The 121,896-nt window shown below is 45.0% G+C and overlaps 19 protein-coding genes across 26 annotated transcripts; 8 read left to right on the forward strand and 11 right to left on the reverse strand.

The window, feature by feature from the left end:
* Window positions 721–4,625, forward strand: LOC8084566 (pyruvate kinase, cytosolic isozyme). Its single transcript, XM_002465291.2, has 3 exons — window positions 721–1,075; window positions 3,003–3,464; window positions 3,550–4,625. Exons 1-3 carry the CDS (start codon window positions 797–799, stop codon window positions 4,363–4,365), a joined length of 1,557 nt encoding a protein of 518 aa, XP_002465336.1. The 5' UTR covers window positions 721–796; the 3' UTR covers window positions 4,366–4,625.
* Window positions 4,959–6,867, reverse strand: LOC110433201 (E3 ubiquitin-protein ligase RING1-like). 3 transcript variants are annotated; one of them, XM_021455008.1, is made up of 2 exons: window positions 6,442–6,867; window positions 4,959–6,233 (listed from the first exon to the last, which is right to left on the reverse strand). In XM_021455008.1, exon 2 carries the CDS (start codon window positions 6,210–6,212, stop codon window positions 5,247–5,249), a length of 966 nt encoding a protein of 321 aa, XP_021310683.1. In that variant the 5' UTR covers window positions 6,213–6,233; window positions 6,442–6,867; the 3' UTR covers window positions 4,959–5,246. The 3 variants fall into 3 exon arrangements, with proteins under 3 accessions (XP_021310683.1, XP_021310685.1, XP_021310681.1); XM_021455010.1 differs by having other exon boundaries at window positions 4,959–6,237; XM_021455006.1 differs by having other exon boundaries at window positions 4,959–6,253.
* Window positions 10,698–16,195, forward strand: LOC8083689. Its single transcript, XM_002465292.2, has 8 exons — window positions 10,698–10,873; window positions 11,258–11,324; window positions 11,412–11,501; window positions 14,737–14,789; window positions 14,959–15,095; window positions 15,209–15,273; window positions 15,692–15,750; window positions 15,861–16,195. Exons 1-8 carry the CDS (start codon window positions 10,790–10,792, stop codon window positions 15,948–15,950), a joined length of 645 nt encoding a protein of 214 aa, XP_002465337.1. The 5' UTR covers window positions 10,698–10,789; the 3' UTR covers window positions 15,951–16,195.
* Window positions 16,938–20,005, reverse strand: LOC8083690 (probable arabinosyltransferase ARAD1). Its single transcript, XM_002467889.2, has 2 exons — window positions 18,827–20,005; window positions 16,938–18,147 (listed from the first exon to the last, which is right to left on the reverse strand). The coding sequence occupies exons 1-2, from the start codon at window positions 19,649–19,651 to the stop codon at window positions 17,584–17,586; spliced, it is 1,389 nt and encodes a 462-aa protein (XP_002467934.1). The 5' UTR covers window positions 19,652–20,005; the 3' UTR covers window positions 16,938–17,583.
* On the forward strand, window positions 23,295–26,012 carry LOC8085602 (putative disease resistance protein RGA4). The gene has a single exon (XM_021452869.1). It carries the CDS (start codon window positions 23,295–23,297, stop codon window positions 26,010–26,012), a length of 2,718 nt encoding a protein of 905 aa, XP_021308544.1.
* On the reverse strand, window positions 32,859–36,984 carry LOC8083691 (ETHYLENE INSENSITIVE 3-like 1 protein). Of its 2 annotated transcripts, XM_021461852.1 has the most exons (3): window positions 36,704–36,984; window positions 35,719–35,838; window positions 32,859–35,218 (listed from the first exon to the last, which is right to left on the reverse strand). In XM_021461852.1, exon 3 carries the CDS (start codon window positions 35,125–35,127, stop codon window positions 33,196–33,198), a length of 1,932 nt encoding a protein of 643 aa, XP_021317527.1. In that variant the 5' UTR covers window positions 35,128–35,218; window positions 35,719–35,838; window positions 36,704–36,984; the 3' UTR covers window positions 32,859–33,195. The 2 variants fall into 2 exon arrangements, with proteins under 2 accessions (XP_021317527.1, XP_002467935.1); XM_002467890.2 differs by lacking the exon at window positions 35,719–35,838 and having other exon boundaries at window positions 36,704–36,983.
* Window positions 56,090–57,692, reverse strand: LOC8055900 (non-specific lipid transfer protein GPI-anchored 2). The gene is made up of 2 exons (XM_002467891.2): window positions 56,901–57,692; window positions 56,090–56,366 (listed from the first exon to the last, which is right to left on the reverse strand). Exons 1-2 carry the CDS (start codon window positions 57,343–57,345, stop codon window positions 56,221–56,223), a joined length of 591 nt encoding a protein of 196 aa, XP_002467936.1. The 5' UTR covers window positions 57,346–57,692; the 3' UTR covers window positions 56,090–56,220.
* On the reverse strand, window positions 60,636–67,007 carry LOC8055901 (mitochondrial import receptor subunit TOM40-1). The gene is made up of 11 exons (XM_002467892.2): window positions 66,630–67,007; window positions 64,886–64,967; window positions 64,708–64,807; window positions 64,520–64,615; window positions 64,375–64,425; window positions 64,148–64,213; window positions 63,105–63,206; window positions 62,064–62,132; window positions 61,903–61,986; window positions 61,677–61,772; window positions 60,636–61,214 (listed from the first exon to the last, which is right to left on the reverse strand). The coding sequence occupies exons 1-11, from the start codon at window positions 66,826–66,828 to the stop codon at window positions 61,158–61,160; spliced, it is 1,002 nt and encodes a 333-aa protein (XP_002467937.1). The 5' UTR covers window positions 66,829–67,007; the 3' UTR covers window positions 60,636–61,157.
* LOC8083692 (probable ADP-ribosylation factor GTPase-activating protein AGD14) lies at window positions 74,264–80,240 on the reverse strand. Of its 4 annotated transcripts, none has more exons than XM_021453996.1 (14): window positions 79,863–80,240; window positions 79,663–79,724; window positions 79,355–79,442; window positions 79,206–79,267; window positions 78,998–79,094; window positions 78,363–78,752; window positions 77,756–78,283; window positions 77,434–77,553; window positions 77,264–77,335; window positions 77,009–77,095; window positions 76,818–76,895; window positions 75,974–76,097; window positions 75,839–75,884; window positions 74,264–74,682 (listed from the first exon to the last, which is right to left on the reverse strand). In XM_021453996.1, the coding sequence occupies exons 1-14, from the start codon at window positions 79,962–79,964 to the stop codon at window positions 74,538–74,540; spliced, it is 2,001 nt and encodes a 666-aa protein (XP_021309671.1). In that variant the 5' UTR covers window positions 79,965–80,240; the 3' UTR covers window positions 74,264–74,537. The 4 variants fall into 4 exon arrangements, with proteins under 4 accessions (XP_021309671.1, XP_021309664.1, XP_002467938.1 ...); XM_021453989.1 differs by having other exon boundaries at window positions 74,265–74,682; window positions 77,210–77,335; XM_002467893.2 differs by lacking the exon at window positions 74,264–74,682 and adding an exon at window positions 75,407–75,761.
* Window positions 81,655–83,225, forward strand: LOC8055903 (late embryogenesis abundant protein 1). Its single transcript, XM_002465295.2, has 2 exons — window positions 81,655–82,567; window positions 82,648–83,225. Exons 1-2 carry the CDS (start codon window positions 81,780–81,782, stop codon window positions 82,916–82,918), a joined length of 1,059 nt encoding a protein of 352 aa, XP_002465340.1. The 5' UTR covers window positions 81,655–81,779; the 3' UTR covers window positions 82,919–83,225.
* On the reverse strand, window positions 84,577–89,587 carry LOC110431880 (ELMO domain-containing protein C). Its single transcript, XM_021451608.1, has 10 exons — window positions 89,385–89,587; window positions 87,323–87,491; window positions 87,099–87,207; window positions 85,976–86,070; window positions 85,833–85,901; window positions 85,626–85,741; window positions 85,477–85,531; window positions 85,263–85,383; window positions 85,037–85,179; window positions 84,577–84,948 (listed from the first exon to the last, which is right to left on the reverse strand). Exons 2-10 carry the CDS (start codon window positions 87,461–87,463, stop codon window positions 84,847–84,849), a joined length of 951 nt encoding a protein of 316 aa, XP_021307283.1. The 5' UTR covers window positions 87,464–87,491; window positions 89,385–89,587; the 3' UTR covers window positions 84,577–84,846.
* Window positions 89,942–95,130, forward strand: LOC8083694 (serine/arginine repetitive matrix protein 1). The gene is made up of 8 exons (XM_002465297.2): window positions 89,942–90,407; window positions 92,003–92,459; window positions 93,289–93,436; window positions 93,829–94,005; window positions 94,098–94,244; window positions 94,503–94,558; window positions 94,642–94,681; window positions 94,811–95,130. Exons 1-7 carry the CDS (start codon window positions 89,942–89,944, stop codon window positions 94,643–94,645), a joined length of 1,455 nt encoding a protein of 484 aa, XP_002465342.2. The 3' UTR covers window positions 94,646–94,681; window positions 94,811–95,130.
* Window positions 97,039–100,679, forward strand: LOC8083695 (ABSCISIC ACID-INSENSITIVE 5-like protein 2). The gene is made up of 4 exons (XM_002465298.2): window positions 97,039–97,509; window positions 97,630–98,229; window positions 98,346–98,417; window positions 100,326–100,679. Exons 2-4 carry the CDS (start codon window positions 97,648–97,650, stop codon window positions 100,404–100,406), a joined length of 735 nt encoding a protein of 244 aa, XP_002465343.2. The 5' UTR covers window positions 97,039–97,509; window positions 97,630–97,647; the 3' UTR covers window positions 100,407–100,679.
* LOC8083696 lies at window positions 100,765–103,262 on the reverse strand. Its single transcript, XM_002467894.2, has 9 exons — window positions 102,990–103,262; window positions 102,650–102,825; window positions 102,471–102,575; window positions 102,291–102,347; window positions 102,122–102,202; window positions 101,565–101,599; window positions 101,370–101,459; window positions 101,123–101,276; window positions 100,765–101,004 (listed from the first exon to the last, which is right to left on the reverse strand). Exons 1-9 carry the CDS (start codon window positions 103,123–103,125, stop codon window positions 100,879–100,881), a joined length of 960 nt encoding a protein of 319 aa, XP_002467939.1. The 5' UTR covers window positions 103,126–103,262; the 3' UTR covers window positions 100,765–100,878.
* Window positions 103,585–106,064, reverse strand: LOC8055904 (14 kDa zinc-binding protein). Its single transcript, XM_002467895.2, has 5 exons — window positions 105,856–106,064; window positions 105,180–105,237; window positions 104,211–104,300; window positions 103,984–104,101; window positions 103,585–103,883 (listed from the first exon to the last, which is right to left on the reverse strand). Exons 1-5 carry the CDS (start codon window positions 105,909–105,911, stop codon window positions 103,816–103,818), a joined length of 390 nt encoding a protein of 129 aa, XP_002467940.1. The 5' UTR covers window positions 105,912–106,064; the 3' UTR covers window positions 103,585–103,815.
* On the forward strand, window positions 107,185–111,664 carry LOC8055905 (chromosome partition protein Smc). Of its 2 annotated transcripts, none has more exons than XM_021445905.1 (5): window positions 107,185–107,347; window positions 107,561–107,918; window positions 108,476–110,429; window positions 110,686–110,892; window positions 111,121–111,664. In XM_021445905.1, the coding sequence occupies exons 2-5, from the start codon at window positions 107,587–107,589 to the stop codon at window positions 111,454–111,456; spliced, it is 2,829 nt and encodes a 942-aa protein (XP_021301580.1). In that variant the 5' UTR covers window positions 107,185–107,347; window positions 107,561–107,586; the 3' UTR covers window positions 111,457–111,664. The 2 variants fall into 2 exon arrangements, with proteins under 2 accessions (XP_021301580.1, XP_021301583.1); XM_021445908.1 differs by having other exon boundaries at window positions 107,558–107,918; window positions 111,121–111,523.
* On the reverse strand, window positions 111,930–114,259 carry LOC8083697 (tRNA-specific adenosine deaminase 2). Its single transcript, XM_002467896.2, has 7 exons — window positions 114,120–114,259; window positions 114,008–114,045; window positions 113,855–113,921; window positions 113,572–113,731; window positions 113,375–113,480; window positions 113,076–113,179; window positions 111,930–112,342 (listed from the first exon to the last, which is right to left on the reverse strand). Exons 1-7 carry the CDS (start codon window positions 114,153–114,155, stop codon window positions 112,302–112,304), a joined length of 552 nt encoding a protein of 183 aa, XP_002467941.1. The 5' UTR covers window positions 114,156–114,259; the 3' UTR covers window positions 111,930–112,301.
* LOC8055906 (octanoyltransferase) lies at window positions 114,543–115,579 on the forward strand. Its single transcript, XM_002465300.2, has one exon. It carries the CDS (start codon window positions 114,579–114,581, stop codon window positions 115,311–115,313), a length of 735 nt encoding a protein of 244 aa, XP_002465345.1. The 5' UTR covers window positions 114,543–114,578; the 3' UTR covers window positions 115,314–115,579.
* LOC8083698 (probable WRKY transcription factor 47) lies at window positions 119,783–121,565 on the reverse strand. The gene is made up of 3 exons (XM_002467897.2): window positions 121,050–121,565; window positions 120,842–120,946; window positions 119,783–120,502 (listed from the first exon to the last, which is right to left on the reverse strand). Exons 1-3 carry the CDS (start codon window positions 121,091–121,093, stop codon window positions 119,974–119,976), a joined length of 678 nt encoding a protein of 225 aa, XP_002467942.1. The 5' UTR covers window positions 121,094–121,565; the 3' UTR covers window positions 119,783–119,973.

Consider the following 121,896-nt stretch of genomic DNA (forward strand, 5'->3'; position numbering starts at 1 on the left):
TATTTCATGTTTCTTTTTCACCATCATATTAGGTCACATGGGTAAAATGGTCTTCCACGTGTTACTCGACCATTCTCATGGCAACTTTAACTTTTGGTGCAAGGACAACTTCAGGAGTTTCTTTATATTCTTCTTATCAATAAAAATAGAGATTTTAGTAAAAAAACGACAGCAATTTCTTTAAGGCCTTGTTTAGTTTCGAATTTTTTTTGGTTTCAGGACTGTAGCAATTTCGTTTTTATTTTACAAACATTGTCCAATCAAGAAGTAACTACGCTTAAAAGATTCATGTCGCGATTTATAGGTAAACTGTGTAATTAGTTTTTATTTCCGTCTATATTTAATGCTCTATGCATGTGCCGCAAGATTCGATGTAACGGGGAATTTTAAAAAAATTTTAGTTTTTAGGTGAACTAAACAAGCCTAATTAGATCTTCAAATATCGGCTAAAAAGACGCGAATCTTGAATTTGCAAATCGACGTAGGAGTACTGTCCAATATTTGATGTAATCTATCTATCTACTCATAATTAATTGTCTTCGTGCTCAATAAGGGAAGAAAAGCAAACCCTTTCTTCAAGACAAGAAAAACGATACTACTCCGTAGAATACTTGTATGGCATTTTAATACTACTAGCCAATTTCCGAAGGGCCCACGACGTGGCCCACTTCCATCATCCTTCATATAATGGCTTCCTCTCCCCCCCTCCGAACCATCCGCCTTGCCTCTACTGTTCCCCCTCCCTCTCCTCGCCGCGCCGCCTGAGCCTGATCAGCACCCCAACCCTAGCGCGGCAATGTCCCTCCGGGCGGCATTGGCGGACGTGGACATGGAATGCGTCGCGACGGGGCCTGAGGAGATATGGCGTCGCCGGCCCAAGACCAAGATCGTCTGCACCCTAGGTCCGGCCTCGCGCTCCGTCGAGATGTGCGCGCGCCTGCTGCGCGCCGGCATGTGCGTCGCGCGCTTCAACTTCTCGCACGGCTCCCACGAGTACCACCAGGAGACCCTGGACAACCTCCGAAAGGCCATGGACCTCACCGGCCTCATCTGCGCCGTCATGCTCGACACTAAGGTCCACCCTTGAACTCGCCGTTGTAGGCTGTTGATCCGATCTTATACGTTGTTTCCCTCTGTTGATTTGCGATTATGTTTTGATTTTCAAACGTGAACGAGTAGAACTTTAGATGAACGGCAAAATTGCCACTTGTTGGTAATGATCAACCCCGTAATAAAGTACTATTTTGGAAGTTAGCTGTCGGATGTCATGTGTTTTTGTTCTTTATTGTTTGACATGTGCCTTGGCCGTACTGGTTGAGGCAAGGGTAAGATTGCGTCTTCTTCTGTCGTGCCGTTATTTATTAACCATCAAGTTTTAGTTTGGTACCTGACATTTTTCCAAGGTATATATTGTTTCAATGGCATTTATAATCAGCATTAGGATTTCTTGCTGATTGTTTGCATCTGATTTGTTTATGTAAATCACGGTGGTATCTGGTTAGTGGGTTGGTTAGATGTGTGTATGTGGTTGACATTTGTGGAGTGGCCAATTGGAATTTGTATGTCTGACCCAGACATAGTTTTTGCTGCGTGCAACTTGCATTGTCCATGCGCTTATCAATGTAGTCATGGTATGATGGCTTGAAGGCCTACAGAATTTGGATATCATATTAAACTTAGTCATGCTATGATGGCTTGAAAGCCTACAGAATTTGGATGGCATATTAAACTTTTTTTATTATACTAGGTGATAGCTCTGAGGTACCTATTGGGCTATTGGCCCTCCCCAGTCCGTGTTGACATCTGGTTCTCTTGTATGATCTACTCATTTTTTTTTTGGATTGCTGTCAAATTAATTAGCCACGTGATGCTAATTTCTTTGTGAAGTTTTGAGTGGTTGATTTATGATATGACGGGCATTGACATATCATTACTCTTTGTTTGAAAAAAACATCCACATCATTTTTTATAAATGATATATGATCAGTTCATTCACCCATAGACTACTGCTTTCAACATAAATGATTAAGCTTGGAAACTGACTTTTCAGATATACAATGGGCTAGATGGTTCCATTCACTTATCCATGAATGACATTCTCATGTAGTCATGTGCCTTATTAATATTATTGTTTTTATTATTCTCTTAGAAAGACAGCAGTGTAGCACGGGAAGAGGATAAATAATACTTAGAATCAATGCTGTTGTAGTAAATAATGAATCTTTTTTATATATATCTGGAGGGATCGATGCATTGTTTCTTATCATATATGATATGATATATGATTATTTCAGGAATGTACTGTTCTTTGGTGCCATAAGGATGACATATTCTCATGAGCCCTATTATTGTTGTTGTTTTTATTCTCTTATTAGATAGAAAATAGATAGCAGTGGAGCGTGAAAGGGGATAAACAATATTTAAAATCAATGCTGACATACTAATTAACGAATCATTGTTTACAAAGAGGGATAGATGCATTGGTTATTTTTATATGATGTATATAATATGATTATTTTAGGAACACATTGTTCTGTGGTTCCATAAGACACTATTTTTATTCAGGAGATAGATGGCCTTGCTGCTCGTCAGGAAGAACCTTGAAAATGAACCTTCTATGCTGCATTAGATGTATTGTATTGTGATTTGGTTCATGCTGTTAATCGTTTTCATGATAGATAGATAAGATTGTAATGTTGTAGCACAAATCTCAGCATGGACTTGTTCTTGGCGAAATATACTGCATGGTTGATATCTGGTATCATGAAGATGCAATTACTTTTGATGATTATTAGAGGTTCATCAATTATTTATTTTGCTTGTGATGGACTTGACTAGCTCTGCATACTGTTAGCCACAAATTTATTTAATGCTAATAATATTTTTTATGCATCTTTTCTTGTAAAACTGTTTGAATATCTTATGGAATTTAATGCATGAAAAGAAGAATGCGCCAACTTATTAAGTTTGCTGAAACCTTGTAATTTGCTATTTTTGTACAGGGACCAGAGATCCGCACAGGTTTTTTGAAAGATGGCAAGCCTGTAAAGCTGACACGGGGGCACGAAATCACCATCACCACTGATTATTCCATCAAGGGTGATGAGAATATGATTTCCATGAGCTACAACAAGATTGCTGTAGACCTGGAGCCTGGGAGCACAATACTATGCGCTGATGGCACCATCACATTCACTGTGCTTTCCTGTGATCCTGTGCAAGGCCTGGTTCGTTGCCGTTGTGAGAACTCAGCTCTCCTTGGGGAGAGAAAGAATGTCAATCTTCCTGGGGTGATCGTGGATCTCCCAACCTTAACAGAAAAGGACAAAGTGGATATCCTTCAGTGGGGTGTCCCAAACAACATTGACATGATTGCGCTATCCTTCGTACGCAAAGGATCAGATCTTAAGATGGTCAGAGGTGTGCTCGGTGAGCATGCCAAGTCAATACTACTTATGTCCAAGGTATACTCATCTCCTGTGTCTATATGTCTGTATGAATTTGTGTAATGCTGCCATGCTTACTTTGTGCCATCAAACTCTTATGCAGGTTGAGAATCAAGAAGGTGTTGCCAATTTTGATGAGATACTTGCAAACTCAGATGCTTTCATGGTTGCCAGAGGGGATTTGGGAATGGAGATACCCATCGAGAAGATATTCTATGCTCAGAAGGTGATGATCTTCAAATGTAATGTGCAAGGCAAGCCTGTTGTTACTGCAACCCAGATGCTGGAGTCAATGATTAAATCTCCCCGCCCTACAAGAGCAGAAGCAACTGATGTCGCCAATGCTGTCCTGGATGGCACTGATTGTGTGATGCTTAGCGGTGAGACTGCAGCTGGGGCATATCCAGAGCTAGCAGTGCAAACAATGTCAAGGATTTGCCTACAAGCAGAGTCACATACAGATTATGGAGCAGTTTTCAAGTTAATCAGTAGTGCTGCCCCAATCCCTATGAGTCCACTGGAGAGCTTGGCGTCATCAGCAGTTCGAACCGCCAACATCTCTAATGCATCACTCATCTTGGTCCTCACAAGGGGAGGCACAACCGCGAGGCTTGTGGCAAAGTACAGGCCAGCAATTCCAGTGATAACCTCTGTGGTCCCAGAAATGAAGACGGACGATAATTTTAACTGGACTTGCAGTGATGAGCGCCCTGCCAGGCACAGCATGATTGTGAGGGGCCTGATCCCGATGCTTAGCGCTGCTACAGCGAAGGCATCTGATACTGAGTCGACTGAGGAAGCCATTAGCTTTGCCATAGATCATGCGAAGAAGCTCAAGATCTGCAAGTCAGGGGATTCAGTCGTCGCCTTGCATCGTATTGGTGCATCATCTGTCATCAAGATCTTGACAGTCGATTAGTGTTGCTGACGTGGGTGGGTCTTCACTTGGGCAAATTTTGTTAGGCTATGAATGGACCCTTGCTAGTTTCATTTTGTTGGCTCATTTGCATGTCTTAGAGTGAGCTTCGGAGGTAAATTTTGGCTTTTTAGGAATTATAAAAAAAGCCTTTTGCTTAGGGAACTACGCAATGCTTTTGAGCATTTTTATATGTTTGGGAACTTAAAATAACACATTATATACAATTATGCCTATGCTATAATGTGTTTTGTGTGTTTTTACATGGAGTCCAGATACAACACACAAACCGTGTGGACCATATCTTTCAGGTAGACTATGAGCACATACTAACTCCCGTAAATGTAAATTTCGTTTGAGGTAGTTAATGAATCTCACATTTAATTATGTTTATACAAAGTAGTATCCACATTTGCATCTTCACATAGTTATAAAATACGTTCTATGACTAACCTAATAATACTGATTACACATAAGTATTAATATTATATATATATATATATATATATATATATATATATTTGATCAAACTAGGAGAAATACTTACACACAGCCTAGCATGATCATCATCTCACCTACTTGCAGAGTTACTGTAGTTTGCAATAAAGCTTGTAGAATTACTGTAGTTTGCAACAAAACAGATTTGAGAGAATGAAATTCCAACAGAAACCAAACCATAGGAGCATCAGTCAGAAGATGCAATCTCCAATCTCCATCCACCTGAGCTTTAGCAAAACTACAGCCAAAGAACACAAATGCAGCTTTACACTGGCCAAAAAAAAAGAACCCCTCCCATCTCCAATCGTAAAGTACAAGACAAGCCCCTACCTACACCAACATAAGTATATATATCATCTGTGTTTAAGTGTTCATTAGCATCACGATCACGACGACGACGAGGAGGAGTTGCCGTTGGATCTTTGCGAGAACAGCCCGCCAAAGGGCCACGAGAACCAATGCCTCCTCCCGCCGCCATTTCCCCCGTCGCCGCCGCGCGCGTTGCCACTGGACTCATCACCGGCGCCTCTGCCGCTGCCAATTGCCTCCGCCGCAGGCTCCTCCGTGGGCAGCTGGTGCCTGCACACTGGGCAGGAGCTGTGCATCTCCAGCCACGGCAGGATGCACTGGTCGTGGAACCGGTGGCTGCACGGCATCTCGCGCGCCTCGCCACCGCCCGCGACCTCGTCCAGGCACACGGGGCAGGTGAAGGCCTCGCGCACCCGGACCATCGGCAGCGCGGCCACGTCCTCCTTCCTGGCCGGCGGCGTGCCCTGCCGGCTCGGGTCGGTCTCGGCCAGGTACTCCAGCAGCAGGTCCAGCCCCGGGCCGAGGAACAGGTCCCCGAGCGTCAGGCCGCCGGGGCCCAGGGCGGCGCGCGCGTCGCCGTCCCTTCGCTCTTGTCCCATGAGCATGGCGCGCGCGTCCGCGGGGCTCATGAGCACGACCCGCTCGCGCCCGCCGTCGGCGTCTCCTTCCTGGAGCGCGTTGAGCAGCTGCAGGAGGGCGATGTTGCGGTACTGCCTTCGCGCCAGAGCCGCGAGGTCCCCTCCGCCGCCGCCGTCGAGGCCGTGGCGGCCGGACGAGGCGGCGATGAAGTCCATGAGCACAGGCGCCCAGAGCGAAACCTCGCGCTCCAGCGCCGCGTCCGAGGTGTTAAAGCTCGCCTCATCCGCGGGAGCACGGCCTCGGATGGCCGCGCCGTCGCTGCCTCGCCGGTCGCCCGCCATCTCCTCCACGAAGCCGGTGTGGCAGTGGGGACACTTCAGCTCCTCGATGCCCAGCTCGGGCCGTATGATCAGCGAGCACATGTGGCAGTAGTACCTTGAAGCTGCGCCGGATTCCTCTTCCATGTCTTCCCTTTCCTCGTCCTCCTTGCTCAAGAAGACAAGAACGGCACCCAAGAGACGAGAATTCGATCAGAGCTATATTCTGAACAGATGATTCGCGCCAGAAACTACTATCACTCTTGGCGATTTCTAACAGTAAGCACAAGAACGCCGAACATGTCGCAGAACATCACAACAAGATCAATTTTGAAACGAGAACAAGTACAACTAGATCAGTGGATAGAACATTTACCTGCCAATAGAGACACAGGCTGTCCTTCTCCCAGAGCCCAGAAGCGCCACTTGTAGGCTCTCCACACGATCTCCAAATCTGATTCGTCTTCCTCGGTCAGGGAGAGAGAACGAGAACGAGAACGAAAGCAAGCAACAAGAGGGAAAACAAGCGAGAAGAAGAATCCAGAACAGCAAGAAAGACGATTTATCCACGCCAGGACCGGGCGATCGAGGCGACCGAGCAAGAGAGGATGGCGACGCACGCAACTAGGATATTTTAAAACCGATGGGCGCCTCGGGATAATTAGCGACTTCTTGTTTCGTAGTATATCATCAGCCGATTGGCGATTGCTTGGTGATTATGACGTTGAGCTTTGTTGGTTGCGCAACGCCAGCGGAGAGCTCCTTCTGCGGAAACTCTGAAGACTGAAATCTTTTGTATGGGTTCTCGATTGCTGTCACAAGGAAGTCGTGCGATGCGATACGGCCAAACCTAAGAACGAGACTAGGGATAGTGCCAACGTGAGGATTGTGTTTTGTGGTAAAAAATTTCTTTGACGTATCCGAGGCGTTAGCTTAGAGCATCTTCAACCGCAAAATTCGGTTTTTTTTTTCAGATCTCGTTGCTTGCCATCTCCCAAAATAATATAGGAAAAAAATCTCATTTTCAATAGTTTAGCAAATTTTGTTTCTAAAAATTTAAAAACCCGCTAATGAAACTAAGAGCCCCACTAGGCGAACGATGAGCTCCGCTAAGTATGAGAAGAAAAACCGATGTCAAGCACGGTGCCCACGTGCATATTTGCGCGCTAGACAAGGAGATATGTTAAATTAGAAAAGATGGGTAATTGAGATGACAAACTGTTGGAGATGGTATTTTCTTATTTTGCTAAAAAATTATGGATAGCAAGTCATTTGCCAAGCTGTTGGAGATGCTCTAAAGTCTTGTTTAGTTGCAAAATATTTTGCAAAATGGACACTATAGCACTTTCGTTTATATTTAACAAACATTATCTAATTATGGACTAACTAGGATCAAAAAATTCGTCTCGTAAATTATAGACAAACTGTGTATTTAGTTATTTTTAATCTATATTTAATATACTCCATGCATGTGCCGCATGATTCCATGTGCTGAAAAATCTGAAAAATTTTGCAAAATTTCTTAGAAACTAAACAAGGCCTTATTTAATCAGTTTTGACTGGATCAACCAGAGAGTGCCGTGACAGAATGACAGCTACAGTTCACAGCAAATCCAGCAACAGGTTTCCACATAACAAATTTCAAAGTATTCGTACGTAATAGCTTTTACGAAACATATAAAAGATTTTGACACTTACATATACATAAGAACATTCCTCAAAAAACATATACATAAGGACCTTACGTCTTTATGAATATACGCACAAACTTTACATCTATGAACACCTCTAAAGATTGGCCTGGCACATCTTGATATTGAGGAAATTATCATTGGTGTCTAATTGTCGACAACCGGCACACCTCATCGACCTTCGAAATAATAATAATCAGCCTAAAATATTAGCACCTATGAAGTGTGAAGACACTCAAATGTGTATTTCCCATCAAGATACATTGTAATAGCACTACAGATGGCAACGGGCAATATCCACGCGGATACTAGGTTCACACGCCCGCACCCGCGAGAAAAATCTTATGCCCGCATCCGCGCCCGCCACCCGTGACGGGCAGCAACTTGTGCCCATGCCCGCTAACCGCGGGCAAGGCTCGCCCGCGGACATGCCCGTGTGCCCGCCTGCAAGTCAACGAGGACGACAGCCAACCAGGGCGAGCAACGAGGGTGACGGCCGGCCGGTGCGAGCGACGAGGATGACTGGCAGCGACAAGGAAGGCAATCACCAGTTGGCCGGTGCAGTTGATGAGGACGGCGAGCGAAGCGACGAGGGTGGCTGGTGGAGCAATGAGGGCGAGCGAAGAGGACAGCTCACCGTCGTCCGGTGGCCGCGCCGCCATGGTCTCCGCTTCAGGAAGCACAAGCTGGGTGTGCCCAGCGCTGGTGACCCAGACGGTGTGGAAGCAGCTGAGGCGACCATGGAGGGCGACCCTCTTCGATCTCCTTCAATACTCCACGTTAACGAGAGCCTTGTAGGAGAATTGAAAGCTCTTGAGATGGAGAACGCGATGCTGTGACATGCATAGCCTGATTTTAGGATTTTAAGGTGGGATTTGAGAGAGGAAGAAGAAGATTTGTTTCTCTGTTCTTTGTGTTCTTGGCAAAGGACGTGAGGAGAGAGAGAGAGCAGTGAGTGAGGGTGTGCGGGTAGGAGAGTGGATTTACCGTGTCTGGTAGAAGAGTTGTTGAGTGGTGGTCCACTTTGTCACTTATCGGAGCGGGTCTATCGGGTTTACGGGTACGGATAGGTTATTTTTTTGCCCGTCATCAAATATCCATCGGGTTGATAGTTGTGCCCGCGTCCGTGCCCACGGGCGCAGTTTGGCACCCGTATCCGCACCTGTCGGGTTTGTTGCCCGCGGGTTTGCGGATATTCTTTACCCGTTGCCATCTTTAAATAGCACTGTGAATGTTCCAAATCAATTTTCTCTAATTTTGAACAACATTTTGGAGAAATGTATTAATAACAAATATAAATTCAATTAAATGCATTGTCAATAAACTTTATGGAGAATTTTAAATACAACTAATTTAACATTATAGACGTTGGTACGTCTTCTATACAAGTGTAGCTGTTTGGTCAACTTTATGGAGAATTTTAGATACAACTAATTTGACATCGACGAATGCCACCTTGAACCAAGATGATGCTAGAAAAAAAAATACAAGTGTACCTGTTTGGTCGACTCGCCCTGTTTGGATCATTGGAATTGAAGTTATTTTAATAATTACAATTTAGATATATATTAATTAAGTTAATATAGTTGTATATGGATTATATTTATATATTATTGTTGACATACGAGAGAGCTAGCACTTCTACCGTGGGGGAGCATGTTGAAAAATGTGTTATAAGTTGCAAAGTAAAAGCATAACATGGTGATATATAGAAATCAATTTTCACCCCTCACCCTAAGAATTTGAGATATGCTTATTACTCCCTCCATCCACAAATAAATACACATCTTGTTTTCTAAGGAGTCAAACATTATTAAGTTTGACCAAATATATATAAAAATAGCGCGGGGAGCGAGTTCAAAAGTGTATTATAAGTTGCAAAGTAAAAGCATAACATGGTGATCTATAGAAATCAATTTTCACTCCTCATCCTATGAATTTGAGATATGCTTATTACTCCCTCCTTCCACAAATAAATATACATCTCGTTTTCTAAGGAGTCAAACATTATTAAGTTTGACCAAATATATATAAAAATAAACTAATATTTATCATATGTAATATATATTATTAGATTGAGCATTAAATATACTTTAAATATACTTATTTTCGGATACAAATATTGATATTATTTAATATATTTTTATTCAAACTTAAAAAGTTTGACTCCTCAAAAAGTGAAACATGTATTTATTTGTGGACGGAGGGAGTATATGTGAACTTTGAAAAGTGGTAGAATGTCAAATTCTAAGTCAAACAGCTTAATTTATTAAGTAGATTTATTTTTTTTCAGTTGAAAGGATCCAAACGGCCCTAAAAGAAATACGAGCGCGTTGATTTTTATATCGCTATATTTTTCAGTAAGTCAACTCTTTTCCTTAAAAGAAATGCGAGGAGTCGATTTTTATATCGCTATATATTTCAGTAAGTATCAGCTGGCACATCTCTCCCTTTTATATCTTTTTCTCCGCTTGGAGCTTTTCCTTCTTTATATGTAGAATAGTAGAAGAAGAGAGGGGTTCGGATAGAAATGATCATGGTTGCCAGTTGCCAAGAGCATTGTTCTGGTAACAACATTTCTTGTACGTTTCTGTTTTTTTTTTTTGCAGGACAATATTTCTTGTTGGCAACATGGATACTTAGAAAGAGTTTTTTATGTATGCATCCTTCAAAAGTCCATAACATTTTTCCCTAAGTTAAGATTTTTTTCTACTGAAAATAATTGAGTTCGCAACTGATTTCCGCTGGTATATTCTACAGAACATTATTTTTCTAGCACAAATAAATTAATGGAATCCCTAAATTAAGCAACAGACTGGTTGGTATTCAGTCCATCGTGGGCTACCACTACCAATAGGGCCATCTCTTTGGCCCATCTCAATATGGGCCAAGAGCCTAAGAATCCTCTCATCTGTCAGGGAAAAAGAAGGCAGGACGGGCCACGATGCGAAGAACGCAACAGAGGTCCGCGAGCAAACGCCTCCAAAGTCCAAACCCATCTCGGTCGCCGGAGAACGAGCAGCGGCGGAGGCGATGTCGTCCCCGGATCCCGGCCGCACGCCGGCGCAAGGCGAGGAATCTGCCTCCACCTCCCCGTGGCCTCTCCGCAAGCTCCAGGTCTCGTTCCTCTCCTGATTAGTCCCCCATAGGAAAATTTCCTATTGGATTCGTGTTCATGGCCATAGGCCATCCTTCTTCATCTCAGATTTAGTATTTGGTATCCTTTATTTCGGTTGAGCCGATCTGTCTTTAGCATTACTTACGGGCTTATTTCATAGGCGTTGGAACACAGTTATGTTTTTCGCATTTACTTCTCTCTGACTAAGTTAATCCTATTCCATTTGTAGTGAGAAAATTGTAGAACCTATCCATTGATGTCTCATTTATCTGTCCCACAAATATTCGTATTGCATGTTGGATTAGCCAAGAAGAAATTTGCATTTCCCCAAAGATCCATCATTTTTGTTCTTTTGTTGTCACATTCTTCCTGCTACCTTGTAGAGTTTCACACCAGGGCTGTGGTCACAATACAAAGCTTATGAGGATGCAGTTGTCGAGGGCACTAAAGGTGAGATTTTTTTATATGTACCCCAGGATGCATTTGTCTCCTAGTATGGTCCTGAAATTTCTATCCGGTCTTATTTCCATATACAAGGAACTATTGCGGATGCTCTGGTTCTTGTGAGAGAGCATCAGACGGAGGCAATTGGATGTGCCACTGTTGCAGGATTCATTCTGTTCAGAGGTATACTTTCCTTTTTTTTAAACCTTACTGATATTTGTTTGTTGAACTTGTGGGAAATGATCAGGAGAAGCTATGGTTCATGAATTGTATTTTCTTAAACATGTCATGAGGGAAATGCTACAATTATTTTTCATTTTGTATTTTCAGTATGAAGGTGAATGAAAACATGGGGATTGAATTGATTCTGTTAGATATCGGATGAGAGTAACACGATCTGGCAAATCCTAAAACCAGAGTACAAAGTGCGACATTTGGCATCCTAGTTTGACACAACCACACTACTACATCTATGCTAACATGTGATAGCTAGCATGAGATGGTTAAGACCAATTAACACAAGTCAATATTTATATAAAACTTTCCATATTCCTAGAAAATATATAATAAGTGGATCAAAACTTCCAATATCATTTCATGACTAAAAGAGTAATTATTAATCTTAATTCCAAGTTTTAACTTACTCTGTATTTTGGATAAAACGATGACTCATGGCAATGTTTTTTGCAAACTCATGGAAGTTATTCCCACATCCTTTTCACATGCCTGTTCTTTTCCATTTTTTTGCAGCTTTTAGAGAGAGAAATGGTGGGATATAAATCTTAGCAAGAAACAATCTTGAAAAAAACTGGCTTCTCATGAAGTTGATTATCAGTTTCATTATATGAAGTAGCGTAGTAAAGTAACTCAAACAAATCTGATACAAATTGCAAGTATGCATTTATGCCATGAACAATAGAGCACTTCAGGCAGGTCCGTAAGACTCCACACCAGCCATTGTCCAGGCTCAAGTGCACTCAGTGGCACCAATACATAGTTTCAGCCAATATATAACCTGACCTTCTATTTCTTGTGAAATGTGGTTTTACACGACCTTTTCCTGTTGAGGTTTATCTCTCCACCTCTTTCCTCTTTCCAGGTGTGATTGGTGTGATGTATGAAACAATTAAACAGGATGCATGATGGGATGTGATAGTAGTTGCCATGAGTTCACAGCTCATGTCACCTTTAGTCGTCTTTTTGTTTGATTTGCACTCAGTCGAGAACATGGACTATAGACTATCAATTTCTACATTTTATTTTAATGTCATTTTGAGATTTGCATTTTGGTTTGTTCTCAAATAGGTGACTTGCTCAGTTTTCTTGCCACTCTTCTCAAATGGACCTTATTGAAAGGTAGTGGGTATAAATGCCTCAGCACTAAATTAGTCTCATGTTCCAACCAATGTTATCAAACCGTCTGATTAATTGTGATTAGACGTCCTAGTCGGTATGCTGGACTTCACTAGGAGCCATGACTCAATTAGGCTGATTAGTTTTCTGGTCGTCCAATTAGTCATCGGCTAATCACGATTGGTCGGACTACTAGGGGTTCCACGACCAGAAACATAATGGAATCCTGGGCAGCTTATGACATGGGCTGCATCTGGGATGGCTTAGGCCACTTGGGCTCATGTTTTTCAGCTCAATTTGCAACCCTACATGCAGCCAGCACCCTAGAGTTAGTTCATGCTTGGTTGTACTCTAGAACATATAGTATTTTCATATATTACTACTGATATATATGGGATAATTAGGAGCCACTCAGGGGCCGTCAACATTTTTTTGCCTTTTGAGGAGAAAAAAAATCCCAAAGGTTCGTGATGGCAGTACATGCGCATTTATTCCAAGCACACTGACTCCAAACAAGCTGCCTGTCGTGTCCATGGCAGTGCTGCTTGCTTGAGTTGAATCAAAGTTAGTTAAACTGATGAGGGGGTAAAGATGTGAACTTTTGGAACATTAAACTGGTGCATTGTTCTGTGAACCTAACTCCAGAGAATGGTGGGAGTATTTGTTTTAGTTGCAATTTGATTGGAACTATGGTATTCCTTTTGTTGCAGATTATGATATTTTTAAATAACTTATTTGAAAAGTTTTTTTTTACCTTTTGATGCTGGAATCTTGTTTCAATTGATATAAAACGTCTCCTTTTAGCTGTATTTTATGCTAACGAATAGTCATAGATCTTGTTTTTGTAAACACTGGACAAATATTTGAGATTTGGAAATGTAGTTGTGCTATAGCAATAGCCGTCATAACCCCAACCCACAGTGTAGTTGTACCTGTAGTGTCCCAAACTCCCAACTGCTTGTCAAGGGCTTGATATTTTAAAGCACACATGAGTAAATAAAACCATAAAGCTTTATGCTTTATAATTCTTGAGTGAAAAAGGAAATATACATGTTTCTTTGTTTCGTACATTGATACTGTCTCTAACTTTTCTGAGTGCAATCTAGAACTCCACTTTTTAATGAAGGGAGTAGTTTCCTCAAGCTAATAATGCAAAGCCTTGTGGGTCAGATGCATTATCAAGTTGCTGTGAGAAGATTGGTTTTAATTGCAGTTGTGATATGTAACTGCTTGTTAGCTTGTGCTTGTAACAGCATATGATACTATGTTTTATGGTTACGCTATCAAATGGTTCTGCATATTATCCCTCTTGGGAAGCTTTAAGTCCTATTATTTTGATATTTCTATTGCTATGTCTCGTTGATTCAAGTGTCTACCGTGCTCATGCTGTATGGGCCTCCTTGATTGATTATCAGTTTGAATTGTAGATATACTCGAGTACTTGGGTTATTTTGTATGCATTTATCATTCCAGTTGAGTTCTTACATATAATCTGGACATAATTATTCAAACATGAGATGGAATCCCAGACCAACCAGGTGTACCTGGCAACTGCATAATCTTATTTGCTCATCTGTCATCTCAAACTAAGTTGGATGGTTCAGACCTTGGCAACTGGTGACTTTAGAGTTTAACTTCGTTTGGACAAAAGTTTTGTGAAATTAAGTGGAGATAGCACATAAAACACATCAGTACATCACAACCGTGAGCATTTGACAAAATTACCAGCCAGAACGTACTTAAGAACAACAATTACTAATAGAAAGTGCACTTATCAAGAATTAACTTTTGTAAAGCTATATATGCCTTGCCAAGAATTAACTTCTGTAAGAAACACTCTATGCCTAATATGTATAGCGTCCCCTGTGAATAGTTACTCTAGTAATTACACAAAGGTGACATGAATTTCGCAATGGTGTGCATACTTGATTTGTTGCATCTCAAATTTTGATATAGTTACTCTAGTAATTACACAAAGGTGACATGAGTTTCGCAATGGTGTGCATACTTGATTTGTTGCATCTCAAATTTTTGATACTGATTTAGTGATGAATTGTGCCATCAGGTCCTCGAAGATTTTTATACCGCAATACCTTTGGCCGTTTCAAGACTGAGAAGGTATAAGTCTTATAAACATGGTTATGTTCATGTTGAAACTTTTCTTCACTCATGTAAGATTCATTACAATGATGTACATGACATAAATGGAACTTCTGTCAGTCCAATGAGATCATAACTGTGTGATCATGTATGAGTTCATCTGACTTTTTTTCCAAAATCTTGCCAGGATTTACTGAATGATGCTGAGCAAAGTATGATGGAGTACAAAACATCTATTCAGAACTTGAAGAAAGAATCGAAATACACTCTTGACAAAGTAGCTGTTGGTGAAAGTGATCTGCAGCGTGGACGAACTGATTTGAGGTATTTTACATTTAGTCTCAGTCCAAAAGTCTGTTCTTCCATGTCTGTTGCTGTTTCATTTAATAATGGTTTGTCACCAACATACTGTAAAATTATTGCCTGTGCCTCTCCAGATCTACTGGGAAGCAGATCCAATCTCTTATAGGTTCCATTTACAAAGCAGAATCTACAGCTGCAGGTATTAATTATATTTCTTCTGGTTATTTGGTTCATTGCTTTTAGTTATTTGCAACTTAATTTCTAACATCGTCTACACAAAATCGACTAATACTCCCTCTATCCCTGAGAGCTTCAACTCCTAGAATCCGTGTCAGTCAAACTTTTTTAAGTTTGACCAACTTTATAGAAAAGAGCATCAATATCTATGACATAAAATGAGTATCTTATGAAAATATATTCTATGATAAATCTAATGGTATCAATTTGATACTATAAATTTTAGCGTTTTTTTTCTAGAAATTCGGTCAATGTTTTAAAAGTTTGACTTTTTTGAGAGCAACTCTAGAAGTTGAAGCTTTCAGAGACAGAGGGAGTAAACACTAAGATTGCTCACTTTACATCTCATAGAGGCATATGTATTATTTATTTGACTGTAGGTCTGATGGATAGACTAAGAACCATTCCAACCAGGCAATCTCTCGAGCTGCGAGCAGAGGCGAGTACATGATTTGTACATAGAATGTCTTTGTCCTTGCGTCAAGTGCTGATTAAATAAAACCTTATAAAAAAGTGCTGATTGAAATACTGTTCCTTTTTATCCATTAGGTGGCTTCCATGGCTTCCGATTTGAAGAACCAGAGATGTGCCTTGCAGGAAAGGATCAACAAAATTTCTGAATATGGTGTCCGTGTCTGAACTGCACCGTCTGTACATTTCCCCTGATAGAGCCTCTTTTGGTCCTTCCGTACAATAAATTTTGAATCCACCCTGAGAGATGCGCATTTTGATACGACCAAAGTTCCGTTTTGGATTCTAACCTTTTTTTTTGTCAGCATTTTTCAAATGCTAGGACAAACATTGTAACTCATCACAACCATAAATTGTTCCTGTCACTAATGTTGAGCATTGCTCGATTGCAAGGAAAACTTTGTTCCACCTTTGGGTGCTGTGCTTCCTGCAAACAATTCTGCCATTCCGTTTCGGAAAAAACAAATAGCTACAAAATGCTGCTAAATGCAGGTCGCTGCTCCAGGAGGCGATAGGAGTATTGTGGTCCTGTTTGATTTTAGTTTTGCAGGTTTTTCGCATCTCGCTTTCTCTTCGAACAGGATCACAAATTTGAACAAAAAGTGCCATCCATTGACAGTCCTTGAGGGTTTGTGGGAAAACACCTGATTAGCATCGCGTTTCTCGCCAGGACGACGTGTTTACCTTCCCATCAGGCAATCTCAAATAGGTCAGTGCTAACAAAGCTACAGCTTTGGGATCTGAGGGCTTACCAAGATACAAATTCAGCTTGGCCACACTTCCATTTGCTGATAATAGTGATACAAAATTTGGCAAGGTGCAAAATTCTAGTTCTATATGTTCAGTTATACCTACTTATACGTCGACCAAGAAGAGCACAGTCACTCCAAAGCAAAGCAATCGAACTCAACCTTCTTTTTTTTTTTTTTGCGACAAATCGAATTCTTCCTTTCTTTCTACTAGTCTCCATCGAGGATAAGAGGTTTACGTGATTTCTGCACTTCCTCCGCTTGCCCTCTGAGAGCCATTTCTTCTTCGGCTAGATTGAAAAATTGAAAGCCATTTCTTTGGCCAAATTGAAAAATTGGTAGGGACTGCGTACCATCAAAGGTACCCAGTGGGCGCCGTAAGTAATCGACAACATAAAAACCAGTATGTGAAACTATAAAAACAAGTGGAAGACACAATTGAACATACTGAGTATGTGAAACCGTAAAACAAGTGGAAAAGGCTATTATCAAGCTTTCCCTATCTGGTACGCCCGTTCACAGTCTTTCTATGCTTTCGGTGGCATATGAGTATATGACTATCCGAATGCCACATACCGATCTCAATCCTGCAGCTAATAACCTACCACACACAGCATTCAGCGGTGTTTTTCTCACAAAACAAATCAGCGAATAGTACTTTCAGCCATGACTTATCAGCCAAGCACTGCAGAACCTTCCCATTAGACTTCAGTGGACGTTGGCCGAAAGTGCTCAGCACCTGTAACTGATCAGTAATTATATCGCCGCCTAGAATATACAGCTTCTCGTACAAAATTCATTGTCCTTAGTCTGCAGCCGAGGACATTTTGGATGAATAGTAAGTAAAAGAAAAAAGAATTGAAGAAAAAAGATATGGCATTGGATATGTAATTCTGTTATGCTAAAGTGTTTCAACTTTACTCTCCGTTAATGTCTGCAGCTGTAACATAACATCTGCCCCCAGTCATGCGATTAAGGTTTGGTCTTCAGTATCAACTCTTGTTTCAACAGGATTGCAAACATGGCAAAAGCCTGAGCTTGGTAGTCCAAAATCAAGGAGCCTGATTCTGTAGCCAAGAAGAAGACTGGGGTAGAGTCTCATCTGTCCTGTTAGTATCAAACCGAGAAAATCTTTGTAGTCTGTTAATCTTCAGCCGGATAGAGGGCACCTTCCGAGCAATAGCCTTCCATATCATCTGCACGGCATCATCAGTCTGAGATGGGTATTGGTACACAAAGTGCTTTTCTACTTCCTTTAGCTTGTTCCACATGTGTGCCCACTCTTCTTGGCTGATCCCTGTGATCAGGCTCATTAGAAACCCCTTCTTGACCGCGTCTGCGCCACGTACTATGACACTGAACTTTGAGTAGTCAAGGACATCCTCAAACGGGAGCTCAATCTCATCGCTGATGATGACAGGAACACAGTGACTGACTATGGAGTCGAAGAGGCGGTTGGACGATGGAGTGTCACCTGCAATGTTGAGGCAGAACTTGGATGACCGCATCCCATGTGTTGATTGCTCGATCCCATTACCAGCTACACTTCCAAATGAGAAATGCACATCTTTCTCGTCTTTCAGAAGGTAATACAGTTCCTGCCGGATGGAACCACCCTACAAAATTGTGCAGTGAAAGTGTGAGTAGAATAGCAAATATCTTCATATATTTTTCCATAGTTCATCTACTCACAGAGCCTAATCTCTTAGACCAACCAATATAACCCACGTCTAATCCATGTTTGACTGTCAATTGTATAACTACTAAAGTATACTGAACTTGTTTACAGATACATAGATCACTTGTCAGATTGTATAACTACTAAAGTATACTGAACTTGTTTACAGATACATAGATCACTTGTCAGATTGTATAACTACTAAAGTATACTGAACTTGTTGCAAAAATACAGCGAAGTGTGCTGATCGTGGTCATATAGCACTGGGAGAAGTGATCGCCTATGCATGAGATAGACTAATTACTGATAGACAGGGCAAACCGTTCCAATTCCTAAAGAAGCATAGATCGATGCATCTTTAGTGGCCAGAACTAGTGCAAGTTTATAGTGGCACACAGAAGGAAAGGGCCATGTTAGCCATTACTAGGCTACGGAATGAAAAGGAGTGCACGTGCCACATGGGCATGGGCGCATGGCAAACATGCTCAATTCTTTTTAGGGAAGAACACATGGACAAGCAAAAGAGGCATGCTGACATTATTATTATTAAATTAGATGTGACTAATCCAACAAAGATTCAATTTAGACGAGATGAGTATAGTTAGCAAGGTACTCACATCTTTCCTGTAGATGGCACCTTGGAAGTAGAGCAGCGTCGGCCGGTCATCGTATCCGGCGGTGTCATTAGCGAAATTGGCGACGAGGTGCCGGTAGGGCGCGATGACGTCCTTGTCAAGGTTGGCGACGCTGGGCGGGTACCTCCCGAAGTCACAGAGCACGAAGACGCAGGGCCAGAACCTGTAGCGCGCGTCGAGCATCCCGTTGGGGTGGTGCGCGAGCACGACGTGGTCCCGCCCTCCGGTCCTCCGCCACTCGGGCCGCGCGGCGAGGAACTCGAGGAGCCTCCGCTGCAGGGCGCGGTCCTCGCTGTCCCGCGCGGGCGGCACGACCCGGGAGTGGCGGTTGAAGCTGAGCGAGGCGAAGAAGGGCACGAAGACGACGTCGGCGTCCGCCGCGCGGCGCACCCGCACCGCCGCGCAGGGCGTGGGCGCGCCCTGCTCGGAGGCCAGGAGGTCGAGGGTGAGCCAGTACTCGATGCTGTGCTGTAGGTTGAGCCCCCCCGGGTATTCCGGCACGCCGTCCCTGACGTCGGGCCACACGCCGCCGCCGAACCCGGGGGGCTTCCAGTCGAGCAGGCCGAAGTGGAACTCGGGGGGCAGGTCGTACATGAACACTCGCAGCAGCGCCTCGGCGGGGTCGCATTTCCTACCGGGCCCGGCGCCGCCGAGGCGGAGCCACTGGTTGGGGCGGCGGGCGGCGGCTGGGCCCGCGGCGGAGTCGAGGAGGAGGTACCAGGAGAAGAAGAAGAGCGCGGCGGCGAGCGCGAAGAGCCAGACGAGCGGGCTCCGGCAGGAGGAGGAGGAGGAGGAGGAGGCGGCCATGGCGCGCGCTAGCAGTGGCAGTGCGGGCGGAGGCCGGAGCGGGGCGCGGCCATGGCTGGGTGGGAAGGGGGATCTGGGGATCTGGCGGGGGGAAGGGCGGGTGGGTTGGTCACCCGCGGCGGCCGGTTGATCGCTGTGCGGTGACTGACGCTCGAGTCCCGATCGAGGCGGTCGGATCTGGAGCTTGGTGGCAACTGTAGGCGGCGGAAAGGCACGGGCGGGGATCTCCAAATCCACGCAAGCGCTGCACGCATTACCCCACGGCTGCTCTTGTGGTTTCTGGTTTGGGAAGTGTGAGTGACCGTCGACCGTGGGTTAGAGCGACCACAATGTTGCAGACAAGTAGTCTATAGCCATTAGAATATTATCTATCAGTTACCTGAAACATTGTACAAGTAGTCTATAGAGTAGTTCATAGCTAAAGGTATCCATAGTGCTATTGCTATGGACTGCCCATAAGAAATAAAAAATTAATTATCCTCTCTATCGGCTCTCTCTCTTGCCTCTCGCACCGATGGCGAAGGGCGTCCTTGGCGACCACAGTGCCAGCGACGCAGATCTAGTGCGGTCCTGGTCGACGGCCAGTCGGAGGCCATGGTCGCGAGCTTCTGTGTGCGTCGAGGCTGCGGAACCGCCCATCCGCGGGTGCGGTGATGCCTCCAATGTTCGATCTGCTTCGCTAGAAAGAGAGAGGGGAAGGATGGAGAGGTAGCCGGTTGGGCTTTTGATGATTTTTTTTATGTGTCAATGGGCCCACACTTTTAGTCCATTCAGCCTTTAACATTGTAACACAAAAAATAGTTATGGACTGCTGACACAAAAGCTGTCTATATGGACTACTCAACCATATACATTGAGGTTGCCCTTACATGGGGGCGAGACCGCTGAGAGGATGGGCAAAGCCGGGTTACCGGGTGTCGGGGTTTCTACATGTGTTCTTTGGTATGCTACAAGGATTGTCTGCACGTTGCTACAGATATGAAAAAGAAATATAAATTTTTTAAATAAAAAATAGTTTATATCTAGCTTCATCTATTAATAAGTAGAATCATATCAATTATTATAGAGTCCGAACACACATTCAACACACAAATTTCAAAGTTTACACTGTTTACTTTGGAAAAAAACAAAACAGAAAGTAAAGATCTGACTTAAAGAGACCAATAAACCTATTTGACAACCAACCATTTGAGCTAGAGAAATGCAAGGACGACTCAAGATGATGCCCAACAAGAATGAGCTGGTCCCATTGATCATCACGCAGTTGCAGTCTTGCCTATTGACGTAGCTAATGTGTTCCCCGCAATAATACCTGCAAAAAAAAGTTTTCGGTCTACTTTTACAAAAAAAAAACCACTTCTTTTCATGTTACCAAATTGTGCAACATAAAGCCGATGATGTTGTTAATAACAAAGAATTGTACAAATTATCACCCAACTTAAACCAATGAACAAATAAATCTTTTATGCTAAGAGGGGGTGATATCCCAAACATTAAATGTATAGTACACCACATAAATTTGGTATAAAAACAATAAAAAAAAGATGATGAATAGTTTTTGTAGAATGGCAAAAGCTACATCTCGTATCACCATTCCAATTACGGCAAGGTTATCTTTTGTTAAAATTACACTTTTTAAAATACCACAAAAATACCTTTATTTTTATAGAACTTTGATCTGCCATATATTTTTGTAGGAACTTTGATCTGTCATATATCTTGTGGCACTCTGACAAGGTTATCTTGATATAGTAGTACTCTGCTCAGCTCTAGTTAAGTCTACGTCTCAAAAAGAGGATGCAGTTGTAACTGAGTCAAAGTCGAACTATCTTAAATTTAATTACATTTATAGAAAACAACATCAACACAACAAATTATGATACATATTTAGTATGATGGTTATTTTTATTTTTTATACAAAATTGGTTAAATTCCAAATTACATGACTTACACTATTGTAAAATTACATCGTGTCTGGAAACATAGGAACTAGCTGCCATTGTCACTAGAGATAAAATGAGATGCCAACAATTCACGAAACTGAATTTCCATAAATACAATTAGCTAGTCGAAATTACTTCAGACCGTTCACTACATGTCCCTCAACAAAAAAGGAATAATTCATGGGCGCAGGCATATGCGGTCACAACTCACAAACGGCAGTGTCCTTCAACTGCGTGCCTGCCTCTGCCAAAGGCTCATGCTGGGTTGCTGGCATGTTACGACATACGAGCGAATCGTCTAGCAAACGCAAATCCAATCTCGAGAGGTACCCTAGAACGTAACCAAGCTCTTCATCCTACCACGGTACCCAACCTTTGTACCTCTCCTCCACCACCGGCTTAGGCCGCCGATCTCCGACGACGCCGACAGGCTTCTTTCCCGGTACAGGCACGTCGCTCTCTAGTTCTTCCATGCAGCAAGGTTTGGCGCTCGTGACGACGAAGCTCTTCGGCGCACAGGCAACAACAGCCTTCATCGGCTTGGGAGGCAGAGGGACCGGGAGGCGGCGGAACACCACGGGGCACGCGAAGGTATCGATCAGAACAAGGACATGGGCGCCGCACCGGGCGATGCGCGGGTCGGCGCAGGCCGCGGCCACGTGCGCGCATATCTGCTTCCGGGACGCGGCCACGGCGCCGCGGTCGAACGGGTGCGCGACCAGCGGGAGCACCTCCTGCGCCAGAGCTCGCTCCACGCTCTCGGCGCCGCGCAGCTTGCGCGAGGGCCGCCTGCGGAGGGCGATGTCCTCGGCCACTTCCACGGCGATGCGGGTGCCGCCGCCGACGACGACGACGGGGAAGTGCCTCCGGATGACGACCCTCACGTCCGCCGTTAGTGCGGGGGCCTGCCGTCGTCGTGAACCTGCTTGTTGTCGACGGCAGCGGTTGGATGGTGATGTTGAGTCTGTGGCGAAGAAGGTGGCGAGCTGCAAGCGGCTGGCGAGACGAACCGCTGGGACGCCGCCGGGAAGACGACGATCCATCTTGCTTGAACGGATCGAATGGGCGAATGATGGATCGATGAAGCGGACGAGATCGATGGCACTGTTTTTATACACCATAGGCGTAGCGTGAAATTGCTGCTTCCCTGGTTCGACTCGGATACTGTTGCCGATTCGTAATCACCGAATCAGGTGTTCGTTTCGGAATAGGAATAGGCTGCTTGTGTACCCGGTTTCCCATCACGTGTCAACGGTTATTCATGAGTTCCGGTGCGATTTCGGACATGGATGAGGTGTGCGGTGTGCCACACCCACACTGCCAGTACGCTGCAGTGCTGCCAAAGTCGCCGTTGACCGACTGTGTTAAAAGAGTTCAGGAGGTTATTGCCCGACCTCACAACACTCCGGCCGCAAGGCGTTCGTTCATTTGCCCGAGAGAAGCTGGCTGCTACTGCTCTGCTTTCCTCACCACCTCCCCATCGTCGCCATTGCTAGGAGCCTTCCTGGAAGCGGCCACTGAATTTCCCATCCAATCCCGAGCAAAGAACTCGCTGCCACTCTACAAGAAGCTGAGCTTTCCATTCGCCGGCTCTCTTCACAGCTCAAGATCTCTGCTTTCGTTTCGCCCCGTTCCCAGAACAAGTCAACTCCCTCCCCCCCTCACCCTCTTGGCTCACGGCACTCGGCACCTCGCCGTCCATGGATCGGCTGAGTAACATGCTGGGAGACCGACCGCTGAAGAGCATCTTCGCGGCGCTCGGTCTCCCGGATAAGATCGGCGGCGCGGTGATCGACGCTCTCTGCTCTCGGGGAGCCCGCCTGTGGAACGTCGAGGAGGAGGCCGACAAGCTGCGGCGCACCAAGGAGCGCATCCGCGCCGTGCTCGAGGACGCCGAGCAGCGCCGCTTCGTGGACCACGACTCCGTCAGGCTCTGGCTCCGGGAGCTCAGGGCCGCCGCCTTCGACGTCGACGCCCTGCTCGACCGTCTGGGCACCGTCACGGCCGTGTCCAGGCTAGCGGCCGCCGAGCAGTCGCGGAAGCGGAAGCGGCTCTGGCCCAGCGTCGAGCTCGGCCCGCGGCAGCGGTGGGAGCTGGATGACAAGATCGCCCAGATCAACGAACGCCTCGACGAGATCAACAGGGGCAGGAAAAGGTACAGGTTGCAGGCCGGGGACGGGAGGAGGACGACGGCTCAACCGATGCAGCGCCCACGGTTCCTTGAATCTGCCGCGCATCGCGACGAGAGGCCCATTGGCCGCAACGAAGAGATGGAGAAGATTGTCCGTGCTCTGTTTTCTGACAGTACAGAAATGGGGGTGATTTCCATCTGGGGAACGGCAGGCATTGGGAAGACAGCACTGGCACAGTCGGTTTGCAAAGATCCTCAGGTACAAAACTTCTTCACTGATAAGATCTGGGTTTGGTTACCAGATAGGTGTGATGTCAGGAAGGCCACCAAAATGATCATCGAAGCTGTGACCAGTAAAAAATGTGAGCTTCTAAGCTTGGACATATTGCAGCAACGGCTGCACGACCACCTACATAAAAAGCACTTTTTACTGGTGATTGATAACCTTTGGGCAGAGGGCTTTCAGTTCTGGGAATTTATGAGGCCCTCATTGACTGGTGGAGCGGACGGAAGCAAGGTTCTGATCACTACTCAACACGAAAGGGTGTCTAGGATGAGTTCCACCATTCTAAACATCCATTTAGAGCGTATGGAAGATGAAGAATGCTGGCAAATCCTCAAACTCTATGCGTTCTTGGGGTGGAGCAGCAGAGATCAGCATGATCTGGAATCCATTGGGCGGAGGATTGCCACCAACTGCCAAGGCTCCCCGTTGGCTGCTAAATCTCTTGGTGTGCTATTGTCCGACACTCATGGAGACAGAGAACAGTGGGAAAGCATACTAGGTGAAATGCAGATTCTTGAAGATGACAAAAACACAAACAACATATTACCAAGTTTGCAGATAAGTTATCAGCACTTGTCATATCATCTCAAACAATGTTTTGCCTTCTGTTCAATACTTCCTCCTGGTGTTGAGTTTGAGAAGGATGAGCTGGTTAGACTCTGGATAGCTGACGGTCTTGTTAAGAGTAATGGAAGGAAAAGGGTTGAGATGGAAGCAGGAAGATGCTTTAATGAGCTTCTATGGAGGTCATTCTTTGAAATTTCACACAACTTCCCTAATCAAAAGTTTAGAGTGCCAAGTTTGATGCTTGAACTAGCACAACTTGTCTCTAAACATGAATCTCTGACTCTCAGCCCTGACAGTTCACCGGTAGCTGAAGCTGACCATCCTGAGTGGATTCGTTATACAACTATATTGTGCCCAAAAGATGAGCCTCTTGCATTTGACAAGATTTATCATTATGAAAATTCGAGGCTCTTGAAACTATGTCCCACAATGAAACTACCCTTGAATCAGGTACCATCGGCACTTTTCTCGAAGTTAACTTGTCTGCGTGCACTAGACCTGAGTTACACTGAGCTAGACTTCCTGCCAGATTCTGTTGGGTTCTGTCTACACCTCAGATACCTCAATCTTCGGAATACTCTGATAAAGACTCTTCCAAAAACTGTCTGCAACCTATTCAATTTGCAGACACTTGACCTCAGGGACTGTTATTGGCTCATGGATTTGCCTGCAGACATGAGCCGCTTAGTTAACTTGCGGCACCTTAGTTTACATATTGATTGGGATAGAGTTACTGCTTTTAGATCAATGCCAAGTGGCATTGACCGGTTACAGTCACTTCAAACTCTTTCCAGATTTATTGTGGTCTCCAAGGATGGAGGCAAGTGCAACATTAATGAGTTGAAGAATTTGAAGATCCGTGGAGAGCTTTGTCTTCTTAATTTGGAAGCTGCCACCAATGACGGTGTCATGGAAGCTAATTTGCGCGGGAAGGAGTATTTGCGCGAACTGATGCTGAAATGGAGTGAGGACACCTGCAAGGATGAGCAGCAGCAGGGCATAGAGAACAGTGAGACTGTCATTGAGGCACTCTGTCCACATACCAGCCTCAAGCATCTTCGGATAGAAAATTACCCTGGAAGGCGATTTCCTTCTTGCTTCGAGAACCTCTCATCTCTGGAATCCCTGGAGATAATTTCTTGCCCCAGGCTCACTCAATTTTCCGTGAAGATGATGCAGTCTCTCAGGAACTTAAAGATACGTCAATGTGCTGATCTTGCAGTTCTCCCCAGAGGCCTGTGCAACCTAGAATCCCTTCATTGTCTGGAAGCCGATGGCGCTCCAAATCTGAGAATAAGTGCAGTGGACATATTGCCAAGAAACATCTCACAATTGGTTGTTAGTGGTTGCGATGCACTAGAGAGATGGTGCGTGGAAGAAGGCGCAGAGAGAGTGCAGCAAATTCCTGATGTTAGGATTCAATTTAATAATTGATGCAGTGTAATTTTAAAGTTGGATATTTATGGCGATTTTCTCCTAGGCTCTTTGATGTGTCTGTCTAGACCGTGGTGTCAGTTCTTTTACCAGCTGAGCTAGGTTCCTGATTTAACATTAACTGTTCCTTATTTAACATCAACCGTTGTGGCTTCTGATCTGTTGATGTGTGAGGTATATCTAAACATTTGATTGGCTATATTGGAATAACATTTATATTCCCAATTGAGATTCATTTCCTCGATCAAATATGTGGAGTCTTACTTGCATGATTTGGTCATCAAGTATATGATGTGCCTGACAAAACGTTGAATGCTGGAAAGTGGCATGTTCAGCCCTCTGGGTTTTCCATCTCGTGAATTGGTAGCCTGGACAAGGTATTCAAACCACTAGGACTCATCAGAAGCTTTGCCAGATTTATATGCATGCTTAACCATGTATTTGCGTTGTCATCAACCACTAGGACTCATCAGAAGCTTTGCTAGATTTACATGCACGCTCAATGAGCACTTATCCGATGAGTTCTGCTGTTTGCAGTCCAGGTTTATTACTGGCAGTCACTCAAGGGCATCAGAGCTTGCTGAATACTTATGTCAAACCCTGAACAACAATTCAAACGGTTCGGCCATCTAGAATCAGATACACGATCATAAGGAGATTGACTCCAGGCAGCTACTGTCGATTGTTTGAATTCTACACGACTATGTTGTCCTCTCTTCATGGATCCATCTCCATCCATTCCAACCTCCTTGATCTGATTCCTAGGGAAGTCTGGAACTCCTTATTCAGTCTGGCGCATCCGTTTTTGCCAGAAGCATATATCCGTAGTTCCATACAAACCAGCCTCACGAAGATATCGAAAACACCTCCGGTTCAAAGCAACAGAAAGCAGAAGCACACACACACACACACACACACACACACACACACAAGGCTTTTTTTTCAAAAATAACGAATGCAGGCGACCTCAAAGGTAGAGGTGCAGGCCGAATGCTGTCCGGTTACGCTCTACCCACTTGGGCGAAAGAGCCCAACAACGCCGTGAGGCGGGCCGCGGGGTCGACAGCAACTCGCACGGAAAACAACGAAAACGCACGCAGGTTCGGCGCATGCTCCATTTACGCCCGTGTTTTGTTCGTTTCCTTGTGACCTTTGTGAGAAGAGGCACATGAGCCATCAGTTATGAGCACATGTCCTGGAGCTGCAAGTCGCAGATGTGGCGGAGGAAACTGTCAACTTTGCACGGCGACGCCTTGTCCCTTCCCTGCGCGGTACGGAGGACGGCTCCAATGCCTCGTAGAATCGGCACGTCCTAAACGAAGATACAACTTTAAAGCTGATTTTTTTAGAAAATAGCTTTATGAGTGACTTTTTAGATGAAGTTGAACTGTTTTCAAAAAAGTGTTTGACAAAATAGCTTCACCAACTACTTCATGCATAGTTGAGAGAGAGAAATGAGGGAGAGATCTGCAATAGCTACTTTTTTCAGTTTCATCCCAACTTATATCTTTGTGAGAGAAGAGAAAAAATAGCTTCATCTATGAAGCTGTTTTGGAAATAAGTGTTTGACAAAAAAACAGCTCACAATAGCTTATGAAGCTATTGTGAGCTGTACCAAACAGGCTCAAAAATAATCCAATGAAAGAGAGAGCTGAGATGGAAATGCACGTCTGTGTAGTCTATATAGATGGACCACCAATTATTGTTCATCTGCCCGTACATATATACCGCCGTGCGGAGCCACCGGACAGAATTCTTGTTCCAAGTGGATTGAGATTTTTTTAAGAATAGGATAGTATCACAACAACTGCAACTGGGCGTCAGTGATCTTTTTCAGCGAATTTTACGTGGAAAATTTGTTCGCCAAGAGATGGTACGATAAGAGCAAGTATTATAATAAATATTATAATACACCCAGCTGCTGGCCGTAAGATTTCTCTATAGCCTTTTTATAGCGTACTTATAGCCCACTCATACAATGATTAGCTCATCATTATTAATACATGGCCCACTTGTCTGTCTCACAGATTTTCTTGGTTTTTGTGTCTAAACCGACGGTAAGCTTAGGCTACTCTCAATGGAGAGTTTCGTTACACTCTTTCCAATATGCCACATCATACAAAGCAAGATGAAACGATGAATGAAACAAGGCTTCACGGTGGATCATTTCATTTACACGGTTTCCAAAACGAATTGAAGCAATTAATTCCATGCGGTTGCACATCAATAGCCGGATCATATGCACCTACTAAGGCCTTGTTTAGATGCAAAAAGTTTTTGGATTTTGACACTGTAGTATTTTCGTTTTTATCTATATTTAATACTTCATGCATGTGCCGCAAGATTTGATGTGACGGGAAATCTTGTAAAGTTTTGGGTTTTTGGGTGTATCTAAACAAGCCCTAATTCTGGAACTGAAACTGGAACACGCACAAGAACACACACAGCTTGCGGAGCTGCCAGCCTGCACACAGGATCTGCAGGTGAAACGAAATCGCTCTCAGCAGGGGTTTCACCGTGTTATCGAGACCTAGGTAACGGCGCTGAGTCGTTTCACCATGGTGAAACGATTCTACTCTCTCTCCTATCCATTTCATGCATAGAGTCTCTTTTTCTGATGTGTCATGCTATTTAATGTGCATGACACTCTTTTGAAACTCTCATTGAGACTGGCCTTACAGCTCGTTTTTACTCTCTCTCTTCTTCTCTCTCCTCCACCTCAGCATTTAGCTAGCTTACAGCCTGCTATAATACTTGCTCTAATAGCACGAAGTCGTATGAACGGATCGGATCGGATCGGAGGCAGCGTGGCAGCGCTGCCGCTGAGGCCTTCTAGTCTATGGCCTTGTTTAGTTCTGAAAAGTGAAAAGTTTTCGGTACTGTAGCACTTTCGTTTGTTTGTGACAAATATTATCCAATCATAGACTAACTAGGGTCAAAAGATTCGTCTCGTGATTTACAGCTAAACTGTGTAATTAGTTTTTGTTTTCGTCTATATTTAGTATTTCATGCATGTGCCACAAGATTCGATGTGACGAGGAATTTTAAAATGAACTAAACAAGACCTAGGCTATCAAGAATTCAAGACTCACAAAGAGACCCTTCACGGTGCCACGACCACGAATCGGTGCACCACAAAACGACCAATAGAGCGGAGCCGAGGGCCGGGCCCCACGGAGCTCCGGGACCTTGTTTTTTTTTCTCTCTGGTGGGGCGGTGGCAGCGAGACGCGTACCAGTTGTAGATAGGAGAGCTGCCGTGGAAACAAGGGCCTTGTGATATTTTTTTTTATTTCACTACTGTACCACTTTTGTTTGTTTATAATAAATATTATTTAATTATGGACTAACTAAGGTTAAAAAATTCGTCTCATGATTTACAGACAAATTGTGTAATTAGTTTTTAGTTTCGTTTACATTTAATGCTTTATGCATGTGACTAAGATTTGATGTGATGTGAAATCTTGAAAACTTTTTGGTTTTAGAGTAAGGCCTTGTTTAGTTCCTCAAAAATTTTGCAAAATTTTTCAGATTCCCCGTCACATCGAATCTCTAAACGTATTAAATATGGATAAAAATAAAAACTAATTACACAGTTTAGTCGGAATTGACGATACGAATCTTTTGAGCCTAGTTAGTGCATGATTAGATAATATTTGTCAAATACAAACGAAAGTGCTACGGTGTCTGTTTTGCAAAAAAAAATTTTGGAACTAAACAAGACCTAAACAACGCCAAGGTTTGTAGTAGGACCGGCGACTGACGCCAGGCCAGGGCCAAGGGAATCCTGACGTTAGCTCGGCGCATCGCCGCGGAATATGCCCTGCCAGGAAGGCCAGAGGTTGATGCGTCCGTCGGTCGCCGTCCCCTCGTCGGTCTCGCTATCCGGCCGCCGGGGGCCTCGGCGAGAGCCGGGAACAGCCGTCCTCCTCACTGAAACCTCGGATCGCCCGGCCCGGCGGCATCGTCAGCGACGGCGCTCGAAGTCGCACGCACGCTAGTGACGCTACGCGCCTACAGTCTCGATCCCAAGGGCCAAGGGCAATTGCGTCTCGCTGGTTCGCAGTGGGAGGCCGCCACCCGGCCACCGCGTTCCGCGACGCGTGTGTGCATTGGGCTTGGCCGCTTGGGCTAGGGCAGACCGAGGCCGACTCCTCCGGTTCCGGTCCTCCCTGCCCTGCCTCGCGGATCGCCCGTTCAGGACTGGCGACTTTGTGGTCGGCCGTCTGATGAGGAGGCCCATGCCCAATATACAGTATGTCGCGTGTACAGGAACCAACCGATGAGGCAATCTCCAGGTCCTCTTTACCAGAAAAAACAGATGGCGCCGAGGCCAGCACCGGCGCCGTCGAATCGAACCAGGCTGGATGCCGCGGTGCGGACGCTCAAGTGAAGTCGCGTCGGTCACTCGTCGCACCGCCCCCACTCTCCCACCTCCTACCATCGCATCCGTCTGTTGCTTTCACGCAGCCTGGTAGGCAACCAGCTGGAGCCGGGCAGCCGGCCAACCCAGCCACGCCACCATCCCACTTCTTGGTCCCCATGGAAACGCTGCTGCTTTCCTGTACTAAACCGGGTTTTCGCATTCGTATTCAAAACCCGCAGAATTCAGCACGGATTCGACCCAAACATCCCCCACGACGACAAATTCTACCATCAACATCTGATGGCCACGCCACGTCCCATCCTCTCGCTGTCCCCCGTGGTCGGCACTGTACGCTCAACAGCCCCAGCAGATGCTGTGGCCTCGCCATCGTACGCCGCACCTAGCCGGGAAAAACATCGGCGTGGCCAGTGACGACGACGGTCTCGCTTTCAATTCGCCAGTCACCACTCACTCACCAGCGAGCTCCCGGCCGGCCCCGTCCAGCGTGGCAGTGGCAGGCAGGCCCCGCCGGCCGTGCCATCACGCACTGCACGTCGAGATCGACCGGGGCAAAGCAAAGCATGGACTGGGTTCAGTTGATCGTGCCTCGTGCGATTTGTGCGCTTTGTTAGGCGTGTCCATGACCCCAAGCGGAGACCGTTCCTCCCGGCAGCCAGTCCATGGACCGATCGATATGGCATCCCACGCACACACGTTTTTGATGAACCGATGCTCTGCTTCTTTTGAACTGGCGAGTTTGTTAGTGCCACTTGAGAGTTGAGTCCAAACAAATCATTGGGGGCCGGGGTTGCTTCCTCCTCTATTTTAATCTATCTAAGCTGCTCTTTCGCTTGCCTGGTCCATGAAGCTGGAAAAAAAGAAGTCGTACTTCAATAAAGAATCAAGGCGCCGCTTAAGCATGTGTTTTAAGCACCTAATTTGGCTTCAGAATATTGGTTAGTTAAAGAGCAGTGCTGGTTTATTCCTCTGCTTGATCCCCCACACATATGACCTATCACCATCATCGATAAGCTCAGCGATGGACGGAAAACACATAAAAGAAGCTGTAGGATGTAGAGTCGGGAGCACTATAACCATTGTTTTAGGTTAGCAAAAGTAGTGTAATTGGCTGCTTGGGTGGCTAGCGAATATCAAAGCGGCAATTTGACCATCCCAAGTCACATCAGCCACCTGTTTCGTTTAATAATTATATCATGCTGCAAATTTTAGCTTACTAATAAAAATCTAAGCGTTTTCTTTAGGGGCGGATTAGGTAGATCTCAAGAAGGATTTGGAGCCGGCAGGGCCCAGATTTGGTGGTGGCCTCATTACTCGTAATCACCTTAGCTTACATCAGACTCAACTCTTAACTCTTTCTTTCCCCCTGGATCTGGATGGATTAGTTTCTTTCACCGCAGACCATCCCAAGAACCTGCAATGCTTCTTCAGAAATGGACATGATCTGATTCCAATGAACAGAGAAGAGCTCTGGGCGGCGAAATGATCAGGAAACTATTCAGGTAGAGTCGAAACGACTTCTCTGAATACAGTATCTGCAGAAAATCTGGCAGCGGGCCCAAACGCTTGGATCCGCCGCCACGGAAACAAGAACCCGCAATTGCTGTCCAGCGAGCGAGCCGTCCCCATCCTGATCCCCGGCCCATCCCCATCCCCCTCCTCCATCTCCATGATCCAGCCAGTACGGGAGCTCCCGCCCCACAGCAGCAGCGAGCATGAGCATGTGAGGAGGGCTCACAGGTCACGCCAGCATCACAAGCGCAAGGATAAGATGGGTCATGGTGGTCTCATGGATGATGACAGGTGCCACCACCACCACACCAAGCAAGCAATAAAGGGAGGAGGGCTCTTGCGATCAAAGAAAGGACCATCCTGTTTCTTGAGCATCAAAATACTTGAGGAACGGTTTGGACGGCCTAACTTTCCTTAGGGCTGCCACTTTGCGTTGACCAGGCTTTGGGGAAAGCAAGGATGATGAACACCAAAGCATGTCTTTTCAAAGCATCTTGATGTGAAAGGCACTAATGGTAATCTCTCTCTGACAAAACGGTAACTGAAGCAACAGAAGATGGTGGATATATTTGTCGTGGAAGTTCTTCGTTTGGTCCAATGAGACGAGGAAAAGGATCTAACGGACCGGTGTGATTTGGGTGTATATCAATATCAAGCTCAGTGGAATTCATGCGGAATTTCCACCTAACATGACACAGGTACCTGTCCATGTTTACCGTCTTGACAGAATTTCAAGGCGCGACAGATACAGGACTAGGGAAATTTCAAACACGTTAGGTTGGAAATTTTTTCACAATTTGACACCGACGGAGGAAAAAGAGCCGGAGAATTTGCATCAATCAAACATGTGAACGCCGAAACCTTCAACAGAATATCTGAATCGGCCAGGTCATCTTGTTTTTTGTGAAGAGAAGCAGTGAGGATGCACCTCGGCAACAAAGAGCAGAGATCTCGAGCAGAATTTACTCAAGACAACACTTCATTCAGACACCAAATAACAGGTAGTACAACATCACATACAGAAACAAGCACAAGCATTTTGACAGCCATATATATGAACAGCATTGGAACTAACAATTAAAACTAGGAATAACATTAAGTTTCCATAAGAGGTTTATGGCTGGACGGACATACAAGTATAAACCAGTTCCAAGTTCCAGCCGTCTTGCAGCTACTGCAAAACCTATATGACAAAGACCTATAGACTTGACAACTTAGGAGAACCATGGAGCACCATGGAGAAATCCAAAGCTTATAACGAGGTTTTTCAGACCTACAAGCTTATTCTTCAGTAGAACCAATTGGTCCCATCGTTCTTCTGCGCCGCGCCTGGGTAATCAACGGTGCTAGACATGTTGAAACCAGAACCGAACCTGAACTCCGATGTGCTGGTGATGTCGCCCATCTGGCTCACAAATGGCGTGTCATCACGGATGAAGAACTGCTGCTGCTGCTGCTGCTGCTGCTGCTGCACTGGTGCCTGCTGTTGTTGCTGCATCATGCTATTGACATCGTCGAAGACTCCATTGCCCTGTCCAAAGAAACCCTCATCCATCTGGATCCTCTGGGGCATCGCATTAGGCCTCTCCATGATGGTGACGCTGTCACTGCTCATGTTCTTGTTTGTCATGAAGTTGTTGTCGTACATGTTCATCAGCTCAGCGATGGACCTCTGCCCGTCCATGGGCAGGCTGAAATCCAGATTGTTCAGTGACTGATTGGGTTGGTTGAAGGCCGGCTGGAAGGCTTGTGACTGTGGCGGTGCTGGCGGCGGCTTGTTCTCAGTGCTCTGAGGGATTGGTTCATTGTACTTACAGGTGTACTGGTGGCTGTTGCGGGTATTCCGGTCAAGGAATCCATAGCTGTAGTCACTGTGTGGGCACTGGACGTTGTTGCAGGTGTACACTCGGTTGTTTAGCATTAGCTCTGGCTCAGCAGCAGCGGGGGCGTTCCTCTTCTGGATGAACTCGACGTCCGCAGTCTCCTCCTTCATGGGCGTCTGCACAAGGAACTTGTCACTTAGGATAGCAGCACCAAGGTTGAACGCGGTTGGGTCAGTGACTCCTGTCTTCTGGTTGCCGGCCTCATCCCCCTTACACTCATCAATGATGTCCACATCATACTCGCTTGAGCTGGTGTTGAAGGATATGGCACTGGCGATGCCACCAGTAGATGCTGGTGGGAGTGCGCCGGGGTGCAGCTTCAGGTACAGCTCCTCTTCCTGCTTGACGACCGCCAGCCAGGTTGAGATCTCCTTGGCAGTCATCTTGTCCTGGAGGCACTTGGACTGGCGAACAAGGCGACGGATCTTCTCTATGTCTGGTGACATGTGCTTGATGACAGCGGTGAGCACGCTCACCTTCCAGGCCTTCTTAAGGTCATGAGGCTTCTTGTATGGGGGTGGGCCCTGGTCCTTGGGGATGCCAAGTTCCGGCCACCACTCTTCGTCGCCAGTAGGCCACCATGGTGGAGGAACGCCCTTCTCCAGCGGGTAGCGCCGCTGTGGGGGGTCGCAGTGCTGCATGAGTGCTGAGAGCAATGAGCCCAGCGTAGTGTCCTGCAGCTCCTGCAAGGAATGAGGGCTGGCAGCGCCCGAGGTGAGCTCGTTCTCGGCACCAGGGACTGCGTTGTCGGCCTGATACTTGGCGATGGCGGCCGGGCCGTTGCGGTCGAAGCGGACCTTCTCCTTCCACCACGCACGGAGGTTGTCGGAGGCGCCGCTCACCGGCTTGCCCTTCTCCGGAATGATCCCATACACAAACCCCTGTGCGCGGCACACTTCCATCATCTTGAGCATGTACTTGAGGATGCCGTCCTGCGCGCGAGACATCTTCTTGCGTCGGGCCTGCTCCTGCGACTGCCTTGGCTTGGACGAGCCGTCAGCCAGGCCCCCACCGCCAGCTATCGAATCCTTGCCGCGGCTCTGCTGCAGCTCCCTGAGCCGCTTCAGCTTCATGCGGTCGCGCCACATGCGGCGCTCCAGCTCCTCGATGTCCTCAACATCATCATCGCTGTCGTCCTCCCCAGCGTCCGGGAAGCTCTCCGGCGGCGGGTCCACAAGATCACCCTCCCCCATCACGCACTGGTCGCCGGAGGACGTCTGCGGCATCAGCGACCCGAAGCCAAGGTTCTTGTCACCGTTTTGCTGAAGGAGATCCACGAAGTTGTGGACGCCAGGGAACACCACGCTCTGATCCATCATCAGCCCGCCTCCCATCATCGTGACCTCAACAAACTCCACACCCAACTAATTCACTCGAGGTCACGGGCAGATTGACTCTCTTCCTTGTACTGCTACTTGTAGTAATCACCTGCGCGGAAGCAACAAGGAAGATGAACACGTCAGCTGCTGTGTTTTACTGTCAGTAATTAAGTGCAAAGACAATAAGTGTAAGGTAAAGGTAAACATGTGCAACACGATTGCGTGTTACTAGTAAAAAAAGTAATTAAGATGGCACAGTGAAGCTTATTGTGGCATCTTAATTTGGTGATTACACGATTTGCAAGGGCTTTTTGCCTTGGCATCATAGATCTATACAGCTATAGGAGACAATCATGTGGCAGCGAAAGGCAAGCTTTGCCTATTGAAGCAACAACCGGGAAGGCCAAAGTTAGCAGCCTAGCATGTGTTTGGTGAAACAGAAACAGGGCCCAAATCTGATCAAACTACACATGGACACTTCCCCCATAATCCTTCTTCTGAAATTGATACTTCTAAGACTAACAGGGACCAAATATGCACAATCCTTATTGTTTCGACATACAGGAACAGATTACACAGCATGGAAGAGAAATATGTATCATAACATACTTGTGGACGAAGGAATTCAAGCATGAAAACGGATGCCCATAAATACTTCCACCAAATAACCGCTTCTCATATGCCGGTTCACTGGAACAAGCACGTAAAGTCGCATCTTTTTTCCCCTTTCTACGAGACCATGCGCAAACATATGAACGTAAGCTCTGATTGAATCACGAGGAGGAAAGATTAAAAAAAGGTCAAAAAGGCAGGGAAGGAAGGCTTTTCAGTAAATCATTTTTTTATGGATCTATTTGTTTTTACCCAGCCAAACACGAATGGACAGTTGGTAGCAAGAACATGTACCCATGTGCTTCACAAAGGGAATCAAGGTCATCTATGAAAAAGAATAACAGGGGACGAAATGGACTAGACACATATCGAACCTAAAGAAACCTGATCAAATTTTCCACCTCCAAAGATGATGCAGGGAGGGGGGGAAAAATCTTTTCCCTGATTATACAGGAACAAAATGTTCCCATCATACCCGGCTGCTATAGACTTCCTAGAACGAGCTCCGCCTTTGACTGGAGAAGTATTGAGATCCAAGCGGAAGCTTAAAAGAAAAAAAATAATAGAAAAGAGATGTCAGAAACTCAGGTTTTTGGATGGGAGCTGCAGCATCATCCAGGCATCAACCTTGGAACTCTGCCATGGATTTAGCCGCAGCTATTACGCAGAAGGACAAAACATCAGCAACGGAAGGAAGGATCAGACAAGAACTCAAACGGGAATTGGCCACTGCAAGAAGCTACAGTATCCTGAAAAAAAATCTAGAGGAAAAAAAAAGATCTCCCGAAAAATTATCGCTCTACATATCCATCAGATAATCAGCCGACCACCCTCCAACAGCACAAACAGAGATATCAAAGGGAGCAAGAGAAGAAGACGAAGATCAACGAAGACGAGAAGGAGCAGCCACGCAAGAACGGGAAAGGATTGGAGGCGCAGGCAGGCAGGTAGGTAGGTAGGTAGGTAGGTAGGAAGAACTCACCTAGCTCGGTCTTCCTGTTTATCTCCCACTTGCTATTTCCCCCCGTGTTCCAGCTTTGCCATGACCTTGGAGACGAGACGGAGGGGCGAGGCGAGTCGAGAGCGAAGCGGGCACGAGGGAGGGAGGAGGAGGAGAAAGGGGAAGGGGGGAGGAGGGGAGGCACGAGGTGGGGATAAGAACGGGGGCAGGGCCAAGACCGCCTCTCTCCCCTCTCTGGCTCTGGCAGCAAAGTAATCACAGGCAAGTGGGCGTGCTGGTGGTGCTCTGCTGCTCTCGGCCTCTACAGTCTACAGCGACAGCCCGGCTTTTATAATCTCCCCTCTTAAACTAATGATCCCCGCCTCCACTCACGAGCCGCCACTGCGAGTCTGCGATGCTGCGCGGCGGTAAAAAAAAAAGATCTTGCTGCTCTGTTAATCACTAACCACCCGCGTGATGGCGCGCTTTTACCGTCCCCAGCGGCAGCGGCACTAGTAGACCCTTGTTTAGTTCAATTTTTTTTTATAAAGTGACTATTGTAGTAGTTTTGTTTATATTTGATAAATATTGTTTAACTATAATTTAAAATTTAAAAGATTTGTATATCAAATTACAGAAAAACTGTAAACTAGTTATTTCTTTTATGAAGAGTTTTGCTGGTGGCGTCCGCCTGTGACACGCGGGGCCCGTCACCGGTCGGTGGCCGGTCCGCCGGTGTGGCTGGCGGGGTCCGAGGAGGATCGGGCCGCGCGCAGAGCTAGGACAAAAGCGCTAAAACGAAGGAGAGTGGATGCTACCGGTGGGTGGGTGCTAAGTTACGTCTCTACCCTCGCAGAAGATGGGATCCCTCCCCCGCGTTCTTCGGCTCGAGGTGGCGCACGCTCCTCTATCATCGAACCATCATTTTTTTCGAGTGAAACATGGAACCACCATTCGTTCGTGGGGCAAATAATTTTATCATCGGTTATTTTTTTTTCACGGTACTCGAGGTATGTTTACCTTAGATATATAATATTGTAAATGAATTTAGATATAGATTTAGAAGACTACTTTTAAAAGATTTTAACAATGAGTGTAAATATAGGAGGTCACTTCAATGTGATAATGGAGGAGAATATACGGGAACACCTGAATAATAGGCTAAAGGATAGGGTAAGAAAGAGGTGGGAAGAGGTTGCCATCTTATATATGTAATGCCATGTGCTTCTTTTCTATGCATTTTAGCAGCCTGTCATTGGCATTGGAGAATTAAGTGTGTTCTTGAAAAAAAACATCAGAGAATTAAGTATATAGTCCATTAATATGTATACCTTGACTTCAACTATCTTCCCTCTGTGTTTTTATTAAGTGTCATATTTAGTTTGTCCTAAGTCAAATATTTTAATCTTTGACTAACCATTTTTAAAAAAAACATTATAGTTTCATAATATATAAATTATATATTATGATAGTATTTCTCATAATAAATTGAAAAACATAAATCTAATGATATGAAGCTATATAAGTTTTTAAAAATCAATGGTCAAAGATACACATGTTTTACTTAGGACAAACCAAATATGATACTTAATAAAAAACACAGGGATTTTGTAACATTTAAATTGATTCAAGGGAATACACTTTTTCTTAACATTTCTTCAAAATCAACAAAGAAAACACACACACACATGGATCTCAAACTTTTCAAAAATGAACGTCATCAATGTAATAGTGAGAAGAACACAGAGAAATGTGTCAAACAGGTAAAAAAAGGAAGGAAAAGAAAGAGAGCGTGAGGGGCTAGGTTTTCTAAAAAAAGTATATCTCAATCATTTCAAATATAAAATTAGTGTGTGTTATCTTCTACTTTTGTCTAGCACGATGCCTCATTGTCTTAGTAGGGTGTATTTAGTTTCTATGTGTACTTTTCTTTAAGTTGCTGACCATTTACACCTAAGAATTCAGTGTATATATATATAGCCCTTCAACATACTAAGCTTTGACATGAAAGCAAGTTGGGGAGAGATAAGAGAAAAGGATGATTGTTTCCCCAAGATGCAAATGCAAAATTGGTGTGAACAAGGATCAAACCTTGTAGATTTGTTCCTAGCTAGTGTTATTATCTGTGAGAGACCGCAAAAGAAAGCTCCCATTGACATCCCACATATCATCTAACCAGAATAGATGGATAAGGGTCCCAAACTCCAAACTGACGCTATATTCTACTTCGAGGAGAGGCAGCGGCGACGCCACTAGAGCCGTGCGAGTCACAAGGGACCAAGGTAGATGCGTGCGACTAGGGATGAAATCTCCTCAAAGCTGATTGTGCGGGGGGAGTTTTCTTTTTTGCCGGATGAAGCCTTAGTGTGGGGAGTTACACAATGTCGGGCTAAATGAAGGTGTGAGGATGGTTTCGCTTTGTTGTGTGGACAATTGTTATTGAAATATCTTAGTCGTGGATAGAATAAAAAACGGAAAGCAAAACATCGACCTGTTGTCACTATCTCTAGAAGGATCGTTTGTGTCCATCAGCCAACATTTTTTGGGTAGTTACGCAATGCTGGACGAGAGGAAGATGTGAGGAAGGTTTCGCTTTACCATGTGGATAGTTGCTCTGGAAATATCTTATCTGTGGATAGATTAAAGACGAAAAGCGAAATATTGACTCATCACCATGGTCCCTAGAAGGATCGATTGCGTCCATCAATTAGCAATTTTTTTGAGAATTACATAGTACAACATAGACATGTATAACACACACACACAAACTTGTCTCTATGAATACACGTATGCAACCCTACCCTTACGAGCACCTCTGAAGGACTAAGCTAACAAATCTCGAGATTCACGAAGTCGCCATAGGCATCGACAGAGATATCGTCTACGATTGTAAATATAGCGTCATTTAATCCTTGTATAAATCTGAAAATTACAAGTATCCGTACTAAATCGAGAATTAGAACCAGGTAAACATGATTTAGGACCATTTGCGTCCACCAACCAGCATTTAGGGCGTCTCTAATAGCTAGTTATTTGGATAGCTATTCTAACATGTACATTAAAAAGGTAGAAGAGTGAATACTGTAAATAATCTATCTATTTTACGTAATATAAGAATCTGATGTGGATCTAATTGTACATATAAAAATAAAATTATATAAAATAGATTTTGTTTTTTATCTCTCGCCTTCATGTAAGGGCACTCCCAATGCTAGAAACTACAATTAGTTTCTATACATATCAATTTTTATAAACACTATGTATAGAAACTATGACTCTAATAGATAGTTTCTATACAACAATTTTTTATCCAATCACATTCATTCTCTCTTCATTCTCAACCAATCATATCACTTTATGTCTTGAATCTTGTGTAGACATGGTTTCTAACTTAGACTTAGTTTCTATGATTTTTACTCTATCTCTCTTCAATAATTACCTTACCACATCAGCAAAAAATTTAGGTGGCACCATAATTAATGTCTAGAAAGCGAACTACGCAACTAACGTCATTGCGGTCTTGCGGACGCCCTTAGGCCAGTCTCAATGCATATTTCATAAAAGTGTCATGCACATTAAATAGAGTGCCACATAAGCAAAATTGCTGACTTGGCAGGGTCATTAAATGAAGAAGTTTCATCAAATGAGAGAGGAGTTTCATCCCCATGAAACTCATATGGCTCGGTTATCTAGTTTATAGTCTAGGTAACTGTGTCATGAAACAATGCATGCATTGAGACTGGGCTTAGCAGCGAGCGACCGGGGGCAAAACGGTCTGGCAAGAGTCATCAAAACCAGGCACATGCAGCAGGCTAGCGCCATTGCGGCAAATCCGTCGTCGCCGCCGCCGCCGCCGCAGCGATCCCTGCAGCACGACCACGTGGTGCCTTATGGGCTGGGGCCACGTGTGCCGCACGGAGGGCCCCACGCACCTTGTCCCCGTGTGGCTTTACACGCACGCCCACCTCTCAGCACGCGCTGGACGCTACTCCATGGGGCTCCTGGACGCGTTTCAGCGGTGACAACCGAAAGCAAAGCACGAATCACGCCCTTTTTACAGTAAAAAACCGGTCAATGGTCGCTGAATTCAAGTAGGTTCTACTAATACTTTTCTGTCTTCACAGTTTCTCAATGATTACCGTAGTTAGGTCACTTTCGAAACTCAGGATTTTTCTTCAAATCCTACTAGCAGGAGTACATATATTCGAGCTGATTTTGTGATGTTTCTTCCTTGTTCCAAAGCCTTACTAGTTACTAATGCGATTTAGTAGTTACTAATGCTGATTTAGTAGTTACTAATGCTCCATGGAAATGTGGTACTACATAGTGGTTGTACAGGATGGATAACCTGTGCGTTAAATGCGATTAGACAGCAGTGTAAGGCCTTATTTAGTTCCTAAAAAATTCTCTATCATATAGAATTTGACGGCACATGCATAAAATATTAAATATAAATTTAAAAATAACTAGTTACATAATTTGTTTTTAATTCGTAAGACGAATTTTTTAAACCTAGTTAATCTATAATTAAACAATATTTATCAAATATAAACAAAAATACTACTATACCTATTTTACAAAAAAATTTAGAACTAAACAGGGCCATACAATCTTCTCTCACAGCCACAGTTTCTGCCTGCTGCTGCTCCGGTGTCGAGTCGATCGGACTTCTTCTTGGAAGCGTACGACGGGATGCCCAAAAATGCTCACGCTACGTGCCACTGCGTAACAGCAAACTCATTGGATTCCGAATTGCAAGCGATGGAGTGGTGCTAGTAGTTATCTAAAATCTTTATTCTGATGCCCGAACTGAGGCTTGTTTAGAACTAAATCAAAAAAAAATTCTTTTTGATTTTAACATTATACCATTTTTGTTTATATTTGACAAATTATTATCTAAATATAGATTAACTAGACTCAAAAGATTCATCTTGCAAATTACAGATAAATTATATAATTAGTTATTTTTATCTATATTTAATACTCCATGCGTGTGCCACAAGATTCAATGTGATAAGAAATTTTGAAAAAGTTTTTAAATTTTGGGTGTAACTAAACAAAGTCTCAAATCTACTACTTGGCGTCACCACTCCCCACCACATCCCCTACCCTCGCTGCAGCCGGAGCCCGAGGGTGTGGTCGGGAGGCCCACGTGGCTCCCAAGGACAGCGACGGTGAGGCTCTTGCCTAGCAAGGTCGTGACCACCTCTGTGTAGGGACGATGCTCGATGACCAGGACGGTGTTGTGGTGGGGCGCAGCGTGTCTGGAATGCGGAGGTGCTGTGAGCTTTCCGGAGGGGACGACAACGGTAGAAACAACTAGTTATGTGCTCATGTGGTTAGATCCAAAGCCCGAGAGGCTAGATCTAGCTCGCCCTGACCAGAGGCGTAGCGCTCGAATGACAGCGGCGACCCCGCTATTCGGTGGTGCCCAGCGGCCACAGGGGCGTGGGTGGCCGGTTTGCTCGGATCCCACTTCTGCGGCTGGAGTAGGTGGCCTCGTGCCTGAATCCATGATCTTTTGCTCCTGTTCTGGCGTGGGGAGTTATCGGCATATGATGGTGTGCAGAGCTCCTGGCCTGTGAGTTCGAAGACAACAGGTGGCTCGATCAGACAGGGTAGTGCCTAGCACAACGGACAAGCTGTGGCCAATGTTGTGCATAGGGTTGAGGTGCCAGGCGAAAGTTTTGCCCCTCTTGGGTCGATGACAGCGACGTCTTTAGTCATCGCTTTCTTCCTTGGAAGCGTCAATCGATTGGTCCTCTTCCCTTGGTGAAAACTTGAACCTTCTAGTGAGGCGACGATGTCGCACTCCTCCTTGGAGACGTCATTTTGGAAGATTATGCTCGATCAGTCTATTGCAGTTGCCAGCGTCGTGGCGAGGAATGTGGAGGCCTAGTTGAGGATTCAAGTTTTGTGGTGTCAACGACGGAGGAAGGCGTTTAGGAGGAGGACATTGGCGTGACAAATTGGAGGACCTCACATCTGTTGGCATTGGACCATGAATTTGGCGAGGAGGCCGGTATGGGAGGCACCACGAAGTTGGCATTTGGCATGGAGGCTAGCATGTGGGAGGTGGTGGCCAGCAGTTTTGAGTTGGCAAGATGACGTGCGTAATATGGCAGTGGACGGTCTCGCATTGTGGTGGCTATTTTCGGTACGCTAACATGTTCTGACTAGCATCAAGAGGACATGTGGGGTACTTTTATCTTTGATGAGGCAACTAGATTCAGAAAATATGGTGTATGTGCCTTATGTTTGGGTTTCTATGATGTAATAAAAAATAGCTATATGCATCTGTAGACACCAAAACTATGGTATTAATATATTTCTTTTTTTTTAAAAAAAATAACAACATGTACCTTGCATTGCATTTGCGCCTTTTAGGCCCTGTTTAGTTCCCCACCCAAAAATTTTTCATCCATCCCATCGAATCTTTGGACACATGCATAGAACATTAAATGTAGATAAAAAAATAAACTAATTATACAGTTTAGTTGAGAATCGCGAGATGAATCTTTTAAGTCTAGTTACTTCATGATTAGCCTTAAGTGCTACAGTAACCCACATATGCTAATGACAGATTAATTATGCTTAATAAATTTGTCTTGCAGTTTCCTGACGAGCTATGTAATTTGTTTTTTTATTAGTTTCTAAAAAGACACATCCGATGTGACACCCAGAAAATTTTCAACCCCAATCTAAACAGGCCCTTAGCAGCGGTCCCACTCCCACCTTTTGTTGCGTGCCTGCTCGGGTGACTCCGGTCATCACCCGTGAGGGTCAACGCCACCGTGAGGGTCACAGACCTGCATTGCTGGAGCCTGGAGACAGGTTATTTTTGACCGATCAATGCAGGCCGTCCACGCAGGTGTTGTGATCCAAGCAGTGACTAGCCTTTCTGTGCACCTGCGATCTTCATTCTTCTCTTTGGACACGTGGTGCTCTACTACATGTTGCTCTGACAAAAGCACGGTAGTATGCAACATGCGAGCAATGTACTGAAATGGATTTCTTAGCCCGCTAATGCCAAGATTAATTAAGCATTTTCAGATACTAAAGGTCGTGCATGCTGCGGATGGGCTTTGCGCCTTGCGGCGAACGAGCGCTCTCCATCTGGCCTCCTCGTGAAAGCATGGAGCCATGGATCCCGTGCGGCCGTGCCAGCCTTTGGTTGCCCACGCTGAATTGCGGGGGACACCGACCGGCGACTGTGCCGGCCGTGCAGCGACGGACACCGATCCCGGCCGTACACGTATTGCGGGGAGCCAAAGGGCCGGGGAGCGCGACCACCCGCCGCCCGCCGTGGCCTCCACTCCACTGTCCTGTCCACTTCCGCGGAGCCGCCGCACGTGCTCATCGTGCTCCCCTGCCGCCGCGCATGTGCGCCTGTCTCGGTCGTCGCAACCGGTCCCAGCCGCAACCACCACGGCACCACCCACGGGCCACGGGGCACGCCACGGCCACGCCAGTGTGGTCCGCGGTGAAAAGCTGGAGTACCAGGAGGAACTGTGGATGCCATCGCGGGCCTTGTTTGTCCTTGTTGAGTTCGTAAATTTTGTTGGAAAACGACACTGTAATATTTTTGTTTTTATTTGATAAATATTGTTCAATCATAGAGTAATTAGACTTAAAAAATTTATCTTACGATTTACAGATGAACTGTGCAATTAGTTTTTATTTTTATGTATATTTAATGTACCATGTATGTGTCGCAAGATTCGATGTGACGAAAAATCTTGAAAATTTTTAAAAACTAAACAAGGCTTCCTTTCCGAAATTTTTTTTCACGGCACTGTAGCATTTTCGTTTGTTTGTGGTAATTATTGTCCAATCATGGACTAACTAGGGTCAAAAGATTCGTCTCGTAAATTTCAACCAAATCGTACAATTAGTTTTTATTTATATTTATATTTAATACTTTATTCATATGTCTAAAGATTTGATGTGATGGAAAATCTTGAAAAATTTTTGGATTTTGAGTGAAAGTAAACAAGGCCGCGGTAAGAAATGGTTTCAACTTCCAAGAGAAGACCCTGAAGAACACACAGGGGCAGATGTTCGGTTGACGAACGCAGACGAAAAATGTTTTCCTCTGAGAAGCCTCGACAGTGCATTTTTTTGACGTGCTTTTCGTAATTTTATATTTAATAGGAGTACTACGAGCACTAATAAACCCGTTGACATTTGGACATAAACATTTGCCGCGGTCAACTTGGCGCGGCAGCAGTGCCATCATTAGCAAGAGCCAGTGCTCAGCTAGCCAACCAACAAGCAGGCAAATGCAAAGAAATCAGAGTCAACTTGCACGACGGGACACCGACGGCAAAAACAGCAAAGTTCCCATAGACGTGCAGCAAAGCTTGGGTCTTTAGTTGCAATTTTTTTTTTTTGTAAAATAGACGTTGTAATATTTTTGTTTTTATTTGATAAATATTTTTTAATCATATAATACTAACTAGATTTAAAAAATTCATCATACAAATTATAGATAAACTATATAATTAGTTAATTTTTTATTTATGTTTAATGCTCTATATATGTGCCGCAAAATTTGAAGTAACGAAGAATCTTAAAAGAAAATTTACAAAATTGTTGGAAAGTAAACAAAGCCGCGGCCTCTCGGTCTATAAATTCCGCGCAATATTTGCGTCCAGCTTTAATGAAATGGGCTGAAGTAGACCCGCGCCCGTGCCGTGCGCGAGCGGATGCGTCGACGCCTCGCTCACTGGTGAGACCGAGGCGAGAGATGATTTTGATAGGTGTTTGAGCCTGTGCAGTTCATGAAACAACTTGATTATGCTAGCACAGCATCTCTGTATCCGTTTGGCCGACTCTGTGTGGTACTGGTTCGTACGTACTATACCTCTACGTGCGAGGATGAGCTCGAAACAAGCCTTTGAAACCAGAAATTTTCTGGAAAAACGAAACAGCTGCCGTGAACCCGGTTTTGGCTGGCCTGATTGACGCGCCGTGCCGAGGGGGACCAAGATTGCAGGACTGGCTAGGGTCCGGGAGCACACGTCTGCCGTCTGCGCCTTGCTAATCTGTGCCGGCCTTCCGCTGCTTCATGACAGGACCGTACCCTCCTCACTTGAGGTGTCTTATTATGTGCTAAACGAACAAGAAGATAGTAGAAGGTAATAATCCTTCAATTGAAACAGATTCTCAGAAAGATAAAGCTAAAAGACTTTAGAGTAAGTATAATAAAGAACTGTAAGTGAGCATAAGAAGAAGAAAGGAAAGAAGAGAGAAGAAAAACGGACTATAAACTTATAGCTAGCTTATGCATAAAAATCAAAAAAATATTGTGAGATATACAAGTGAGTGGTTAGATTAGTTGTAAGTTTTTCATAGAGCCAACAAGCGAGGATATATTTTATTTTTTTTAAAGAATTATATAGTACAACACTCACAAGACACACACTCATATAAACACACGTACGCAAATCGTATCTCTATAAACACCTCCGAAGAACTGGTCGAGGACTTGAACCCGAATGGACATAAACACACGTACGCAAATCGTACCTCTATAAACACCTCCGAAGAACTGGTCGAGGACTTGAACCCGAATGGACATATTCTACCACAAGAAACCTAACCAACTGATCTATGATCAGTTTGCACATATTATTAGTCTCATCCATATACATCTGATTAGATCATAACTATTGTTTTGTTTTCATAATGTTTTAGTCAACAAGTAATCTATAAGGTGTATCTCATCTGAGATAAGAAGTTCACCATATCTAATCCTGTGCAGACCAAGAAATTAAAGAGAGAGAGGGAGAGATAGATGAGCAAGGACCAAGAAATTAGAGAGAGAGAGATAGATGAGCAAGAAAGAGTATCATGAGTAGTCCATAAATTTATAGGTATCTTTTATGACTAAAAAAAGATAATATTTTTTTATTTTCTATGGTTAGTCTGTTTATAATATTTTTTATTATGGACTAGTCTCATAATATTTTAGTTATTAGTGAGTATTATTTTAATCGCTATGGATTGCTTTTAATAATACTGCTGGTATTATCTTACTAGTACCCTGTTGTGGAGCTATGCAGGGGAAGGTTCTGCTATATCGTAGGAGGAGTAGACGAAAGATGGATATCCTAAAAAAATCTGCCGAGATTTCAATTCCCGTCAACTTGCACGGTCACTACTCACTAGGTCATGGACAAGAACGCCGCAACTGGGAATATCTGAACCTGGCTTGAGGATCAGCTTCTTCAAGTGTTACTAGGAGCCTAGGGTACACAGTGCCACGGTATGTTTTGTAATAATAAGCATTTTGCTTGAGCTTGTTTACCGAATCTGTATTTAATAGTATTTTTTTTACAATAACTCAACGATCAATACTTTTAGTCATGACTTATCAGCCACACGAACATAACTCATATATACTAGTATGTACATGGTGGAGTACGATATTTAAGTGGATTATAGATATTTGAGGTTTCCCAAAGTTCTCTGTCGATGGAAAAAATGTCAAAGCTGATCAAGTCAATCTTACCTTCGCGTCTGCAGCTTGCTATCACCTTGTTTTTTTCTCTCTTAATTTTACTTTAGATAGATTAATTATTCGGCACAACTAGGGTCTGGACCGATGGTAGTGTCCGGACGTCATTTTTCTCCCTGCCCACCGCCACCTTAGACTCTACCCTAACCACCGGCTAACTCGCCATTGACCTCACCGCTAGCCGTCCATCGCTGCTCCTTCCCCGTCTTTCCCTAATCCTATCCGTCAGCATCTTACCTCATTCTCCCCGTCTGTCACCACCTTAGATGCTGCCCTGGCTACCTCGCCGCCGATCACCCACTCCCACCGCTCCTTTCCTGTCCTTCCCTAATCACAATCCATCGGCATCCTAAGCTTCTTGTGGCACCCGCACCGCCCACCGGTTATCTAGACCCGCCCTGCCGAGCTCACTGTCGATCAAATTGTCGCCACCGCCGCCTGTCCGGCCGCTGCCCTCGGGTATTGATGGTGGCGGCGCGCTTGCGGTCGCGTCCAAAGAAACGGATGTCCAGGTTGTATCATTATTATTAGTTAGTATTTGGACCCTTTCTCGCTAACAAAACTAGCATGAAACCATTTTCATGTATACAACGCATCCGCATGTGTGGCCCACCGGTGTTCCTTCTGATGCGTGCTCCCAAATCTGCAGCTTCACTCGGTCGGTCCCCAACGGACCGTGCAACTTGACCCAACCCAAATGTAGTGGCTGCAAATCTAAGCAGCGTCAGTTAGGTAAAGGCTCCTGGACAATTCGAATAATCCTTTGATTCCAACTCACTCGTTTTTGTCTGGGTATAAGCAGCGAGTAAACAAGTGGCTACAGCAAGGGGAAGTAAAGGCGATAGGCAAATGTTGTGTCGAATCGTCTGCTTGCTTCTATTTCAGGCAGAACCTTCAGAAGCTCGGAACCATTTGCCGCAAAATGATAAGAGTGAAACTACTGCCGCAACAATTCAGTCTCAACAGTACAATGCTCGAGGGATTCTCCTTCGGTGGTTTGAACGAACTGTAATTAACTTTTGGCTGTATAAACGCTTAGATAGTCAAAAGTAAATTTATTTTATAACGCGGGGTGTAACATGGGCTGGCTAAAAGGGTTTTGGCACTTCTCCAGGGTCCTGAAACTTATGACGTGCCAACTTGACTCCTTGTAAGATACTCTTCCGATCTTTTGCATAATATACAAAGGGATAATGTAGTTTTATCAGGTGATCGCGACAAGAAGCTCTGTCAAATCTCAAGCGCACACCTTTGTTGCTACTACTAGTAGAGTTTTCAATGGCTCATCAACAGATGACGCCAGACGCACAATGGCACAAAAAGCACGATTCCATTGGCCGGGTCGCCGGTAAAAAGTTTTTCCGCGAGGTAAGACGGTGCCACCGACGAATGACGGTCAGTCTAAGTTGCTTCTGCGCTTGGGCTCCCTAGTGTTTACTGCTAGTACCTTTTAGTCATTGTCATTAGCAGTTAACACCACGTGCGAAATACTCATACCCTTGTCAATTCTTGGTCTACAGAGTGGACGATGTTGCCAGTGAGTGCTACGGGACTGACTGACTGTGGTCTCACGCACCGATGCAGAACTGATTTAACCCAGAGGTGAAATTGAAGTCGTTGAGGTCGATCGTAACCACACCATCACGCGTATGCAACTTCCTTTTCCTTTGGATATACGTTCTACACGCATAGATATAAGTACTTATGAATGGTTGATCGCGCGTGGGACGCACGCAGCACGCTAATACTCGCGGGATGTAACAATAATAGCTTGGTCTGAATTCAGCTCCAGCCCAAGGTTTGGTGCAGGAAGGACACGCTGCAGCCCCAACCCCACGCACTCGCGTGGTGGACCAGGCCTCGTCGCTATCCCGCCCGTCTCCGGCGGTATCTGGCCCCTTCCACTGCCCGCGATGCCGAGTTCTCGAACTCCTTTCTCCGTGTCGGCAGGCGGCGGCGGCAGTTCATCCCGCGTCACTTTCCCTTCCATTTTCCGGTTTCCCACACCTTGCAACCTTTTCTATTGAAACCAAACTTTTTCTTACTAGGCTAAACAAAAACATACTTCCCCCATCCACAAAAGAGTTAATTTCTAGAATTTTTTTAAATCAAATTTTTTAAATTTTAACTAAATTTCTAGAAAAAAAAATACTAAGATTTATGGTATCGAATTAGTATAATTAGATTCATTATAGAATATATTTTCATATGATGATTAGATTCATCATAGAATATATTTTCATATTATGCACATTTTATGTCATAGATTTGTTACTTTTTTCTATAAAGTTAGTCAAACTTAAAAAAGTTTGACTGACACGGATTCTAAGAATTGATTCTTTCGTGGACGGAGGGAGTATTTAGAGCAATTATATCTTGGCCCCTTTAAAGATACATCCACCTAAGGGAGAGATAAGAGCACTCCCAATACAGAAACCATCATAGTTTCTATAGACACTAACTAAGTGCCACGCTGCCACCTAAACATTTTGCTGATGTGACAATGTACTTATTGAAGAGAGAGAACAAAAATCATATAAACTGAGTGTAAGTTAGAAATTATATCTACACGAGATCCAAGACATGAAGTGATATGATTTGTTAAAAATAGAGAGAGAATGAATGTGATTGGATAAAAAATTATTGTATAGAAATATCCATTGTGACCATAGTTTTTATACATAGTATCTATAGAAATTAATAGATATAAAAACTATATGTAGTTTCTATCATTGGAAGTGCGCTAACAACGCACAGTTTCTCATTGTAATCTATCATCTTCATTCTCTCTCCTTCTATATCCATCTTCATCCTCTGTCCGTCACCTCGACCACCGTCTGGTCTGCCAATGATCTCACCAGCGACCTTCCCACTTGTTCCTCACCCCGGCCCATCTAGCTATCCTGCCCTTTCCTAATCTAAATTGGGAAGTTCGTCGGTGACTTCTCGCTTCCATCGTCGGCTCTGCCCAACCAGACTTCTCTTATTGTTCACTTGGCAGCACTCTGCCGCCTTGCTCGCTGACCACAGCTTGTCACTAGCACCGGGCTAGCCGCCAGCCTCAGACTCTCTTTCATTCTATGCCTACCAGCCATGAATTTTCTAAAAAAAAACTAAAAGCCCAACTGTTGTCACCACCGCCTCCATTGCTCCAACATGCGGTGAGCCGGTGACCTTGATGCTGGCTGTCCCGCCCATCGTCAACCCCTCTCTCTTTGGTTTCGGCATTGAGGGACAAAGTTTTTCCCCCTATTTTTTCTCTTGCTCGCTAACAGACTAATAGTACATTTCTGTTTATTACTCTATATTCTTCGTTTGTTCAGCTCCTCTCGCCCAAGCTGCTGGTCTCCTCCACTAGGATCGTGCCACCACACCCCATCTCTCTTCCTCCACCATTGCTACTCTCTTTTCTCTTCTCTTCTCATCTACTAGTGATGTGCCACTTCCCTTCTTCTTCTTCTTCTTCTTCTTCTTCTTCTTCTTCTTCTTCTTCGCGACAACTCAACTTCAGCATACCGAATGCTACCTCGACAGTCGGCTTCCGCGACGATCATACTCATAATTGATTTAAATTCTCCTTTTGTGCAATATTATACTTAAATTGACCAATTTGCTAGACTATAAATATCCCCTCCGTCCCATAAAATACAACTCATGTTGGTCAAACTTTCTTAAATTTAACTAAATTTATAGAAAACATCAGTAACATTTGTATCTTTCAATAAATTTATTAGAAAATATTTTAAGTGATGTATCTAATTATGTACTATAATTGTTAGTATTAATAAACACGGAGTGAGTATGACCTGAGGCCCGAGGGAGTACATGCTTCCATAGAAGACTGTCATCAACCTCACGGGCGACATGCTCAACCGTATATATAGAGTCCTATTTATATTTTTTTATCGTCTTTCCCCTAAAATCTTTAACTTGCTGATTCACAATTTCTCTCAAATTATAATTGTTATAGTTTCCTTTTTAATCGTGAACATTAGAGTTCAAAACACGTGCTTTCAGATCTCATAGTCCGTACTTGATTGCCTCACAAAATAAAAATTATATATAGGAAGTCAACTACAAACTTTGCCAGCCGATCGGTATTGACTAAGGACAGTGATGATTGAGACATCGTATTAGTATTACTATTATCATTATATTTACGAGTATACTGCTCGTGTTTGTTCTTTTTTTAGTAGTATCGTTTCTTAAAAAAAAAATCCTTTTTGCTGCCAGTTTAGCCTACTCCTCTTGCCAGCAACGCTATGGTTGGGCTCTTTGGTACGTAGCTTCCTGATTCGCCTAAAGGAGCACCTTGCCCTTTTCACAAACATCAATGGAAGTTTGTTTTTTTAATTTATTGATGTGAACCGTTGGGGTTCTTGAAGGGGCATGCCCATGCATATACAATTCTGCCGGCTTGCTCGTGGTCGCGGATCAATATCCCTTGGTTTACAAGAAGGCTGCCGGAACTCTACAAGAAACAGTGCTAAAGCCTTTCGTGGTATGATCCATTGGCATACGCTGATGAAGGCTCTTACCACGGTCACGTGATATGTTTTCAACACTTATTTACCCCAAAAAATAATTTACCGTGCGTCGGCGCCTTCCTTGAGGCGAGAGTTACCCGGCAATTTCTTTGGGGGCACCTAGCTTCCATGGGGCAGCGCCCCAAAGAAACTCTCTTGAATTGCTATCCAGTGCTTTGAGATAAAAATTCACATGCCGCTTGCCACAATCCTGCCCAAAGGGAGCAGGCCAAGTGTGCGGGCTCTCTGAGCAACTGCCAGGCGGAGGCGGTTGCACGTTGCACGCACGCAGCGGCAAAGTGCGCCGGCCGGCGATTGTCAATGGCCGCTTTGGCGTTGGCAGCCGTGCTGCCCCCCCCGCGGATCAGGCAGGCAGGCGCCGCATCGTTGGGCCGTTCCGCGACGTGGATTCCGAGTGGATTTCACTCGTTTTTACTACTCCGTCCTACCACGAGACTTGGGGGTCGTGTGGTGATATTCGGGGGTCATGGGGATTCCAGTTTGCTGTCTGGATCGTGTTCCGTTCCGCGGCTCTCGTCTACATTCAGAGCTTCGTTTAATCGTTTTGCGAGGTGTTGCGTTGCGGTTGCGGATGGATGATCTAGATCTTGTTTAGATGCGAAAAGATTTTAGATTTTACTATTGTAGCATTTTTTTGGTTGTGACAAATATTGTCCAAGCATGGACTAACTAGGATCAAAAAGATTCGTCTCGTGATTTACAGTTAAACTGTGCAATTAGTTTTTGTTTTCGTCTATATTTAATGTTATATGCAAGTGCCGAAAAATTCGATGTGACAAGAAATTTTGAAAACTTTTTGGTTTTTTTGGGTGAACAAGGCCCTAGTGCACACCCGTGTCCCCCGCCGTGCGACTTTGTAAAAAAGATTGAAATGATAATTTTAAAAGTAGACTATATTGCTCGTTCGTCACGTCTTTGGCCACAGGTCAGATTCTACATGGTGAGTATAGAATAGAACCCTTTCATTCTGCATTGGTTATCTTGATTAGCGCTGTAAATCTCTTTCTCGTAATAAATATACATATTGCTCAGGCAAGTCTGCAAAAAAGAAAATACGTACTTCTTATGTTTCAGTGTGTAACACGAATTATGTCACTAGAAAAGCCAGAACGACTTCTAATTTTGGAATTAGAACAGAGGGTGTAGTTTCTTTTGTGAAGAGTCTGAAGGTGTCAGCCCGGTTAAATTTTTGCTTGCTGTAAAATCCAAGGTGAGTTTATTTGCCGGCACTGGGCCGAGCCCACATAACAACTCGCGTCCTGTACACAACATTGTTTGTTTGGGATAGGAATTCACATGCCGCTTGCCGTTATATATATTTATAAAAGCGCGCGGAGTGCAGGGCCAAGTGTGTGCAGGTTCTCCGAACTACTGCCAGCGTACGCGGCGGTGGCACGTTGCACGGAGCAGCGGCAAACCGCGAGCCAGCCAGCCATTTGTCAATGCCAACTTGGCCGCCGTGTTCCCCGGCGATCAGGCTGTTTCCTGTGTGGATTAGAGCTCGTGTCGTTTAAACAAAACTCGTGGTCGTGGTTCAGTTTGCGTATCCGGAGTGGAGCTTGATTTGGCCTCTCGATCGTGCGTGGGGATTCCTATTCGCTGCCTGGATCGTGTCTCCTTGCTTGGCTACGTTCAAGGTTCAGATGAGCTTGGGTCGTCCGGGGGTGTCGCGGATGATGATCTTGTGGAGATCCCGTGTTCCCCGCTGCGCGTCTTTGCTGATTAGGACCTGCCTGCTTCAAGATCGGATTCATTGGGGACTGCGAAGCGTTCCGTGGTGGTGCTAGTAAGCTTGCTTCCGGAGCAACTCATTTGGAGTTCAGTCTTACAGTTTACAGTATCGAAGTAGTATCGCCATTGACCCGTCATATGTCCACGTGCAAGAGATCTCATCACCGAGTTTGAAGCAAAAATATATTCCGTTTCAGCAGATTCAGTATAAGCACTATGGGCTTAATAAGAGAACTCATGTGCGATGTCACATTGTCATCTATCCTTGGTGCTGAGTCTTACGTCCTCTTTGGAATAGGGCATTTTGTACTAACTTTGTTTAGTGTTGGGGTCTAGTTCGACCTTCAACAATATACCATATTTGAAACCTTTTTATCTAGAAGAATTAGAATATACGGCCATCATGACATGCTTGAATGTACAAGTACAGACGTGAGACTACATTTTTTTGTCTTAAAAATGGAATCTCGCTGTTTTTTTTTTTTTTTTGAGACACGCTGAAGTTCTTTACTGCCACGGGCTATTCGAACTCGCCGAAGTGCATCTAAATCTTTTCGGTTGCTGATGACAATTGACAACATCACGTGAAGCCAAGTAGCCCAGCAGCCCATGTGACGGGAAGGCCAGTAGTTCGTAGCCGGGCCCCAACTAGCTTTCTTCGCTTTTCTTTAGCTGGGCCAGCCGCACAACTCGGACGCTGCGCAACGGTTGCCTAGGCCTTAGAATGCCGGGCCTGCATGCTGTAGCACAACACCCTCACTGCAGATTCGGACTGAATAGGTCGTGGCCTGCAAATACTGTTCGAGTTTGTGGCCCGTGAGGGCAAGGGCTTCGCGACTGGATTGACTGATTACAGTGTCTTAAGCGACACTACTTTTTGTTTTTTTTAAAGCGACACTACTTTTTTGTGAAAAGAATATCAGAGATACTACCATGTACTCCCTCTATATCTATAAAAAAGTTATTTTGAACAAAGTTTGGGTCAAACTTTAAGAATATAAATCGTGAATAACTTTTAAGTTGTTAAGTTTGAAAATGTAAAAATTATATGAATAGATTTGTCTTAAAAATACTTTTGTAAAAATATACATATACTCCCTCCGTCCACGAAAGAATCAATTTCTAGAGTTGTCCTAAGTCAAAATTTTTAAACTTTGACCAAATTTCTAGAAAAAATGCTAAGATTTGTGGTATCAAATTAGTATCATTAGATTCATCATAGAATGTATTTTAATATGATGCGTATTTTATGTCATAGATGTTGTTACTCTTTTCTATAAAGTTAGTTAAATTTTAAAAAGTTAACTGATATGGATTCTAGGAATTGATTCTTTCGTGGACGGAGGGAGTACCAGTTTTCGATAAATATTTTTAAAAAACAAGAAGTCAAATTTAGGCTTTGAAGACTATATCGTTGTCCTAAACAACTTTTTTTATGAGTATGGAGGGAGTACTCCCTGTCCCATAAAAACAGACATTGTAGCACCTGGCAGGAGTACCAAGGAGAGAAAAAAATGACCTGGACACCCCTACGATTGCAAGTGGAGCAACTGCATTAATTGATGTACAAACAAGAACACTCATATCTGGTTGGGTCCGGTGGTGGGAAGGAGGTTATGGTAACAAGTCTGGCGTATGCATAGCAGATGTGACACATGTGCACATAGTACGGCACGACACTCTTTGCGGAACACAATTTGAACGCTAAAACAATGTTTTTTCTGGGATGGAGGGAGTATATATATAGCATCCATGCACCCGACAGTGCGAATAATGAAGGGGTTGTTTGGTTCACGGCCACAATGATGGCAGCCGCAGCATGGCATGACGGTGGTGGAGAAAACACCCGCCACACTCGCCACGGCCTCGCCATAATCAGAATGCGCTACACGACAACTACAAACAGCAAAAGGACAAGAAAGAAAGGCTTGCGGCCGCCACAGCTAAAAATAGAACCAAACAGCAGCCTCCACTCCGTGGCTTACCGTAGCTTAGGAAGGCAAAGTGTGGACGTGAACCAAACAACCCCAAATCTCGCGCGGACGCATGTGTGTGCATGAACAACAGGGTAATCAATCAATTGGAGCAGACCGACGAATTTAGCCAGCTCATTAGCCTCCACCTCGACAGCGATAATCCACCCGCCGGCGAGCCCCACCGTGGTCACACGACGGTGCCACCAGCGGACCAGCCAAACTCGTGCGGGCCGTGCTGCCATATGACACAGCACGCAGTCTTTGCTTTGGCATGGCATGACACGCACGCCACCAGAAAAAGGGTAAAAGGAAAGCTTGTCACACGTCTCGCGCGGCGAGCCGCCGGGAGGGAGGGCTTCCAGCTCGCGTGCCGTAGAAACCGAAACGGGGCGCCGTGCCGCGACGCGAGGCATTAACCGCCCGCGACACGCGTACGCCCAGCGCCGTGGCGCCTTTCAACGATTTTCACGCGTCTGGGCACGTCCGCTTTTGCGGCCTGCCTGCGGGTCGGACGGGACGTTCACGTCCATCGCCCGCTAGCGTGCTGATTTGATGTTTGCCTGGGGCCTACGAGCCCCGGCTGGGCGAGATCAGCCAAAGGCGTTTCTTCACAAGAATTCGATGCGGACGTTGAATGGCATGGAGCCACCGATGGATGGACGACGGGGCGCCCGAATTGATTCCTTCACCGCCCCGCGGAATGGAACGCGTGTGTACATTTACACCTGTACAGATGCGATGCGCGGCAGCTCTACGGTGAGTGCCGGTGCCGGCCTGCAAGAGTTACAGCAGCAGTGTGGAGAGGAGGATGGCACCACAGCCGTGCGAGAGAGCAGCCACCAGGTACGGCCGTGTCGAAGCTCGCCAGCGCGTCGCCGGGCCGCCGTTCGCGGCCGCCGTTGCCGGTGTGGTCGACGGCGCGTCGGACCCTGCGGTGAGAGATCATCATGTCAGTGCCGACATTTTTGTCAGGACTCGCGCGGGGTTGATCAGATGGTTTTCGTTACTGGGACATATAGCAGTATAATACTACTCTGTACTCACACGTATTGCAAGATCTCAAGATGTACAACAACAACAACAAATGTAGTTTTTATTAGCTAAGCCTACACTTTGTACAATTGTGTGTACAGGCTAATACTCAAGGGATACACTGTTCTGAATTCCGGTCTAGTACGCATGGATGGTCTACCAAATGAAAAGTTTGCAAGAGGTACCGTACCCGAGAGAATCTAGGTAGATTAAGAACAAAAAAATACACGGCGTTGACATGATGATTTCCCAGAGTACCTACGACGCCTTTAAAGTTGTTTTTTAATCGGTTGCTAAATCCCACCAGGCGGCGCGCCATCAGGGCAGCCACATTGCAGAACGCGAGCGGTATCGATTCCGGTGTACTAGTAGCGTTTACCGCACGCGGGCAGGACAGGACGCAGACGCAGAGCACGCCGTACGTAACGTACCTGAGTCCATCGGCGCGGCGGCGGCTCCGCCCGGCGGCTCGGCGACGGGCATGCCGAGCGCGGCGCAGAGCCTGGGCGGCGGCGCGTCGACGCGGCAGATGGTGGGCAGCGCGAGCGCGCGCACGGTGTCGACGCGGACGCCGCGCGCGCCGTACCCGGCGAGGAGCGCGCACAGGCAGGCGGCGTCGTCGCCGCCCACGACGGCCGCGAGCGCCCCGCAGCAGCCCTTGTCCGGCCGCGTCAGCGCGCTGCGGCGCTCCACGTACGTCAGGCACGGCGTCAGGTTCCGCAGCGCGCCCGCGCAGTCCAGCGACGGCGACGACGGCGCGGCCGCGGGGGCGCCCGAGGGCGGGGCTGATATCTGCGCGCTCGCTCGCGGCTGCAGGGCCAGCGTGGCCGCGACGGCGAGGACGACCAGCGCCGCGGTTGGCACCGTCAGAGCCATGGCGTCGCCGTCGCCGTCGCTGCCGCGGCTGGTTCTTGGGATTCCTGGTTTCCGGAGGAGGGTGTGAGCGTGAGCGGCGGTGCTCTGTTTGACATGTGGGGATGGGGGAGCTCACTGCACAGCGTGCGCCTGTGTGTCCGTTTGTGCGTCTGTGCTCGTGTGTAGGGTACCTTGTGGCTGGCCGAGCGAGAGTGATGGGGACGTGTACCTTGTGGGCAACGCTAAGCTGGGGGTGTCGTGATCGTGACAATGGCGTTCTTGCCTAACGGCTAACGGTTGGGAAATGGTAGGGCCATCAAGCCGCTCCCTCCAATAAACCTTGCCGCCGTAACTGTCCTAAGGCCTTGTTTATTTGGGGAAAATTTTGTCTTTGACTACTGTGGCATTTTCGTTTGTATTTGGTAATTATTGTCTAACTATAGACTAATTAGACTCAAAAAAAATTGTCTCGTAAATTACAAGTAAACTATACAATTAGTTATTTTTTATCTATATTTAATACTCTATACATATGTCAAAAAAGCAAGGTGACGACTTGAAAAAAAATTAGGAACTAAATAAGGCCTAAACAAACATTGCCTTACCGTTTTGCAAACCAAAGTTAATGATTTCTGCCGCAATCTTGATACTATTTGCTAGTAGGAAACCAACAAGGGCAAGTCCTCTTTGAGTCCAGCCATCGGGGGGCAAAAAAAAACACCATTAAGCATAAGGATCGTTCTTTCCTACTAGTATAAGTGATTAGCACGTACTACTGTAACCAAGAATGAATGATTGGAACGGGTGACAGTGTTAATCCGTGATACACCGAATAGACCATCCAAATTGATCCTATAAACTTGGCTGGGCCCATGAGGCCTAATAGCCTCGCATCTCTACACATGAAGGTACTCTTATCATACAACATGTTTCGTGATGATTAGCAATACGGTAATCAGGCGTCCGTGCCGTCCGGACGGATCCGCACACAGTACAACTACTCGTTTTCATCTGCTTCACTCGATGCTCCCTCATTCTTAACCCTACTCTACGTCTCCGCCTCCGTGCACCCACTCCGCCGCTCGCTCGGCTCACTACGACTGCGACACCTTCAACGGATGCCACGCCCGCGCTAGCTCGCTGCCACCCTGCGCTGCTCGCCGGTGCTCCCTCCCTCTCTCCCTTCCTCCTCTGCTGCCTCCATTGCTACCCCATGTTCTCCAATGAGCCAATCCCCTGCTTCCCCCCACCAGAGATGAGGACGGCGACGACGACTACGACGGCTACGACGAGGTAGGTCGATTCTTCTCTAGATTTGAGTTCTCCTCCTCTTCTTTTTCCAGATCTGAGCCCTTCTCTCCTCCGCCTTCTCCTCCTCCCGCTCTTCTAGATCTGAGCTCTTCTCCTCTTCTAGATTTGAGGGATGCGACAGTGGCTAAGTTCCAACGAGCTCAAGGGTCATATTCCCTCCTCCCTTCGACTCCTCCCTCAGGTGAGCTCGAAGGTGATGGGGCTAGGGGGGCGGAGCAGGCTGCACCTCGGACTCATACCCTTGCTGTTTGTACGTTTTTTTTGTGCTATTTCTTCTTGTTGCAATGTGTTTGTTGGGTTGTTGCAATAGATAATATACTGAATGTTGTAATAGGATTTTTGAGTTGTTGCAACTAATGATTTTCGAGAGTTTCCATTACCCTGTTTTATGGTTGATTTTGTGTTGTTGCAGTATTACTATTTAAGATATTGCAGTACACATTTTCCAATAGTGCAACAAATAATTTTCGATGTTGCAGACCATATTTTTTGATGTAGATGATATCTGAATGTTGTAATAGGATTTTTGAGTTGTTGCAACTGATGATTTTTTAGAGTTTCCATTACCCTGTTTTATGGTTGATTTTGTGTTGTTACAGTACTACTATTTAAGATATTGCAGTACATATTTTCCAATAGTGCAACAAATAATTTTCGATGTTGCAGACCATATTTTTCGATGTTGCAGTACATATTATTTTTAATATTGTAGTATATGTTTCCTGATGTTGTATTACATATTTTTACGTTATTGCAGCGTTTATATTCAGATGTTTACACTATATAGTTTTTCCATAGGTTTGCGAGATTCCACTTGAAGTGTTTTTTTGCCTTGGGACGGTGGGGAAATGAGGTGCGTTAGGGACGGGGTCAGGAGCACAGTGCGAACGAAGGATAGGGGCACAGTGGACATAATTTCATTCAGTTCTATTTTGTTTTTCGCAAGTGTTTCATTAGCATGTTTTGAGTGTTTCGGCTGTTTCACACTTAATGTTGCAAGTGTTTTATCTAGATGTTTCAGAAGTATATCTGGTGTTGCAAATAGTGTGTTTCAGATGTAAGTTTCATATGTTTCATCTGCTTTCAGAAGTATGTTGAAAATGTTGCATCTGGATGTTTCAAAAGTAGATCGAGTGTTGCATCCTTGTCTTTGTTTTTCTGCTTCCTCACCTTCACCTCGTTGTCTCTCCCTCCTTTTGGCACCGACTAAGCATATGTCGTCTCTCCCTCTCTTCTAGATGTTGGTCTAGCCACCTGTTGCAGACTTATAGTCACCCGTCGCAGTCGCAAGCCGCATGTATGCGCGTGAGCAGCGGAAGGGTGCGAGCGGGTCAGGGCAGCATGAGGTAGGTCCAAGTGGTGGCAGCCCACATGGGTGGGCGCGGGGTGTAGGTGCGCACAGGAGACGAAGTGCAGGCCCGAGCGTCTAGGCACACGTATCCGTCCGAACGTCCAGATGCTAGCAGTGCCAAAACACATAACATCACATGTTTTAGTGTAATTTTATTACTATAAATGTGGATGTAGATTTCTCTAGAGTTTTTTTATAAATAATTACTAGAGTTAGTTTCTTTATTCAAATTGCTATGAAATTTTTATGGTAACTTACCCATACCAAGCATAAAATAAAATGATTGAGTAATTTTACTGGCTTTATGATCCTAAAAGAAAATACGTTCGCCTACACATAAAAATTACACCACGTAACAGTCCATCAAGTATAGTAACGCACCCCCGGTGCAACAAGTTCACCGACACCAAACCTAATCACGTGCGCGTAGCTCAGTTTATAAAATGAAATAATGCTTGCTCTGCTTACCTGCTTTACGATCCTAAAAATAAATGTATATATATGTTCGCCTACACATAAATATTACCCCACCAGTGATTTTACCCCCATTACGATCCTAAAAAAAAAAATGAATACTAGAAACAGCTGCATTGGAACGACCATTTCCTAACATTGGCCTTTTCCGAAAATACAGCAAGCAAATCCATACTTGTACCTAAGTTGTACTCAAATAAATCACCAATAAACAAAATCTATTACAATAAAATGGTCCCACACTAGCCCTGTGAAGCAAGGCCGCATGTCTTTTCTAGTTGAGCTGAAAGATTTCTGACTTGCCATGGATGAACAAAAGCACCAGACAACATCAAACATGTCAAGTGCCAAACGGTGAGAAGCTTTGAACCATAAAATCTTGTGGCTCGTGTGGTGGGTTGGTGGTGATTTAAAAGGTAAAAATTGTTCCGCCAATACATTATTGGAACACCAATCAGCTAGTTACATCCAAGATGAACAAAGAATCATGGCCCCCATGCTCAAGTAGCTGAAAATACACAACCACCGACACACTGAAAGACAAAACCCTGTAAAGCAGCAACAGCCTTGTATTTTTTCCACGGTGCAAAGGGCAGAACCTGGTCAATCAAAACTGAGGCCTGAAGTATCTTAACATACATGCAAAGCCGACTGCACAAGTATCTCATGTGCGCTCACAGCAATTGTTTTAGCAGAATTACTCTCCTACGGTCATTCCAAAACCAAACTTGTAGTTCTTCTTACAATGGTCAATCTGCAACGCGAAATTGCAATGTTGTTAAAATATTCCAAATTTCCAATAAACCTTATGGGCCATTTGGATCCTTTCATTTCAGAGGAATTGGAATCTACTTAATAAACTAGGCTATTTGGTTTAGAATTTGACATTCCACCACTTTCCAAGTTTAGACATATGCCTATCTATCCTAAATTAGGGTGGGAGATGGAAATTGATTCTATACACCACCAAGCTATGTTTCTACGCTGTAACTTATAGCATGCTCTTTGGCTCACTCCTCTATAGTAGAAATGTAGCCCATAAGCATCTCCTTCGTATGGCCAACAAATATTATACAAATATATTTTGTATACAACTAAATGGAATTCAATTCCAAGGATCCAAACGGGGCCTTATGGTATTTAACTCTTGCTCATTCAAAGAGTGCAATGGGGAGAGAAACCATGTCTCCTGGAACTGATTATAACCCATGCTTACCTCAGCAGATAGAAGGAAGTTGACACCCATGTTCAACCTCTCCTCCAAGTATGCGGCAACAACACCATTTGAGTCAATTTTGCCTCTTAGACGGCACTGCAACAGAATTTATTTCCACAAGAATATTCATTTATACAAATAAAAATGGTGAAAAGATACACTACTTGGAGGAGTTCAATAGCTAATGCAATGCTATCTGAAATGTAAAATGTCTATAAACACTGACCTGCCTAAGCAAGTAATCATAACCAAAGCTGGCAGTTACATCTCTTGACATATGGTTATACATGAAATCAGACGCGAGGGAAACCTGCAATTAAGGGTAACCATAGAATAAGCAGCCAACACAGCATGTGAAAGCATACTTCTGTCATGGTGAAAGTCAACCTTCTCGGAAATCTTCTGGACATAACTTAAGGCAACTATTCCAGTGCTTGCGACTTGCAGAGTGCCCACCTGAAATGTTTATAACAGAAAATAGTGATTGTGTTGCATTCTTAGTTAGAACAAAAGTGTGCACTTAAGGAAGCCATTCAAGTAAAGCTCTGTGAGCTGAACAATGATGAAATGATGCTCTTATGCTCATTCCTTGATGATGTTGAGTTCCATTTTCCAACCAGTTCAGTGCCAAGTTAATGGGGAAAGGTGGGCATTAAGGCAATCTACTCACCCTTTGTCGCTAAGCCTGTGATACTACGACATAAGCTAGCCCATGTTTGTAACTCTTTGGGTCAACTGGTCAAGCCATCAAACCGACCATCAAACTCAGGTCCTTTAGATCTGACAATGCTGGCATGAAGGCCGCAGGACATGGGGCAGCAGCATCTACACAGGTGGCCCAGGTGCCGTGCGATCACCTCAGGCCACAAACTTTGATGGTTTGTTTCAGGTTTGTTAGCAGATAGGAGTTAAAATCGGTTACTTTGATAGGATTTGTTAGTTGGGTTATTGGGTGACTGGTCTATAAAGGCTGTAGGCATCTTGTATCGCAGGCAAGAAAGAAGGCTAGGTCCTCTTCTAGTACCATGGGCGGTGCCCCCCAGTAGAGACCATATCAAACACCATTACACCAATCGCAATGTTGACATTATAAGGGAACATTCATTGTGCCATTGTGTCTTCTGGTGTTCAGCAACATGATGACAATAAATGCCTTTTGTACTCCTATTAAACATGTAACTTTGAGAAAAGGCTTCTAGTGGTTTCTAACAGAAGTCTCAAAGATCTCACAAACTTTCAAAAAAAAAAAAGGCAACACAAACAAAATAGACACAAATGCAAAGAAGAACATATGGGGAAAATGAAGCTAGGTGCTTAGAACTTTCAGCCCTTGGTGCAAAATTAACAGCCAGGCTGCAAATTCTTTAAGCAATATCATGGTCAGCTTGTATAACAGGCAAAACAGCTAGGGATCCACTAGCTCCATACCATTTTGTCCGTGTTATAGCGAGAGGCAAAACCAATTCCAGACTTCCTTTGGTGACCAAGCCAGAACATTTCAGTTCCCATTGATAGGTTCGGAGTAACACTCTGAAAAGTAAGGTTTCATTATCAGAAAAAGCTTAAATAATGATCAACCAATCATTATATCAGAATAAGCCAACTAAATTAAGGCCTTGTTTAGATGCCAAAAGTTTTTTATGATTGATACTGTAGCACTTTCATTTGTATTTGACAATTATTGTCCAACCATAAACTAACTAAGCTCAAAAGATTCGTCTCGCAAATTATAGGCAAACTGTGTAATTAGTTATTTTTTTATCTATATTTAATGCTCTATGCATGCGTCCAAAGATTCGATGCGACGGGGAATCTTGTCAACTTTTGGAATTTTGGGTGCAACTAAACAAGGCCTAACATACAGGAAATGCACATCATTCTAATGGATGAGAACATGAATTTGCCTGCTCCAATTCAATACAGAGGAAACTCAGATATAAAGAATTACTAAATGAACAAAAGAGCATCACACTTAGCAAAGTACAAAATATAAGAGCAACGCACGAGTAAGTTGTTAACTGTACTAGCAATCTAGAATAACCTAAATGCAACAGAAAATGCACAAATTTTACCGCAGCCTACTTATCTTGAATTTGGCATTGAAGCAAGCAACTTAGATGTCATCTCTACACATCCTGTAGTCAAATATAATTTGTTTTCACAACTAAAAGCTCAAACACCCATAGCGCAGACTGAATTGATCCTTAGCATATCCACATCAACAAGGTAGTAAGATAATTAATTGACGGCAGCTAAGCAATCAAACAGTAAATGCCTGGGGAAAAAGATATATGCAACTCAAACAGATATCAAGAAGCACAAATATGAACCGAGGACATAAACCAAGGCTAGAATTTTGCATGGTATTAAACCACCAAATGAGTCATTTTTCCCATCTTTCTACAACAATACATCAACATTAAGATGGAAGTTGAAACTTAGAAAGAAAAGTGTATTGCTAAAGTGTTTACCTGAATATAATTTGCACCATAGAATGCATTGTTCCCAATTTGGAATTGTGCTCGATAGTCACTTCCCTGTACAAATAAGTGAGGTGTTGATGCAAGGAACTAATAAAGGTATGATAAAAAAAGTACTCCTAGAAGTAAAGTAAAAGTTTGCCTATTACAAATACTAATAAAAAATAATCATGAAAGTTTGGAAAACTACAATTGACTGAATTGTCAGAAATGCCAACCTTGTAGTCAAAGTTAAACATTCCTTGTGAGTAATGTGCCTCTTGGGTAAGCTGTGAAAAGAGCAACGGTGAGTAGAATAAGGGAAGCAAAGTATCAACAAAAGAAAGGATGAACCAGTGAACCTAAACTCTTTGATCCATCTACCTGTGCATTTACTTTCAGCGTCAGATTGTCTGTCAAATCACATTTCACACGAGCATTAAGCCTTCCATCTGTCATCACCCTTCCAATGAGCATTAACTACACGTAGTTTCATGCACAGAAGCAAATGAATTACAAAATACATCATTATGGAAGATGCCACAATAACAATGGATGGCATGGAAACAAACCTTTGGATCTAAAAAATTGGCACCAAATTCATAATGCGCAGTAGGAACTTTAATAGTTTCAGCTGCCTGGGCAGGAACTTCTAAGGAGCCCATAAAAACGCTGTGGAAGATGTTGTTAGGGTATACTCTGGACAAATATAGCATAAGATATTTGCTAACATTTATGTAATGGTTTCACCTGTGGCTAAGAGAGAACTTTTGATTCAACCCTTTTGTGAAGTCAAACCTCAATCCTTCAAAAAGTTCAGGCTTCAAAGACACTGCAAAAGGAGCATGTCAGCAGAGATCACGAAAGCAATACTAAAGTTATACAGTAGTGTGCCCACACCAAAAAAACAAAACAACAATTGGACCATTCAAGGGTTTGCTATTGCTTTGGTCATAAGCAAAAATTAATGAACTACACAGAGCATATATCCCTCCGTTAATTGAAGGGGAACTCAACAAGTGGACAAAATTTCAAAATGCATTCTATTATTGTAATCTAATTTTTGAACATTACTGCAGTTCAATCATTCTATTCAATCATAACATTTAGCTTCCAGTACTTCTCATCTCTTTCTGATAGAACAATATTTGGATACTACTTGAACAGGTGAACTCGACTAAGGTTAAGCTGGGGAAAGCAGAAATGCAGCTTATGGGATCGAACAATATTTATAGCTAACTGTCAGTTATCAAAGTACAGTGAGCAATGCCCATTGCCAAATATATAAGGTAGCAGTAGGACCCCAAGCAAGTTGCCATGCACATCAGAATATTTAAGAAGTCTGAAAAGATCTTAGGCACTGAAGATGTGCATATAAGCTCGTGGGTAAGAACTAAACAGCAAATCAGTTTGGACATGGACACAAAACACAGATTACCCCTTCACCTAAATTGTGCTTTGTATAACCAGCTTACTAATAATAGAATACTGTTCTATTAGAATATCAGAAGGTCATGTCCACTATCAAACTGATTGAGAACGGGCTCGTAGCTGGGTAACATGGCCTGTGAGGCAAGCTGCTCGCTTGGGTTCAATCATCAGGAATATTTGAAAGGTGTTTCATCATGGCATGCCCCCATAATAATTTCCAGATCAACCTCTAGGATTTTTGCGCCACACTCGGGTTCAATCCTGAGGATTGTTTGGTGGGTGTCTCATCATGGCATACCACCAAAACAATTTCCAGATCAGCCTCCAGTGTCTTTGGGCCACAATGGGGCAGTGACGGGCTGTATTCCAAGCCAGGGCTTCATGAACCTCTTCAGCAGGCGTATGTGTGCAATGGGCCAATCTAGTGTACGTCTTAAGTGCAGTAATTGATGTACATGTGGTGGGTGTGGAGTGTGTTGAGACGTACATTCAGAATTTCAGATACTACAACTTGTGCCACAAGTGGAGGCCTAAAAAACCGTCAAGAAGATTTTCTTACAATTTATGTGCATAGAAAAACATGGACAGTGAGCTGGTAAACTGAATAAACAAGTCATAAGTCATCTATATCGAGGCACAGTGTATATGGATAACTGACAGATATCAATGTTAAATAAATAATTAGGCAAATACCAAATCGTAGAGACAGCGAGAGTAGTGGAATCAATCAATCAAATGCCTTAGAGCAAAAACTGCATCTGCAGTAGCAGTTAATGCGCTGCACAGTGAGCACTGTGTGCAAAGACACTTGTGCCATACAAATGGCCAAGCAATTTCAAAAACACATCTATCAACACTGTGTAATAACGACAATCAACGAAGCACCATAATTTTCAGATCCAACTATGAACAAGCAATTCAATCGCTGCCAATCAACCAATTCGAACACGGGTAAACCAACACATGAGGGCAGCGCATACCGAGTGAAAACTACACAATGCCGCAGCACTGCACACGCGCTAGCTGGTTATGGAGTTAAAACTAGAGGGGTAAGGGGACAAACTGAGGGCCTCGCGCTGGATCTCCTCGAATGGCACGGGGCAGGGGAGGTTGAGGTAGTCCACCTTCTCCTCCTTCTTCTCCTCCCCCTCCGGCCTCGGCGGGAGGATCCCGGCGAGCCCGGGCCCATAAGGCGGCGCGCCCACCTGGGGCGGCGCTGATTGAGGAGGAGGTGGCACGGCGGCGGAGGCAACAGATCCCATGGCGATGGCGTAACCCTAGGTCGGGGTTCTGGGGTTTGGGTTTGGGGCGCTCAGGCCTCGTCTCGTCCCCCACCTCGCGACGCGGAGCGGCGGAGGCGGCGGTAATTTTTCACCAAACCCCTCCACCACTTTTCCTATCTGTTCTCTTCTACGGCAGACAGCGATACGGTTAGGGCCTGCTCTCCAAATAGATGCCGCTATAGTGTAATTTATTTAATTATAGTAGAGAAGAACCGCGGGTATTTATTTGGAGCGTCATCTCATCTTTATGTATAGGCTTTGCCGTTTTGGCCTTTTGGGAAGGGTTTTTTCGCTCCAAACTCCATTGTTTATGGGGAGCTACTTTTAGTGGTAGAATGAGATTATGTGTGACCGTGTGTGTTTAAGAAGGTTGGCAAATGAGCTACATGTCTACATGTGAGTCGTACCATGAACGAACTTATAGGTAGTTATAATCCAAGATACGAGTGTTGCAACGCTAACGAAGATTTTGCATCTCCGAACTCAAAGTGAGAGAGAGAAGAATAGAGGATGAGAGACTTGGATGAAGAGAGTGAAGAGCGAGTTTTTTAATATTAGTTATATAATAGATAGATAAATAAAGATATTAATATTAGGTATGTAATAGATAGATATATAATATATAGAGAAAATAGATATAACCTATAAAATATGATGTTTAAAATGAAATAAGAAAATAACTAGATCTGGTAACCTTGGTTTCGACTATGGGATGTTGTAGACGAATATTCTATAATAAGAAAATATGCTAGATTTGGATCAATCTTAGTTTCAGTTAGATAAAAGTTCTAATTGGCTTACTACAATACCTAGTCCAGGTCATGGACTCACACCCATACTCACAAGAGTTAGGATAGTGTAAGTAAACTCATGACTCATGTTTATAGGAGTTAGAATAGTACGTGTGTTTAATCACAGTACGAAGTCATTTCAGACGTATTAAAACATATGACATAAAATGTATGTGTCGCTGTAAAAGCATATGCATATCTGCTAGTACTGTATATAACAACAAAACATATTGGATCGAGACAACCTCGTTTCAATCTATAGTAGCTTTAGGTTCACGCACTTAACTCTTGTGATAGGCACACGACTAAAGGCACCACTAAAACAAACGGGAACATTATCTTCTATCAGTAAACAATAAATCGATAGCCATGAGCCCATGACTATGGGCCACGTCGCCACAGGGCTCACCCGAATCGATTATGCTACCACTAACAACGTTAGGGTCAACCACTTTTAGCGCGTCATCAGTTACGACTACTCGGGCATGCCACACTATTGGACTCACTCGAGTATATGTAGATCATGCCTTCACCAGCAACATCATCGGGCACGATCACTCGTGCACACCGCCATTGAGCTCCCTCGAGTAAGGCACGCTACCACTAGCAATGTCGTTGATCAAAACCACTCTGGCATATATACACCGGTTGAGTATATCTCGGCAAACCTAGATGTCAAAAACATCAACACCAAAATGGTTTATATGAGCCCCCTTTGTGTGGAAATAGGGCGCTTCCAATTTGAGCCCAGAGGCAATGCGAGAAATGAACTAATTAGGCTGTCTCCAATAGGAGACCCATTTGGCAATCCAAATCCAAAATAGGTTTCCAACACAATACCTATAACCTCCAACAGAGTACCCATACAGAAAACCCATTTTGGGTATCAGAAGAGACATAACCCAAATTTGTGTATCCTCTCTCCTCGAGACTCATTTGCAGAGAGTGTTGTCTTTTAGGTCTTGTTGTTGGAGAAGACTAAAAATAGGTATGAAACCTTTTACCTGTAGCGCTACCCAAAGCACAAATGAGTCTTGTATTTTTGGTGACCATTGTTGGAGATAGTTTAACAACACACATGGAGAGTTTGGTCGTGATGTCATATGATGATCAGTCTTAAAATATCTCTCGCTGCCAGACTGTTGCATCGTGAAGCTAGAGCATTTGATGTTTCGCTCAGCTAGCTTGTAGGTAGTAAATAATGCAAGGAGCATGCAATTATGTTTCATTGACTTTTTTATGTAAGGACTGTGAATGTACGCATGTCTACTCTCCATGAAAGTAAAGAGGCCAAACACTCATCTGTGATGTATATATAACACTATGCACGCAATGGAGTATGATGCTTTCGCTTGTCCACACAAGTGTATAGCTGTGTCTCCACAAGTCATTAATTTGCCGCAAATAGTAGAACAACCAGGCTAGGAGGAAAAATTTCTCTGCATGCCTAGTGCAAAACCTTTCATGGAATATTTATTTTGTTGTTTGTCCATGTGTCTAGACTCCAACTTGATGTAGCGTTGTGCTATGTGGAGAAATCGGGTGGCAACCTAAACCATGCAGCAACATGCAACCACGCGCGATGGTGACCAATAGATCAAGAATCAAATGGCATACAATCAGTTGCACATGATTTTTTTTTCTATATCACGCATGTAGAGAATTTTTCTAGGGGGTTAGAGACCACTACCTGACACTGCGTCACATCTTGGAGCTCTGAACCTATACCACAATCACCGACCTTCCGCATTGCGTTGATTAGGGGTGAGGGTGAATTAGATGAAAGCATCAATGAAGAGCAACATCGGGATACTCGGGACCCTCGCCATGGATGCCGCCGCACCCTTGCTCTTTTTTGTAGGTGCCGCACACTTCCTTCTCCCAGCTAGCGTCGTGTCCTTGTGCTCGTCCAGCGCCACCGTGCACCAGATCTGACAGAGTGAAGACAATGCAGAGGGAACTGAGGTAGTGGCCGTGGGGATGGAGGATTTTGGCGCGATACCAAAAATTACGCTGCATATTGTGCGCACCATCAGCTAACGATGGCCCATACAATGTAACTTTCGTCGACGTTTCATCTAGGACACGAATTTATACTATTGCCTTAGGTGGATTTCATAATTCAGTTTACAATACATTTATATTTTAAAAACAGCATAGAAGACTTCCATGTAACACAATGCGTGTAATGGGGCACGCAGCACGATACTTGCGCTTGATGCTACCCACACAAGTTACAGAGCTCGTTAGTCTGCTGCAAATGCAGTACTAGCAAGCTGTTTGTTTGTAACCGTGACTAGCTAGGTGAACCGTTAAATTCCAATCGTCGTTGCTTTCAGATTGAATCTGCATGTTACGCACCACCACATGTATGATCCCGTGCAAAGTCGGTCGTCGAAACTTACGATGACCGCGCAAGAAAAGAGACGCGAAGTTTGTCTTAGCCACACAAACACTTCTTCTCGACGAGTAATTACAAGCCAAGGATTACGTGCAACTCGATTTCTACATGAAAACGGCCCCGGCTCCTCTAATAGCCAAAAAAAAAAAGATTCTTCTAAATGAGGCGCAGATCATATCATAGAGACATACGTATGAGCTTACACGGCAACAGTGGACAAGTCAGAGTAGCCGAAAAGCGACCGCTCCATGGACGAACCTCGTCTAGAAATACGTCGTCTTCACGATGACAAGATCTTCTCGTCACCAGATTCGCCGCCCTGTCGAGCCAAAGGCAGCCACGCATGTAGTCACACTGGGTCTAATCACGATCTGGAAACCGGGTCTAACACGATCCGGAAGGCTGGCTGGGTTTGTGCGTATGTAGGAGGTCCCAACTCCTAATCACCTCGGCTGGGAAAAAAAAAATATATCTGCAAGGGCACAAGGTCCAGCCTAAATCTAGCGATCACTTAAACGTGATTAGCGCGTAGTCGTACCAATAGCGTCTTAGCGAGTCGCAAATAAGACAACCCGCGGTTCCCGTGGGCGATGACGCCCTTCGTTTATCCCTCCCGCCTCCACCCCTTCCAGAACAGAGAGGACCTCGTCGCTCACGCTGTCCAACTGCTATATAAACGGTACGTCCCCGGCCATTCGGCGCCCCACGATTGCAGAGCAAGAGCGACACGCGACTGCTTTTCTGCTTCATCTTCAGTTGGTAGCTAGTAGCTTACACGTTCACGCATCACTTTCCGGGCTGTCGTGGTGGTTTAGCGCAGCTGAGCAGAGCGGGGAAGGAAGCAAGGAAGCGAGGAAGAAGATGACCTCCGTGAGCGCGAGGCCCGTTGGCGTGGGGTACTACTCCGGCGGGGCGAGGTGCCACCAGCGACGGTCGCGGGTGCGGGTGTCGGCCGCGCCCGCGCCCGCGAGGTCGGCGACGATGTACGAGGTGCTGGCCGTCGAGGAGACGGCGGGGCCCGACGAGATCAAGGCGGCGTACCGGCGCGCCGCGCGGCGGTGGCACCCGGACGCGTGCCCCGGCGGCGCCGACCGCTTCATGGCGGCGCGGGAGGCCTACGAGGTGCTGTCCGACCCCGAGCGCAGGCGCGGCTACGACGTCCAGCTCCGCTGCGGCGGCGGCGCCGGGTTCGCCGACTGGGAGGCGCAGCTGGCCGGGCTGCAGTGGCGCGCGGCGGAGCGGCGCGGGCGCGCCGGCGGGGAGACTTGGGGCAGCAGGATGCGCCGGGCTGCCGCGCAGCCGTCGTCACGGTAGCGGCGTCGCCGGTGGCTGACGACTGGCTGGCCCTTGATAGCTGATAGTACTAAGTACTTTTTTTCTTCTTTTCCCTTTCCTCTTCGACAATCGAATGGTTCGAGAAGCTGTAATTGCGCTGTTCTACAGCGTTTTCACCTGCCAATCGCCAACTCGCCATCCTCGTACCACTGTTTGTGGAAGCAGTTTTTTTTATAGTCTACATGCTGGGCATTGCTTATCTAAACCGTTGAATATGCATCGAGATGTATGAAACAGTGGAGAGAAGTGTGAACACAGTGGAGAGAAGTGTAGCAGCACGAATCTCAGAGCACATTTGGATGGTCCAGATAAACAATGCTGAGTATGTACATGCTGCATTGTATTATTGACTGTTTGGAGTGTACAGGAGTTCCAAGTAAAATACTACTCCCACGTGCATCCTAAATTATAGAATACATTCAAGTTTTTTATCCTAAATTTAATCACCCGTCTTATAAAAAATTATATAAATTAGTCAAATTTAAGTTATTTTACATAATTTTTTGAAGAAAACGAGTGATCATATTTGTTGAAAAAAATCAAATGTTTTGTAGTTTAGGATGGATTGAGAAGTAAATACGGTGAATAGAAGCAGTTCACATTTTCTTCCCTTTCATGTGTAATACGCTCAATTTTTCAGTTCCAACTTTCTTTCATCTGATTCAAATCCAAACTCATCATTGTTTTGCATGTGCTACCACTCTTCTACAACTATAGCTGCATCAAACTGTTTTTTTTTCATACGAAAGGCCAACGGAGAGTCCACGACACCGCTGTGCGGTAGCGGGTGGTCGGGAGAAATCGGGTTCAAATTTTCAAGGTTACGTTTATGTCCATTTAAAATGCAGGATTTATTATCTTTTAAAGGTCTCTTGAGACTTTTTTATGTTTTTTTTGTCTCTTGAAATTAAAATCCAAAATGGAGAATAGCCATTTTTTACTAAAAATTCGCATAGTGTTTAGTTTTATTATGCAAAATAATAGACCAAAACCTATTTTTTTAATAGAGGAGGAACTAAACACCCCCTTAATCCTATAGAGTGTGAGTTTTGGACGGTGAAAATAACCATCAACATAAATTTAGTTTAATCTACTCCCTCAGTTATTTTAATTAGTTCAATTTACACCTTGAAAAGATTTTTCTTCTTTTTGTTTATGTGCAAATTTGATATTTAAAACTCAATTTATATATGGAGAAATAAAAATGATAAATCATGTTAAGTGGTAAACTATAGTTGAGGGTAATAGATCGACCAAATATTAGTTTAGGAAATTATCTGGATAAATGTCAAACGTGAAGGAAGCAATTTAGACTTTGTTTTCTTTAATATATGCATGGAGGAAGAGTCGTCTCAACTCCCAAGCCAAGAACATCACTCAACTCAAATCTCAATCGAACACTCTAATCCCGCCCGACACGGTGGCTCTTGTCCTTGTGCGTGGCATTTTGCGTGTTCCGTTGACAGTTGACTAAGTTCTATATTTCACTTTACAGCTTGACAATTAATCTAGTTTTGTCTTTGCAAGTTCAGTGTACTGCTGATGAGCAGTGCAGATACAAAGGCTAAAATGAACTAAACCTTAGAATCATAGTTAAACATTACTTCATCCATTTAAAATTCTACGATATTTTACTATTTCTAGAGACATTATGTTTACTACGTCTTAAAAAACTGAACCTGCAAGATGAGCCACCTCGGGCATTGTGATTAACAAAAATGTCTTCTAAATACTGAGAAAATTCCAGATCTCCTGCCTCAATCATACACAGGGAGCCGTTACTTGTGAAGGACCGATCTCTTAACTTTGCTTTGGCATGGGTGAGTGAGGTTTTTTTTATCCTCAGCCTGAAATTCATTTTCATGGGAGTTCAAACTCGACGGGTGCCTCCACATTTACTATGTATCTAGACATAATATATATTTAAGTGCATAACAAAAATCATATAACTAGAAAGGCCAATACATCTTATAATTTAGAATGGAGAAATAACTTTATACTTCCTTGCAGTGGCGGAGCTGGAGAACTTTCACGAATAGGGCCAATACTATGAACCATCAACATTAGATCACATGCTAATAAATAGAAGTAATGCTAATATATAGATTTAGCTGAAAAAAAACAAAAAGAATACTCTAGTATTTTTTCTCACGCCTAGGGCCATGGCCATATTGGCCCTAGGCTTATATCCGCCACTGCTTCCTTGTATAAAAACTTTTGATGTTATAAGATTTTAAAAAATAACATGGGGAGGTAAAATGATTCATGTGCCAATATCTATAAGAGATAATTCCTATTCCCTCTGTTCTTAAAAAGCTTCAACTTCTAGAGTTGTCTTAAGTCAAACTTATGAAATTTTGACTGAATTTCTAGAAAAAACGCTAATATTTATAGTATGAAATTAATACCATTAGATTATCATAGAATATATTTTCATAAGATACTCATTTTATGTTATAGATATTGATGCTCTTTTCTATGCATTTGGTCAAAGTTAAAAAAGTTTGATTGACACGGATTCTAGGAGTTGCAGGGGATAAAGGGAGTATAAAAGATCGGTTATTAGACTTCTCACAATGATGTCGATGATGAAACGGGTCGTGAAAGAGAGTCGGTTTGTTTTCTAGTTTCACCATCGCTCTAGCGTGTGTGGTTCACGAGTCGGTCACATCCAGTTCGGCATGGATTCACTTTTGTTAGGATTGCAGACAAACTTGACGTTGTTTGGGGGCTGTTTAGGTGAAAACTTTTGCAATGTATTACTGTAGCACTTTCATTTGTATATGACAATTATTGTCTAATCATTAACTAACTAAGTTCAAAATATTCATGTCGCAAATTATAGACAAACTATACAATTAGTTATTTTTTATTTATATTTAATACTTCATGTATATGTCTTAAGGTACGATATGACGGAAAATTTTAAAAATTTTATAAAATATTTTAGGAACTAATCAGGCTCTTGTATTAGAGAACCAGCGGACGGACAACGGACCGGCGATGGTTTTTGAAGGCTTGGACGGACGACGGACGGCCAATGGTTTTTGTAAGGAAGCAGTCACGTCATGCATTTGTATTGGCACAGGAATCATCAGGTGATGGACGACTTGGCTCCATACTAGGCTGGACACAAGTTGGGATCATTGTGTACGGGGCAACTACTCAAACCAAACATGCATAGCGGATTGTATTGATCTTGAATTCTTCTCTCTCATTTCAGCATCGATATATATCGGAAAAAATTGCATACGGACCATCCGTACGAAGCCCTGTGCGGACGTCGGCGTATTCTGACTGCTGGGCCTGTTAACGTTAGATCAGCTAGTTAGATTTCTTGTGGCAGAACCTGTCTATCAGAATTTGGACTTAATATGGCTGCTTATATTTTAGAATTTAATGGCACTATGCTTTTAGTAATAGACAACATATCCATCGACAGCGAGACGCCTAGGATGACTACATCAATATCAAGATTTGTCGGTTCAACTCGGTTCTTCGGAGGTGTTTATAGGAGTAGAGTGTACACTCAGGCCATGTTTAGTTTCACCCAAAAACCCAAAATTTTTTAAGATTCTCCGTCACATCGAATCTTTAGACACATGCATGAAATATTAAATATAGATGAAAATAAAAACTAATTACACAGTTTAGTCGGAATTTACGAGACGAATCTTTTAAGCCTAGTTAATTCATGGTTGAACAATAATTACTACAAACAAACGCTAGAGTGTCGCAAAATTTTTTCTATAAGGAACTAAACACGGCCCAGATTCCTTAGATATATTTGCTATTGCTACCTGCAGCTCACACACCTCACATCACCTGCCGCCACAGGAGTTACTGATGCGGCATCGCAATCAATCCTACCTTGTATAGTTCCCACAGCCAGCCGACATGCCCGCAGCTGCCGGTGCGCGGTGCGCCACAGCTGACAACCCCAGTGGGTCGCCAACTTGCCATGGATGTTGATATCCTGAAACATATCCGCTCGAGACGTGCATGTACTTGAACAACTTGGACAATTGGATTGGATGAAGTCATCCGTATCGTTTGTAGCTATCAGAAAGACCAGGATGCCCCGCAGTGCTGAATAATCCTGTCCATTTTAGAGTACATGAACGGAGAAAGAATATACACATTCCTCCGGCAGAAACTCATAATCACTAAACATTGCTCCAGCGAGTCCTGGAGGCGCTATCATATTCCCCACCCGTTCTGATCGCCTTGCACGGTGTCTGGGTTCTCACAGAAAAGATTCCTAGCTCTAGGTTCACTGAACTAAAGGAACATGCCAAGTCCAAGTCTCCAAGATGCAGATTTTTCACTGTGATGCCCTCTATACAAAAGGATTTCCAGTTGATACAGTGCCCACTGGTATATTCCTGGATCCACAAAACCTATAGCCTGAACAACGGTAGCTGGTTTACACTAAAGCATGCAGCAGAAGGGGCCAACTTACCGCAAAGAAAAGTTCGGTCCCTGCTCGACAAGGCACGGTAGTCCACCTGAATATGCACAGGTTGTTCCAGTCATATCCGGCGGTTTTGATGTGAGCGGTAGAAATATAATCATTGATAGATCCAGGAGAGCATACCATGTGACGCTGATGGATCATAAGCACAAGAACTGCTGGGGAACCATCTTTCAGGTAAACCATCAAGGAAAGCTGGCAGATCTGGACTAGGCAAGGGCTCTTGCAATGAACTTACGTCCATGAACTGCAAAAGATCGAAGCATGTCAGAAAATTCATAGCAAGCATAGTCCAAGATGTCAGTGGCAAGTTGACCATGCTGGCCATCACTTGATACGTACTGCAGGTAGGGAGTCGGGAATATGACTGAATTTTAAGGTTAGGAAATGATTTCTTCTACAGCACCGAATAGACTATCAGCCGTAACTGAAACAGCATAGCTGATTACTTGGTTGACTGGAATACAGTCGACTCGTACAACTACATGATTCTAATTATTATCTAATCTCGGTTACAGCCAAATCTGCTTATGTTACCCTGTAGTAGTGTAGTACTCAGAAATGACTAGTGCAAGTAAAATAGAACTCTGAAAATTGACCGGACTTCAAGAGCCACCATCAATTGAGCTATTGTATGATTCAATCATGAAGTTTTTACATTTATATACTATCAGACCTCTGATGATGCTTAAGCTGATGTCACACGACTATGACATCCTGATGTTGAACATATATCAACAGTGTTCTAGACTGTTATGGATTTACAGACTCTATCAGGCATGGCACTTATAGTGTTGCACAGCACCAGAATGCTTTAGGCTTTATTGATGATGCACTATACAGTTTGCAAGATTTTACTGGTTACAGGAGCTATCTAGAGGAACCCGTTTGCGGAAGGTGAGCATATGAAAGATTATCGATCCAAGAAAAACTTTATCAATTGAAGGAAGAAATGACATTAGGATACCAGATCAGGAGTCCCCAACTGAGTGTCAAATGGAAGATCAAATGGATTTAATGGCATCTGCTTATTAGAGGGCCCACCCTGTAAACAAGAGTAATGTATAAACCCAAAAAAAATCTTGAGAGGAACTGTATACCAAAAGCTAAATGGCATAGGAACTACAGAAGCCATATATATCACTGAATGGAAGATACCAGAGATGAATCTGCGGAAGCAGCAATCGATGTATTAGGTGACAATTCGTCCATGAATACTTTCTGGGAATCATCATCATAAGATTCCTACATGGAAGGAAAATATCCTTAGTGCTGGATTATTTATACCATACAAAAGGAAAATATCCTTAGTGCTGGATTATTTATACCATACAAAAAGGGAAGAGGAAAAAGGTATACCTCTGAAACTACAGAGCACATAAATGGATTGCTGGTTGAAAGGGAAATGCTTACTACATTGCTGTGGTCTTCAATTCGTGGTTTAGCACAAACGACCTCATTAGCATCATCAAATGAATGCCAAAGCTACAAATAAATAACAACCATAGTAAGAGTTAGAAGCAAAAATAACCTAACACAATTTCAACAGCCAAAAAGTAACTCCCTTATTCATGTTTACCCACCTGAGAACAATTTCTGTCTATTGGTCTTTTAGGCTCTTGCAATGTAGAAGTCATTAATGATAGATCTCCCTTGACAGTGTACTGGGTGCTAGCACTGGAGGCATCGAAAGTACTCCAAGGCTGGAGAGAAAGATAACAATTGAAACAGAGGTATGAAGCACATGACAGTCTATCGCAGAACTTGATAAATGATAATGCCACTGGCCTTTTCAAAAGAGCAAATGATTTCAAATATTGAAAAAAGTGTGCCATACTTTACAAGGACCAAACTTCATTTTATCGTGAGAACACATGTTGACATAAAATAGATAATTTTCCTTACCTGAGAACTGCCTGTATCAAGAGATGTAGCAGTAGACTGATTCTGACTGGTAACTGAAGTATCATCCTTAGAGCTCTGAAACCATGTTAGCTCAGCATTTGATTCAAATGAAAACAAATCACGATTCGGAGCCTGTTTATCAATGCTTGTGGTAGCAACATAAGAAAGCCCAGTGAGTGCAGGTTGCTTTTGTTCTGGAGGTGTATCGAATGTAGCCCACCCAGCATTGTCCATTGATGGAGCTGCTGGTATCACTTTATCAGCAGATGGAGTTTCAGTAAGCATGTTCGAAAATAGATCAACAGATTGATCAGTGGTAGTTACATGATGTTCCTGAGTAGCTTTGGAATCAAAGATATCTTGATTTGGAGCACTAATATCATCAGGAAAGGCCATGAAACTTGGAGCAGCGGAATTTTTGGCTGTTTCAGTTCTGTGAACATTATCATCCTCAAAAATCAAATCAGATAAGCTTGACTTGCCTGATTTAAGAGAGATAGAATCTATGTTTCCTGCTGATACAGTTCTCTGCACGAGAGACTAAAATATTTATTTAATGCGATAGAAACGAGAGTTGATGATTTTGAAGAAAGATATTTCTACCCACCTGTGAACTAGTGAGTCCACAAGAACTCTGTATATTTGATTGATCTTGTAGCACGGGGGGGCTGAAACATATACTATCAGGAAAATTAGGTGATTGTGGTGCAGATTTAGCTGTATCACCCGTGCTTGACCCTGAGCAGTTAGAAGTCCTCGGTCCACAACTCTCACCAGTAAATCCATCCTGAAACATTCTCTCATGCAAGCTATGTGAACTGTAAGAATATCCAGAAATCTTCCCCTCATGCCCCCTATCTGAACCAGGCTTCCTACTTAGAAATGCAGATTGCTTGCCATTACGCCTCTCTTCATACTGGCAACCATAAGGTGGGCTCTGTGAAAATGAATGGTAAGAACTTGGCCTTCTATGCTCTTCCTCATGGGCCTTTTGGTTCTGCAAAGATGTAATATAATTTACTTCGAAAGATGCATTGCTGCAAGATATGCTAGCATAGGTACATTATAAGAAGGATTTACTTAATGAATAAAACATAAGTGAACTCTAATCACAGGTACACCTCCTTAAGTATTCGGTGACATCTACAGATACAGCAGCAGGCTTGCTGAAGCCACTGAACCGACAAAGGACAATTTTCAGGCAGGATAACAGCTAGACCTCTAAGATCCATCCAAATTTACCTGTTTATCTCTTGGAGGCCTTTCAGAAAATCTACCACCAGCATACCGTCTCTCCACATAGACAGCTTTTATGAATTCCCTAAGACTGCCAATGTTGCTGCAACCACAGGTTATAGTCAGAACATGCGCTTGATAAGTAAAACCACACACACACACACACACACACACACACACACACACACATAAAAGTGGTTGGATTACTTATTACCTGCTATCAGGTAGCCTCATTTTCTGGGTATCAAAGTCCTTCAAGAATGATTCCTTGGCACGCTGTATCAATCAGCTGAAGTGTTACCACATGAACCAAAAGGGCATCCCCTAGCCTCAAACAACAACAAACTCAATGGATGTGTTCACCTGGTTCCCACCCTTCTGGAGAGCCTCGACCTCTTGCGTGCTGAACGTTGACATGGAGACGGATTTCACACGGTGCGTGAACTCTCGGCTACAAGTGCATCGATCAGTCGGTGGCAAAAGAACGAGAATATAAACTTTGGCACTGAACCGAAACCAACAGTACTGTAAACTAGAATCTATCGCTGGTTTGGATAGGCGGCCATTGCAAATCCCATTCCAACAAGCGTAATGAATAACAAAGAGCAATGCTGACAACACAAATGTACGGAATCCAGTAGCAGGCGCGGAAAAGGCAAGGCGGCACTCACTGGATGCCGCTGCAGGAGACGCAGACGAAGGTCCAGAAGCTGGTGCACACGTACTGCGGCCCCTGGATCAGAAGTCACAGACGCACAAGCACAGGTCGGGGAAGTGAGCAAACATTGAGCATCGATCGCCAGCGGATCAGAAGCGGCGAACGAAGCCGGCCCGCGGGCCACATCGAACAATGCGGAAAAGGAGCACTTACGAGCCCGTTGCAGTTGACGCATCTGCGGTTGGGCGGCAGCTTGAGGAGCCCCCGCACGATCCGCTCGTTCCTCTCCTCCTCCTTCCTCGACGCGGCCGCCATCGCTCACTACCAGAGCAGCGGCTTTGGGCCGCTCCTCCACCGCCCCCTCTCCCGGATCGAGCGCGCGGCGCCCCGCCGGCGAGCTCCGAGCGATTTCCGCGAGCGAAGAGTGGGAGCCGGAATCGGAGGGAGCAGGCAAGGGCGCTCCCGTGAAATGGGCGCGGTTCTTTTGTAGCGGGAGGAGAGGAGAGGCAGCAGAAACGAGGCGTGGTGGAATGGTGGGAAGGAGTGGAGTGGCGCTGTGCCCTGTCCGTCTGCGCTGCGGGCAGCGGGCTTGGCGTTGGTTTCTTGCGTTATCACAGTCGCTGTGCGTGGTGGGGATGGCCGGCCTGACCTGTACTGTACTGTACGTTGGTAGCTGCAACGGCTTAATTTTTTAAACAAGGTTTTTACGCCCCTAAACCATTGTTTTTTTAGCATAACCATTGTTTTTTTATTAGGGAACCCCTAGACCATTGTTTTCTCAATTCTTTTCTGGAAAAAATTAAAAAAAGAACCGCGTGGTCCGCATCACTACTACTCCGTACTTATGGATAATAGATTTCTCCGTCTTGTGTACATATAAAGCATATTTTATTTTATATTTTTTCTATCAATTAATAGTGTTCTGGTGGATGGATCTGGGATGACCAATAATGGAACCGGACACAACGAGCTTGTGAACATAATGGAAAACAGCAATAACAAGTTAACAACGCCACCAGATTCCCCGTCGGTCCCATTGGAGGGATCTTTGCTTCGCGCCTTCGCCTCTAAAATACGGTCTACGGGCTACGGCCAAACGCGGCAAACCTGTGTGGCTGTCCATTCTCAGAGCAAACTGTCCAGCAGGCTGTGACCGAAACGTAGAATTTCTTCTTGTGCTCATCTCTCCAAGCCAAGGGACACAGCTAGCCTAGTAGAAAAAATTCTAATCTGCTGATCCGGCCAAAAGGCCGGCTCCTCCCGAAGCGCGTGAGACCGGCACGAGGCGGATTTGGTTGTTGAACAGCTAGACCAAAATGCGGCAGCTGCTGGATCCCTTGTTAGGTGCGCGGATCGAAGATGGATGGGAGGGCGTTGGCGCTGTTGGGTTTGAACTGGCATGGCACCACAGCAACGATTATTTCGCAACCACCGGGCACCAGTGTCAACCGGATTACCGGAAGGTGCAACCACACGCATGCATGATCCAAATCCGTGGACCCAAAGGGCATGCTATGGTCCTCTCCTCGCTCCCTGGTATTACTAGCTACATCTGAAACACCTCAGCTGAGCTGGTACCATTTGGCCCCCAGATTCTTTTTTTTTTTTTGGGATTTGGAAAAGATGGTTTTGTTCAGATTTGGTGTTTGGTTTTGGGTCAATTCTAGCCCAAAATGGTCTATCCGGCCTGGCCTTCGTTCGGCCCTTTCGGGCTGTAAATGGGCCCAGCTCTCACCTCGTTTTTGGACACACACACACAAAAAAAAAAACGAAGGGTCCAGAACGCTTACCGACCACGGTAGCGAGCAGCGCAATGCATCGGCAGCAGAGCCACGGTAGCACGCGTCGGCCTCCGGTGCGAAGCGGCGCCCCGGTCACGTACGTGTCACTGCTTCCTGTCTCCCTACATGAATCCCACGTGTCCACACTTTCGGAGGTACGTGTCCCGCTCTCATTTCTCAAGACAGGGTATTTATCCACACTGCGTTAGTTCACTAGTGTGCTGCGACGTTTCAAACACAGTAAACACGATCTAGCTCTAAGAGACCAGGCGAAACAAACACTACTGCGTTTCGAGAGAAGCCGAGAGTGAGAGAGGCTACACCGAGGAGTGACCACCGACCCACCGCCATGGCATCGAGGCAGCAGAACACGCGTGAGGCGCGCGCCGAGGCCGACGCGCGGCGCGCCGTGGAGGAGCTGGCGCGGGCGCGTGACGAGCACCTCGAGAAGGCGGAGCTGAACGCCCGCTCTGCCGCGGACGAGATCGCGCGCTCCCGCGCCGACCGCGGCGGCGCCGGTGGCGGTGGCATCCTGGGGAGCGTGCAGGAGGGCGCCAGGTCCTTGGCCAGCGCCGTGGGCCGCACCTTCGGCGGCGCCAAGGACACGGCGGTGGACAAGACCTCGCAGACGGCGCAGGCCACGGGCGAGAAGCTCGGCGAGTACAAGGACTACGCCGCCGAGAAGGCTCGGGAGACGAACGACAGCGTGGCGCGGAAGACGAGCGAGACGGCGGAGGCGACCAAGGACAAGCTGGGCGAGTACAAGGACACCGCCGTGGAGAAGGCGAGGGAGACCAAGGACGCGGTGGCGCAGAAGACGAGCGAGACCGCGGAGGCCACCAAGAACAAGCTCGGGGAGTACAAGGACGCGGCGGCCGGGAAGGCGCGGGAGACCGTGGACACCACCGCCGAGAAGGCGAGGCAGGCCAAGGACGCCACCAAGCAGAAGGCCCAGGAGACGATGGACGCCACCGCCGGCAAGGCGAGGGAGGCCAAGGACGTGACCAGGCAGAAGGCGGGCGAGTACACCGACGCCGGCAGGGAGGCCGCGCAGGAGGCCAGGGACAGGACCCGGGCCACGGCGCAGACCGCCGCCGACAAGGCAAGGGAGACGGCCAGCACTCACGACACCGATAAGTATGTCCTGCTGTAGTAGTAAGTAACAGTTAATCTAGTGATCGAATGGTCGGTTGATCGTGAGGTTTAAACGCACGCAGAGGGCAGGGACCAGGTCTGCTGGGGGCGCTCGGGAACGTGACGGGCGCGATCAAGGAGAAGCTGACGCTGGGGCAAGGCCAGCAGCACGTCGACGTCCGGCTGGGCGGCGAGGACGAGCGCGCGGCGAAGGAGCGCGCGGCGGAGAAGGCGGCGTCGGTGTACTTCGAGGAGAAGGACCGGCTGATGCGGGAGCGCGCGGAGGAGCGGGTGGACCAGTGCGTGGAAGGGTGCGCCGGATCGTCCTGCGTGCACCGCCAGGGGAAGATGTGAGATGGCGTGGCGCACCGCGCACGCCCCGGCCGCTACGTGCCGCGCCTTCCAGTGCCATCCGTGCATGGGCGTTGAGCGATAATAAACTGTTACACTAGTAGCCTTTCCGTGATGTTTTATTAATATCTCACTGTGACCTTCTGCTGTTATGGCAATGTTTTTTGTTTTCGCCCTACGTTGCTGAGCACTCTTGGTACTAGACTCCGTTTGGATGGGAACAGCTCTGCTTTTGTACCGTAGCAGTGACTCGGTTTTTCTGTTACGTCTGCAAATACTTATATGTCACAAATTCCTTCTCAATCTTAAATTATGAGTATATTCGCATTGGTGAAAGCACTGCACACATCTGTAGCATCATCTCCATACGTCGGATTATCCGCTAAATAATCTTGATACATATTCTTCGGTGGTCGCCTTTTCTATCCCGAAAAATAATGGCTTCTATCGCGAAAAATAACAGTATGGCCAGGAACCGAACCACCATGTATTCGTTTGCTTTTATGCAAAAACATGCACACAATCGAAGCAGCTACGAAGAACCGAACCACCATGTATTCGTTTGCTTTTATGCAAAAACATGCGCACAATCGAAGCAGCTACGAAGATGTCGTAGTCCTCGTCGTTAGAAGAATCGTCATCCAATTGCTTTCGAAGACGTAATCTAGAAGCCCTCAACTAAGAAAAATTGTACAGCTCACAACATAGAACAAAATAAACATGAATTGGATCAAGATCAGCTCACAACATAGAACAAAATAAACATGAATTGGATCAAGATATTCGTATACGAAGATGAAACCTCCTTTGTGATGCGCCGTGCAACGAGACAAGCCCTCAACTAAGAAAAATGTGATCCAGAAGCTCTCAACTAAGAAAAATTGCACAGCTCATAATATAGAAAAAAATAAACATGAATTAGATCAAGATATTCGTATACGAAAATGAAACCTTTGCGATACGCCGTGCAACGAGGCTTGATCGGTTGTTGTCTGGCAACCTGGATGCCATCTATGCCGTCCCTGGATGATGTAACGAAGACGCAAGGAACTGGCAGCGAATTGTGACCACGCGAGTGGCTTCCAGCGATTACTACGAATTCCAAGCGAGTGGCTTCCAGCTAAGTGGCAAGCAGCCACATACGAACTGGCGGCGGCGACCTGTTCACGACGACGCGGGCGCGAAGATATGGCGGCAAGGAACGAATGGCGCACGAAAACAAAAATATTTACGAAAAAAAAATTAAGACTTGGCAAAATGCAAAACGGTTGGAAATCACATCTTTTACGACTTTACAAATTCATTTGGGACTTTGCAAATTCCCTCAAATACAAAACTAAAAATACATAACCCTTGGAGATGCTCTAACTAGATGCAAGTTCAACATAAAATGCCAATCTCCCACATCAGGTCATTATACCAAAAGAAAAAAACAATCTAGAGTGTAAAAACATCTCGTTGGTTTGGTTGGGCGTTTTGAAGTCTCACGCAAGGTTGGGCGTTTTGAAGTCCCACGCATCTTTTGAAATGATCACTTCTGAGAAACAGAGATTCATCTAGGTAACATGTAAGTAAACTCTAAATGTGTTTTGTTTGTACTGTAGTGTTTTTTTTAGAGTGAGGTCAGCTAATGCTCCACCGTTCCAATTACAGAAAACAAATGAAAAATGAATATGAGACCGATTGCTTTATTTCCTTGGAACCAGCATGTCCGAAAGGCAACATATAAACAACACAATATTTACAAAGGAATTATATATAACGCCTCAAAAGACCTCAATATACATACAACAAGTGGGAAAATGCGGCAAGGTAGACAAGCAAAGTGGGCCACCTAAGCATTTAGGATCGGACACATATCGTTATACTGTTAGCCATCACACTAGCTTAGTCAGTTCTCCACCGTGCAAGTTCAACAGCTCGGCTTTAACTTACTCATCCAACATAGTGTATGACGGCAGGTCCTTCACCTCCAGCACATCATCTAGAACCAGTTCGCGCTCCAGTTGAGTTCTTGTTGATTTCAAGACCTCCTGGTACAACAAAACCAAACAAGTAAGAATGCCACTGTCTTAAAACAAACAATGAACGATCAATGTAGTGAACACGCCAGAAGCTAACATTGAATTCCATATAGGAGGCACGTTTCACAAGCCACTGAGCATCAAGCAGCCGAAAGGCCACACAGTACAAGTGGTCAAACACATTCTCATCCCGTTCAAGCAATTCAAGGAAACGAATTCCGTACTTTGAAGATGGAATACCTGCATAAATACGACGTTGTTCAAACCACGAAATACGAAATATGCCAGGTATGTGTAAATGGGATTTGGGAATGGAAAATTACTTGATTTTAGATCCAACATCTGGACCAGCATGAATGAAATGTTGATACCAGCAACTGCAAAAGGGTACTCCCAATCTGATCTCTGCCCTTGCACTTTGCTCAGAAGCATCTGAAATGAATTCTGCACCAGAATACATGTAATGGTGAATGGTCAAAAATCAAGAAACTACAAAGACAAACAGAAACTGTTATCAGATATAAGATCTTTATTTACAGGGTAGTTCCTGGCGAAAAAGATGAGGTTCTCCAACGATATGAGTCCACCACCCCTGCATAAATGCGATCAGTATTAGATGGGTTTATCAACTGAGTTCAATTTCTCCATGAGCATATTCTCCGTAAACGATCAAATTGCAAGAGAACCTGAAATCAGTAGATGGATCATTGCCTTGCCAACCCATCTCCTTCCATAATTCTGATTTGAGGGGTGGAATCTCACGAGTGGGATAAGCTAAACGCCAGAGTTGCCTCAAGGCGTCCTAATAATGATAAGGCCGATCAATTATCAAATAATTTGCTTGCATGAGATGATGTCAACCTAGAAAACTAATCTACATAGATTATACGTACTTGATGTTCAATACGGGAGCCATCAAAAGGGATTTGCAATCTGCGTCTTAAATTATTCAGCCTTTGTTCCTGGAAAGTTGAAGGTTCAACATTATTAGACTAATAATAACTGCAACCCTATTATGTATCTTTCTTTACATTACCTGTAGAGGGCTAAGATATACTGGATTGATTTGGTTCTCTGAAGAGAAGGGGAATAATCTACCAAAGATAGATCCAGAGCTTACAATAATGCTTGCTGCAAGGAAGATAGTAAGAAACAAATATCAATTTTTGTAAGGAAAGGCACTAATTTTGTCACAATTCATGAAATTGTAGTAACATGGACTATTAAGTAGAAACACCAAATCTGTGAACAAGACAAGATGACTCCCTACATCCTGATGCTACAAATTGTTATGCCCACTGAATGTTGCCCTGTGAATATATCGTTTTCAGTTTTTATTTACAACTTCTAGAAATGCAGTGCTAAAGACTCGTACATGGACTTCTGATTTTATGAAAATGTACTAACTATCCTGCTTAGTTATCTGTGTTAATTGCTAGAATTATGTGCAATAGGTTCTCAAGAAAAGGAAAACGACAAAAAAATTTACATTACTTCTAAAAAATGATGGTGAAAGTAAATAATGAGAAGAATAATAGTGTAAGAGCAGCTGCATCCACCATCACTTGATCTTTATATCAGCAATCAAACTAAAATTTCTACCCAATCTGTTTGAATGCACAAAAACAGAACCAAGTTTTTTTGCATTCATCCAGTGGACAGTCAGCAGTGATCTTGTCGTGGAACACTGGTTGTCCTGGAAGAGGATGTGTTAAATACGGCACGATGGTTTGTATACAGTCAATAGATATTTCATTTTGAAACAAGGTTTTGGGGGTCCAACTGAACTCCTATAGCCATGACCACAGCAAAGTCCACACGGCCAGTAGTTACTTCAAACAGAGGGTGTTACCAAATAGCACATTTTGTATTTGTTTAGCAGGGAACAGAAATGCATGTATGTTGAGTATGTGAAGACAGGCATATTGGCCTAGAATTTCAAGTATGAGAGTTGGCATTATGTGTAGGTTGCTAAATGTTTAAACAAACTAACCATTAAACTAATATTTAGTAAGGGCTACCAAGGATTGAAGGGCTGGTCAGTAAATCCTATCAAAAGGTATATAAAATCAGTAACTGAGAAAAGGAAGATAACAGCCTATACTTTCAGGCATCGATGAATTTAATATTAACAAAGTAGTGGCTAAAATGATAATTACCTAACCATTGCGCCCATTGTGCAATCAAGTTTGAGAAAAGAAATGACCAGTGTAGTTGTTCTTTCTTTCTATCATCATCCCACAGGTCCTGTCTTCTAGGATCATACACCTATAGAAGTCCCAAAAGTTTACTGATGCATTGCCAGAAAATATAGAATCATGCATTCATGTAAGGAACTGTAGGAAAGTATGGAGGCAATTGTGAACCAGAAAAAAAGACTAACCGCTGATCCAAAATTGTCACCACTGGACTTCCCTAATAGAGGTTCATTGAGGGAATCAGCACTGGATATGTCAACATGCTCGTTTTTCCTTCCATCAACGTCTCCATGATGGAGTCGCCGCCTCAGATTGGTAGTTGACATGAAGAACTAGAACTTACAAGCCCAATTGCTGCGGAAAAATGAGAAGATATACTTTATTACTTTAACTTGCTGCAGCAGAACCATAATACAAGATAGCATACAGCACATCATGCATTCATGTGCAACCATCCAAACATAAAGCTTCATTCATAGTCTGTGAGATGGCACTATTCTATTGAAAGAACAACCCAACGGATGATTGATTCTATCTATGGAAAATACATGGCATGAAAAATTCGGAGAACCTACTTGTTTGAGTTTATTTCTGTTGGGAGCTTTAAAGGTCCTGTGGTTGCACAAGAACACCGGAAGCAGCCCAAAAACATCGTGCCCAAACAATTCAGTGTCTCAAAAACTTAAATTAAAGGCAAAATTTGCTAGGAGACATTGTTAAAGTGTGGCTTTTGCCATAAGCCACTAAAATTTTGTCTTTGCCAAAAGACATTATAAATCCATGCTAATATGCTATAAGACACTCCACGCATTATTTTATCTAGTTTAAATAGACAGATACTCAAATGACGAAATACCCTCGCCCCTTTGCCTCAGCTTCGTTCGCTAGCAGCCTCGCATGAAAAGAAAAAACGAGAGGCCGTGGCGGCGCGCACTCTCTCCCTCTCCACCGCCGGCTATGCCCGCAGTTTTCGGCAGCGGCGTCTTGAGTCTCTCCCTCTCCACGGACGGCCGGACGACGTGGACGGACGCGGGCTTGCGGCGAGCACGTGGCCGGGCGTCGCAGCGGCACGGCAAGCATGGGCGCATGCCCAAGCGGCAAGGACGAGAGCGAGCCTCGCGATGGCCGGGCTCTGCGGAGGCACGACGAACATGGGCGCGCGCCCTGGCGGTGAGGACAGACTCAAGGTCTCAACCTTCGGGGTGCGCATGTGGTCGGCATCGCTAACGGCTTAGTGGTGTGGAGAGGCAGGACCGACATGGCATGGAGCTGAGAGCATGGGCGCACATCCGGGAAGCGAGGGCAGACGCGGGCTTCACGGCGAGTACATGGCCAGGTGCCGCGACGCCAACGGCACGACGAGCATGGGCGCACGCAGGGCAGAGCAAGTGTGGCAACTCGCATGTAGACCTGTCACCCTGCTGCTGCTAGCCGCGCTCGCCGAGTATGGTCAGTGGGCGGCACGGCGAAGAAGCTTTGGCTCCAGGCCACCGGCGAGGCTTGGCTTGGCCCCACAGAACTAGTCAAGGGTAGGGGTATTTTTGTCCAAATTTATGTGTTTTGTGACCTATCTGAGATAAAAATGCTATTATGTAAGCTATAGTGTCTTCCAGCAAATACACATGAAACTATAATGGTTTTTGGCAAAGACAAGTTTTTTTGATGGTTTGTGGCAAAAGCCACACTTTAACGATGTCTCCTGGCAAATTTTGCCTAAATTAAACAGTAAGGTTTATAACTTAGCTTGAGCAATACACAAAGAATCCCCAAAGGGCAACACAACGCTGCGTCGTCCATCACACCGGCGGAGCCCAGGCCCGGCCACCCTGGGCAGCTGGCCGGGCTCCCACGGTACAGCAGAGGCGGGAGGGGAGAGGGAGGTGCGTACGCTGGGTCGCCGGCCGGTGCGCGGAGGACGGAGGCGAGGGCGCGAGCGCGAGGCGACTGGCGAGAGGCGGGAGGGGGAGCCGCCGACGCCGCCGCCGAGCCTGGGACTGCCCCTCCGTCGCTGGACGCCGCCGAGGGGGAGCCGCTCCGATCCCTGGGACCGAGCCAGAGCGCGAGTGGGGGGAAGCAGAAGATCTGCGCGGAGGGACCGAGCCTGAGCGGCGCTGCGAGGGAAAGCTCGAGCCTAACGTTTCGATTTACCGTACAGCGGACGCATGAAAAGCTCGACCCTTCAGCTCTACCACTACCACACGTCGAACAAATTCAGAAAGGCGGAGAGAAGAGAAGAATCGAACTCACCGACGGGTCCCGGCCGCGCAGGCGGCGAAGGTGAAGGCGAGGAGGAAGAAGCCGTCCTGCCCTGCCGAAATTGTTAGGTGCGTAGAGAGATGGAGACGACTCGTCTCGAGAACTGGAGGTCCGATTCGGCCTCGATGCTTTAAATGCGAGGAGACAAAAGAAAAACAAAAATAAAAAGAAGACAGACAGGTGAAGCCGTGAAGGGGAAGGGGAAAGGAAGGAAAGAAGGTGCGGGGGAAGAACCTTCGATGCAAAGGAAGTGGTACTCGGCCGGCACTGCTGCCACCGGCCACAGAGACGAAAGCCCATGGGCCGCAGCTTGCGTGTGGGCTGATTTGGTTGGGATGCTAGTAGAGCCCGAAAGCTGCTTTATTTTGAGCCTGGAGTATTTTGGGCCACAGCAGCATTGAGGCGCAATCGCTCCAAGGCCTCGTCACTTTCCTCACCACCTGGTCCCAATTCTTTACAATTGAGTCCTTTTTTTGAAAAAAAATTATATTTAGACCCCTGGATGACTTAAATCCAGATTTGGACCCAGGGGGTCGACGCCGTCAATCATGGCGTCGAGGTTACACGTCTCGACGCCGTGGATCATGGCGTCGAGCTTCCTGGCCGAGCCCAGCGTGGCGATTACGTGGCGGCTTATGTGGCAGAAAAAAAAAGAGGTCGACGTCGCGGATCACGGCGTCGAGGTAAGAAAACAAAACCTCCCGCCCGCGTCCCCTTCCAGTCACAGTGCCGTCTCACCCGCGGCCGCCGCAGCCAGCGACCGTGCCCGCGCCCGCGCCTGCGGCCGCCGGAGCCGCCTCCCGTGCCGCGTCCTTCCTGCTCCTCCCCCTCCCCGCGGCCGCCGCAGCCCCCGCCCGCCCCGCCGCTGCAAAGTGCCGCCCCGCCGCTGCTCCTCCCCGCCGCTGCGCCTGCCCGAGCTGCACAAGCAAAGTGCCGCTGCGCGCGGAGCTGCGCAGGAGGCCGCCACCGTCGCTATCCTCGCCACGGCCGCGCCCTGCTCAGCGCTTCGGTCAGGTAATTTTTTTTTCTTTTTGTAGTTGTATAATTGTTTAGATAATATAGTTAGTTTTGTAAGTTTTATACTTTTTGAGATAATTCATGTAGCAATTTTTGCATAATTTGATCAAACTTAAAATCCCAACAAAAATCGAAACATCCATATGCATGAAAGCATAGCTTCACTATGTAGAGGTAGGGCCCATATTCAGAAAAGTTATATACAGGTTTTTTAAATTTTTTGAGCTATAATAAATTAGTATGATCTTTTCTAAAGATTTAGTCAGGTTTTAATTATTTTTAGAAAATAATTGAAACTCCTTATTTTTAAAAAATGTCAAATTCACACGGCATGCACTGACTTATAATTTATGCAAAGAAAAGCTATGAAGTTGCTGCTGTTTCGATGCATACTGACTTATAGGTACATGAAAATGATTTGATAGATTGATACCAAATTAATGGAGTAAACATAAACTAGCTAATGCCAAAAGAAAGTCTAGTTGTGCGAGCAAATTTTCTGAAGCTACCTAGCCCTTATTTATTTTATAGTGTCAAGTAAACATTAACTAGTTACTTGTGCGAAGCAAGTATGCAATGAGCCGAATTGTGATCTTTCTGCCAGGTGTGGTAATGTGGAAGTTGCTGCTGTAATTAACAAGCAAGCAAGTAATTAGCATTAGGTTGCCAATATAGTTTCTTTTGCTCTGAATTTTAACTTATTCATTGATGATCTGAGCTTAAACTTCGAGTGGGAGGCTCAGATCAAGCAAGAACATAGCCGGGCTTGCGCTGCCAAGAAGTTTGCAAGTGATTTAGAGATGTCAGGAAGTGTTTTAGTGCTGGAAGTTTCTTGTTTTCCCATAAATCCTAGTGTACTGTACTTTCATTTGTGATTTTAGATACTGTTTGAATGGTTTGTCTATCTAATGGATTCTGTTATGCTCAAATTCTTTTGCAACATTGATTTATTAAGCCACATCAAATGTTATGTGTGTTGCAACAAAAATTCTTGTGGTAAACCCTAATGCTACAATTGTGTTATGTTGCTATTGTCATCCATTGCCATGAAAATGTTTCGGTGGCAAGAGATCCTATCGCGATGAAAATTATTTGCATGGCAATATCAGCTATGCCAACAAAGTACCTCACGTGGCAATATGATTTATGACAACAAATAAAATTGCGTGACAAATAGTATTATTGCCATGGTATGGCCACTGTGGCAATAACATGTTTTCTCTAGCAACGAAAGTTACTGCGGCGTTGTTTCGGTGTAGGCTCCCAGGCAAAATTCACTATACCACAACCCAAACTAGTGTCCGACCAAGGGTCGCTAAAGATATGGAAATAGCGTTGGATGGTTGGTCGGTATAGCTTAGCGACTTACCGTCCGACGTTATATTTTGTTTTGGCGTCCGACGGTTGGACGCTAGTTTTATTTAGGTTTACCGTTGGACGGTCGGACGCTATTTCTTATGAATTGGGTCCGTCGGTCGGTCGCCATATTGGATTGGTCCACTTGTCAGATGAAAAAACTAAAACCTAGCCACTCCAATCTAATTTCCAGCCACAACACCCCACCAGTCCGCCGCCACCCTCCTGTTCGTGACCTCCCCCCTCTCCCTCCCGCTCCCGATCCCAATCCCGCTCCAAGTCCCCTCGCTCCAACGCCCGCCCTAGCGTCGCCGCATTCGATTCCGACGCCGACGCCCGCGCCCCGTCCCCGAGGCGCGCCAACCGCGAGCGTTCCCCACGCGACCACCTCGACTCCGACGCGGACGCCGGCACCGGCCGCCGCGCCCCTTCCCCGAGGCGTCGCGGCGAACGTTCCCCAAGCTTCCACTCCGACTCCGACTCAGACGCTGACGCCGCCGGCCGCTCTCCGTCCCCGAGGCGCAAACGCGAGCGCACCCCTAGCCTCCGCTCCGACTCCGACTCCGACAACTCCGCCGCGGCCGCCACCTCTGATGACGATGGCGGTGGCGCCGACGACGCCTCGCCTTTGCCTAGCGCGCGCCGCTCCTTCCGCATCGAGACCTCCCTGCGTCCATTCAGGACACGGGCAAGGTACACAGCCAGATTATGGACATATGGTTGGTTGTGTCTACTTTTGTAGTGAAGGATATTGTCTTTGATCAGAACTAGACCTAGATCAAGGAGTTATGACCGGTGCTTGTTATCGTTCCCGAAATATTATGCTTTATGTGCTTAGGTGCTAACTTATGCCTATTTGCCATGCCATTGCTATGTTCCTGCTTAATGTTAGTTACTTTGTTAGTTTGTTGGTTTAATTATCTGTTTCTATGTTCCCTTTTCAACTGCATCTGTAAATATGAGCATCATCATTTCATCAGGGTTGAATTCAGCTTGATAGTTGCTAAGCTCTCAACTAGATGAACTGGATGCGAGCTTGGTGCTTGTTAGGTTCCTCTAACAGGACTCATGACTGGAAAATGTAATCTGATGTGTTCATAGTTACTTGCCCTTGATGATCTTTATATCACTCTAATGTGCTTCTGGCTTGCTAGATTTGATTTGTCTGATTTCAGAATCTGGATGCTTAGAGAGTCTCTAGAGCTATCCAAGTGTTTGTGTTCTGTTCAAAGTGTCCGAGATAGTTGGTGTAATGAAATATAACAGAGTGAGTTCACTAGGGACCTGTGTAGATCATATACCTTTAGAGCTAATTATTAGTATTGTTCTGTGTGGATTATTATGGTCTGTTGCCATGTTCTTAAATTATTAATATTGTTCAGGGACTATTTTAAAGTTTTGAACAAGGTCCCGGCTAATTTTTTATATGCATGTTATATGTTCCCTATTGACCAACTAATTTTTTTCTCTCTGTAGCTCAAGATTCATAGATTTTTCCTAACTGAAAATATTTTTTTTTCAGTTACACGACGCAGCAGCAGGCGCAGGCCCAGCTGCAGCACCACCAGCCGCAGCTCGGGACTGTGCCCCACCTCCTCGCCGGCGGCGTCGCCGGCGCAGTCAGCAAGACCTGCACCGCCCCGCTCGCACGCCTGACCATCCTCTTCCAGGTGCGTCTTGATTCCCAAGGGAGGGCGTTCTTGCTTCTGCAGTTCTGCTCACCAGTCTGCTCAGATGCTCAGAGTGCGACCTCGTGTGTAAATAGCAGAGTCGGCTAATCTTTCCTCGGGTCTTTATAACTAAGCCACGGAGTGTCGCATCTTTTTTTTTTTTTGAATGATGAATTGGCTGCAATCCTACCAGGATTCGTGGAGAAAATAGTAACCATAATGCTTTATTGCATTTTGCTTTGGCAACAGACAATGTTTAGCTGTTCAATGGAATGATGATCACATAGCTGCTTTGCTGATTTTGCCAGAGAAATCCTTTCTAGTGTGGCTTAGTCTACTCTTTTGCAATATGATTGTGTGGCCTTAGTGAAATTTATGAATTGTGCGTGCAGGTACAAGGAATGCACTCAGATGTGGCTACAATGCGCAATACTAGCATATGGCGTGAAGCATCCCGCATTGTCTATGAAGAAGGTTTTCGGGCTTTCTGGAAAGGAAACCTTGTTACCATTGCCCACCGGTTGCCTTACTCTTCAATTAGTTTCTATGCCTACGAGAGATACAAGAATGTAAGTGCAGGGCTTTTTGGATAAAGTCTGAATGGTCATCTCTCCCACTGATGGTATGGGAGTAATTTAGTTTTATTATTTCGGATATGCAGTTGCTTCAGATGCTACCAGGTCTTGAGAAGAATGGTGGATTCGGTGCTGACGTTGGTGTTAGATTGCTAGGTGGTGGTTTATCAGGAATCACTGCAGCTTCGATGACTTATCCATTGGACTTGGTGCGAACACGTCTTGCTGCTCAGGTAAGATACTTTTACCAGTGCTGGATAAAGTTATGTAAAAACTATTCTGAAATGTTTAGGACTTTAGGTGTAAAATAAATATAAATTGGATTGGTAAGATTGTCATCCACTTAATGTCGGTACATGAGTTAATTTCCTCTTGTAGAAGATTATAGTCACTGTTTTAACTGGAGTGAAATTACAGCATGTGGTTAGCGGCCCCCCCCCCCAGGCCCTTTGTACTGAAAAGAGATACTGTTTTGCGTCGCCCTTATGTAGGTGTTGAAAATATGGCCGATGCAAAGGACCTGGGAATTGCATGGCCATACAATTGGGTAATAAGCAACTCCTCTTCTATTTCTTATTTTCATTTGTTTTATGAATGATGAGATTTTCTAATTACTGATATCTCTAACAGCTGAAGCTTTGCAAGACATCAAAATCATGCCATGATACATGTATGCAATAGAGACTCAAGTTTATTCTTCTTCAACTCCAAATCTGTACAACTACTGCTCATGAATCATAAAACTTTGCAGGAGTTGGATCTCTAGTTTTTATTGATGGATGTAATCTTTTATTTGCAGGTGGGAGGTAATAGCTTGAGGTGGCCATGTAGGAAGCATTTGGCTGGAAGTGTGCATGACTAATTGACTAGTGCATTATTTTGTACATCCTAACTAGAGATGAATGCTTTTGTTAAGACTTAAGTTATGAATCATTTTGTAATGAGTGCAAGCAAACCATGAGATGTGAGCTGTGCAACTAGTTCAAGCATCTGAGCTATGCATATATCTTGATGGCCAAACTGTTTGCCATGTAACTTATTTGTGCAAGTTGTGGAAAATAACACAAGACAAATATTTATGGATATAATATAATTGTGAGCTATGATGAACTTTATTGTAATGATTGTGTATTGTCCAAAATGAAATTGGTGATTTTATGGCTCATTGATTGTATGATTAGTACTAATCTTGAGGTTAATGAATAACTGTGCTGTTATTTTCTATTATGGATAGCGTCTGACAGTTGGACGCTATATATTACTAGCGTCTGACTAATGGTCGCTATAAGTTTCTAAAAGTCGTCGAATAGTTAGTCGCTATATCTTCAACGTACTGTCCAACGGTCAGTCGCTATAAGTATGGTCGGACGCTAAAACTTATAGCGACGCCACTTATAGAGACCGGCCACGTTGGTCGGTATATGTTTATAGCGACCGTCCGTAGGTCGCTATACCGACTTATAGCGACCGTCCGTAGGTCGCTATAGATAGGCTGTGGTATAGTGATTGGAACACATCCAATACCTCTGCCGATAGGTTTCCTCGTCTTCTGAAATGTCTACCTTGCAAGGATCACCACAAAAGCACATAGGTATTGGAACACCGGTAGGAAGCGGCTTGTGGATGTACGGACTTCCGGTCGTCCGGCCATAGCTACAGTTCAAACATTTCAATTCTAATAAATCAAAGCAATTAACAATTTAACCTAAAACTACAATTTACCAAATGATAAACAATAATGAATGAAAATTATGAAAATATGTGGAAAGGTTACCTTGGTTTGCTACTTTTTCCACGACGAGGCATTCTACGATTGCATAATATAAGTATTAATCATCCATTCAAAAACCTAGTAATGGTTTATCTAAGTCTACAAAATACGCGTAATATAGGTCGAATCAATGTATCAAAAACTAAGAGGTGAGATAGTATACCTGGCTCTTCAATATATATGGATCAAATCAAACTTTTGATGGTCGAAATATTGAATCCAATGTTCGTGCTCGGTTTTTGGAGAGGAAGAGCCGAGAGGGGAGAAGAAAATATGAAATGCGTCCACGGTTAGCGAAGGACATCTGCCAGTTTGTAGTTCAAGGCTCGACGCCGTGATCTACGGCGTCGAGCTCGACGCCATGATCTACGGCGTCGAGCTATCTGCCACGTCAGAAGCCACGCTGGGCTCGGCCATGGAGCTCGACGCCGTGATCCATGGCGTCGAGCTGTGTAACCTCGACGCCATAAAGCATGGCGTCGACCCCCTGGGTCCAAAACTGAGTTTAAGTTTTTCAGAGATCCAAAAGAGAATTTTCTTCAAAAAAAGGGCTAAATTGTAAAAAATTGGGCCACCTGGTTCCGGTACCTCTCGAGATACGACGAAGCCCTGCGCTACCTGCGTCTGGCCAAGGCTGACCTCCTCGTCGTCGGCAGGGATGAAAACGGATCGGGTGGTTAGCAAGGAGCACGTCGAGGATGGGCAGCACGGGTCCCTCCTATTACGTCGCCACACCATTGCCGCGCGGGTCCCTCCTGGAACGCCGCCACACCATTGCCGCTGGTCACCGGAGGGGGTCGGGAGTCCTTCCACAGCGAGTCGACGCCGCTGGTCTTATGAGGAAAGGGTCGGGAGTTTGATGTAGGCTTCAATTGTTCTCTACTATCGTTGGATTTGGTCTTGGTTGATTTTGAGACGTTAGTTTTGATGAAAACAAAATCTTGTGTGCGTTTTCGTGAGTACATAATGGTTGACACCCTTAGCAGGAGTGTTTTTTTATGGACCAAGCATAATTCTGTTAGGTAAATTATATTAGGAGATTAGTAACATGATTGTTTACTGTGATTCTTCTAAAAGCCAGGGAATCAGGAGCTTGTTAAAGAATCATCACACATCAGCCTCTGGTTGGAGTCGAATCTCTCGCAATTCGCAAGCATATTGTTTCCCTCCTTTCCTCCCCTGGCTCCCTCCCTACAACAAGATTCGTGTCCGTACATCCAAACGAAGGGACTGGTCAAGTGGGGGCCCCGCACACGGTGACTGGTCTCTGTTCCGTTCGTGCTCACTGCACACACGCTGCACCACGCAGCTCGAATGAAATTCGGCCGAGAGAGAGCAAAGCGCTGCTGGCAGTGGAAAGCCACGAACCTCGGCCTCGCCCTGCTGAAAGGCAGAGTACCCTTTCACCTGCTCTCAGCTCCTCACACCGTCGCACGCACCACCACCACCTCACCCTTTTTGGATTCTTCTTCCCAGGCATCGCCTGTCTTGGCCCAAGCCCCACCTCCTTCTTTGTGGAATCCTAAATTCTTGCCTCCCCTCTGCTTCTTCCACCTGCCTCTCCAACTAGGGAAAGGAGCAAGCGGCAGCAGCAAGCCAGCTAGGCAGAGCTATCAGCAGCCGCGCCCACTCCCGCCTCCCGCTTCTCCTGCTCCAGTCCTGGCCGGTGACCTCGCTCCCTCCCTCTGCGATTTGTTTCTATATATGCCTGCGCGCCTCCCTCCCAGGTTCTTTGCCATGCGCCGTCGTCTCGTCTAGGATTCCTGCCATCGCCGCCCTCTGTTCTGTTCTTGCTTCCATCTTTGTAGCGCGTGCTGATCGCGCGCGCGTGTGACGATCGCATGCAGGAGTAGGTAGTTTGGTGGATGGGAGCCGAGGCAATGTCGTCCCACGGCAGCAGGGTCGGCGGCGGCGGCGGGGCCCTGTCGCGGCAGGGCTCGGTGTGCAGCCTCACGTTCAGCGAGGTGGAGGGACAGCTGCACGGCGTCAACCTGGACGACCTCCTCCGCTCGGGCAGGAAGACGGCGGACGAGGTGTGGCGGGACATCCAGGGCGCCGCCGCCGCCGCGGCGGCCTGCCCGCGGGCCCAGATGACGCTGGAGGACTTCCTGTCCCGCGGCGGCGGCCCGCCCGCCGACGCCGCCGCAGACACGGACACGGGCTCCGGCGCCCGCGGCTGGGCGCAGCAGCTGTACCAGCCGGCCCCGGCCCCGGCCCCGCTGGAGCTGGGCCGCCACCACCCCGCCGTCGGGCGTCCCGTGCCGCGGCCGCTCGGCGCGGGCGCGGGGCCGGTGCTGGACGCGCTGTACCACGACGGCCAGGACGCGGTGGCCGGGGCGAAGCGTGTCGCCGGCGAGGGCGGCGTGGCGGAGAGGAGCAACGAGCGGCGCAAGAAGCGGATGATCAAGAACCGGGAGTCGGCGGCGAGGTCTCGCGCGCGGAAGCAGGTGGCGTGCCAACCCCAATCCGTATACCCCCACTGCATTAGATGAAATGAAATGAAATGAAATGGACGCGTACTTATAAACTTGGGGTGTTTTGATCCAATTGAATTGAAACGCAGGCGTACACGAACGAGCTGGAGAACAAGATCTCGCAGCTGGAGGAGGAGAACGAGCGGCTCCGGAGGCACAAGGTATGAATGACACGGTGATGCACAAATCAAATCATGCAGAGCCCCCATCGAATCTAAGTGCAAAATTTAAATTTATTAAGAGGAATATGGCTTCCCCTACCGTTGTTTAGTCGCAATTTGCACTAACCGCTCGTAGTGGCCATGGTCAATTCTTGGTTTATGCAGTATATGTGACTACTAGAGCGCGCAAGCACGAAGCCCCTAGTGCTCCATGACACACCAAAATCCGCCATCCGTGTGCATTAGGGTTATGCTGGTATTTTATCGTGGTGACACGCTTTGATCCATATCCATCTGGTTCCACACTTGTCTAGTTCATCCATATACCATCAGCATGTAACGCCACCTTGTGTGTTGCGCTGAGAAATGACGGCTGCTGCTAAGAAATGTGTAATACTTCACGACAAGAAAACCCTTTTGTTTCTCTTGCTTGGCATCGAGCCATCATGGCCGAAACGGTGGCAGCAGCTTGGTTTAGGCTAGTGATTATCGAGATATGGCGTCGGGCCACTCATTGGTCGCGTAACCGTAACTGCTTCGCGTTACACTTTCTTTCTCCTTTGGAGCCGAGCCGACGCGCAGGAGGGGGGTCTTCGTGCCTGCGACGTGCCAAAGTACTGCCCATTTTTGCCGCTGTCCACGCGCGATTGGCTCTCTGCTGCTGTGAGTGGTTTTAGTACATGACGTCGCACGAATCCTGCTGATTGAGGCCGCCCTGGACCACAAATTTGTGTCCAATCAGCCAGTCCCAGGAGAGCCTTTTCTGCCCATCTTCAGATCTTCTCGTACGGGAAATCCTCTCCTCTCGTCGTCTCCTCTCCTTAAAAACTCCTTTTCCATCCTATTCTGAGAAGGGAAAAAAAATGAGAGAGAGGGAAAGTGAACCGAAGATATTCTAAAATGATCATTTGCTTGGCCATTTCCCATTTGCAAATGTCAGTGTTGGATGTTCGACCATTCCTATCCATCTTTCGGCCATCGCCCTGTGTTTCTTACTCCTATGCAGCAGCCAAGCCAACCAATGCGTAGGTGGAGCAAATGCGCATTGGACTTGAGTGACATCACTGCCAATGACATCGTGGTCGTGGATGGTCATCCGTTGCTGTCCCACTTCCTGTTATACAACAGTTTTGTTATGCAACTGCCAATGCCTGATGCCTGCTCATTGGACAGACACGAGACATCACTCCCTAGCAGTAGTTTATACTTCCCGTCAGCAATACTGCTACTTTTTGCCCATTGGATTGGATTCAGCTTGATGTGAAGATTTTACCGCTAGTGCCTACTGCCTACCATCTGCGCATCTATCTCGAACCGCGCGTTTTCAATGCTTTTCTTTTGCCGGTTTTCATAGTCGTCTTGTGCTCCTTCCTATGCCCAGTGTCATGCAATCTGAAGACAGTATGTATAACCCTGCAAGTGACAATCTCTCCGAAAGGCGAGATCTCTATCCTACCCTGCACTTTGGGGGTGGGACACCCTGACATGATTGTCTAGAGAAATCACAAGATAACCAAACCAAACTGGCATATCGATGCTCAAGAACGGGTGTGGCCGGCCTAGAAATAGAGTGCTAACCTTTCTCACAGCTGCTACCAATTGACTGCTGTCTTTGAGGAGCACCGTGCTTCACAAAACCAACTTGAGAGATTTCTCTCTCGCGAGGAGGTACACTGAAGACATTCTTTATACACATGCAGCACGATCGAAAATTCCAAATTTGCATGCCTTTACGTGCTGAAGAACTGTATTCTTTTTTACTTCTCAGGGAAGGATGAGCTCACATAGACATTTGCTCTTTTGAGATCTGGATTTCGTTCCATACTTCGATGCCCCATATGTAGATGTGTATGATATATGCATTGAAACTGTAAACTGATACGGTTAACTGTTTTGTGCTTGCTGCAGGCACCGGAGCCGGTAGTGCAGTATGTGCCGCAACAGGAGCTGAAGAATCGGCTCCGGCGGGCTAACTCGGCCAACTTCTAATCGTGTTAATTGTAGTAGTGGGCTGTCCTGGAACTAGGCTGTTCAAGTTGTAACTGCCCTTCGGCCTGTTGGGAACACTCATCTACTAGTAGTAGTAGTAGTTTGTAAGAACTCTTCTATGCAGTCTCCAATTTGCAGAATGGATTGGCTACTGTTGCAAACCATTGTACTCCTACCATGCTGTTGTTGTGGCAATCTTGCTTCCAACTGAACTTGCAACAGTGCTCTATGGTTTCCCAAGGGCAAAACAATGTGGGTTCCATCTATCTTTCAGCTGTCTCTAACATATACTAATTCTTTTTTAATTCAACTCTTTCTTTTTACCCCCTCCAAAAAAAAGGTCGACTAAGCAAACGAATTTCAGTATATCCTAAAGAGAAGTTTTATTCAAAATTCAGAAGTGTGACTCTGTAAAGTGGTCTGTTCTGTATTTATCGACAACTGGGTTAACATAATCTCTAATTTGTATACATCAAGTGCTGTCACTGTCAGCGCCCTCTTCCTCAGGGAGTATCAAGCGGAGGTCCTCGTTATCTCTGTAGACTTGAACCAAAGCTGCAGCCTTGTATGCAAGGAAACCCATCATCCCTGGAAGAACCTGCATAAAGAGAGCTAGTCTTTCAGTAAATGTTTGCGGAAGAATATATTCTGGAGGGTATATCTGGCAATCTGCCAATTAAATGAGATTTAATACAGTAGCAGAGTGGTGCTCTCACCTCAAAACTGAAGCTATTTTGGAAGTGATCTGATAAAGCTGACAATCCAAAAATCACGGCAGGAATCACAAGCCTTGGGGATGAAAGAGCTACTCCTGCACCACCCAATGTCTTCTCTATTGTATTCTTCAAATCTTCACTTGTAATGCCAATTCTAGCATTTCCATAAATAGGCATAATTATTTAAACAATCAGAATGCGAGAAACCGAGTAATGGGATACAGACTGGTGGAATCTTGAAACCTACTTCTTCACTTTCTTCCTAAGAAAAACTTCTGGAATATCTTCCTTTGATAGGTTATCAGCATGTCGACACAGAAGTTGAAGATACAAGCAACTGTTTGACATAAGAGCAACAAGTTTCAGAATACTTCAAACACTTGTTAAAACTTCAGCAGACATCATGAGTAAAAATCTCCTAGGCTGCGAAGGGCTTGCTTACCTGAAACCAACCCCAAAAGCATAACTGACAGCAGTCTGTTCAATAAGAAGATTAATGATTTAGTCACAGTAGTTACTCACATTTAGGCACACTTAGATTATTTTATGTTCACTAACCTCGAATCATTTCAAAGTAAGGGCAGAGCTGATGCTCTTAGCTAGGTGTTTGTATGTCCAATTAATGATGCAACCATTAATAAACCATTTAAGAAAGAACACTTGAAATAAGAAAAAAAATAGACAAATCAGGTTGTATATATGTTTGGTGCATCCCCTTATATTGGCCAGAGTGCATGATTCAAAAACTAACATGAATATGATGCAAGGTCCAGAATGCATAAATGACAAACTAAGTGCGCTTAATTGCCCATACAACCCAGTTCAGCCAGTTATGCAGAAACATATTAGGCAATGCACTTTATATTAGCCTTCAAACCGAGCTGCTGTTTTGGGGCTAAACATCAGTTGGCTTCAAGAGTTCTAAATTAGACACAGAAACATTTAATTATGATATAGAGTTAGTTTACTAGTTTCTTTCTTTTAATAATGAGGATGTACCTCGAGAGAGAAAACCAGGAGACAGTATAAACTACATGCTGCTCCAATTCCTGTGGTCAAGAGTAGCAATTCGTCCTTGAGCTGCAAGGTATCAATAGATGAACATGTAATTACTCTTTTAAGCAATAACATAGAAAATGGAAAATAGAACACTGGAAAGGAATCATACTGCTTCATATTTCAAAAGATTCAGCTCCTTCCTTTTGTCGCTCTCATTCTGCCTATCCTGCCATCATTTGCAAAAATCATTCCCAATTCTCCATCAGCTATTGTTTTTTTAATGAAATCCATCAGCTATTGTTGCAATAGCATACTCACGATCCTAAACAATGAACAGCGGATGTCACACCTTAGCAGAAAGCCTCTTGCTCAAAGGAGGGCTGCTGTCACCGGACACCCAATCTCTGGCTGCTGCTAGTCTCAACATTCCCTCGTCCACAGCATCTTCCCGCACCTATATCCCAATTAGGTCGGTTAATATCTGTTAATGAAGCCGAAAACACAGACATCCTGATTGGCAGAACTCACGACTTCAGGCGGGGCAACATCTACAGCACTCCCTTGGCCCGTGGTCGCCTCAGCCGCATCAACATTGGCGCCATTCCTCCTCCAGACCATGTCAGAGATCTTGGTGACGAAATCGCCGTGCAGCTGCCTCTCCTCAAGGAACATGCGCAGGACCTCCTCCCCAATACTGTCCCCGGCTGTTAGCAGCAGGTTAAATAATTAATATACCAACCAAAAAAGACACGAAAGTTCTACTGATCGTCTAAGCGCTCGGCATTCGGTACTCCGGTCCGGCGACGGAGAGGTAGGAGCACATCCAAAACGGAGGATATTATACGAAGCAAAAGGTGGGTGAAAATACCTTGGGCTTGGAGGGAGGAGTAGCGGAGAGCCGAGGTCCGCGGGAGGGGCCTGCGAGCGAGGGCGGGACCGAGTGGAGGGAGCGACCCGCGAGCGGGGAGGCGGCAGCAGCGGAGGCCGGGGAGCCCCATGGCCATGGCGGTTTCAAGCTATCAGGACGAAGAGCGAGCGAGCGAGCGCTGGCCGTGGCCCGTGGCCGTCCTGGCGTTCCCTCGACACAATCCACCAAACTCGAAGGCGTCACAAAACTGCAAAATATCTTCTCTTACGGCCGGGCCTCAAGCCCTCAATCCTATCCAGCTTTTATTTTCTGGCCCAACTGGTCCAGTTGATAAAGGATGGGCAATTAAAGTGATAGTGATACCCGAAATTTCCAAAGTAATAGTATTGGGGTCCTGAATCAAGTGTGCTAAGCATGGCTGTCAAATCTCACTTATACCGTAGCATTTGTAGATTCTCGGAATCATATACAGAATCTACAAATGCTATTTAGAATTTACGATTTGAACAACCTTGCTGTTAAGCCAATATAAGCGAATCAAATGCAGGTAACGAAGCTATTGTTCTTAGAGGAAAAAAGCAGACTGGCGAGAAAATTGAGCAGACTAACAAGGCCAGTGGACAACCTCCAGCTGATCAATAAGGATAAGTCAATCCATGATACCAGGTACAAGTTTCTTGTGTTCATTCATAGATCACAGCAGGATGCTTCCGGTAATTCCACAAATACAGCACAAGGTGGCACTAGCTTTTATGGAAATTACAGGGATTATTCTGAAATGGAGTAGCAATCCTTGCCACGAAGACTGATCAACAACAAGATATTCTTAGCCTGGGGGCCAGTTCATTTGCCTGCCTCCGAGGAGATGAACGTGAATGTGGTAGACAGATTGACCTGCAATCGAAGAAACCCACATGTGTTGGTTAGTACGGGAAGTTGCAAAACAAGTGCCACAGAGACAGTGCTTTAAGGGCATTGAGTCAGTTGCACATACATCCACTTGGGCCATCATTGATGACAACGCGATAGCCATCTTCAAGTCCTTCCTGCTTTGCAACAACCTTGGCAACATAGAGAAGATAGCCAAGTATCTCTATGTGCCTCTCTTCAGCCTATGAAGTAGGAAAATAGGTCAAGATGAAATGTATTTCTTTTGGCTTTTGAGGATTACAGATTTCAGACAACTACAGTACAGTGTGATTGATGGGCAGTAAACTCTACCTTTGACAGGCCAGTTAGTCCATCCTTGACTTTGGGGATGATGAGGATGTGTGTTGGAGCTTGAGGGTTTATGTCCCTGAAAGCCAGTACCTGAAACCAAAACATCAGATCGATGTGCTTCATAGATTACAAATAATCATAATCTGTAGTAAAAGAAGAACCACATATTGGGCTGAAGGTTTAGCTATTCACACAAAGCAGTAAACAGCAGAATTCAACCAAGCGCCCACTTCGCTCAGCACAGTTGCAATTTAGAAATCTAGCACAGTAGCCATTGACAACATAGAAACTCTGATTCCCTGTAACATGATAATTGGCAAGAACGGCTACTCGGCAAAGGACAACCAGGTTGTTTGTTTTCATTTGAATAAAATAATTTTGTATAGAAGTGATAATGCTTAGAAAACAAAAGAATATGCAGATCTGATAATTACAGTTTTCCTTGTCATAATATGCTTTCTACTATGAAATAGTAAAAGTTCATCAATTTTGGAAGCAACTTAAATATTAGACAAACAATGAGACATTGTGGCTTAAGTTCTAAGCAGTAAGGCTCAGTCAGTCATCCAGTTCTCCATCATTAACAAAATGTATAATCGTCATTATCTAAAGATGCAAACATCAGCACATAGTCCACCTAATAAGAGAATATTCTTACTGCATCCTAAAACAAGTTTTAAGGGATTACTTGGCATACACATAACAGGTACTAACATTTTTCCAGCATATCAATTCAACATAATGGTACCAACAGCATTTGACCAGTTATTGTGACCAACCGTCTCACAATTTCCCACATCACAATTTCACATGCTTATCAGTTATCACTTATCAGGAAATCAATTTTCATAGTATCATGTCCTAAACATAAAGCACATAATGGAATAATTGCAGGTGAAGCAACCAATGGAACTTGTAAGAAAATGTTTTTCAACCTAATTGAATATAGAGGAAAACACTAAACAATACCTTCTCATCCTCATAAACCACAGTAGAAGGTATTTCCTTTTTGATGATCTTGTCAAATCTGCAGATGCAACAAACATCAGAAACTAATACACTTGCCCAAAGTCTTTCCTATTCAATGTGCACAATGCAGGTACTTGAACCTTTTTTTTTTGTCATTTTGAACCCCAAACTTGTCATTGCCAATCAACTTATCTCAATGGTTACAAGCACCAAATTTCAGTATTCATTAAGCTCAGACGGTTTCTTTGTGCATTACGTTGGTTAGTTTTTTTTTTTTTTTTTTTTTTTTTTTTTTTTTTTTTTTACGTTGGTTAGTATGAGCTGACTAATTCAGCAGCCCAAATTTCCAATAAAGAAACTACTGGTCTCAAATGCTTCGAAGCATAATATATCATAATCCATTATTATATCCACTATAAAGCAGGATTATAGAGTAGGATCTAGACCTAACCTAAGCAATCCCCGCTTACGCGGAGGCCCCCCGAGTTACTAAGACTGGGGAACCAAATTCCGATCTGACGTTCGGGATTACCAGATCAACAATCTCCAAGTCTCAGGTTCCAAATGATACATGGAGCGGTTACAATTACCACCGAACTGTACTGCTACGGTGTCTCTTACTACAAATCAGTGGGTCTTGCAACAGAGGGCGCGGGGATAAGGGCAGGGTGCTTACATGGTTGGGCTGTCGTTGGGCACGGCGGCGAGCGCCGCCTCCTTCTCCGAGGACATGGTGACGATCGATCGCCTCCCCGAGCACACAAGTGGTCGCCGCCGGCACCGGAAGTGTTCCGTGGATAAACGAAGTAAAGCCTCCGATGGAACCCTCGCTTGCTCTGTCAATTTACCATTTTGCCCTAAGGTGAGAGGCACATGATGACATGAGTTGTGCCTTCTGCTTCGTGCCTTCTGGCATTTTTGTCTTTTTTTTGTCAAACTTCTCTGTACCATTCCTAATTGCTAGAAATAAAGTTTCTTTTTTGAAAAATTACCCTCCAGGAGATCATTTAAATGTTTATTTAAATATAACTCTATTCTATTCTGAATTTGTCGCTAGCCAAAAATAGAAAACAAGAATAGCTCTCTAGAGGATTCACCAAAAATATAAAAGTTTTGAGAGAGTAGAAAGGTATAGAAAATAATTTCTAGATAAATGAATATCGAAATAATAATTTAGAAGTGAGATTTATAATTTTTTTAGATGCACTTACGTTACGGTTCACTGAGGAAAAGGCGGATCTTTTCAATAATCAGTGTCTTCCCTTGTGGTTTCGGTTACTGCACCAAAACTGATGTATGGAAAATTCAGACCAAGATATGAATGTTTACAATGATATAGATGCAATCATCTATGAACATTATATTTGAGTTTGAAAAGAAACTTATGCAAAAAGAAAAAAACAGCATTTTGAATAGTTACAGTGCAATACATATGTAATTATTTATGTGTTGTAAAATAGACCTTTTTACTGGCTATTTTCCAAAAGAAACGTTTGATGCAGTCATGCAAGAATGAGATCCTTTTTGGCCACGCACCTGACCGTCCAAAAAACATTCTGAAAGAGCTATAGATGTATATCATAAATTTAGTATACTGGTTACATTTTCGCTTGCAGATATTTCAAAAGAGAACGAACCATTTTCTTAGTTTTTCCATTTGATCTATCATATTTTATATTTTATTTTTGTTTTCTTGAGTTGTAAATTGGAAGTCATTCTGTTTTTCTACGTGTACATCATTGGCTACGCATTTAGAGATACATTATGTCTAGCTATGAATTTAGAGCAGCATTTAGAGATACATTATGTCTAACCATTAGCAGCGTCTGATGAACGATGAGGATAAATACGAAAAGAAGAAGAAGAATAAAAAATAGGGGTGAAAAAAGAGAAAAAGAAAGAAAGAAGAAAAAATAAATTAAAAAATACGTGAAAAAGGGCCCAGCACGGGTGAGCTCCCCTGGCCCCTGGGCCGAACAACGCCGGACTGGGCTGCCGCCGCGTGCCCCGCATCCGTTCACGGTTCAATTTCGTCCCGCGTGCACACTCTCCTCTCTGCGACGAGCAGACGACTGGGTGGGCTACCGTCTCCGCCGCCGCCGCCGCCGCCTACGCCAGGTGTCGAGGCCTTCTTTTCGGCCTCCTTTCTGGCGGCGAACACCCACCAGGTATTCCCACCCCTTGTCTTCCCTTCCTTCTGTGCGAAACCGAGCCCCCAAACCCTAACTCTGTTTGGCAATTTGATGCCTGCTAACTTCGAATCCTTTGCAAAAAAAAATTATCGGCTGTACATGTGTACATCCACTGTCGTCAGCCCCTGCTTTTCAGTCTATGAGCTACGATGGCTGTTTAACTGAACCCAAGATTTTCTGCTGCAGCAGACTGTTAGCCATCCTGGTCCTGGAATATGAGAAGATTCTTCCCATTCCGCTCGTTCACAAGCAGTGCCCAGAATGGAAAAGCAGCACGGGCAAATGATACCATGAGTGAGAAAAAAGTTGATGAAGCAGGCACCAGTGGCGCTCAGCGATCTCCTGGTGCGCGGTCATTCAGATCTAGAAGCCGGCATGGTGCATCAAGGAATGTGGAATCATCCCATCCACAGCTCAGGAGGTCCTTTTCGTTGACATCATCAGCCATGGATCATTCTTTGGATGAACAGATGATGAGTTACTCACACGATGTTCTATGTCCTAAGTCCAATGATTCAGACGCGCCTGGTCCTTTCGGCAAAGCGGAGTAAGTGGCTAGACTACACATTTTACCTATTACTAGCGTTCGAATGGTTAGAATTTCACTACTATGGCAATGAATACTACTAGCAACATCACTTAGTCCCTCCCTTGGTAAAACAATAATAATTATGATGAAAAAATGCCATCTATTAGTTTTGTAGAGTTACATTTTACAGTCTGATATGGTATCATCGAATTTGGCCACAAGCATGAATCACATTGTAGCAGAACTATTGTTTTTGGTGCATATTCATCTTGTACGTCTACAAATATTGCTAATGCGAGTTACTAAGAGACTTACTCTTCGTAAGAATTTAGTTTATTCACTTTTCAGTTCATAATTAGCTCTACCTCTTATTTTCTTTTCTTTGTTGTGGACGTAATCTGCATTAACATTCAGCTTGTTCTTTTAATTTAATTTATGTGTTCCATGACATTGTTGTTAGAAAATCTCCTTTGGACCCATGTAATCTGCAGTAACATTCAGGTTGTTCTTTGAAATTAGTTTACAATGTTCTTTTTATGATGCCTGAAAATATTACTAACAAAGGTTATCCGCAGGAGCTACACATGTTCACCAGGAAGACACCACAGTAGAAGAGAATACATGGTAAAGGTCTCAAATTCACATGGATTCCAGGAAACTGACTCATCTCATTCAAGATGCCACTCATGCTCAACAGGACACTCTTCTGTTAGTTCTCCTGTTTCATTAAAATGCAGGCCTGCTAAGTTGACCAATTTCGTGAATAAGAATGAGGTACTGGATTTGTATATTGATGGTGAGCAAGAAGTTGCCAGACTAAATGAGAAGCAGAACCAGAAATTCCCCGTCAGATCTACAGCTCCTTATTTGGGACGGGAACGGCCACCACGGCCACCTTCCACAGCACCATCTTCACCAAAAGTGTGCAAAGAGATCATTGAGAACCCCTCTAACGTTGATACCGATGACATCTGGCATTCCCATCTTGCCTATGAGGGAACAAAGGGTGCCTTCAAGGTTGCATCTGTGTGTCATGAAGGTGGACATGATGCAAGATGTCTTGAAGCATCTTCTGAGTATCTTTCAAATTTTGAAGAGTGCAGATCACAGAATATGACTACTGTGGATGACATCTTTGAGGACTTGCAAGATGTACGACCTCCATCTCCATTCTTCTACAGCACTTCAACGGATCCTCTTTCCAGTTCTACCTCAAGATACTTCACTGCAGACATCCATTGTCATGATCAGTCTCATGGTGTTCATGATTTCTACTTGGAACAGGACACTGATGAAAAGTTGCTTCAAAGAGCTAAAGAAGTTGATGCATGCCTTATGGTTCCCCTTGTAGAAAACAGTAAACTTAATGCACTCAGGGATAAGAGGTCAAATTCAACTGAAATCTGGCAATTCATTGAGGGTCTGATTGAAGATAGAAAAAAATTGGCAGCTGAAGTATCTTCACAGATTAAGGCACGTCTTACAGAAAGATTTGCAGCCAAAGAACAATATAAGAGATCCAAGTTAGAATTAGAAACCAGAACCAGAAGGCTGGAGAAGGAGAAGATCGATCTACAAAGTAACTTGGAAAGGGAATTGGATAGAAGGTCAAATGATTGTTCAGTCAAACTGGAGAGATTTCAATCTGAAGAACAAAGACTACAGGAAAGGGTAAGAGAGCTTGCAGAGCAGAATGTGTCATTTCAGAGAGAAATTACTTTGCTTGAATCATACAAAGTTGATGCCACTAGTAGGATTAAAAGTCTAGAGCTGCAAAACAAGCATCTGAACAGTGAGCTGCAGGAAGTAAAAGATGACCGTGACAATCTTCATAGCTCCTCAGTAAAATTGCAAGATAACCTCAATATAGCTATAGAGGAAAGGGACATGATCCGAGAATCTTTGAAAGACAAAGAGGAGGACAAAAAGGTTTTACACAAAATAATTGCAAGATTACAAAGGACGTCTAATGAACAGGAGAAAACAATTACTGGCCTAAGAAAAGGATTTGGTGCTGAAATAGAAAAGAGAGCTGCTGGAAATAGTGATATAATAAACAGGATGCAGATGGAACTTCTCAGACTTACCGGAGTTGAGCAAAATCTGAGAAGAGAAATTCAATCCTGTACCCTTGAGATGGAGTCTCTTAGGCAAGAGAATGTAGCGATTTTCAATCGTCTAAAGAGGAGTGAGGATGGAGCAAATTTTTCCACAGTTCGTCTTGACCATGAGCTTCAGGCTAGAGTGGAGAGTTTGCAGACACAAGGTTTATCATTACTTGACGATTCTAACCAACTTTGTGCCAAGTTGTTGGAATTGATCAAATCAAAGAAGAGTGAGAACAGCAGTGATGTTGATGCATTAGTAGCCATCGAGTACAGTCTGAAGTACCAAAGCCTGACAGGAGGAATTGAGAATGTAAAACAGAGTCTGCGTACGATCAAATCTCTGTTGACTAAGAAGCAAAACGAAGAAGAGATTGAACAAAGAGCTGAAGGTTATCTTTCTGGACAAGAGAAGTTATCCAGGGTATGACCTATCTTTTGGTTTCTTATGTTTAGGGATAACTGAACTCTTTAAATGTTGTTAGTAGTATTCATGTCAGACATGTTCTTGTAACTCATTGTGAAATAATTCTAGTGTAGTATCTGTTTTGTAGAATATGAAAATACATTTTCTTATCATAGAAGTTGCTGGAATAATATAGTAGCTTGGGTAATTCAAGCCAAAAGGCAGCATCAGAAGCTAAAGCAATCCACATTTTTTGTATTTTTCTTTTGTGCAGGATGACATTGAAATTAAGCTGAGAGAAGAAGCTATGATCAGTAGGGTTCTAAAAGAGAAACTTCTGTCCAAGGAATTAGACATTGAACAGTTGCAGTCAGATCTTGCAGCTTCAGTCAGGGTCCAAGAGGTACTGCAAAATGAGATCCAGAGAGTTCAAGATGAACTGCGATGCCTCACACACAAGTACAAGCATTTGGAAGTTCAGGTGACCCGAAAACCCTGATTCCTGAATAGCTATTTTTCATATTTTCCCTTGTCAAGTGTATTTTAGTTTGTCTTACTTCCTAAAATCTGTTGTTTCTATCTTGATGCATTATCCTTCCAAAGGTGAATCATTAGATGTTGCCAGCTATATTTTTCTACTTGTTTCTGATGATATTACACCTGCACATGGCTCCATTGTGATCTTTGGTTTCAACTTCTCACATTACAGGGTTTGAAGAAAGACGAGATAATTAACCAGGTTGAGCAGGATTACCAGGAATCTGCAAAGGAACTGACTGCTCTTCGCTGCATGCTCAAAACGGTAAGCGATGAAAGGGATGTCTCGTGGCAGGAATCTAAACAGATGAGAAGAACTGTCGGTGGCTTGCAAAATGAAGTTGCTTCGTTAAAGCAGAAGATTAGAGCACTTGATGAAGATTTACAGCTTAAGGAGAGTGAGATACTGCTTCGAGAGGGTGAGATTTCAATATTGCGTGACGGTAGTGACAAGCCATTTGACATCATCTGCAGCCCTCGATCGATGAGGCAGTTCGGTATGGAGTAAATGTGCATAGAACAAATAGCAGAACTCGATTCTGAAATAGACGACTGTTCCTCTTTGTGGACAACAGTATAGTAGCTTGTATGGCTCTTTGGAGCAACTCCAAGAGACTTTATATTCTTCCAAATTTATAGGAATCAAGATTTTGATGAAAAATACTCTCCAACAACCTATTCAATTGGATATCTAAATATAGACATTCTCTATTCTAGTAAAGATTGAGAGTGAGGATGACTTTCTAGGAGGGTACAAGGAGGTCGAAAGCTTATAGCAAACTCGTTTGCCACCATGCGATCTATTCTGTACGCTTGGTTTTTGTGGCATTGCTGTCTTGCGTATCTTCTCTTTTTTTCATAACATGAAAGATGCATGAACTTTTCCAGAACTAGTCCACGTGGTTAACTGGTGTTTCAATGCTTTATAAAGGAATTGCATCAATTTTGAAATGCTTGAAGTTGTAAGCAATTTGAACTCTGTTTTTTTCTCTCAAATTTTTAAGCATAGAAGTACCTCATAAAAGTATTTCGTACAAAAAAAAATGAAAATATTTCTTTCAAGATTACAAATGTTGGAAACAATCTACTGCAATTGCATAAGGCTGGATTTTACGGAGACTGACAAACTCAAAACTCTTCTGTCACATATCCTTTTAAATTGCCAAACATGCAGGGTATCTGCGATCAAGAAATGTGGCTGTGCTCCCAGACTAAAAAGACACTATCAAATAGTAGCATACAAGCTTCACACTAAAGCATACAATGAATCCTAAATTAGTTTTACAGTCAAGTTTGTATGTCTGCACTCCTGAGGTTTTTGCGTTGTGATTGTAGTCCAGGTAAACAAACCAATCATTGTTGAGGCGTTCGAACTGGTCTGTGAGGCCTTGGGGCTGAAACATGTACGCAGAAGAAAAAAAATATCAGAAGCTTAAATGAAGAAAAACTTTATCAGGAGCTTAAATGACATGAAAAAGGTTCTTTTTGCTCTGCGAAACCAGTATGCAAAATGACTGTTAACCTAGCCACACTTTTTGGTATAAGATTATTATTTTTATATATATCCACTAGGTATTCTTCCCATAACACCAGTATATGGTTCTCAATAGTTTTTCAGTCGCCCCCCAAATTCATGAAATTCAGCCAAAATTTTGCTGAACATTTTTTTTAGAAACTTACACATGAAGTATTACTTTTCTATAAAAAAATAGATCTAAACAAAATATTTGCAATGATTTATGGCTACACACATCTATTGAGTAGAGAAGATATGCAACATAAACAGTAGAAAATATGAGTCTCGAGTTGTATAACCCATGTATTAGTGTAATATAAAAATTTTCGGAATTTTCTTTCGGCCATGACAAAAAATATCGAAATTCGTGAAATTTCGGCAAAATTTTGCCAAAACTTTAAACCCTGCTGTGTAGTCATAAGAGGCTTGATGAAATTGTACTTGCTGTGTGTAATAATGCCACAAAATCATGAACCCAGCTAACTGTACAAAATCAACATAGGCAACACAGGGTAATATTATTATAACTTGAGACCTGCTTGAGAAGTCTATGCAGATGCAAAAATTCTAGAAATGATTGTATAATAATACGTGCATGCAAAAGTACAAACCATTTGGGTTTCCTTGTTCGTAGAAACACCTAAAAAGAGCTACCGCTTCTTCAGCCATGATCCCTCCAGTGCATTTGAAACCTTTTGGTTTAGAGGCTTGGCTCCTAACAAACAAACATACAAGGTAATGTTTGTAGGTACAATTTGTTAGTGCCTAAAACTATGTATCACAAGCATCAAAACAGAAAGACCAAGCAGGTCCAACTTTGCAGAAATCATGACAGCGCATGCAACATACTAAGTGCTAGCATGAATAAGCAATCATTTTTCCAAGATGTTCCGTGTTGCCTTCCACTTACCCTGATAAATCATCTGACGAAGAAGTATCACCCTTGTGCAATGACATGATTGATCCACATCCTCCAAATTTGTCATTGGCACAACCAAAGTAAACTTCTCTTATTCCTAGCCAATGAAAGCACAACATGTCAAAATCGGAAGTTTCTATAAATATAAACAGTTTAACAGGAGAACATAGAAAATAAAAAATTCAGACCAATTATCGACAATGCTGTCGCACACATTATACATGGCTCACACGTGACATAAAGGTCGCATCCTGCAAATTTCTCCGCAACCTGTGTCTGATCAAGACCCATGCTTTGCCACTCCCGGAGCAGGACATCAATAGCTTCCATCTCAGCATGTCTGGTAGCCTTGCAACATGGAAAGTCACAACATAATGACATGAATTGGCCAAACGGACACATGACAAATATCTTAAAGCCGGCATCCACAGGCTCCCGTAAAAAAAAAAAAGTAAAGAAAGCATAGCTCACATTTCGGGTGGCATTCGTCTTGTTGCTGCCAGAGGAGATCACTTTCCCGTCCTCCACAATCACACACCTAACATGAGCGAGGGAATTAGCAAGGATATAACCAGGCGCAAAATAAGAATCTTAAACGACTATCGCGAATAAGCGAGAGCATACCCAACAGGGACCTCGAGGTTATCCAGCGCAAACTTTGCCTACGCAAAACAATCAGCCGAAGGTAAAATCATACACGCTCCAGTTGCAAAGCGAGCAGGATTAGCAGCCGTACCTGCTCGAGTGCTTGCTCCATAAAAGCCGTCGCCATCCTCCAGACCAGGGAGCAATGAATCCAATTTCTACGCTAAGCAGGCACAAGCACGGGTCGGCTGGCGTAAGGGCGCAGCCGCTCAGGGTGCTGGAGCAGGACTGGACGGCGCTCTGCAGCTCGGGGGCACGGACGGCCGCGGCGCGTCGAGGTAGGGGCGTTGGGCAGCGGCAACCGTCGCTCGGGCGTTGCTGGAGAGCGTCTCCGCGGCGGCGCTGGACGGCGGGAGCGGGAGGACGGTGAGTCCGCCTATGGACTATACCCTCTGGGCCCTTTTGTAGCTTGGGTGGGTTGGGTCACTTTTCGGCGTCTCATAAGCCCGTGGGCCGTGCCCATCCACGTCGCCTCCCTCCTCTCTGCTCGTCCCCGACCACGGCGTCGAGCATCCCGGCCGTCTCTCTTCCCCTACCGACCGCGAGGGAGATGAGCGGTGGCGCGCGGAGGGTCCTGGAGGCGTGGAGGCTCGGCGTGGTGAAGTACGGCGAAGCGCTCCAGCTCCAGGAGCGTCTTGTCGCGGACCGCAAGGCCGGCCGCGTCGGCGACCTCGTTCTGTCGCTGCAGCACCCGCCGACCTACACCCTGGGCAAGCAGCGCGAGAAGGCGGAGCGGAACCTGCTCGCGCCGGAGGCCGAGCTGCGCGCCATGGGCGCCGAGCTCCACCGCACGGAGCGGGGCGGCGACGTCACGTTCCACGGGCCGCGGCAGGCCGTGCTGTACCCGGTCCTGTCGCTCCGCTCCCTGCGGCTCGGCGCGCGGAGGTACGTCGAGGGGCTCGAGTCCGCGATGATCCAGGTGGCGGCGCTCCACGGCGTCTTCGCGCGGCCCGGGGACCCCGGCGAGACCGGGGTGTGGGTCGGGGACCGCAAGATCGGCGCCATCGGGGTCAGGATCTCCTCCGGGTTCACGTGGCACGGCCTGGCATTCAACATCGACCCCGACCTGGGCTACTTCGAGCACATCGTGCCATGCGGCATCGCCGGCAAGGGGGTGACGTCGCTGCGGCGGGAGGTGGGGGACGGAGTGGAGCTCCCGGACGACGGGGTCATCCACGACCAGCTCGTGCGGTGCTTGGCGACAACTCTGGGTTTTACTGATGTGGAATTCAAGGATGATTCTGAGCGTGGAGTCCTGATTGGAGTTGCTGCTACACATTCCTGACGCGTGGTTCAGTTTGCGTTCTTTGGATTACACATCCAGTAGCTGTTTTGATCAAATTTTGAAATGTTTTTTTCGTCTCATACATCCTGTGATCAATTTTTGGAGCACAGCCTGTCGAGGGCTTCATGGAAATACACAATTCTGTATTTAGATGTAACGTGTAAGGGCAGCAGTAACACTTGCATTAGTATTGTTTTTCTAATTTGAATGGTTGCAGCGCGCTGAATCGTTAGTGGAAATTGAAAGCAACAAGCAATTGTTGATGATGTGATTCTCTTCAGTTCTCTGTTTTTTTCCTTGAAGTAGTGAACATTTAACGGTGCGCAAAGTTTATTACACTCTGGGTTGGCACACGCCAAGCGCGCAACCCATGCGCCTGCGCCTGCACACAACGGGGAGGAAGGCGGCCGTGCCCGTGCCTGCGCCAGAGAAGGAGTTTGTCCCCGCCCCAGTGCTAGAGAGAAAGAAGCTGACGGTGGTAGGGTTCCGATGACGATGAAGTTAGAAATTCCATCTCTGGCGGCTCTAGAAGGGGGTTTGGGGGAGGCATCCGTGACATGGCGCTGGTGGCAGGTTGAAGGGTAGCGAGAGAGATGGTGGGGGAACAACCGGTTGGGCGGGATTAGCAACAGGACATTGCGGTTGTGGTAAGTGACGAGGTGCTTTGGTTAGGGTGGGCGCGCGGGGGGGGGGGAGGGGTGGCGAGTAGCAGGTGGTGTAGCGAGTCAGGGGCGGGGGTAGGGGTGGGGTGAGGACGACAGCAGCGAGCTTCCGCGAAGTTAGGAGAGGGCGAGGCAAAGCGGCAAGGGTGGACGGTCTGTGGCGAGGTTGTCGCTGGCTAGGGCAACGGGGGAGGCGGCGGGGGTGGGCGAGGAATGGAGCACGACGCGGGAAGAAGGTCTCAGCGCGTGACCCGTCACAACTTAATGCTGTCAAGGTGGTGTGGTTGGGTGGGGGACATAGCCCTTGCAAAGAGTTGGGAGGGAGTAGAAATAAACACCCCTCAATCCCCTCCAATCGACTAGTGAAATGGCTAGCCCTGGCAAAAAAATAGCTATGATCTATGATTTGTTTCATCAAGAAACAAATGCTCGATTTTCCCGACGGTGTCATGATGATCTACTACTATGGGGCCATAGGAAATCAATTATCACTCTCCACAAGACATGGAATGCATAAATATTTTCGTTTCTTAGATTGTACTGTTTTAGTGTTTTGTTGGTGTGTTTTTTCTCCTCCTTCCGACACTATTCTGTTGCACTTTTTGTCTGTCCAATTTAGTAGTGATGTTTTGTTGGGCTGATCAGTGGGCTTGGTGCCACTGTCTTTTGTCGTACCCCAAACAAAGCTTTAGGGTATGCATTAGGTCTCTTTAGAACACATGATTCTGGAAATGTAGGAATAGAAAAATCATAGGGTTTGAATACTATAATATCTTGAACTATATATACCTATAAAATATAGGGAACTGCAAGATTGAATGCTTAGTTCGAGTGCAGGAAAAAAACACATGAATTCTATGAGAATGTGACACAAAGAAAACTTTCATGAGGTTCAACCTCTTGATAGAATTCCTCTAAAATTCCTACAAAACAAGTTATTTCATGGGAAAATCATATGGTTTTAGCAATCTAATCCTTCGTTCCAAATGACAGGACACTTTTTTATTGGATTGCAGGCCGCTAGAATCCTCTATTTTTCTTTTGTTCCAAGTGCGCCTTATCCTAAGGATAGAAGAAAAGAAAATAACAAATACTTTAGAGGGACGAATAAGGGTTTGTTTGGATCACCTAGACTAGTTGTTAGTCCAACTAAAATTTATTATTAAAGACTAGTTATGTGCTCTTTAGATTCATAGACTACTTAGATTGACCAACAACTAGTTAAGTTGAACTAAAAATCATTCAACCTTTTAAATAGCCTAGGACTAATATTTACTCTAGTGATCGAAATAGCCCCTAACAGTGAACATGGAGATCGGAAGGTTGACAATTTTTGATGTTGCACACTTTGAACAAGTATACTACCTAGTAACTTTGGGCATATTACCCGCTACCCGTTACCCGAACCCGAAATACCCGGACTCGGATCCGAACTACCCGAACCCGCACTACCCGATATCTTGTTCGGATAGCAAATTCTGTTACCCGAATTTATATTGGGTAATTCGGGTAACTATGCCCGGTACCCGAACTACCCATAATTTTATGTTGTCGTAGTCAAAGCTAAGCCACCTCCGGCTCCTTGGCTTCAGGGTCCTCATTAACTCATCTCGTAACTCGCCGTCGTCTCCCTGACTCTTGAGTCCCCGGCGTCTCCCCGAGACCCCGACTCCCCATTTGTCGTCTCCTTCAAAACCAAGCCATGAGCCCGCTACCGACCACACTCCCCTGTCCTCCGTCTCACCTCACTGTGCGCCGACGCCGCCCTCAGTCCATTGGCGAGACGGTCTTCGGAGCTCGACGCCACTGCTGCCGGCCCCCGTCAGGCCACCTCCCGCCGCCGCGCGTCACCTCGCAGGAGAGGGAATCCAGCGCCAGGCGACCTGAAGATTGATGGACGACTGCAATGTAAGTATTCTTATTCCCTAACCCTAACACTTGTGTCCCTATTTTTCTTAGTATTTGATCCGTAAATCATTGAATCAGTGGTCTGTAGGTTGCTGTATCTCTAGAAATTGCAATGTGCCAATGTATATGGAGTGTATATGGTCTTTGTGTTGGCACCTGCGGTTCAACATATCAGTTATCAACTTACCAATTATTCAGTTCTAGTTGTATGAGAAATTCTGTGATGTTTGAGTATTTCCTGTTATCTTGTATATTTCGGGTAAATTGGATATACTCGAACCCGAATTTGCGGGTAGCAATTTTTTGGGGCTGTAATCGGGTAACGTTTTTCATTACCCGAACTACCCGACCTGAAATAATCGGGTAACCCGAACGCCTAGAGTTACTACCTAGTACCTACTGTATTTCATCTGATAGTTTTTCCTATTTCAACATATATGTTTGTCAAGGCTAGTGGTCAAGCAAACCTGGAGCGGTGCGTTTGGCAACTGCAAGGGAAAAGGTGGGGGAATTAGTTATAAGAGTTGATCGAAGAAATTTAGGTCTAAATTTGATATTTAAAGCATGTTCGTTTGTCTGAAAAACAATAGAAGTATTGTTCGCTGATTTGTTAGTTTTAATCCTTTGTTTGGTTAGTGGAGGAAAATAATACGGGAGTCTACAATGGACGGTGATGATATCTATTCATCTTTCATCAAGAGCACAATTTCCACTCAATTCTCACCCCTCCTCGGGGAAGTGATATTGGGAGCTGTTCTCTAAACTTCCATTTCTCTTCCCACTAAAATTTCCACCCCCATGAAACAAACAAAAGATTTATAAACTTCTATATCCAAATTCTTATTTCCTCTTTAAATTACTCCAACCAAACATGGTGCAGCGGGTTAGAATGCCTTGAATATGAAACTGAGGAATCCAACTCATATGTATCCTTGCAACATCTACTTCCTCTTATCATAATTACTTCTTCCATCTCGTAATAGAAAATCTTATGAGTCTGGCACACGGAATTAAGGAGAAGAGAAAAAGTATGATGCATAAAAAATGAAAGGGTGAGAGAAAGAGAGAAGAAGATGTAGAGATTATTGAGAAAAGAGAAAGGTGTATTTGGAAAATAAGAAAGGTGCATTGCAGATGCGTGGTTAGAGGTCTAGTTTTTAAAACATTTATATTTTGAAAACAGTTGAGAAGAGTTTCATCTACTTTCATGAAACTCTTATCATCTCTTTCTTCCTTAATATAGTATCACATCAGCATATTAATTTGTGTGAAACTTTTATAAAAACCTCTGTTGAGACTGACCTTATGCATGACAAATTCGTACTAGAGGTATACTTACTCTAGGAAAAATCTTAGTTTTGGAGTTAGAGGTACAGCATAAATTTAAACTAAAACATTTTGTTTACAGTTCAGACTAAATTTAAATTATTTTAGTTAATCTACGAACTACAGATATAAACAAAATGTGCTTAAAGTGTGTGAGAGTTGGAGCTGGGTCCATGTTACTTAAAATAAAACGTGCAGTTCTTTTCCACGTTATTCATGCTGAAATGCTACTCCAGCCGCCGGTGGAGCACTCAAAATATTGTTGACAATTGTGCTGGACTGCTCTTGCTTGTCCATGGTCATATTCTTCAGGGGGCGGCATTTGAATGTCCTTTTTTACATAGAGAAACTTTGCATCATCCTCTTTGCAAAAGAAGAAGGCGGGGCCTACTTCGTCTTTGTCTAATTTTGCTTCCATTTTTCACCTTGTGTTCAGATTTTGATCGCCCGTTCACTGTCTTGCATAACCCGGGAGTTTCATAGGAACATTGATTTTATTTTAGCACTATTTCTATATATATAAATAATATCCTGAATATCAGAATATACGTTAATCAACAGGCACAGCTTGCATAATAAATGAACTGTTGGATTGAAATTAGCAGTGGTATTTTTTCGATTTCGAACCAATAAAACAAAAGTAACATGCGAATCTCTAGTAAGCTTCGGCATGTAATAAAGGAACAAAAAGAAGAAGAAGAAAAGAAGACATCTGTATCATATTAGTTTGTCGAAGTAAAATCAATTGTCTTCCACTGATCAATTTACAAAAAATGGAAGAACCTGATAGACCCAAATCTGCCTGCATCTACCACCTCCTCCGGCACGGCGCCGGCGGCACCCGAGAAGGCGTCGTGGCACTCGGTGCTGCAGGACGCCGGCTTCTGCTCCACGACACCGGCGGCGCCTGCGCCCCACGGGTACGTCTCGGACCGCCGCAGCACGGGCGGGTTACTGATCTCCGGCGGCGTGCCTCTCCGCGCCGCCGCCACCGCCGCCGCGCTGGAAGACGGCGAGCCGCCGCCGCCGCTGGCATTGGTGGCCGCTGCCGTGGCCGGCGGTTCTTGCGGCGCCGCCGCCCCGGACGAGGAGTCGAAGCAGATGGAGACGGCCTTCCCGGACGAGGTCTGCAGCTGGAACTCGGAGGGGGAGAGCGGGAGGAAGGCGCTGTTGCACGAGTGCTCGTTGTAGTAGGTGACCGCGTACAATGGCGGGTCGCTGTGGTCCTTCTGCTGCACCTGCTTCGTGGCCGGGCAGTTCATGTTGTCCTTGTACGTGCATCTGTAGTAATACCTGCAGCACCGGAGACAAGAAGAAGAAGAAGAACCTGTGTGTGAGCGGCGAGCGAGTGGAATGAACATCTGCTGAATGAAAATTTTGGCCCGCCGATTTTGGATGCGGAGAATGGGAGGAAAGGAAACGAACAGCAAAAGTCAAAGGAGGTTGGCTATACGATAAAAGGCGTATTCTTTGCTGGCGAGGATAGATTTCTCAGAACACATGCAGATGCAGAAGCCCTTTCCCCCCCGGTAAAGTAAAAAACAAACGAGGAAGAAAAGAAACAAAACAAGTAAAATCTGGGTTTTTTTTTCTAAAAACAAACAAGTAAAATCAGCGCCGGACCGGACCGACCTGGGGAAGTTGGTGTTGTTGATCTTCTTCTCGCCGTACTTCCTCCATTGGTGGCCGTCGTTGTGCGGCGCGAAGGTGTCCACCTTCCTCATCCGCTTCTCCTTCCTGCCAAGAGACAACGAAATCAGGCGGCGCCCCCTCCAAATTGAACCGGCGCGCAGGCAGGTGCGAAGATCACAAGGCGAAACACAGTCGCAGTTAGTTTTACCTCGAATTGATCTGCGAGTGATGCGAAGTCGGCGCCGGAGACATTGCTTGGTTCCGGTGAAGGAAGGAATCAAGAAATGCAGGGACGGGACCGCAGGAGGGAGAGGGGTGAGGAAGAAGACGCGGGCAGGCGGCCGGCCGTGGGAGCAGAGAGGCAGCAAGCAGGTTGCAGGCCGGAAGCGCTTTTAATTCGGAAGCGTACTTGACCAGACACCGCAGCACAGCAGGAGCACACCGGGCAGCGCAAAGCAGAGAGGAGGAGGAGCCCTTTAGCTTAACAGCTTACTAATGACAACACATCACAGAGAGAAGGGAAGGGACGGGACGGGACGGGAGAGAAACTCCATAATAATGGAGACCTCGCGGCAATATAAAAACTGTCCGGAACCCAGACCGAGAACGATGCAAAGATTATCTTGGCCTCCGGCGTATCGCTGTCACGTGCCCCAGGCTCACCGACGGCCTGGGGTGGGGGGAGGGGGGCGACCTGAGAAATTTCTGTGCGCCTTCTTCTCAGCCCCCCCCCCCCCCCACCCCACCCCCCCAGCTCAACACTGCCGGAGCCGGAGGTGCGTACAAGTGGCCTCGAATGATGTGTCGCGCGTATTTGTTTATTGCATAAGCACTGTCATTGATCTCACAGTCACATATTGGGCTAAATTAAGCCCCCAGCTGATCTACTAGTATTTCTCTACAAAATATATATATATCTTCGAAGAGAGGAGACCGGTTCAAAATCTTGTTTCCGGAATGGAAGTTGAGGTGGTAGCAAGGATAATAATAAAAAAAAAAGAAAAGAGGTAGGGCTAGGTACTGTACCCTACCAGCTGGGGCTTGACCTGATTGAT

The sequence above is a fragment of the Sorghum bicolor genome, chromosome 1, assembly GCF_000003195.3.
Source record: "Sorghum bicolor cultivar BTx623 chromosome 1, Sorghum_bicolor_NCBIv3, whole genome shotgun sequence".
NCBI classification, from domain to species: domain Eukaryota; kingdom Viridiplantae; phylum Streptophyta; class Magnoliopsida; order Poales; family Poaceae; genus Sorghum; species Sorghum bicolor.

Coding starts and splice junctions, on each gene's coding strand:
- LOC8084566 (XM_002465291.2), top strand. CDS start 797: ATGTCCCTCCGGGCGGCATTGGCGGACGTGGACATGGAATGCGTCGCG. Junction 1,076..3,002: donor CCGTCATGCTCGACACTAAG/GTCCACCCTTGA, acceptor ATTTTTGTACAG/GGACCAGAGATCCGCACAGG. Junction 3,465..3,549: donor CAATACTACTTATGTCCAAG/GTATACTCATCT, acceptor ACTCTTATGCAG/GTTGAGAATCAAGAAGGTGT.
- LOC110433201 (XM_021455008.1), bottom strand. CDS start 6,212: ATGGAAGAGGAATCCGGCGCAGCTTCAAGGTACTACTGCCACATGTGC.
- LOC8083689 (XM_002465292.2), top strand. CDS start 10,790: ATGTCGTCCCCGGATCCCGGCCGCACGCCGGCGCAAGGCGAGGAATCT. Junction 11,502..14,736: donor AGGATTCATTCTGTTCAGAG/GTATACTTTCCT, acceptor TTGTGCCATCAG/GTCCTCGAAGATTTTTATAC. Junction 15,096..15,208: donor CGTGGACGAACTGATTTGAG/GTATTTTACATT, acceptor GTGCCTCTCCAG/ATCTACTGGGAAGCAGATCC.
- LOC8083690 (XM_002467889.2), bottom strand. CDS start 19,651: ATGGCCGCCTCCTCCTCCTCCTCCTCCTCCTGCCGGAGCCCGCTCGTC. Junction 18,148..18,826: donor GTGCCATCTACAGGAAAGAT/GTGAGTACCTTG, acceptor ACAATTTTGTAG/GGTGGTTCCATCCGGCAGGA.
- LOC8085602 (XM_021452869.1), top strand. CDS start 23,295: ATGGATCGGCTGAGTAACATGCTGGGAGACCGACCGCTGAAGAGCATC.
- LOC8083691 (XM_021461852.1), bottom strand. CDS start 35,127: ATGATGGGAGGCGGGCTGATGATGGATCAGAGCGTGGTGTTCCCTGGC.
- LOC8055900 (XM_002467891.2), bottom strand. CDS start 57,345: ATGGCTCTGACGGTGCCAACCGCGGCGCTGGTCGTCCTCGCCGTCGCG. Junction 56,367..56,900: donor CGCCGCGCCGATGGACTCAG/GTACGTTACGTA, acceptor CTCTCACCGCAG/GGTCCGACGCGCCGTCGACC.
- LOC8055901 (XM_002467892.2), bottom strand. CDS start 66,828: ATGGGATCTGTTGCCTCCGCCGCCGTGCCACCTCCTCCTCAATCAGCG. Junction 64,968..66,629: donor GATCCAGCGCGAGGCCCTCA/GTTTGTCCCCTT, acceptor CTCCTTTTGCAG/TGTCTTTGAAGCCTGAACTT. Junction 64,214..64,374: donor TGTTTAACTTTGACTACAAG/GTTGGCATTTCT, acceptor TTATTTGTACAG/GGAAGTGACTATCGAGCACA.
- LOC8083692 (XM_021453989.1), bottom strand. CDS start 79,964: ATGGCGGCCGCGTCGAGGAAGGAGGAGGAGAGGAACGAGCGGATCGTG. Junction 79,443..79,662: donor GTCTCCTGCAGCGGCATCCA/GTGAGTGCCGCC, acceptor ATGCACTTGTAG/CCGAGAGTTCACGCACCGTG. Junction 77,554..77,755: donor TTGATACAGGCAGTTCTCAG/GTAAGGAAAATT, acceptor CTTTCTCTCCAG/CCTTGGAGTACTTTCGATGC.
- LOC8055903 (XM_002465295.2), top strand. CDS start 81,780: ATGGCATCGAGGCAGCAGAACACGCGTGAGGCGCGCGCCGAGGCCGAC. Junction 82,568..82,647: donor AGCACTCACGACACCGATAA/GTATGTCCTGCT, acceptor AAACGCACGCAG/AGGGCAGGGACCAGGTCTGC.
- LOC110431880 (XM_021451608.1), bottom strand. CDS start 87,463: ATGTCAACTACCAATCTGAGGCGGCGACTCCATCATGGAGACGTTGAT. Junction 85,742..85,832: donor GCTCCCGTATTGAACATCAA/GTACGTATAATC, acceptor TATCATTATTAG/GACGCCTTGAGGCAACTCTG. Junction 85,532..85,625: donor GATCCATCTACTGATTTCAG/GTTCTCTTGCAA, acceptor GCATTTATGCAG/GGGTGGTGGACTCATATCGT.
- LOC8083694 (XM_002465297.2), top strand. CDS start 89,942: ATGGCGTCGAGGTTACACGTCTCGACGCCGTGGATCATGGCGTCGAGC. Junction 93,437..93,828: donor GCCTGACCATCCTCTTCCAG/GTGCGTCTTGAT, acceptor TTGTGCGTGCAG/GTACAAGGAATGCACTCAGA. Junction 94,245..94,502: donor GAACACGTCTTGCTGCTCAG/GTAAGATACTTT, acceptor GCCCTTATGTAG/GTGTTGAAAATATGGCCGAT.
- LOC8083695 (XM_002465298.2), top strand. CDS start 97,648: ATGGGAGCCGAGGCAATGTCGTCCCACGGCAGCAGGGTCGGCGGCGGC. Junction 98,230..98,345: donor GGTCTCGCGCGCGGAAGCAG/GTGGCGTGCCAA, acceptor ATTGAAACGCAG/GCGTACACGAACGAGCTGGA. Junction 98,418..100,325: donor AGCGGCTCCGGAGGCACAAG/GTATGAATGACA, acceptor TGCTTGCTGCAG/GCACCGGAGCCGGTAGTGCA.
- LOC8083696 (XM_002467894.2), bottom strand. CDS start 103,125: ATGGCCATGGGGCTCCCCGGCCTCCGCTGCTGCCGCCTCCCCGCTCGC. Junction 101,460..101,564: donor GCTTTTGGGGTTGGTTTCAG/GTAAGCAAGCCC, acceptor TATGTCAAACAG/TTGCTTGTATCTTCAACTTC. Junction 101,005..101,122: donor AAAATAGCTTCAGTTTTGAG/GTGAGAGCACCA, acceptor CTCTTTATGCAG/GTTCTTCCAGGGATGATGGG.
- LOC8055904 (XM_002467895.2), bottom strand. CDS start 105,911: ATGTCCTCGGAGAAGGAGGCGGCGCTCGCCGCCGTGCCCAACGACAGC. Junction 104,102..104,210: donor GACTAACTGGCCTGTCAAAG/GTAGAGTTTACT, acceptor CCTACTTCATAG/GCTGAAGAGAGGCACATAGA. Junction 103,884..103,983: donor CAATGATGGCCCAAGTGGAT/GTATGTGCAACT, acceptor CTTCGATTGCAG/GTCAATCTGTCTACCACATT.
- LOC8055905 (XM_021445905.1), top strand. CDS start 107,587: ATGAGAAGATTCTTCCCATTCCGCTCGTTCACAAGCAGTGCCCAGAAT. Junction 107,919..108,475: donor GGTCCTTTCGGCAAAGCGGA/GTAAGTGGCTAG, acceptor GGTTATCCGCAG/GAGCTACACATGTTCACCAG. Junction 110,430..110,685: donor GACAAGAGAAGTTATCCAGG/GTATGACCTATC, acceptor TCTTTTGTGCAG/GATGACATTGAAATTAAGCT.
- LOC8083697 (XM_002467896.2), bottom strand. CDS start 114,155: ATGGCGACGGCTTTTATGGAGCAAGCACTCGAGCAG. Junction 113,481..113,571: donor GACAGCATTGTCGATAATTG/GTCTGAATTTTT, acceptor TTCATTGGCTAG/GAATAAGAGAAGTTTACTTT. Junction 113,180..113,374: donor TCGTCAGATGATTTATCAGG/GTAAGTGGAAGG, acceptor TTTGTTTGTTAG/GAGCCAAGCCTCTAAACCAA.
- LOC8055906 (XM_002465300.2), top strand. CDS start 114,579: ATGAGCGGTGGCGCGCGGAGGGTCCTGGAGGCGTGGAGGCTCGGCGTG.
- LOC8083698 (XM_002467897.2), bottom strand. CDS start 121,093: ATGTCTCCGGCGCCGACTTCGCATCACTCGCAGATCAATTCGAG. Junction 120,947..121,049: donor CACTCGCAGATCAATTCGAG/GTAAAACTAACT, acceptor GTCTCTTGGCAG/GAAGGAGAAGCGGATGAGGA. Junction 120,503..120,841: donor AACAACACCAACTTCCCCAG/GTCGGTCCGGTC, acceptor CCGGTGCTGCAG/GTATTACTACAGATGCACGT.